Source organism: Oncorhynchus clarkii, chromosome 4, assembly GCF_045791955.1.
Source record: "Oncorhynchus clarkii lewisi isolate Uvic-CL-2024 chromosome 4, UVic_Ocla_1.0, whole genome shotgun sequence".
Taxonomy (NCBI): Eukaryota; Metazoa; Chordata; class Actinopteri; order Salmoniformes; family Salmonidae; genus Oncorhynchus; species Oncorhynchus clarkii.
Genome location: NC_092150.1, coordinates 17,989,796 through 18,115,660, shown reverse-complemented (window position 1 = coordinate 18,115,660; position 125,865 = coordinate 17,989,796). Strand labels below are relative to the sequence as shown.

Sequence of the window (125,865 nt, the reverse complement as noted above, 5' to 3'; positions counted from 1 at the left end):
GGGGTAGAAGCTGTTCAGGATCATGTTGGTTCCAGGCTGCATCAGTACCGCTTTCCGTGCAGTAGCAGAGAGAATCGTCTATGACTTGGGTGTCTGGAGTCTTTGACAATTGTTAGGGCCTTCCTCTGACATCGCCTGGTATAGAGGTCCTGGATGGCAGGTAGCTCTGCCCCAGTGATGTACTGTGCCGTATGCACTACCCTCTAGCTCTTTGCAGTCGGATGCCAAGCAGTTGCCATACCAAGCGGTGATGCAGCCAGTCAAGATGCTCCCAATGGTACAGTTGTATAACCTTTTGAGGATCTGAGGGCCCATGCCAAATCTTTTCAGCCTCCTGAGGGGGAAAAGGCGTTGTCGAGCCCTCTTCACGACTGTGTTGGTATGTTTGGACCATAATAGATCCTTAGGGATATGTACACCGAGGAATTTTAAGCTCTCAATCTGCTCCACTTCAGGCAGTTCTATGTGAATGGGGCTGTGCTCGGCCCTCCGTTTCCTGTAGTCCACGATCAGCTCCTTTGTCTTGCTAACATTGAGGAAGAGGTTGTTCTGGCAGCAGACTGCTAGGTTTCTGATCTTTCTGATCCCTGTAGGCTGTTTTATCGTTGTCGTCTGTGATCAGGCCTACCACCCTTGTGTCATCAGCAAACTTAATAATGGTGTTGAAGTGTAGCCCGACCACGCAGTGGGAGAACAGGGAGGACAGGAGGGGTCTAAGAACGCACCCTTGAGGGGCCCCTGTTTTGAGGGTCAGTGTGGCGGATGTGTTACCTACTCTCACCACCTGGGGGTGTCCCGTCAGAAAATCCAGGAACCAGTTGCAGATGGAGGTGTTCCAGGGTGTTCCAGTCCCAGGGTCCTCAGCTTAGTGATGAACTTGGAGGGCACTATGGTGTTGAACGCTAAGTGAAGTTTTCCATTCTAAATGTAAGCCTTTAATAGTCTCTTGATGCACGTGTCTAAGTAACATACAAAAAAAATCCCCATCAAAATCTGTCAGTTTAAGAAAAATATGTTCTCCATCCACCGCATCCGGCTATGTCGGCCTTCTGCATCTGCGGTGGAAGGTGGCCGAGCTACAGTGATGTTTGTTAGGCCATGAAGCATCACTAAAATCAATCTTCTCATGAAAACGTCTGTAGCGTCCGAACCATTTGGGTTACAAACTAATATCACCCCACTATGGAAAGGGGAGATTCTCATAAACACTATGTTCTCCGTTTTGCTTTACGACCCCCACAAGTGTCACAGGACTTGTCTGAAGGTAATCGGTACTGTTATTTTTTTTAAAGTTATGGAGGTCGTTGTGTCCAAAAAACAATATTTCCTTAGCTTTCTTATCTCCTAGATATAGGAAAAACACTTAAAAACCTTATTCTATATGATTTTTTTTTTCTGTGTTCTGCCATTTAGAAGTGTTTTTCAGTATGCTTCTATGGACAATAGTGGTCAAATTGAAATATTTTATCAAAATCGTTGTATATAGAGTACCAGTCAAAAGTTTGGACCCACCTACTCATTCAAGGAATTGTCTTTTTATTTTGACTATTTTCTACATTGTAGAATAATAGTGACGACATCGAAACTATGAAATAACACATAGAATCATGTAGTAACCAAACAAGTGTTAAACAAATCAAAATATATTTTAGATTCTCCAAAGTAGCAACCCTTTGCCTTGATGACAGCTTTGCACACTTGGCATTCTCTCAACCAGCTTCACCTGGAAAGCTTTTCCAACAGTCTTGAAGGAGTTCCCACATATACTGAGCACTTGTTGGCTGCTTTTCCTTCACTCTGCTGTCCAACTCATCCCAAACCATCTCGATTAGGTTGAGGTCAGGACATCTGATGCAGCCCTCCATCACTCTCCTTCTTGGTCAAATAGCCCTTACACAGCCTGGAGGTGTGTTGGGTCATTGTCCTGTTGAAAAACAACTGATAGTCCCACTAATCACAAACCAGATAGAATGGCGTATTGTTGCAGGATGTGGTAGCCATGCTGGTTAAGTGTGCCTTGCATTCTAAATAAATCACAGTCTTACAGCAGAGCACCATCACACCACCTCATCCATGCTTCACGTTGGGAACCACACATGCAGAGATCATCCGTTCACCTACTCTGCATCTCACAAAGACAAACATTTCAAATTTGGACTCATCAGACCAAAGGACAGATTTTCAACAGTCTAATGTCCATTGCTTGTGTTTTTTTTGTTGGTTACTACATGATTCTATATCTGTTATTTCATAGTTTTGATGTCTTCACTATTATTCTACAATGTAGAAAATAGTAAAATAAAGAAAAACCCTGGAATGAGTAGGTGTGTACAAACTTTTGACTGGTACTGTATACAGTTGAAGTAGGAAGTTTACATACACTTAGCTGGAGTCATTAAAACTCGTTATTCAACCCCTCCACAAATTTCTTGTTAACAAACTATAGTTTCGGCAAGTCGGCTAGGACATGTCCTTTGTGCCTGACACAATTTTTCCAACAATTGTTTACAGACAGATTATTTCACTTATAATTCGCTATGTATCACAATTCCAGTGGGTCAGAAGTCAAATCAAAGTTTGTCACGTGCGCCGAATACAACAGGTTCACCTTACAGTGAAATGCTTACTTACAGGCTCTAACCAATAGTGCAAAAAAATGTATTAGGTGAACAATAGGTCAGTAAAGAAAGAAAACAGTAAAAAGACAGTGAAAATAACAGTAGCGAGGCTATATACAGTAGCGAGGCAACATACAGACACCGGTTAGTCCGGCTGATTTAGGTAGTATGTACATGTAGATATGGTTAAAGTGACTGTGCATAAATGATGAACAGAGAGTAGCAGTAGCGTAAAAAGAGGGGTTGGCAGGTGGTGAGTGGCAGGACACAATGCAGATAGCCCGGTTAGCCAATGAGCGGGAGCACTGGTTGGTCAGCCCAATTGAGGTAGAATGTACATGAATGTATAGTTAAAGTGACTATGCATATATGATAAACAGAGAGTAGCAGCAGCGTAAAAGAGGGGTTGGGGGAACACAATGCAAATAGTCCGGGTAGCCAAGTTTACATACACTAAGTTGACTGTGCCTTGAAACAGCTTGGAAAATTCCAGAAAATTATGTCATGGCTTTAGAAGCCTCTGATAGGCTAATGATATATTTCAAGGCCTACCTTCAAACTCAGTGCCTCTTTGCTTGACATCATGGGAAAATCAAAAGAAATCAGCCAATATCTCAGAAAAAAAATTGTAGACCTCCACAAGTCTGGTTCATCCTTGGGAGCAATTTCCAAATGCCTGAAGGTACCACGTTCATCTGTACAAACAACAGTACAAGTATAAACACCTTGGGACCACACAGCCATCTTACCGCTCAGGAAGGAGACGTGTTCTGTCTCCTAGAGATGAAAATACTTTGGTGCGAAAAGTGCAAATCAATCCCAGATCAACAACAGCAAAGGACCTTGTGAAGATGCTGGAGGAAATCTGTACAAAAGTATCTACAGTGGGGCAAAAAAGTATTTAGTCAGCCACCAATTGTGCAAGTTTTCCCACTTAAAAAGATGAGAGAGGCCTGTAATTTTCATCATAGGTACACTTCAACTTTGACAGACAAAATGAGAAAAAAAATCCAGAAAATCACATTGTAGGATTTTTTATGAATTTATTTGCAAATTATGGTGGAAAATAAGTATTTGGTCAATAACAAAAGTTTCTCAATACTTTGTTATATACCCTTTGTTGGCAATGACAGAGGTCAAATGTTTTCTGTAAGTCTTCGCAAGGTTTTCACACACTGTTGCTGGTATTTTGGCCCATTCCTCCTAGAGCAGTGACGTTTTGAGGCTGTTGCTGGGCAACACGGACTTTCAACTCCCTCCAAAGATTTTCTATGGGGTTGAGATCTGGAGACTGGCTAGGCCACTCCAGGACCTTGAAATGCTTCTTACGAAATTATTGTGGAAAGCTTGTGGAAGGCTACCCAAAACGTTTGACCCAAGTTAAACTATTTAAAGGCAATGCTACCAAATACTAATTGAGTGTATGTAAACTTCTGACCCACTGGGAATGTGATGAAAGAAATAACAGCTGAAATAAATAATCTCTCTACTATTATTCTGACATTTCATTCTTAAAATAAAGTGGTGACCCTAACTAACGTACGACAGGGAATTTTTACTAGGATTAAATGTCAGGAATTGTGAAACTGAGTTTAAATGTATTTGGCTAAGGTGTATGTAAACTTTCAACTTCAACTGTATGTTTTTATACCTACAGGGGTCCTAAAATTCCAAATCAGATAGCTAAATGATCCATGGTATGACCATCTTAAAACAATGCCATATATTAGCTTAGTAAAAAAAAAACTCCCGAGGCTTAGACTTCCAGAGGTGAAATACTAAAATTAAACTAAAATCTAAGCAAACCTTTTGAAAAGTGAAGTAAGTTTGTAGCTTGATCTGAAGTATTTGAGTAGCTAGTTGAAGAAAACGTCTTGATTGTAATTTCTACAACCTTCCATTGGAGGTCGCTAATCATGAGAGACCTGGCGATAGTTCAATTGCTATGCCCATGATAGCTCAGTCTCGCGATTTTTGGAAGACTCCAATGTTTTCGGTCGTTGCAAACAGGAGGACAGGGAGTCCATTGACAGCTTTGTCACTAGGGAAAGGCAGCTACATGTGACTATGGTGCTTTAAGAGATGAACTGATCAGAGATAAGATTGTGCTTGGCATAACTGATGAGGGCACCCGCAGACGTTTGCTGAGAAAACGTGACCTGACGCTTGCCTTGGCAGTGGAGACATGCAGTGCAGCAGAGCTTACTGATATACGGATAAGGTCCGTGGAACTAGAAAGGCAATATACGGACAATGTCAATGCTACATTCAGGCAGCCAGTAAAGAAATTCCCCTTTGCCATAGCTAATGCTAATACTACAGCCAACTCTGCAGTAGACAACCCCAATACATGCCGATATTGTGGCATTTCTCATGGACGAGGAAAAGAACACTGCCCAGCCTATGGAAAAATATGCAAATCCTGTGGTACAGCTAATCACTTCGCAAGGGTCTGCATGAAAAGCAAGAGAAAGGAGGGTAAAGTGCACTCCATGGAAACAAACACAGATGAAGAGAACGGCAGCACAGAGGATATATATGCTAGCGAGTGCATAGGGGCAGTAAGGGCAAAAGGACAGAAGTGGTTTGTCACTCTGCTACTTAATAATAAACCACAGCAATGCCAGCTAGATTCAGGGGCCACATGCAACGTTATGAGCCTTAAAGACAAAAGGAGGCTCGCGCCCAGAGACAAACTCACACAGAGTAGCACCAAGCTGAAACTGTATTCAGGCCAGTTCATGACCTCTTTAGGCCTGTTTGTGACAGAGTGTGTTTTACGTGGCCAGAAATATACTCTTGAGTTTGAAATAGTTGAGGCTAGTCAACAGTCATTACTGTCAGGTTCTACATGCGAGCGCCTTGGGCTTATTAACTTCACCATCCCAGCTGATCTTAACATTATAGACAAAGTCCAGGCTGGGCCCCTGAGCAAGGAGACACTCCTAAGCAAGTACCATGATGTCTTCAACGCACCGGTCGAGTCAGTTCCCGGGGAAGTCCACTTTGAGTTGGACGCAGCAATCCAGCCTGTCCAGTGTGCACCTCGCAATGTACCAGTGGCCATGAAAGCAGCTACGAAGGCTCAGCTTGACAAATACAAAGCAGATGGCCACATCATATCCGTCACCGAGCCTACAGACTGGATAAGTAATATGGTTATCGTCAAGAAACCAGACAAGCTACGGATATGCATTGATCCTAAACACCTCAACCGGGCTCTGCGACGTTCACATTACACTATGCCCACGTTGGAGGATGTTCTTTACAAGCTCCCAAAGGCCAGAGTCTTCACGCTCGTGGATGCCAGAGATGCCTTCCTGCAGTGCAAGCTCGACGAGCCCAGCAGCTACATGACCACCTTTTGGACACCATGGGGCAGGAAGAGGTGGTTGAAGCTTCCGTTTGGTGTCTCCGTGGCTCCAGAGGTGTATCAGCGGAAACAGCATGAGCTGTTGATGGGACTCAGTGGCGTGGAACCCATAGCAGATGACATCCTCGTAGTGGGCGGTGGGGACAGTGATGAGGAGGCAGAATGTGACCATGACGCCAAGCTGCTGGCCCTGATGGTCAGATGCAGACAGGTCAAGCTAAGGCTAAGCATAAAAAGCTTCAGTTTAAAGTGCCAGAGGTCCGCTTTCATGGGCACATCTTGTCCTCCACCGGATTGAAGGCGGATCCTGAAAAAGTGAAGGCTGTCTTGGAAATGCCCCACCCATCTGACGTGAAGGGAGTGCAGCGCTTCGTCGGATTCGTCACCTACCTGGCCAAATTCCTACCGCGGCTCTCTGAAGTGTGTGAGCCACTGAGGAGGCTCATGGACAAGGACACCATCTGGCATTGGCTCCCAAAACATGACGCAGCGGTGAGGGAAATAAAACAACTGGTCACCCAGACACCTGTAGAGAAGGAGTGCCTCAGCATTGTGTTTGCATGCCAACGCTTCCACCACTACCTGTACGGGCGCGACAATATTACCGCAGAGACAGATCACAAGCCCCTTATTGCTATATTCAGCAAGCCTCTCCTGAATGCCCCAAAACGACTGCAGAGCATGCTACTGGCCCTACAAAACTACAACCTCAAGGTGGTGTATAAGCCAGGGCCAGAGATGTATGTGAGTGACACGCTCAGCAGGGCTACTGCATCAGGCACTCACACACGGTCCATGCATGAACAACACACAGTGTGCAGCTTACAAACAGAGCAAGTGGATGTTGAACACATCAACCAGGCTGACTACCTCAATGTTACGGACCAGCGCCTTATACAAATCAGACAGCACACAGACAGGGACGGGCAACTCCAGGCATTGAGGTCTGTGATTCTGATGGGCTGGCCCGACTGCAGGGAAGAAACTGCTTTAGCCGTCAGAGAATATTGGCCAGTCAAAGAGGAGCTCAGTGTTCAAAACGGAGTAATATTCAAGAGTCAGAGAGTCGTTATTCCCCGGTCTCTGCGCCCTGAGATGTTGGCTCACGTGCACTCAAGTCACATAGGAGGTGAGGCCTGTTACAGACAAGCACGTGACACACTGTATTGGCCAGGAATGCAGAGTGAAATCAAAGACTATGTCAGTAAATGCACAATCTGCAATGAATATGCCATTGAGCAACAGAGAGAGACGATGATGTCCCATGAGCTACCGATGCGCCCCTGGCAGATAGTAAGTCTAGATCTCTTCCAGCACAGTGGCAAAGACTTTCTGCTGGTAGTCGATCATTACTCAGACTTTTGGGAGATCGACCTCCTCCCCGACCTCTCAGCAGAAACAAAGATCAAACGCTGCAAGGCTCCGTTTGCTCGCTATGGCCAGCAAGATAGGGTAATTTCAGACAATGGACCCCAATTCTCCGGAGTTGAGTTCCGAAAATTTGCTGCAGGATGGGAATTTGAGCACATCACTTCATCACCATGACACCCAAAAACTAATGGGAAGGCGGAGTCCGCAGTAAAAATCGCAAAGAACCTCTGCAAAAAGGCTCTGCGAGAGGGCAAAGATGCCTGGAAAGCAATCCTGCAGTGGCGCAATACCCCGACAGAAGGCATGGATAGCAGCCCAGCACAGTGCCTCATGGCACAGCGCTTAAAAGCAGCTCTGCCAGTAGCCAGCACTCTCCTGGAGCCATGTGTGGTGACAGACGTGCTGGTGAAGCTACGTCACAGAAGACCGGTCTACGACAAATCAGCAAAAGACTTACTTGAGCTCAGGGTGGGTGAAACGGTGTGAATTAAGCCACTACCAGGGGACCGGACGGGCCTCTGGAGACTCGGATCCTGTGTACAGAAAGTGGCATCACGCTCCTACTTGGTCGAAGTGAATGGATCACTGTACCGTCGTAACAGGGTTGACCTTCGGATTGCTGAGCCAGCACCTACTCAGAACCCTGATGGCCAAAGGGGTCGCATAACAAAAGACAGAACCCCAGCAAGTCACATGGGGCCTGAGGCACTGGGCGAAGAGCCAGGGGATCACAGGTCGGCCGCTCCCTCGCCCATCAATTCTCCCTTTAGACATTCAGGTGACACGCCTGTGCAGGAACCCGCAGTCCTCGCAGACAAGCCCCCTGTCTTTTCACGCTGCGGGCGTGTGTCCCAGCCACCAAAAATACTTAATCTGTAGGTTTCCCCATTAGGGATTGTTGACAGACAGAGATAAAAGTGAAGAGAATATCAAAATGTGTTGTTACCTGAGAAAAAGAAAAAAAAAATACTAAACTGTTCATGTTGGAAATTGTTACTAGGTTTGTTTTGTTAGTGAATTGACACCTCCTGTCCTATTTTATTAAATGGAAGATGTTATGGGTGTAAGATGGCACAGTGATGCCATCTGTTGGTAAATGTTCATTACTGCAACTCTTGTGTTTTACCGGGGTGCTTGAGATACCCGGATGTGTCGTGATGTACTGAACAAGACTGGTTACTCGCATCAATGCCTCTGTCTTGTCATTTAAAATTCAAACAGTTGCTGGGTTTACACTAGATAGCACAGCCACATAGTCAAAATTGTCTACATCTTAATTTAAGGTTAGGATTAGCCATAAAGTTAACAGTGTGGTTAAGGTTAGGTTTAAAAATCTATATTTAAGAAGATACATTTTAGTTTATAGGCGGGGTTTATGACTTTGTGGCTTTGGTAACTAGTGACGAACATGTTTCTGTTTCCTGTACAGAAACCCCATACGCAAAGATAGTTCACTCATGCCGTTTACCATTGGAAAAAATAAGTCAGTTCCGGTCTACTTAACTGGGTGTGTCTCCCATAGACACCAATACAATAGCAGCTGGGTCCATTAAACCAGAAGAAAACAACTGTGAGTGGGGTGTCTCGCTTCCTTTTCAGTCTCTGCCGAAACCCTTCTCCGCAACCAAGCTTCACACCCGGCTGCATAGGGAAGGTCCACCGCGGCACCCCCCCCAAACCTTCGAAGGCCAACCATCCTCGGTCAGTGACCAGTCCTGTCAACCACCACCGCTGTCCTTTCCGTGAGAGCTGAGTGGCGAGGGCCGCTCCAATTTGAGGAACGCAGCACACGATTTTCGTAGGGGAGCTGGTTCTAGTTATCGCCTAGCAGCTAGCTTGCTAGCTAGGCAATAATCGAAAGGAACAGTAACGTTAATGTGTTGTGTAAGAAATACTGCTAGTGTAACGTTACTGTTATAGCTAGCTAGTTTGTTTGTGAAATATTCTGTACTCGTTAACTAGTTAGTTATCTAAATAACGTTAGTCAAATGCACCTGACCTGTAGGTGACGTGCATTAGGGATTGTCCTTACAGTTAGTTATCTGCCATGATCGCAAAGTAACGTTACTTAGCTAACGTTAAGTCACAGACCGCCAGCAACATTTACCCCTGTTGCTCTTTTAGAACAACTTTGAAATATCAGTTAATTCTTGTACTGATTTGCTTTGGAAAGTCGTCCAGTGTACTGTCAAATATTTCGAAATGGCTCCGAAGAGAAGACCCGTTCCCCTAAATATCACGCCCATTGGAGAGGGGCAGTCCATCTCCACGACCATCGATGCAGCGTCCGAGTGAGTGTTGAAGGAGGGCTGAGGGCATGTACTGTACTGATATTAGGCAAATGTTGATTCCGGGAACTGTAGTTGCACAATTTAGTTCCAGGCCAAAACTAACCTACGTAACACTAGCCTAACACACCTGATTCAAACCAATCATGGGCTCAGTGATCAGTTGTATCTGGTACTGCTCGGCTAGAACACAAATGTGTCCCCAGGAAAATGGTCAAGAATATGGTTGTTTAATATTGATCTATGCCATGCTCACTCCATGCATATCTCCTTCTTAGAGCCAATCTGGAGGCCTTACAGAAGAAGCTAGGCGAGCTAGATTTGGACGAACAGCAGAGGAAACGTCTGGAGGCTTTCCTCACCCAGAAAGCCCAAGTGGGCGAGCTGAAAGATGATGATTTCCACCCCATATGTGAGCTGGGCGCTGGCAACGGTGGAGTGGTCAACAAGGTCCGCCACAAACCCTCCAGACTGGTCATGGCTCGGAAGGTGAGTCTAACCTTGTATGTACTTTTGACATTTTTCTCCAAATCCAGAGTTTTTGACTCTGAAACTGTTAGTTATTCTAGATGAGCAGTAGATTATTTGAATGTTTATCTGATCTCTCTACTCCACAGCTCATCCACCTGGAGATTAAGCCTGCCATCAGGAACCAGATAATCAGAGAGCTGCAGGTGCTCCATGAGTGTAACTCTCCCTACATCGTGGGCTTCTACGGGGCCTTCTACAGCGATGGCGAGATCAGTATCTGTATGGAGCACATGGTAAGAGTGAGAGAGACAGAGGTTTGAGTTGAGGGGGAGTGTCTGATTTACCTCAGTCATTGAACTAACATTACGCTGGAATGATGCAGCTTGCTGGAAGACAATGGGGGGGGGGGGGGGGGGTCATGTGTGAACTCTCATTTTTGCTGAGAGTATGAACATTTGTGTGTGGTTTTGAGAAGGCAATGGTGCTTATAATAGGACCTGTGGTATAACACTAACAAACCAGTTGTAACTTTGTTTTAACAAATTGATGTGTAGCAATGGTTGTTACGAGATACCTTGCCATGCACCTGGAGCTATTGTGTATTACTGTATGACAAAACGATACAAAATGCAGACCGTGTACAGTAGCAGTGTGTGTCAGACATTAAGCCGTGGCCTGTTGGGTACAGGATGGAGGCTCTCTGGATCAGGTACTGAAGGAAGCCAGGAGAATCCCTGAGGAGATCCTGGGCAAAGTCAGCATAGCAGTGAGTATTACACTACATAATGAAGATTTACTTGTGTATTATTTGTGCTTCATTCAGTGGTACTTGCGGTTATTTTGTAGATGTATAGATTTATCTCATTTTAAAGCAAGTTTCCTGCAATTCTACACATATTGCCATAGGGTGGAGACAAATGTTTGCAGTTTTTGATATGATGACCGGAGTGACTAACAAAAGCAATGAGAACCCCACGGTCGGTAATTCAACCATGATTCGTTTAGATAGCTGGCCATAACACAAATTACCAAACAAAAAAGTTTTAGCTGACACAGGCCAATTGAGTAACGGACATAACAAGACATAAACTACTAATGCACAACCACATTTTAAAATTGCACCTTGTGGGGGAATTGATCCGCGGGCCAGTTGCCCATCCGTGCTCTAAACATAACAACTTCACAGTATGTCACAACTGTGATCAAATGCACTCTGCTCCCTTCCCATGTGGTTAAAGGCCTGATGCAATTATTATAAAATAATTTCTGGGTAACAATTACTACATTACATTGCTCCCTTCCCATGTGGTTAAAGGCCTGATGCAATTATTATCAAATAATTTCTGGGTAACAATTACTACATTACTGTAATACTTTTCCATAATAATAGTTTTTTAGCAAACATTTAGCCTTTTATGCTGGCTTCAAGGCCAGCAACACTGAAGCATGCATGAGAGCACCAGTTGTTCCGGACGACCTTCCGGTTACTAGATTTGTACCTTGTCAGCTCGGGGGTTTGAACTTGCAACCTTTGCCACGCCTGGGACCCTTGTGTGCTCCTGTACTACCCAAGCACAACTCCAACACCAACGCTTTCACCACCAGGACAACAACCTAGGCTACCCTGCCGCCCCAATGTGAGCAAGACAACGGAGCTGATTGTGGATTATAGGAAACTGGCCCCCATTTAACATGGACAAGGCTGAAGTGAAGCGAGTCGAGAGTTTCAAGTTTCTTGATGTCCACATCCCCAACAAACTATCATGGTCCGAACACACCAAGGCAGTTATGAAGAGGGTACGACAACACATTTTCCCCCTTATGAGAATGAAAAGATTTGGCATGGGTCCCCAGATCCTCAAAGTTATACAGCTGCACTGTCGAAAGCATCCTGACCGGTTGCATCACCACCTGGTATGGCAACTGCTCGGCATCTGACTGTAAGGCGCTGCAGAAGGTATGGCCCAGTACATCACTGGGGCCAAGCTCCCTGACATCCAGGACTTATATACCAGGCGGTGTCAGAGGAAGGCCCTAAAAATTGTCAAAGACTCCAGTCACCCAAGTCATAGACTGTTCTCTCTACTACCACATGGCAAGCGGTACCAGAACGCCAAGTCTAGGACAAAAAGGCTCCTTAACAGCTTCTACCCCCAACCCCCAATCACCCCCCCCCCCCCCCCCCTTGTTTTTACATTGCTGCTACTCACTGTTTATTATCTATGCATAGTCACTTTACAAATGACCTCAAATAAACTGTATCCCTGTACATTGCCTCTGTACCAATACCCCCTGTAATATAGCCTCTTTATTGTTATGTAATCCTCTTGTGTTACTTTTATGTCTGTTTTTTTTTCTCTCACTTTAGTCTATTTAGTAAATATTTTCTTAACCAACAATGCAGTTCAAGAAAGAGTTAAGGGCTTGTAAGTAAGCATTTCATGGTAAGGTCTACTATACCTGTTGTATTTGGTAACATTTGATTTGATTTTGCTGGGAATGTCTGAGTGGCCTGAGTGAGGGGCCTAATGGGAGGGACATAACCTGAAAACTAGCTGTTATTGGCAGAGCGGTTTGGAACTCTCTTTCTGGTCTATGGTATTCTATTAATTTATAACACCAGGCAAGCCAAAACTCCACCCAAATCCTGCTGATTAGGTCCTGTGTAAATTGTATTTTCAACCAGAAACTATCAGGAAATAACACATTTCACCAGTTGTTGTACAATATGATAGGACAAAAATGAATTTGGATTGCACTGGGCCTTTTGGAAGGAGTTTATTATTGTTTCTCAATGGACTGCTTTTTCTCCTGTAATTGTGATAATCAGGAGTCACAGGAATCTCGGCATGCAAGACCTCACTGTTCTCACCGTTCACACTGTGTGTGTGTGTGTGTGTGTGTTTTTGATGTGATATCCTGTATGGATGTATCTATGGACTCCGAGCTGGTCTTTGTATGATTTCAGGTCCAGGAAGTGTGGGTTATTATATGTTGTGTTAAATAAAATGTGTGCATCTCACTTTTAAAGGTACTCAGAGGACTTGCCTATCTGCGGGAAAAACACCAGATCATGCACAGAGGTAAGCGACAGCTCTCCATATAGAATGTGTGTGTTTTTGTGCATATTAACAATATGATTTGAGACCCTGGATAGTGTTTGATTTGGATGGGATGAATTTGTGTGATGTCTATAGTGTGTTTGGGTGTATCTGAGCTGATGAGTTCTGGTGTCTAGTGTTCTGAAGTTGAGGGCGGTGGTGAAGTGTTTTGAGCTGAGCGTTGTGGTGTACATTTATTATTATTTTTTTTAGTTGAGGGCACTGGTGTATGTGGAGCTGATGGGGTGGGCTCTGGGGTGTAGTTAGAGGCGGAGCTGAGCGCCACGGTGTATTGGGGTGTGGTGGTGTTCAGCAGCAGGGCTGAGGCAGAGCTGTCTAGGAGCCCAGTCGGTAATTACACGCTCTCCGATGTGATTACATGGCAGCCACACCCTGCAGCCCCCTCCCTCTGTCTCTGTCACGCCACCTCTCATACTTGCCCCTCTGTCTCCTCTGAAGTGGGAGGGGTCACCACAGAAGATGGATAGCAGGTCTACTACACCCCATTATTGAGAGAATTTTTCCAGACTAGAGGGATTGAGGAGGATTCGGCTTGTTTGTATGGTCTCAAATGTAAATGTTGCGGTCTATGCTAGCTAGCAGAATCAGTGGCTTTGTGAAATGTCAGTGGTGAGGTGTCTGGCATGGTAGAGGTACAGGGACAAAGAGAAGTAGGGAAGGGGGTGCTGGGTCTGGACCTCCAGCCCTCTCTCGCTCTCTGACAACTCAACTGTCCTCCCTCCCTGCTCTGCCACGCAGACGTCAAGCCCTCCAACATCCTGGTGAACTCGCGCGGGGAGATCAAGCTGTGTGACTTTGGCGTGAGTGGCCAGCTCATCGACTCCATGGCCAACTCCTTCGTGGGAACGCGCTCCTACATGTCGGTGAGTCAGCTCTCCCTCCCCTGCCCAAGCCGCCTTGCCAAGAGCCGAGGCCGTACCCAGTAGAGGGCTGTGTCACATGGAGGCAGCCGCTGCCAGCCCTGTCCCCTTCCCCCAGACACCTGGAGGGAGCGATGCACAGAGCTGCCCGCCCACTTGGCCCACTCTGGGTGTGATGTGCGTGTATTCCTCAACAGCCGGAGAGACTGCAGGGCACACACTACTCTGTGCAGTCAGACGTGTGGAGCATGGGCCTGTCCCTGGTGGAGCTGGCCATCGGCCGCTACCCCATCCCCCCGCCTGACGCCAAGGAGCTGGAAGCCATCTTTGGCCGGCCAGTACAGGATGGAGCTGAGGGGGAACCACAGGCCCCCTCCAACCGCCTCCCCAGACCACCAGGAGGACGACCAGTCAGCGGTTAGAACACACCTGAAGCCCTTTCTTCTTACACAATATTACAACACCGATTATATAACTGCTTTTCAAACAGATTTATTTTTGCTTTTCAATAAAAGGAAAATGGAAGAAAAAATATATATAATTACAAAAAAATGTTATGTTTTATTTATAATATCTAAATACCTCTCCATATTGTCCTCTTCCTCAGGACATGGGATGGACAGTCGACCTGCCATGGCTATATTTGAGCTACTGGACTACATTGTCAATGAGGTCAGATGAACTGCTGACTCCACAATATATTCTCCTTGTTCGTGTGTTCTGGTTATTTTAAATTAGTTTTGTCTTGCGCACCTTCTCCTCATTCCCAGCCTCCTCCCAGGCTTCCACTCGGTGTCTTCACCAACGATTTCCAGGAGTTTGTGACAAAATGGTGAGCCCAAGCATTCATCATATAATAATACTGCCTATTATTACCTCAGCACCTTTTATTGTCAGCATTCAGACAGAATTCCCAGTTGGTTTACTATGATTGTTTGGTGGCTGTGTGTGGACTCTCCACATCTTGTGAATTATTGTATACACTAGGCAGAGCCTAGAGCAATATGGAACAAACTTAGATTCTCACCTCTAGAGAATCACTTCATATTAGGTCAAGTCAGCAAAATGCTTATTGTGATTCCCTGTGCTACTAACCTACTCCAAGAACTTCTGGAGTGGAGAAAGCTTTCCTTTTATTTCTCTTTGCTGAGTTTTCTAATGATTTCTCTGGAGTCATAGAGATGATCAACTGTTTGTGTTAATAGTCTGATCAAGAATCCAGCGGAGAGAGCTGACCTGAAGATGCTGATGGTATGTAGTTTTCAAATTGGCTCAGGAGTCCTATTAGCTTTCAGAAATCTGCATTTTTCAAAAGACGGCAGACGTTCAAAAGAATATGCGTTTTAAACCGCTTCACCTGCGTTTCATATTGAAAGCCAAGTCTCTTTTTTTCATTTTTCAATAAAGTGATCAGGGGCATGCAACTACAATCAGGGTTGGGGTGTAACGGATTACATGTAAGGGATAACAAAAATGGTAACTGTAAACCGTTACGTTACCAGCAAAAATATTGTAATCAGATTACAGATACTTTGGAATAACTAGATCATTTCTTCGAGGATTACTTTTCAATTCAGAAACGTGTGCAAAGAAAAATATTTCACATTTCTGTTTTCTCAATGACATTCAAATCAGCATTGAAAAAAGGCCCAAGTTTAAGTTTGTTCCACCTGAGTGTGTCTGACCACAAGTCAGAAAGTCAGAGAACACTGATGTCACACCAAATGTGTTTAATGGATCACAGCAAAAGAGCAGGAATAGGCTTTTTTAGGCTACAGTCCAAACTATGTCTTCCAATGGTACAACTGTTGTCGGCATCCAAAGATTATCCAACTTGAATAAACGCTTGGAGGTAAAGATGACAGCAGTGGTGTAGTCTACGGCGATACGGATATCACTTATTATTGATGTTAATCACACTGCTGCGCTCTCATTTAGCTATTTGCGCCTTACGGATTGTGGTTGTTGTGGATTGCTGTTCACAAATCTAAATGTGTATTTGAACCCAATAATGGTTGAATTCAAGAAGTTTAAGCTGCTTATCAATCATCGTTTTTAAACCAGTGGACAGTCTGTGAAAAATGCGCTCTTGCAACAGCTGCACAGTGAGGATCCCAGCCTATGGAATAAAAGTGGGGATTTCATTGCTCAATCTAATTCATGCTGATACATTTTTTTAATCCATTGGCTTAATGGACACATGTTCCAACTCACACACTTTTGATAGACGTAAAGGTGCAATTTGTAGGTGCTGCATCCATTTTTGGACTTGTAAATTATATATATATATCCATCCATAGATTGATTCTTGAAGAATATAACTTATAAATGACTCATGAGCTTAGTTCAACTGTTACACTCCACGAGAACCCAAAATATAAGCTTGTTTTTCTCCAATGTTTGTAAACATTGTAAATGTAAACAACCACTATATAGCTTCATAACATGGTTAAAACAATCATTTTGATATAATGGATGGTCAGTCCTTGCATCCATAGCTCTGTCTATTAATTTGAGAGTGGTAACATTTCTCCAGGACCATCCCTCAGCTTTTTACCAAAACACCAACAAAAGTTAAATAGGCCTATAGCAAATGCAGCATTAATTTTTCACATGTAAATAGCACTTTGCAGTAGTGTTCAAAGCATGCCATTCCATGAGCGCAGCATTTATTTTTCAACTCAAATTAATGAGCCCAATTAGTCCTCCATGACAAAATCATAAACAACAGAGTAGGGCTGGCTAATAAGTCCTTAGTTTTGGGGTTATGCTCAGGTAAAACAATTTGGCTAATCTATATTTCCAAGTCCTATTCTTGAAGATCAAGGGGTATAACATTTTTTTTGGAATGACTGGAATTCTGATGGACGGGTTTTTAATGTAAAGATATAATTTAATCGTATTATTATATGTAGTAGAAAGCGATGGGTTAGAAGAATCCTACATAACCAACCCATAAAGTAAAATTTAACATATGGCCAGCCTTGTAAACTTGAACATTGATTTATCCTGCAATAGATGTATGTTACCAATTGAAACACATTTGTCTTCCTCTAATTACTCTCTTAAGGGGAAAGTAATCTAAAAGTAATGGAATGTAATTAGATTATGTCACTGAGTTTGGGTAATCTAAAAGTTACATTACAGATTACAATTTTGGATAGGTAACTGTAATAGATTACATTTAGAAAGTAACCTACCCAACCCTGCACAAAATACGCTAGTGCAACAGATTCGGCAGAAAATTGCTTCATTTTCATTAGATGACAACAGAAGTGCAATGCTATTTTGGCTAGGAGCCACACAAGAAAATTAGTTTACAATGGAAAAAGCAAGGTATTTAAAATAAATAAATAATTAAATGCAAAAATGAAACATGGCCATCATATCTAATGTTTGTCATAGGACATTTTAGCTGGCTACATTCTAATGTTTTGCTTTAAATTAATCTATCATTTTACCAGAAAAAAATAAGAGAAAAGTACTGGATAAAAGTAGCTTCACATCAGTCAAAGCACTGTCAACTGATGGAATGCCTGTTCGAGAATGCAGGGATTTGATTGGTCTGATGATGAGAGCAAAGATTTCTCATCTGGTGGAGAATTGCAACAGAATCACAAAATTAATCTGAAGCCGAGCAGAAATTACAATAAGAAGCATTTCAGATCTACTTTGACAATAGGCAGCAATATATTTCTTATGCGTTTTATCTAAAATAATTGTGTGGAAAAACGCGTAAATTCTGCGTTAAAGCGACCACTGTGGCTATGTTACCTATCTACTGTAAATGCCCTTTGATATTAGCCATGAACTAATTCTGATGTATTAACTAACTTGCGTTTGCTGTTTTGTTATTGTTTAGAACCACACGTTTATCAAGCGTGCTGAGGTGGAGGAGGTGGACTTTGCTGGCTGGATGTGTAAAACCATGGGCCTCAACCAACCCAGCACCCCAACCCGCATCACAGAATGAACAGCCCAACGCCAAACTGTTTCCCACATTAGGATCCATGGTGTCTCACTGTCACACACACACACACACACACACACACACACACACACTTTGGCACCCTTTTTGTCTTGCTCTTTAAAAAAGGTTTCAGCACTCTCTCTAAAGTACATATCATCAACAGGGCCCATTGACTCAATGTATGACCACAAGATTTCCATACCAGTGTCAGGGTAGATCTACACACTAGTCATGATATTTTTCTCCAACCATCATATTAAAGAGAAGGTACAAGGCATGAAAGGGCTGCCAGGTTATAATTTAATGAATTGTCATTGATATCATCTTACCACATTTGTATTGATAAATTCTGTATTAATATTGACAAGAGAGTTGTTAATGGTTTGTGCAACTGCATATTAGTGAAGGCTGTAGAGGGGCCATATTTGACAAAGAAAAAGTGTCCATGACAGAAATCACTGGAGTCAAGTGCTTTGTATTCACAGGAGGACAGCAAACCAAAGAAGGTACTCATCGTGACTACTAATGTTTTTCATTTAATGCCTTATCAAAGTACTTCGTTTTGTACATTCATGACCAGTACAGTTTTGTGAGAGGAGTACTTTGAATGTTGACATTTTTATTTGACTATAATAGTAATTACGTAGTTATCAAATGTGCTCATTTTACAAAATGACATAATTTGCTATCTTATATATTTTCCAGACACTCAAGATCATGTTTTTGTTGTTGTTTTTTACTTGTATCTGTATCAACTGCCTGAAACGCACATCTGTGTCAAGTCAGAATACGTCCAACACCTTGAATAGAGACGCTCTGAAATGTTCCGATTTTTGCCAGTCGACTCAATTTATTCCCCCAAGTGTTTTTGGTTCTGCTCGCACTGTTCTGCTTTGCGTGAGTAAGTGTAACCTACACGCCAAGCTTTCTTTTGGTGAATCCGTGGTTACTGGCTCTGGTGGGGGTTGGGGTAGCATGTATTAATTAGCCTGTCGTCTGTAAGAGCCCCTGTGTATATATAATCTGCTTCTGGCTGACCTTTACAATTTCCAATAGACTTGCATTCGTTGCTAACAAAGTTAATGCTTTGTCGACTGTATGTGTATAAAGCTATATAAACTGTACGCAAGTGCTATTTTGACTCGTTTAGACAGAAATGTAAGACATTTCGTTTTATCTAAAGAAAATGTGTTGGATATTGTTATAATGTAAAAAATAAAACGTATTTGTGAATGTATATGGCAATTTTGTTTTATGTGGGGATAGTTTTGTGGTTAGTTATGGAACAAATGATAAATAGTGCTTTCTATTGGGCGAACTGAATGGCTTTGCCCTCTTGCAGGAGCGTTTCTTTAGAAACTGGACACTACCTGATACTTACGGAGGAAAGACGGGAGGTAAGTGACAAATGATGCTCTTGACCCAGGTTATGACACGCTACACATCCAAGGAGTCTTCAACTCTCGAGTCACGTACCTATAACACAGCTCCCCGTTAAACTATACTCTGGATACTTATTTTAAAACCAAAACACTTTAGGAGATACATTCCATATTGCTCTTAAGTGTTTGATTAAAATTTCTCGCATTTGGCCTGAATTAAGTCAACCATGACTCAGCCACAAATGACAAAAGCAGAGTTGCTGGTGGGTGTTTGTGGTGGGTAAGGCTAGTTTATATTGGACTGTATTGTAATAAAAATGGCTGACATCATTTGACCTGCCAACCAGAAGGGAAAATTAACCAGTCTGATGGTTCGCTAATTATTTAAAACTTGTATGAAAACTGTATAGTTCAGATGTACAATGTATTGGATGTTAAACTGCAGTACTGTTGGCATAGATTCATTTATTGATTTCTAGCTGTTATTCTAGTGTAAATAGTTTATATAAATTGTCCGTATAGCATGGGTATTCAAAAACCTAATGGTTTTCTGTTCTACCTGATAATGAGGTGCACCCACCTGGTGTCCCAGGTCTAAATCTGTCCCTGATTTAAAATGGAACAAATCCAGTGGAACACCCTTCGAGGTCCAGAGTTGAGTTTGAGGGATAGAATATACAAAATATATACGTGTTTTGTCTGATTGTGAACTACCTCTGCTACCTGCTGTAGTGCTGACACTGCCCTCTAGGCTGGGTGTGTGTTACTGCCTCCCCCATGCTGTCACAGCATGCCTAGCCTAGTTCTTCTCACAGTGCCAAGCCATGCCACACTGTGTGGGGTGCAACAGATTCCAGTCAGACCAAGGAGACACCGGTCATGGCTAGCTGTTTCATCACAATACATAAGGTAAGCCATTTCACTTCATACATGATAATGTATTCATACTCCGTGTGATGCCTGTTTAGAGTATGGAAGATCTCCATCCCACTCTGACTGACTGTCCAGGTGTGCAGTGTAGAAAATTTAAAAAGTGCGTAGGCATGTTTGAAATCAGTCAAAATGCTTTGTCCTTATAAGAGATATAAAGCCGAACGATTTGATTTTGACTGGTGTCTTACACGCCACCTAAGAAGCGTTGGTAAAAGTGGGATTAGTATGACGAGGTGAGGCATGTTCTGTAGTCTTACCTGTAAAAGGTACAGGTATTCTAGTACAACGTGAGAAGGGGGAGGGAGAGATTGAGAGTCTAGGGGGTTACTGGCAGCCCCTGTGTCCTGGAATGTACCAAGGCTTGTTTTTGGGGTGGGACACTATGACCTCAGGCTATGGGATGGGTGAGTGCGATTCGGTAGAAGAGAAAAGACTAAGGTAAGAACTACAATCAGTTCATGCCCAATTAATATGGACTCTGTTGTCAACTGTACCCACAGCAAGACGATGAAGTCAAGTGCTCATTTTGAATTATGTCATTGAGATGACAAATGTCCATTCTTGATCGCAGACAAATCTCTCTCTTATTTTTCTCCCCAGAGAGGAGAGCAAGAGAAACATCTAGTGGAATGCTGTTTCTTTAAGAGAGAGAGAGGGTGAGAGAGAGCGAGAAAGGGAGGGACCTCTTTGCCCTCCAGAAACCAGGAAGGGAATTGAGTTGATCTGCTGGCGCTTGGTTAGCGCATACGGGGCTTTGAGCAGCACGACAGTTAGAGAGAGAGAGAGGGAGGGAGAGGAGGGCTGACCCATAACAAGCACCACCACGGCCATCGCAGGTGAGCTAAAAGCACCCCCGCTTACACCCCGCTGTCCGCCCAGGGCCTGTCGACCGGAGGGAGCAGGCACAGAAGGAGAGGAGAAAGGAATGAGGGAGGGGGACAGAGAGAGAGAGGAGAGAGCAAGAGGGAAGGGGAGGGAGGGAGGGAGGGGGGGGGGGGGGGGTTGTCGCAGACAGTAGTTATGGATATGTTTTTATTCCTGGTAAAATACTTATCTGATTCCTTCTTTTACCTTTTTGGGGATGATTCAGTTTTATTTGGTGTGTTTGAGGCATTAACTTTTTGGGCAGGTGGAAGCACTTAGAGGATGAGGTGGATGGGATGTTCAGGGGGGGGGGGGGGGGGGTTCTGAACAAGAGAAAGGAGGAACCAAAAATAATTATGTAGAACAAGGTACGATGACAAGCAAATGACAACTTTTCAGAATTTGTCATTCACTAAGAAATCATGCTTGGAGGGAAAAGTTACAAGCAATGTATTTAAATATATTTTTGCTGGGTTGGTCCTTTCCTCCTGGTTTGGAATTGATCAGAATAGAAATTAGTCTTTAATTTGGTCAGGCCTCTTGAAGTGTGTTTAAAACGTAGACAGAGGGGTAGTCTCACTGAATACAGTGTTTGGCTGTGACGGTTCTGGCCGAGAGCCTTTTGTTAGTATGCAGCACGGCCCTGTTTGATGGCTGATCTGTACTTTTAATACCTGGCATCCTGCTAGCAACATACTGTAGTGTATAATTCTGCCCTGAGTGCTTACGTTGGAACAGGCTTGGAGCAGTGGGGGTGGCGAGGGACGGAAAGCTGGGACTCGTAGTTCACAGCAAGGGCTGTGTAGCAGGTCAAATAGCATTTAAGGACTCTACATCCCAGAGTGCCTTGCCCTTGGCCATACAGAAAAGGGAACAGCTGCCAGCCTATCCCAGCAAGGAGGTGTGGTGAGTGAGCGGCTGTCAAGCCAATCACAGACGAGGAAGATATGCAAGAGCAGTGGGCTGAAAATAGAGGGGGGGAGTAGGTGTCTGCTTGTGTGGAATCAGGCAAGGGCTTGCCTGTATGACTAGGGCCACTCGGAAGTTTCCTGTCTGCAAAAGCTCCAGTACTGAGGCAGCAGGCAGGGCCCTACCCAGACACGGAGACAGGAGAGCCGGACAGGGCCTGGGGAAGGGACACGTGCTTCTGCCCAGCTGGTAAGAGCTCAAACTGCACTCTCTCCCCTGACACTGAGGAAAGAGAAAGGAGGAGGAGAGCTGAGGAAATAAATACCAGGTTCTCTCTCTCTCTCTCTCTCTCTCTCTCTGTGTGTGTGTGTGTGAGAGAGAGAGAGAGAGAGTGGGATGGGGCTTCAGAGCTCCTGACCCACTTGCAGATAATTTTTTTTATAAAAAGATGGTAAATAGGGCACTGTTCAGAGCAGGTAGATCACATCATGTTTATAGAGACTGTTCTCTTAAAGTTTGGGGAATACACACTGTGACATTTTAACACTTTACTTACTGGGATGATTTAAAATGAGGATGATCTAAAATAATGTGATTGTGTGTAATGTTAATGGTGTAATGGTTATTAATGGTGTTATTAATGTAATAAGTGAGTCTGCTACAGATGATATCTCCCTCCTTACCCTCAGGCACAGCTGTGACATGATGGAAGAAAATGTGACACCTCTTGTGGACAATTTCCCCTCATTAGTGAAGTGTAGAGAATGAGCCGCCACTGGAAACTTTGCCCACTGCCCTTGGGAACTCCTGTATTAGTTTATTAACTTTCAGTTGTTCTTCTCCCCGGCTGCCCACACCCTCCTTCAGTTGTTCTTCTCCCCGGCTGCCCACACCCTCCTTCAGTTGTTCTTCTCCCCGGCTGCCCACACCCTCCTTCAGTTGTTCTTCTCCCCGGCTGCCCACACCCTCCTTCAGTTGTTCTTCTCCCCGGCTGCCCACACCCTCCTTCAGTTGTTCTTCTCCCCGGCTGCCCACACCCTCCTTCAGTATTTCTTCTCCCCGGCTGTCCACACCCTCCTTCAGTTGTTCTTCTCCCCGGCTGCCCACACCCTCCTTCAGTTGTTCTTCTCCCCGGCTGCCCACACCCTCCTTCAGTTGTTTTTCTCCCCGGCTGCCCACACCCTCCTTCAGTTGTTCTTCTCCCCGGCTGCCCACACCCTCCTTCAGTTGTTCTTCTCCCCGGCTGCCCACACCCCCCTTCAGTTGTTCTTCTCCCCGGCTGCCCACACCCTCCTTCAGTTGTTCTTCTCCCCGGCTGCCCACACCCTCCTTCAGTTGTTCTTCTCCCCGGCTGCCCACACCCTCCTTCAGTTGTTCTTCTCCCCGGCTGTCCACACCCTCCTTCAGTTGTTCTTCTCCCCGGCTGCCCACACCCTCCTTCAGTTGTTCTTCTCCCCGGCTCACCTCAAGTAGCCCTCTTGGCATTGTGTGATTTGTGTCACAATGTATTTTAGCCTACTGTCTGTCTCTGTCCTGTCCGTCTGTCTGTCTGTCTGTCTGTCTGTCTGAAGACGTTGCAGGAAACATAACTCATTCTAATTCACGGATGCATATTTCTGGCAACCCATACTTGTTGGACTTGTTTTGAAGTGTGTGGGTAAGAGAGAGAGGAAGGGGCATATTGTATTGTAATAAAGACACCCACAACTGAGAGGTGTTTAGATAACTTTCAGAGGCAGTGTTTTTTAAATTATTCATCTGTCAAATGTCAAAGTGTTCTGATGTTACTTTTGCTACCCCTGAGTACCAATTGCAAAAGGCTGCACTTACTTTCAGCCTGAATAAATTCCACTAAGAGGTTAAGTCGGGACGCTCCATGTTACCCACAATAGCATCCAGGGGAATTGCAGGGGACTTCAGTGGCTGTGGGTAGGCCCTAGACACCACCCATCAATTTGGCGGTGAGCATGTTGAATACAGTTTGATATTCTTGTATGTTGTGCACCATAATGCCCCAAACTAGCAGGTCCACAGTGACAGGAGGAGACAGGTTGCATGCATGCTTACTGACAGTCTTTGGAAGGCCTCATTTTGGGGTAATGTTGCTTTTGGGTGGTGCACTGAACTATAATCTGCCCCATTTATTAAGGGGGAACTCCCCTTGTCAGCAGCAAAATGTCCCACTGTTCTTGTCCCAAGTAGACAGGCACACAGACATGGCTCTGTCTGTTGTGTTGTTGTTGTGGAGTCTGGGGGGAGTGATAGGGGCTGTCCTGGGCCTGCTGGGTTATGAAGCAGCTCACATAACCTGATCAAATTAGAGGCTGAGATTCAGCCAGGGTAAGAATAGGCCGTTGTGTTGTGAGTGGGACTTCACTTTTTACACTTTCCTTTTACGCGGTGGGTTGTCTCCAAGATGTCACACATTTTTGTCTGAGTAATCTATTGTCTGAGTAATCTATTGTCTGAGTAATCTATCGTCTGAGTAATCTATTGTCTGAGTAATCTATTGTCTGAGTAATCTATTGTCTGAGTAATCTATTGTCTGAGAAATCTATTGTCTGAGTAATCTGTTGTCTGAGTAATCTGTTGTCTGAGTAATCTATTGTCTGAGTAATCTATTGTCTGAGTAATCTATTGTCAGAGTAATCTATTGTCAGAGTAATCTATTGTCAGAGTAATCTATTGTCAGAGAAATCCCATGTTGACCTTGGTACTACGTATGGAGAGAGGAGTGTTCGCTTAAGTCTCCTGTGATCAGAGGGTAGCATATGACAATCTCATGGCTGGTGAGTTCACATCCCCTTCTCAGCAGGCTGAAGGGGATGTGGGCGATGTGGTTGGCCAGCAGGGGCACAGCGCAGTGCAGTGTCTGGAAGAGAGAGAGAGAGGGATGGTCATCTGATAACAGAGCGGGTTCTGTTACACGCCTGTCACAGACACACAGGAAGTCCTCTGCACACAATGCACAGCTGCCTGCACAGAATGTCGCAGGGCTGAGGGCTACTGCTGCTGGGCCTGGCTCTACTAGGGGTGCAGCTGATTTTTGTGCTACTGTGAGTTTGGATCCACTACTTCCTGACTGACAGCATGGCAGCGTTAGGGAAGTATAGTTCCAGCAGTAGAAGAGGTTGTGTCTCTGTTTGAAACGGTGCTGCCAGATTTGCAAGTCTGTTTCTGGACCAGCTAGCTCAGGCTGGAGGAGGGAGGCAAGGAAAGCCAAGTAGAGCCTTCACTTTGGTTTACTTTACTTTGCTAGGAGAAGGGGGATGGTACTGTAAACCCATACAATAGTCAGTTATTGATTCCCGACAGTGGCTCTCCAGCTATCTCTTGATCTCTGGGGTAATGGTACCCTTAAAGAACTTAGACCTTTGATATGAAATCATAAAAATCTCCCTCTTCCTCTTGCACTTAACCTTTATTGACAAACATGATATAAGGACTTTATATAATGGTGTCTAACCCCTCCTGCAGTGTGAAGGGTTAGTTTCTTACAGGGGCTAAGTAAAGGTTTCTCGAGTCTCAGACACTTTCGAAGTGCATTAAATGTACAGTATTCCTTGGGCTGATGTCAAGGTTGTGAGTTTGTTTAAGATTGCCTCGCCCACTACCTTTCAGTCAGGGGCATTGTGTCTGATTCTTGGCAGCCGTCTGCCGTGTTTCAAGTTGAGCAGCACAGCCCCACCTCCAGTTTTATCAGTTGTTCGCCCTCTTCCTGCTCAGGACCTATCAGGCTTGTTATCCCGGGAAGCCTGGCAGAAATGATTCACACAGCCACACTAGGCCAGGCTCAGCCTCAGTCAGAATCATGTTCTTCTTGGAACTGGCCAGCCCCTGCCCCCCTCCTCCCCATAGTATTTCTGATTATCCTGTAATATCCTCTGTGACATGACCTTGAACCCTGGTGACCCCGGTCCAGTGATTCCCTTTCTCTGGGCTCAATCAACAGGGGGCTGGTCTTAGCCCGTGACAGTCAGCCAGGGAAAGACAACCTGTTTGCACTCTGCTGTCTAACTATATCACCCACCCTATGCTTCTATGAGTTATACCCTAGTCTACTGTAATTGTTCCAGTGTGGTTGGAGTTAAATTATTCACAGATATACCACTGATCCCCCACACACTTGCACTGCTTGTTCTGCTAAGGGTGCTTGTTTTCTGGTTTCTGTGTTGCTCCCTTCAGCAGGGAAACAAAGAAGTGTGCGGTTGACTGCTCTTCAAAAGCATCATAGCAAAACACTCAGTTTCAGCGACTTTCATTTTGGTCATGTAAGGAACACCTGAGCTTGTCGTGGGTAAGGATGATAGTCATTTTACTCCAGGAATGAACGGTATGTGTCAGACAAAGACTGTAGCTTCTTTGATCCTGGTCCCAGTTGACCTGAGATTATATTTCCAATATAATGCACCACCCAGTGTATTACAGGTTTTATAACTACCAGTATAACCACACGGTGTCACTGTATTGGTCATTAAATAAGAAGGGTTCTATCTAGGACAGAAGCCCATTTATCACAGTCAGGTGTTAAAAGCCAAATAGACAAAGTTCAATAGAACTGAAACAAAGTCGATGTTCAGCTCAGTGTCTTGCATGGGATCGTCCCCGAAATCTAATCTTGATAGCTGTTCTCCACGTTTGGGGGGGGGGGGGGGGGGGGTATGCAGCAGTAAGTAGTGGTTTGACTTGCAAAGCAGCACCCTGTGCGTGCAGAGTAGGATCTAGTGAACTAGGCAGGCAACGCTGGATCGGTGGTGGCCCTGGGAACTGAGACGTTGGGGACACCGTGTGGCACTATGGCCGCTGTCACCCACAGCCATGAATAAGTTATAAGGAATGTTTCAAGCCATGAGTAGGTGTCAGGATCAGGTTTGTTTGCACTGTTGTTTCCTCCTCTTTCTCTCTGTGGGGCTCTCTGTAGGTTCATCCTGGCCCCGGCCTCTTCTCCTCTCCCCCTAGCTCCTGTGTACGAGACAGGACACCTGCATGCCTCAATGGTGACTGGGCTGTATGAGGTAGCCTATGAGACTGTTTTTAACTTCTCTCAGCCTCCACAGATCTGCGTGTGACCCAGGGTCGGGCGTGTATGTCCTGAGGATAATGTGTAAGCAGGTTTGCACCAGGGGCCAGCCCAGCAGCTTGGTGCAGTAAGCAGCAGCATCAGTGAGAGCAGGTTGACTTGGCTGAGGTCTCTGTGGGCTCACCCAGGATCTATTTCCACACTGTGAAGGACATGACCGTTAACCCTGCAGTTGCCTTCTCCGACTCTCTCTGTCTCTCTCTCTCTCTCTCTCTCTGTCTCTCTCTCTCTCTCTCTCTCTCTCTCTCTCTCTCTCTCTCTCTCTCTCTCGTCTCTCTCGTCTCTCTCGTCTCTCTCGTCTCTCTCGTCTCTCTCGTCTCTCTCTCTCTCTCTCTCTCTCTCTCTCTCTCTCTCTCTCTCTCTCTCTCTCTCTCTCTCTCTCTCTCTCTCTCTCTCTCTCTCTGTCTCTCTCTCTCTCTCTGTCTCTCTCGTCTCTCTCGTCTCTCTCGTCTCTCTCGTCTCTCTCGTCTCTCTCGTCTCTCTCTCTCTCTCTCTCTCTCTCTCTCTCTCTCTCTCTCTCTCTCTCTCTCTCTCTCTCTCTCTCTCTCTCTCGAGTCTCTCTCTCTCTCTCGAGTCTCTGTCCTCGCTCCCCTCCCTCAGCATATTCAAATGAGAGGTGGAGGATAATCAAATGTTCCCACGTCAGACAGGGCAGTTTTATCAGAAAAACAATGGGAGAAGTTGTAGTGGCGGTGTGGTCAGGTGCATATAAAATAGTAGGGGGTTGAAGGAGAAAGAAAGTGCTCTAACTTGGCTTGAGCTGAAATGAAAGGGCATTGTGTCATCAATAAAAGACACAAACTACTCCACATGGAACCAAGTGGGACAGTATTATTTCCATTTGCAAGCTTGTTTGTTTTAAGATTACCGCAAGACAGATGTACCGGTTTACCATAGTAAATCATTTAAATGTCACACATTATGAGGTGGCATGATTGACAGGTCTTGTTAAGGATTTTTCCTCTTTGTTGAAGGAGTGGAGTTAACATCAGAGAAAGTGCAATTAGGTTTCTAGCACAACCCAGAGTTGACTTTTCACATAGTGTTACCGGAGTATGACCTATGGTTAGTGTTGCTGCGGTGCCAGATCTCTAGGTGTGGAGAGAGGCGTTGCTTTGTGAGGAGGTGTGGGAGAGAGCCAAGCAGGCGAGAGGAGAGGCAGCCAGGTTGAGCACAGCTAGTGTATATACCAAGAGGCTTAATCTGAAGGAATGTCATTTGAATGCGTTGCTCTTATAGAGAATAATCCCACTTGCCTCACCCCCTGCTGGGTCTCCCTGGCAGATGGAGAATGGTGGGGGGGCTTTATTTTATGTGTGTGTGTGTTTGTCTGTGCTTGTGTAAGTGTGTTTGTAAATGGACAAATCAGGAAGGACTTGCGTTGCCGAGCCCCCCTCCCCCGCGCAGTGCAAGCTGCAGTCGATCATTTTAATCTTACCCACCCCCCACCCCCCACACACACACACACGTGAGCGAGGGGACAGCCTTCCTGAAACTTGGCACACAGTAAAGGGTGGGGTAACCGGCTCAGACCGGATTGACAACCTCCCTTTTTAATACCTTTCCCTCGCAGCTTGTGCATGTCCTCCTCCAGTGAGGTTTTTCCACGGGGTCTGTAACCCCCGCCCCACTCCTCCCCCTTTCCTAACTGACACAGAGCGACGCACAGGCTGCTGTACAGTCCCGGCCCTGCTCCTCCTCCCAGCATGCACTCTGATCCTCCCTGCTCTCCCTCAAACTGCCCTTCACTCTCTCTCATGGTAATAGGTTCAGCAGTGGGACAATACATCCAGCATTACAGATACAGCATGGATGACAGCTGTTTCAACACTATGTATGGGAGATGTTGGCCAAAAAGGATGTATGCCATAGCTATACTGTAGTTTCTATTAGATTGGTCTGTGAAGCCAGTATGTCGGCCAGTAGCTGTTTGTCAGTGAAATCAATGGTATCTGTAGTGTTTGTATGGTGGTGATGTTACAACATGGCTCACCTCCAGGCCCTTCAGGCTCTTTAATGAACTCTGGGGCCTGGTGTTGTAGAGGACTGTAGTGATGGGCTATTGGCAAGAGAAATCAGCCGTTTGGAAAACTTTCAGTTCTTCAGCTAAACTGGCCAATAGGAACTGACATGATTTCATTTAATTGATCAACAGTATCAACTTTTATACCACATTGGTTCTAGGGCTGTGAAGATACCAGCATCGTAATGTTTTTTCCATGGCAAAAATGAAAACACGAAGCAGTTCACTCTTTGGTCCATTTAAAAACATTTTGTGGGCTATAGTTTGGAAAATAATTAATCTGACTCTGGATGACAACATAATGATGTTTGTTTCCAACATTAGGGTTTTTTTCCTAAAAAGGTCCTTGCCATTACACATAAACGAGCATCGCAATACTGGTATCGTCCCGGACCTAGTTAGTTCAACGTAATTTAATTGAAAGGACGTGGAATAAACACTAATTCAACCAGTGTGTGCCCAGTGGATATTAATGGCACGCCACATTATTGTGGCATTAGTGAGCAAAATTTCAACACAAATAATATTTTCATCTATACTCTCAGGTGTGAAGGCACTTTAAATTACTTTCTTACACAATTTCTGAATAACCACTAGCCCTTACCCTGAGGCACTTCTTATATATCTGGGTGGATGGAAAAATTACAGAGAAAAGATCATTTGAAGATCATTTACTGCGTTTCTATATAAGGAGAAAAAAAAAGTTCAAATGCTGTTTAGAGAACAGCAAAAACAAGCTAGTGTAGGTTCATTCACCTCAGTCCATCTAGAAACACACAGCCTATTAGGAGAGCAGGCATGGTGGGAGGAGCTATAGGATCATGGACTCATTGTAAAGACTGGAATGGCATAGATGGAACGGTATCAAACATATGGAAACCACATTGTAGACTCCGTTCCAGTAATTCAATTCCAGCCATCACAATGAGCCCGTCCCCCTATAGCTCCTCCCACCAGCTATTAGCTATACCACTGTAATGTTATACTCCTGAAATATGAGAACTGAATCACACTGACACCTAGCATCAGCGACTGTTCAGTCAGTTGTAATGATGAATTGCATAAAATCATCAACTCTTTACATATCTCTTTTCTCAAATTACGTAGCGTTCACATTTGTATTCCGAGCCATTACTAATCAAGCTCCGCACAGACAGACATCAATGGAGCACATAGATGATCGTATTATCAATCATTAGACTATTACTTACGGGGCCTCCAAAGTGGCGGCGTGGTCTAGAGTAGTCGCTACAGACCTGGGTTCGATCCCAGACTGTGTCCCAGACGGTTGTGACCGGGAGACCCATGAGGCGGCACACAATTGTTAGGGGAGGGTTATGCCGGCCGGGAGGTCCTTGTCCCATCGCAGTCTAGCGACTCCTTGTGGCGTGCACGGTGCATGCACGCTGCACGCTCAGTTGCACAGTGTTTCCTCTGACACATTGGTGCGACTGGCTTCCAGGTTAAGCGAACAGTGTGTCAAGAAGCAGTGCGGCTTGGCAGGGTCGTGTTTCAGAGGACGCATGGCTCTCGACCTTGGCCTCTCCCGAATCCATACTGGAGTTGCAGCGATTGGACATGACTGTAACTACCAATTGGATATCATGAAATTGGGGAGAAAAAGGGGTCAACAAATAGAATATTATTTACGATTCTGTATTAATATCAGCAATGTGGTGGTAAAAAATGATGGGTAAACTATAAACTCCATGTGCTGCTAAAATGGCAAATCCGGGGGCGCAGGCGAACATAACGAGCAAACCACTGTTCATGATTCCATTATTTTGCAAACAAGCAGGCGCGATTAGAACTCAGTCCTATGAAGAATATAAATGTTCTGAGCTTTGAGCAATATTTAGATTGATTTCCTTTAATACAAATATATATTTTGTACACAAACTTTTTTTCAAATTTGAAAAAAATACAGTAGTCCGGACCTCGGTGTCCTCAAATGTTTGTAATTATGGCCATGTACGTGGTGCTATTACCATATTGCTACTGTAATACCTACCAAATCCCTAGGACTTTGGGCTAGGAATTGAATTGGGCATCTGTGTATTGTGTTTTAAAGACTGAGAACTGATTCGCCCCTCCTTTTCTCCCCCTCTTCTTCCTCCCTCAGACAGGCAGACGGACAGACGGCAGGACGGACACGCGGGCGGCGGCTGTGATTGGCGGCTCTGCGGCAGGCTGGTGGAAGATGTCGTTGGGAGCCGGCGGAAGGGGCGGGCGGCGGCTCAGGGGCACTGGGGGTGGAGGAGGAGGGAGAGGGGAGGTGGCGGAGGAGGGCCTGGTGGGCATCCCCTTCCCCGAGCACAGCGCAGACATCCTGGGCAGCCTGAACAAGCAGCGCCTCAGCGGCCTGCTGTGTGACGTGCTCCTGGTCAACCAGGAGAAGGAGTTCCCCGCCCACCGCTCGGTCTTGGCCTCCTGCAGCCCCTACTTTTACAAGCTGTTCACCTCTGGTCCAACTGCCGACCAGCAGCACGTCTACTCCATCGACTTTATGGCGGCCGAGGCCCTAGGCGCCTTGCTGGACTTTGCCTACACAGCCACGCTGACCGTCAGCCACAGCTCCGTGGGAGACATCCTGGCCGCCGCCCACCTGCTGGAGATCTCGCCCGTCCAGGAAGTCTGCACTCACCTGCTGGACACCAAAGTGCTCTCCCCGCCGGTAGGCTGGTCATCATGACAACGCTAACTTACCAACACTCCGTCAGCAGTCTCTGTCTTACCATTAACAGTCTCTGTCTTACCATTACATCACAGGCCTCGCATCAAAATATGGTCACTTAACAAACCTTCTTATCCAAAGTTTCTGAAAGTTAAAATACATGTATTCAGTATGGCCTCTGTGGAAACCAGTCGAACCACTTGTTTTGAGTTGTTAAAACTATTGTGTTGCAAGTGCCATTCTGGAGCTCCATCCAAATGCGCCACCACAGACCACGTACCACACAACCTCATCGCGTCACGCTAACAAACTAACACTCAGTCATCGGTCTTTGTCTGGCCATCACATCATGCTCTTTATTAGTGTGTCTCTCTCACACACTGCCAAACACACATCCACACCCTGGGGTCACAATAACACTGACCTCAAAACATTTACCCATGCTAAGCCAACCTCAGTCTCTGAGTCTCAGGACAGGGTGCGCTTTCACAAGCTGCATTCTACAGACAAAACCTATCGCAGTTAAGCTACAACATTTGCATGGCGGGGAGCGTGTAGAATAGCAGTAGCATGGCCATGTTCATAGTCATATATGTTTCTGTTGTGTGAATATGATATGCATGTGTCCACTCACATTCTATTAGACATTGTATGAGTGTAATGGAATCCTGTTTATCGTAGGCGGGCAGTGAGCGAGGAGAAGAAGAGGATGATGATGAGGAGGAGGGGAAAGGTGGAGGAGGAGAGGTGGAGCAGGGGAATCGGCTGCGGGCCCAGGAGTATCTACAGTACTTCCAGAGAGGGGCCCACTGGAGCAGCAGCTGCAGCACGCCAGAGCTCAGGGACATGCCCACAAACCTGCACTTTAATCATGGCAATGGGGCCCAAAGCAACGGGGCCCCTGGGGGCCCCAGAGAGTACTACTCTCCCCTGGACCTCGCCCTGACCCAGGCCCCCACACAGGACCCTGAAGATGAAGAGGATGAGGATGAGGAGGACGAAGGGGAAGTGGAACACTCTGAAAGTGGCAGGGACATGCTGGCCTGGGCCAGGGGTAAAGGAGGGGGGCCAGGGGCCTCTTTCTACGTCCCAGCCCAGAACGGACATTTTTACCTCCCAACGAAGCCCAAACTGGAGACGGAGGAAGAGGGGGAGGAAGAGGGGGGGCGGGATGGAGAGAGGGGCTCGGCCAGCGCCCTCCTGCAGAAGATGATGGACTCCATCGAGAGGCAGAAGGAGCGGGCCGCGGCCGGGGAGGAGCTGGGGGAGGGAGAGGACCCGGACGTGGAGTTTTACTTGAATTACTTTAACAGCACGCAGCACGAAGATGCCGCTGCCGACGTCTCACAGGGACTGCTGCCCCTCTGGACGGCACGGGGCGGCTCTAACCGAGAGAGAGAGAGGGGGGGAGGAGAGAGGGGAGGAAAGGGAGGAGAAGAGAGAGGAGGCGGAGGGGAGAGGAAGATGCGCTCCAAGGCCTTCCAGAAGTGCCCCATCTGCTCCAAGGTCATCCAGGGTGCAGGCAAGCTACCCCGCCACATCCGCACGCACACGGGAGAGAAGCCCTATGAGTGCGCCATCTGCAAAGTGCGCTTCACCAGGTACGCCCCAATTAATGCATTGACCACCCATGTCACATCTACTCATGGTGAGGAGGCGTGATGGAGCAAAAACAAGACCACTGTTGTCCTACAGCCAAGGACAGTCTTACTTAGCATGAGCTATGTTAGCTTAGCCAAATGTTTGCTCTCTGTCAATTAATTAATTTACTAATTAATGTACTATCCTGAAATTAAAGTGAGAAACATAGCTGAAAGCATAGTAAGTCAGTTAAGAACAAATTCTTATTTTCAATGACGGCCTGGTAACAGTCGGTTAACTGCCTTGTTCAGGGGCAGAACAACAGATTTTTACCTTGTCAGCTCGGGGATTCTATCTTGCAACCTTTCGATTACTAGTCCAACGCTCAAACCACTAGGCTGCCTGCCGCTCTGATGTCCCCTATCTATGTGGTAATGTAAATCATTTTGCCAAAACCTTTCTGGAAAATGTTAATCAGAGATGAACATGTTTGATATTTCATCTAGTGGAGTGCATCAGGTTGTCATGAAGACGTGTTTTATGAAGACATGGCTCATGGCAAAGTCCTGGAATGTTAACAGGTGGTATAAAAGAGTGTTGTGACACGTTATCTAGGAGGAAGCTGCTGTAAAGTTTTCTGTTCTGATACTGACGGGGATTACAAGCCGAGCGGTGCCCTATCTGTGCCAATGCCGGAATTTGAACTTGTGATCCCTGGTTTTGTTGATTATTGCCCACGACAAAACCGACTGGACCTCTCTCTCCTCTCCCAACCGACCAGCCCTCTCCTTCTCTCTCCCCTCTAAACCGACCAGCCCCCTCCCTCTCTCTCCCCTCCCAACCGACCAGCCCTCTCCCTCTATCTCCCCTCCCAACTGACCAGCCCTCTCCCTCTCTCTCCCCTCCCAACCGACCAGCCCTCTCCCTCTCTCTCCCCTCCCAACCGACCAGCCCCCTCCCTCTCTCTTCCCTCCCAACCGACCAGCCCCCTCCCTCTCTCTCCCCTCCCAACCGACCAGCCCTCTCCCTCTATCTCCCCTCCCAACCGACCAGCCCTCTCCCTCTCTCTCCCCTCCCAACCGACCAGCCCTCTCCCTCTATCTCCCCTCCCTCCCAACCGACCAGCCCTCTCCCTCTCTCTCCCCTCCCTCTCCCAGTCCTTAGCCAGCTAATGAAATCTGTCTGCTAACAGTCAGGCTGCCCAGCTAGCTACAGGCCAGGGTGGACTGCTAGATTAGCGCGCTGTGTCGCTGGTCTCCCTGTATTTTAAGAGCACTACCTCTTCCTTGAATCTATCTTCTTAATGAATGAGTCAATGGACTTGCATTGGAAATAGATGCACACTGGAAATACCCAGGACTAGGGTTGCAAAGGGAGGGTATATTACTGGAAATGTTTGAAGTTTACCAGAAAGCTACCAGAATGTTGTTAACTTTCAAATAATATATTTAATTTTATCAAATGACATCTAGTGGGCTTTTGGGGTACTTCAGATTATCACAGGTGTGTGTAATTATCTCTGGCTCTCTTGTGTGGCCTTATCACATGTAAAATATATTTTTTAAATAAATACAGAATAATGACAAAGCTGTAATACATTATTCTGAATATAAACCATCACCTTAGCATTTAATATGAGGGTTTCCACATGAAATATCCTTTATATATACATATTTTGATATACCCTTTGCGCAGGCGGGCGAGCCTGATCTAAATGTGCTTGCTTCTAAATGCAGCCTATCGGCAGTGAAGTGGGAAGCGGGTGTTGTAATCTTAATCCTATTTGATCAGGGTTACGAGTGTGCTGCTTTCGCACTGTAATAAACCACTCCTGTCCTTTAAATATTTCACCCTGTGTCACTGTATGTGTGTAACCATGGTAGCAGTAGTGCCCCTATGTGGCTTGTGTGGGTGCTAAGTAGTTCTCTTAACTCCGGAGGTTTGTTTAGGTGCACTCTGGGTGCTAAAGGGCTGGATGGCAGAGAGACAGATATTATGACTGGGTGGGTAGGTGAGGGAAGCTGAAGGACTGATTCAAATCAAATGCTTTATTGTCACATGCGCTGAATACAACAGGTTTAGACGTTACTGTGAAATGCTTACAATGCTGTTCAAGAAATAGAGTTTAGAAACTAAAGTAAAAAATTTAATAAAAAGTAACACAATAAAATAACAATAACATGGCTATACGTATACAGGGTTACCGGTATCGCGTCAATGTGGGGGGGTACAGGTTAGTCGAGGTAATTTGTACATGTAGGTTGGGGTAAAGTGACTATGCATAGATAATAAACAGTGAGTAGCAGCAGTTTAAAAACAAAGGGAGGGTCAATGTAAATAGTCTGGGTGGCCATTTGATTAATTGTTCAGCAGTCTTGTGGCTTGGGGGTAGAAGCTGTTTTAGAAGCCTTTTGGTCCTAGACTTGGCGCTCCGGTACCGCTTGCCATGCGGTAGCAGAGAAAACAGTCTATGACTTGGGTGACTGGAGTCTTTGACAATTTTTAGGGCCTTCCTCTGATAGCGCCTAGTATATAGGTCCTGGATGTCAGGAAGCTTGGCCCCAGTGATGTACTGGGCCATACACACTACCCTCTGTAGTGCCTTACGGTCGGATGCTGAGCAGTTGCCATACCAGGCGGTGATGCAACCAGTCAGAATGCTCTCGATGGTACAGCTGTCAACCTTTTTGAGGATCTGGGGACCCATACCAAATCTTTTCAGTCTCCTGTGGGGGAAGCCTCAATTAATAAAGTAGAGGGGCCTGAACTTGGCACTAGTAAGGTGTACAGCTAGCTGTCCTACTTTTACAAGATAGCACTTCTACAGACTGTAATCCTAAAGTGTATGTTTTGTCTTCTAGTTTAATTTCACTGAAAACTTGCTGGTGATGTTTTAAGAGGAGCTTTTGACCCATTGATTAGTCTCTGACCCATTGATTAGTCTTACTTTTTGGGGTTTGTCCAAAAAAGTGACAAGAGAAACTAACGCTTCTGCAACCCTTAATCTAAACTAAAGGTTCAATAAAGAAAATATACAGTTTCGTTCACAAGCATTTTTGTTTAATTGAGTTTATTTCCACTTTCCAGTGTTATATGTGATATTCTTTGAAGGTAGCGGCACCAGAAATAGATTTCCCCTGAACCTAGCCACACTGTCTGTGAACGTTGAGCTCCGGGCCAGGTCTCTACATGTACTTTGAGAAATGGTGTAGATAACTGCAAGTGAAAAGTGTGAAGTAAAAAATAGTTCTACAAGCAAAGAATCCTCAATTCCAGCATGGCTGGACCTTTACAAGGCCTTTCTTCCACAATATCCACACTTAAGACCGTGTGACCACTACTATTATTTTCCAAACGTTTGTATTTATTCCTGGCCTGTCCTCAGATGACCTTGCTGCCATGGCAGAGTAAACAACCTGGAAGAGGTCCATTAGGTGTTATAGTGAAGGAGATAGACACAGGGAGACAAACACCCTACTTTAAGATCACATAACAATATGTACTGTAGCCTATGTTGCAAAGTAGTGGAACATTTTCTATTTTGTTTCAATGTCAACACAGACGTGTTTTAAATTGACATTTTTCAAGATTGTGATTCTTAGCCTATTGTTTGGTTAATGGTTGTAGTTTGCTTCTTATTTTAACGACCCTTGTTGCTATCGGAGTTCCTACTGTACTAATCAATTCTGTTGTTTTTCTGTACTGAGCCTCTGTGTTCTTCCTCCGCAGGCAGGACAAGCTCAAGGTTCACATGCGTAAGCATACGGGAGAGAAGCCTTATTTGTGCACGCAGTGTGGTGCTGCGTTCGCCCACAACTACGACCTGAAGAACCACATGCGCGTGCACACAGGCCTGCGGCCCTACCAGTGCTCCAGCTGCTTTAAGACTTTTGTGCGTTCAGACCACCTGCACCGCCACCTCAAGAAGGACGGATGCAACGGCATCCCCTCCCGCCGCGGCCGCAAGCCTCGTGTGCGGGACCCCGGGCTCCTGGAGGTCCCTGTGGGGCTGGCGGGCCCCGGCCCTCGGAGTGGCAGGGGGAGACGGCGCATGGAGGCGGCTTCAGCTGCGGCGGTGGAGGGGGCCTCCAGGGCCCATGCACACAGTCCTCAGCCCCAGGAGATGGCAGGGGAGCCGGGGGACTGAGACAGGGAGGGACGCTGGACGCCATATTCATACTGGGACCCTGAGGGGCCGCCACCGAAACCAAGGGAGAAAAGAACACGCTATGAACAACGGCAAACAAAATAAACACAACAACTAACTATTCCTCTATATACCAAATCAGGGTGTCACCAATCTAATATTTTCCATTTATTTTATCCCTTTGCTTTAGGAAACAGATTAGACACACACACGAGTCAGCGTTCTGTTAAAGAGCAAAGAACGCTTCAAATCACACCTCCATGATGTCTCCTTTCTGGGTCATTTCTGTCTCATCTGGGTTTCTGTACATTTGGCAAAAGTGCTTAAGCTTATGTATAACCAAACAACAGAAAAACCTGAGAAACTATGCAGTTAAAATAGATTCTATTGGTTTGGACTTCATAGCCTTCAAACTTTGAGGTGTCCCACATCTATTGGCTGCTGCATTGGTGAACGGAGTGTGATCTCTCATATTCAGATGGAAAGCAACCAATCTTTTTCTATTCTTTTGCATTTCTACAATGTACAGTTACTATAGAAATAGTAGTATTGTCAGAATATGACAATATATGCAAGATTAACTCAACCACACCTCTAATGCAGAAATAATCATTGTTTTCAAATGCTCCAGAAAGAATCAGACAAGGATTTGATTTAAGTGTCACTTACTCTTTAAAATATATTTTTAAATCTATGGTTAATCTTTTTAAAATGTTAAATGTCGAGTTGAATCCACGTTTGGGGGGGCTCTTCCATTGCAGGGGTAAGGACCGCAAGAGCAGGGGGTGTGTTTCTAAAGCACTACTATGGTCATGTTGCCAGGTGACCACGTCGTTGACTACCAATCACAACCCTGACATTTCAGCCTTTCTGTTTTCTTTTTGATTTGTCTTCATTTTTTTCCGTTGTTTGTTTCTTGTTTGAGTTGACTGCTTTGGGTACTTGACACTTTACATTTGTATACATGTAGATACGTTAGGCGCTGATTATATTGGTCCCTTTTTAATGCTGAGATATATTAGCCTACCAATTGGGGTTTCCTTCAGCTTGATGTCAGATTTCTCACAGAGTGAAGCTTGTGGGTAAAAGAGAAAAGAAACTGTATGAATGTTAGAGTATATTGAATTGAGAAACCCATTGGTCCTAAACGTAACACTTGATTGAGATGTATAGAGTTACTGCCCAAAGAAAGAAGAGTTACTAGCTATGTGCTTAACTTTGTGCAGTTCTGACAGAATCTTCCCTGGCTTGAGGAGAGAGGGCAGTGTCTAACCAACAGCAGGTTGAAAGAGACCAAAAGCAGGGATAGACAGAGATGAGATGAGCACCTTTTTTATACGTTTGCACAGCTTTACTAAAGATATCCAACAGAGAGATGTATATTTAAAGGGGGTCGTCAGGGAAAGGAGGTGTGTAATAGTGCGTATTCCAATCTTTTTTTTGTCCTGGGGACCACGAAAACCATGAGGCAACCTGTGTGGTGAAGAGAGCAATAAATACCTGTCCAAGTTGGGAGGCCAAATAAGTGCGCAGCTGAGTGTTGGGGGATGGGTGGCGAGGGGAGGGCGAGTGGAGGGGGATTTCACAATGTCTGTTGCATTCCAAAATATAATCTCCTCGGCACAGCCATGTTTCCAGGCAGAACGGGTTCAAATCAGGCCTTCTCTCTCCCACTTTAGTCCTCCAATGCCCCAAAACCAGCCTGTGGAGTGCAGGGTATTATAGAGCCCTGGGTAGAGAAGGTCTACTCAGTGGCTGACTGGACTGCTGCTGGGTGTTTGTGTGTGTGGCAGCCAGGGTCTTTTCTCTGGCCACATCAGTGCAGTGTGACTCACTCACAGACGGGCTGGGAGTGTCAGCAGCTCCTCCAGTTGTGGGCACGTTCAAACACGCTCCCCAAACTGCTGGCGCACTAAAAACCAGGCAGACACTAAAGTGGGCGAAAAACACGAGGGCAGCCACTAGGTGTTGCTCTACAGACTTATGACGTGTGTTCGGTATGGGCCACTGGCTCACATACATCTGGACATGTTTGTCTTGGTCAGTACACTCTTAACCACACAGAGGAGAGGGTGCCGTGCCAGTGACTTAGATCCAATTCCCCTGCCATTGCTGCAATGCGGTGTCCTGAGTATCAGTCCTTTGCACCTTAATGGGAAAGAAGCAGGTTCTGAATGCACTTTGTTACTGAGAAGGGCACTTTTGTCAAAGAAACGGGTACTTTGAAACAAAGTAAGGCGAATGAGCTTAATATCCCCAACGCAAGTGCTGCCGTTAAGCTTGTTTTCTGGTTTTGTTCAGTTTTTGACAACAAGCTGCCAAAAAAGAAAGAAATGTACGTGCGTTTTGGATCTTAAGAGAATTCCGGCAGGTTCAGAAATGAACATGTTGGGTTTTGTGACCATACAAACTTTTAAAAATACAAAATAACCCCATGTAACTGATTGCACTTGAAGTTAAGTTTTGGTAAAAAAAAAATATATATATATATAGTCTATATTCATGTCTTAATGCAGAGCAGGGGACGAGTGGAGGGGGTGGGGCCGGAGTGTGTGTGAGTGGTTGTGCATGGCTGGAGGGTCTCAGGGCAAGCCTGGATAAACAAACTATCTCCACCCATCTGTTCACCAGCTCCCCTCTCATAGCTCCACATATTATCGCAGGGAAGAAAACACAGTCAGACACCAACTCCAACTGCACGGCAGTTCCATCATACACATACTATTTTCCAAGTAGTGGCTAACTAAGGGGTGTGTGTGTGTGAGTATACTTGAAACATCCACACACCCTAAACCATCTTTTCCATAGCTTTTCACCGCTTTGTATTCTGTTGCAATCTTTATTTCCCTGGGATTTGTTATTGAGCAGTTTGACTCCTTTTAAATGAATGTATTCATTAGTCTGTCAGTGTGGACATCTACAATGATCAAGTCAAATACTAGGAGGTAGTAAGGGGTGGTTGATATGTATAGCCTGAATGCCAGGAGCTCGGTGTAGGGTCATGTATATGCACAGGTCTGATGAAAGCCATAGTTCGGTAAGGTGTTAGGCTTCTAAGTTACCCCTCCCAAGCATATGTAACCATTTAAACGGGTGACATTCTTGGGCCTTAGTATTGTGATTTCAAGTTGTATTCCTATTTGATTTCTTTATTCTTTGGCTAAGCCAAAATTGACCCAGATTGCACATAGGACACTCTTATAGAGATATGCCCTAGTTGCTCTTCATGTCTGGTGTATAATATGAAGGTATGAAAGTAATCCCAGACATTATATCTAGAATGAGACCGCCTCTGACCAAGCCACACACCAACGAAGCCCACCCCCTCTATGTATGCAGCAAATTGTGTGGAATCATACACAACATTTACTTGAGTTCACATTTCTCCCTTTATTTCTGTGGACTTTACAATGGTGGAGATGGAATAGCTTGTCCTTAATGTCTTTATGTAAAACAAAAAAACATCTTAAAGGTTCTGCTACAGCATTCCTTCTTTTTCTAACCAACTTTATGGCTGTTTTTGTGTGGGTGGGGGTCAGGGTATGGGATGTGGTTTAGGGAGGGTGGGGTATTTTATGAGGTCGGGCAGAGGGGTGTTTTGGGTGGGGTTGGGGATATAAAGCCTGATAGCACTGGAAATAGTGCTATAGCTGAGACAACAAGAGTTTGCACTAAAGTCATGTCCTTGTCCTGCTAAGGGTAGGAGGGCATGAGACCTCAGCAAGGCCCTTGAGTTTCCATGAGCACAGAGTGTTACACACTCAGCGGTCCAACACACAGAGGTCATCCATTCCCCTAACCAGCAGACTTGATCATGTAGAGGTTCTTCTGAGAAGTATACCAACATTAATTAACCAAACCAAAGCAGAAAAAGACTTTGATAAGTCATTGCACATTTAAGCTGTCTTATCATGTTGAATGTATACAGCAAAGCCTGAAGGTGCTTTGAAAGTTGTAGAATAGTTCACACAGAGGAGACAAAAGTCATGTAACTACAGCGAATCTAAAACTCTCCCTCCATGTTTGAAATGTTGTAAACATTCAGACCCTATATATAACTTATATAGCTACCTCTGGGAGGTAGTATGACAACCCTCTGAGCAGTGTGTTCAGCAGCAGTGTCTAGATAAATTCAGGTGTCCTTTAGGTAGAGTGAGTGTTCTCTGGGACTCTGTGGCCTTGTCTGAGGACTAAGCTTTGTTTAATGGGTCGAGTAGCAGGCTGGGGCTCTGTTTGTCTGTCTCGCCAGGTGGACATGGGATATGGGTGAGAACGTGACTTAAAACAGAAGGAAAGCAAGATCCCCTCCCTCTTTTTAATTGTAGAACACCTTAATCTAACTTCCTAATGGTTAGTTAAAACATGTGGATGTTGAGGAGTGTGGCTGAAAATCTCTGGTGAGCCACTCAATCAAACTCTCACTGTATTGTTTGATCAAACTACTATGACTTACTTATAAATGTAAGAAGAGGTGAACCTATGACCTAATTGTTCTACTGGTTGATGGTGTGGTGTAGTTCTCTGCTACTTCCTTGCCCTATGTTCCCATGGTCCCACTCCTGGTGAGACCTCCCAGGCTCAGCCCCTGACCTCTGTTACTCCGACACACGCTGACAAGGTGTCTCACAACTCCTTCAAGAAAATACTTATTGTTGGTGTTTATCCAAATCGTCCTGTTTTGTTCCTAAGTTATTAAGAAAAAGAAAAGAACATATCTGAAAGCATTAAAAACTACGCAAAACATTTGATAACAATTAGAACTGTAATAATCATAGAACAGGAGTGGGTAATGGTGGTGGAGGATATGTTTTGTTAGTGGTGCTGCACACCTGAATGTCCAGGCTGGTGAAGCACAGCAAGCTGAGGATGACATATGTAGTATGGCACAATGCACAGCGTGGCTCTGGCACTGGCACAGCTATCCCTGGGGCCTATCAGAGGCTATTGGCTGGTTGGTCGGCCAGTTTACTGTAGGAGTCACTATCTACGTCAGTGGGGTACAATGGTTTGCAAAAAGTGGGAGAGACCAGATCAGGGAAGTTGTGCTGTGCAATGGTTCAGGTTGCCCCTTCTTGTTGTGTTTCACTGGGAATTATATGATGTAGCAAAATGGTGGACGATATAGGGGAGTCACAGAACTGGTGATGGGGAAATTATCTACTTTTCTGTTAGTGCTTCTCAGGTGGAAAGCAACACTGCAATGCATTGCGTTTCAATTTCTGTTTCTGTTCAGTTTGTGATTTGACCCCAGTAACATCCATTTGTACAATTGCCAAATTGTACCAATGTTTAACAAAATGTTTCCTAGAACGCAGAGCGGGGAAACATTTAGTTCCCCATTGCCATGTGACTGTGACCCCTATTGCTTTACCTAATGTTGATTCAATGGCTTGTCTGTGGGAGGGAGAGTGCTGAGAAGTCTGTGTTAATCAGGTTGAAACATGCATAAAAGTATCTGGGTATGAGAAGCACAGAGGGGAGGGTAGTAGGGTGGGTTCTCTCTCCAGACCCTGGTTTCCATATCTCTAAAGACAGGCCTTTGATTAGAGATCACAGGCCCTCAGCAGGGGAAGCTGAGGGAGGGAGGGAAAAAGAGACTCACTTGTGGTTTAAAGCCACCAACCAATAGAGGATACATTCCATAACTTCATACAGTAATTCCCGCTTTTGAGTCTTGGCGTGGGGAGACGGAGGGGGTAGAGGGAGAGGAACAGTCAGCGTTTTACAGCCGAGTGTTTCAATCTGTCCATTCCACCTCCTACCACCCCCAGTCTGACAGACAGACAGACAGGCAGGCAGTGAGCTCGGCCTCTCGAGGCTTGGCCGTCCGACTGCCTGAATGTCTCAGCTTCTGCGATTGTAACAAAGCACTTTGCGAAAGGCCATCCAGAATATTGTTTGCTGTTTTTGGGGGGTTATTACTATTGTTATTATTGTTTATTCTTGTTGATATTTTTATTTCATTATGGATTTTTATTTAAATGCAAAGCTACATGAAAATGAGAACTTGAATATTTGATATTTGGGTTGAAATCCATTCGAGCTACCGCCCCACTAGGCCATACATACACCTCTGGCATACACACAGTCTCAGCTAATAGATGCAGCTCAGTGGGGATACACTCGGAGTGAAAAGGTTTTAAGGCAAGGTCTCCTTCATCTCCACATACAATCTCTTTGGAAAACAAGTCATATAATCTCATTGGGAGAGTTGCGCTGCACAGAAACTTCCATAACAGTTGAGAAGCTTTCTGAGAAGGCTAACTGGGTAGTTCTACTTAATGTCAAAAATGCAGTACTTTGTAGGTTTAAAGCTCATTTATTTGTATCTCTCACGTCACTTACACATACTGGTTCATTAATGTATGTGGTGTCTCTTTGCTGTACAATAGTGCCCCTTGTGTAGCTAGAGTAAATTGCTGGATCTGGTATCCTCAAATCATTCTGAGACATGAAAATAGGAACGACCAAATTTTTCAGTCAAATCAAAATTAGTTTGAGCAAAATAGAGTAGTATGCAGACATGTAGCAGAGGTGTGAGGGAGAAGAGAGTGACTATCCATTGTAGATTGATTTCTAACTGTAAAAATCACTATCCATCCATTCTAGTTTAAAACGCTGGGGCAGCAGAGTATTCCCTGTCTGTCAGGCTTGGATGCTAAAAACCCTGTCCTCTTCAGAAAAGTCCTTTTCATTAACATTGTCTGTCAGTGTATTTTGGAAGCTATACAGGGCTATGCAAGGGGATAGGTGGTTCTGGAGAATTTGCACTTTTGGCTACAAAAATAAATTGTATTGTATATGAGACCACTAAATCCACACCGTCTAAACCATATAATTCCATTTGTTTTGTTCTGTTTTTCTCTTTGTAATATATCCCAAAATGTCTGGCGTCCTTGGTTGAAAGAAAATACGATCTTTCTATTAAAAAAAAACAATGGTTGTGACTTGTTTGTCTGCATGCACATGTTTGTTTATAACTAAGAATGGACACTAGCAAATGCATTCAAGAGCAAGCCTCTGGCGATTGTCATTTTGAATGTCAGGCAAATGGTTTCTGTCTCTATTATTTTGCCCACACACTAAAACCACATCAGATAGCCTTCCCAAGTATAAGTTTCTCATCAAATATTGTCTAAAAACAGCTAATAGTACTGCAATACTTTGCATAGTTAATGAATATGTATGTGTACATTCAAAATGTTTTGCATTTCATTATTTAGTCTAAATCTGCTTCACTTTAAAATCGTCCCACTGAAAAATACAGCAATCCAACCTGTTTGTGAATTTTTAATAATTAAGAATATTATAAATTACACATGTACCTTAACTATCAATGTAATGTCTGCAAAATTATTGCTATCTTTTACAGTATTTTTCAATCGCTTTGGTGCTATTTTCACACGTATGTTGTGAATTATCAAAACTCTTAGTACAAAACTCCAAACTGGTAACACTTGTAATGCAGCAAGTCTCATAGTCAAAACTTTTTCACTATTGAACCAAAATATAAATTTACTGTGGAATACCATGAGCATAAAACAATGATATCTTCTCAAATGTTTTTCTTCTTTTAACAAGTTAGTTTTTTTCAATCGCTTTTGTGCAATTTTCACAAGTATGTGGTCAGTTTTCACAACTATTGTACAAAATTCATCTAGAAATACAGTTTTCACATTGCAATACATGTTCAAAAAAAGTCATTGCCTTTTACAATGCAATGCTCACATTACTTTTGTTATGATTCTTTTCTCATTTGTTAAAATACATTTTATTACTTAATCTGTTAGCTCTTAATTGATAATCACTAAATTGAACACAGTGGCCTCCATCATTCTTAAATGGAAGAAGTTTGGAACCACCAAAACGCTTCCTAGAGCTGGCCACCCGGCCAAACTGCGCAATCGGGAGAGAAGGTCATTGGTCAGGGAGGTGACCAAGAACCTGATGGTCACTGACAGAGCTCTAGAATTCCTCTGTGGAGATGGGAGAACCTTCCAGAAGGACAACCATTTCTGCAGCACTCCACCAATCAGCCATTTGTGGTAGAGTGGCCAGACGTATGCCACTCTGTAAAAGGCACATGACAGCCCGCTTGGAAAAGGGCCAAAAGGCACCTAAAGACTCTCAGACCATGAGAAACAAGATTCTCTGGTCTGATAAAACCGAGATTGAACTCTTTGGCCTAAATGCCAAGCATCACGTCTGGAGGAAAGCTGGCACTATCCCTACGGTGAAGCATGGTGGTGGCAGCATTATGCTGTTGGGATGTTTTCCAGTTGCAGGGACTGGGAGACTAGTCAGGAAGCAAAAATGAATGGAGCAGAGAGATCCTTAATGAAAACCTGCTCCAGAGCGATCAGGACCTCAGACTGGGGAGAAGGTTCACCTTCCAACAAGACAAAGACCCCAAGCACACAGCCAAGACAACGCAAGAGTGGCTTCAGGACAAGTCTCTGAATGCCCAGCCAGAGCCCGGACTTGAACCCAATCGAACATCTCTTGAGAGACCTGAAAATAGCTGTGCAGCAACGCTCCCCATCCAACCTGACAGAGCTTGAGAGGATCTGCAGTGAAGAATGGGAAAAACTCCCCAAATACAGGTGTGCCAAGCTTGTAGTGTAATACTCAAGAATACTCAAGGCTGTAATTGCTGCCGAAGATGTTTCAACAAAGTACTGAGTAAAGGGTCTGAATACTTATGTAAATGTGATATTTCAGTTGTTTTTTTATAAATCAGCAAAAATGTAAAAAAAACTTTTTGCTTTGTCATTATGGGGTCTTGTGTTTAGATTGACGGGGGAGGAAACTATTTAATCAATTTTAGAATGAGGCTGTAACCTAACAAAATGTGGAAAAAGTCAAGGGGTCTGAATACTTTCTGAAGTCACTGTATATACAGTGCCTAAAGACAGATTAACCAACATGGCTTGACCAGCTTAACCAGCATAGCTACCACAGCATTCTACAGCTATACACCACCCCATCTGGTTTGTGCTTAGTGGGACTATCATTTGTTTTTCAACAGGACAATGACCCAACACACCTCCAGGTTGTGTAAGGGCTATATGATCAAGAAGGAGAGTGATTGAGTGTTGCATCAGCTGACCTGGTCTCCACAATCACCTGACCTCAACCCAATTGAGATAGTTTGGGATGAGTTGGACCGCAGAATGAAGGAAAGCAGCCAAGTGCTCAGCATATGTGGGAACTCCAAGACTGTTGAAAAGCATTCCAGGTGAAGCTGGTTGAGTGAATGCCAAGAGTGTGCAAAGCTGTCATCAAGGCAAAGAAGAGTGGCTACTTTGAAGAATCTAAAATATGTTTTGATTTGTTAAACCATTTTTTGGTAACGAAATGATGCTATATATAGTAATGTGCTTATTATAGTGATAACTATTATTATTTGAATTCACAGTAAGTTTTAAAAAGTCTGATATTGACAAGATCAGATATGCACTTCATGTAACAATGCATCCCTTATACAGTAAACATGTATCCAAAAGGAAGTTGCTGGGGTGAGATTCACACTAAAATTGTCTGCTATGTAAATGGCATATATTATGCCATTACAGGACTGTATTGGCCAATGCAATTTTATAGTAAAGCAGTGTGAATCACACCCCAGGAGCTTCATTTTGGATACATGTTTACTGTATTGGGGATGCATTGTTACATACAGTACATCTCTGACCTTGTCAATATCAGATTTATAATTAATTTACTGTGAAGTAAAATTATAATAATCCTCATAATAGAACATTACAGTATATATATCACACTTTATATGTTTCTACTTTACAGACCTACATTTTCATTATGTACTTCTCAAAATCTTTAGTAGACAAACCGGTTTAAAATAGGGTCACCAAGCGGTTAAGTAATAGTAACATTTATTTTAACAAATGAGAAGAGAATCATCAAAAGTAAAATGAGCATTGCATTGTAAAAGGTAATCATTTAATATGAAAATGTATTGCAATGTAAAACATGTATTTCTAGACAAAACACTGATTAATTAAGGATTGGACTTTTTTTTTCTCCAATTTTCGCCTAAATCTCATACCCAAATCGAACTGCCTGTTGCTCAGAACCTGAAGCACAGATATGCATATTCTTGATACCATTTGAAAGGAAACACTTTGAAATTTGTGGAAATGTGAAATGAATTTAGGAGAATATAACACATTCGATCTGGTAAAAGATAATGCAAGAGAAAGGCCATAATATACTATTCCAGGTTAGGTGCCATTTAGATTCTGGCCACTAGATGGCAGTAGTGTAGGTGCAACTTTTTAGACTGATTCAATGAACCATTGCATTTCTGTTCAAAATGTTGTATCAAGACTACCCAAATGTGCCTAATTGGTTTATGACTACATGTTCAAGTTCATAACTGTGCACTCTCCTCAAACAATAGCATGGTATTATTTGACTGTAATAGCTACTGAAAATTGGACAGTGCAGTTAGATTAACAAGAATTTGAACTTTCTGCCCATATCAGATATGTACATGTCCTGGGAAATGTCCTTCTTACTTACAACCTCATGCTAGTCACATTAGCCTATGTTAGCTCAACTGGACACTGATCCCGTATAGGTTAAATTAGGTGAAAAAAGTGGTTGTATGATTTTGTGTTGTACTTAGTCAAAAGAAGAAAAAAAACAATAATATTTAACAATTGAAAAATAAATAGGATATTCTGGTATTAAGAGCTCCCACCTCAACTATATATTTTCCACATGCAGTACTCAGGACATCAGTTCCGCCTCAAGATGGCAGTATCCTTTCTAGAATGACCTGAATACTGAAGCTACATCCCAGTAGTAACTTGCTACTGCACACACAAACTTGCTGCTATTCATTCTGCTGAATCCACCACAGCGGAAGCCGGCCCAGCCATCAAATCAAATACATTGTTATTGGTCCAGTACACATGGTTAGCTATAGACGCTAAGCAGACCATGCTGAACATTCAAGTACAGTACTATATTTTTTACCCACTTAAGCAAATGCATGAACACACCACCATTATGCTTCTTGATGCTTTCTTACGTATTCTGAAATGTGTGCACTTTGACTCTTAACTTTAATTCCTCAATTTTTGCTAAGATCTTGTACTCTGCCCTGTCCACTTGCACAATTGTGTGTGTGTGTGTGTGTGTGTGTGTGTGTGTGTGTGCACATCTGATTCCCTCAGGGTGTCCTGTGCTGTGGGGTGAACGGAGTCACGTGACGGCTCCCTCCACTCCCCTCACTTCAGGCCCTGCTCAGCCTGCCCCCTCCCACCACCCCACAAACACACACACATCTAATGCTCTACTAATGACAGTTAAGCAGACTAAGAGTCCACTGTGTGAGTTGCATATTCCCACAAATGGTGTGTGTGGGTGCTCTCTCGTGTGTTATCCATGTGGTTATAAATGTTTCCTAGCTCAGCCTGTGATGAGAAGGCATACTGTCGGGAAAGTGTCCAAATCTCCACTTATTCTTCATCTTCACTGAGATAACGTCTATTTGTGCATGTTTGAGTATAATGAATCTAGTATTTTTGGTGAATACTTGAAGCTAACAATCTATTTTCAAACAACAAAACATCATGAATGGAGAACACCTACATTATACATGACTACAGTGAAGTGCAGAATGTCTTTAGGCTTGACACAATGAATAAATGTGTTCGGTATCTCCGACACAGTAGGATGTGGTGTTATTTTCCAGGTTTAGGCCCATGTATTGTAGTCTAAACATATTGGATAAGATGCACAGTAACACTGGGGGGGGGGGGGTAAGAGATGCCTGGGAGCTGTTGTCTACCGTCTCTGGTGACCACTTTGTGTGTGTGTCGTCTTCGTTATGACCTGAGGTAGTTGGGCACCCTGCTGTTTTCACAATGAACACACACAGAAGACATGTGTTCTTTCTTATGTTGATCAGGGACAGTGACCCTTGACCCCTGAACCCTGCCACCCTCTGCATCTACCCCCACTCTGCCCAACTCCCACCAGGAAGTATTTTGGGGGACGGGGAGGCTTGGAGCCTCGCCGCTGGCCATTCCCCTCCCTAGAGGAGAGGACTGAGGTGTATTTAAACCACTGCGGCAAAAACCCCACCAAAACTCTGCAGTCATTAATATGCAAAAATGCAAATGAGGAGGTAATTAAGAGCCTGAGCTCTCTGGAGGCTCTTTGATTGCTAATTAATTCTAATCTGCAAAGAAAGGGGGAGGGGATGCAAAAAAAGGATGGAAGAATATAGAGATATAATGAAAGAGGGTCCAATACCTGAATTTCTTACATTCCTAACTTTAGAAATCAAAGTTATTATCTGGGGTCATACGCTTAAAAATACCCTAGTCATTTCAGCCAATAACAAAATGGTAGATATATAGGTCACAAACATTTTGGGAGAATAGCAATATGTACTTGATTCTTTTCGAATTAAAGAAATATAGTCTAGGCATTATTGTTATATTTTGCTGATGTAATTTTTACCTAAAGAGAGATTATGTTTTGAACAGAAAGGGTTGTGGTAAACAATAGAGTATCAATGTAACGGGAGAACGTTAGACATACTGAAGCAGATTAGAACACACGGATAAACACACTTATGGCCTGACGTGTGTCAGGGAGAAAACAGAAAAAGGTCAGGTATCTTGGCAGAATGTGTTCTACTGCTGCAGCAGCTGTGTTGTGGAGTAGAGGAGATGTCATTTCATCACGTTTGCAAGCAATAACACCCCCCTCTTCTATGCTCTTGCTCAGACACATGCACACACGAACACACACACACAGGCACTCACTCACACAGACACACACACACTGCTGTTATTGTTGTTCCAGTGCTCCCAAGACACCAACAATCTCTGTCTCCCTCCCCCACTCGCTCCCATCTATCTCCCTTTCTCTACTTCTTTTCCTCCTCCTGTCCTGGATCTGCCTGACATGCCTGCTCCAATTGATTTAGAGTCAATTCAAACCTTGATCTGATTGTAATCATATGAATTTGCCCTCCCACACTTCCTACTCAGTATGTGACTATTACATTATATTTACAAAATGTCAAGCGACCAAAGATTGGGAAGTGTTGATATTGCCAGGGACCTCTCTCTCTCTGTCTCTGTCTCTGTCTCTCTGTCTCTGTCTCTGTCTCTGTCTCTCTCTGTCTCTGTGTCTCTGTCTCTGTCTCTGTCTCTGTGTCTCTGTCTCTGTCTCTATCTCTATCTCTGTCTCTGTCTCTGTCTGTCTCTGTCTCTGTCTCTGTCTCTCTCTGTCTCTGTCTCTCTCTGTCTCTGTCTCTCTTTCTCTTTCTCCGTCTTTTGTTGCACTGCCACATTTTTGCTCTCCTTCTCACTCATGGGACCGCAAGTCTGTTCCGTGGTGGGGGTTCTAATGTGCCTGCCTGACAGAGTTCTGTTCACCGTACCTGAAGTGTGGGTTGCAGAACAGGGGCTACCCATGGAATTACTGCGCAATAATGGGATTTCAAGATGGCAGGAGGGGTGTCAAAAATCACAAGAGAAAGGTAGTGGTCAGGAATCCACCTCATGTTAAAATGGGACAATAGGGTTTGTTGGGCTTTGTTAATACACAGTTGATTTGTTTTTGTCTGTGACATACAGCATTATGTTCATTTTAGCTTTGGGATGGTTATGAGATTCATTTTAAAGTCAATCCAAAAAGCTCTGTGGGAATTATAGTTTCAGTCAAATGCAATATACTGTATTGGAAGTATAATATAGAACACATTTGTGTTCACATTTAACTTATTATTTGTGTACCATGGGGGTACTTTGTGTACCATGAGGTTATCTACGAATTATTTTAATTTGAGGTGTCTTCACATCACTTACAGTCTTAAACTTGTCTTTCCTCATAGCTAGCTGGCCTTGTAGCTTGTTAAACACTCTTCTCTGTGCACCTTGCTGATATTACACAGGTGGGCTTCTGAGCTTGGATAGTTTCTGCTCTGTGGGGGTCAGTTTACCATTAGTACAGAGAGCACAACAGATAGGTCCTCCTCCCCTCCCCCTTTCTTTCTGCAGAGATAGACTCAAAATACAGGCATCCATCCAACGCTATCAATCTATCCCCTGCTACCTTCAGCCCCTTTCATTGGAGCAATGCTTTCAAGGGGTACGGAAATATGAATATTTGCCCAAATACATGAGGTTTATTCTCTAAACACACATGTTGTGGACCAAATGCTTTTTTATGTCTGGTTAATGACATTCTCTCAAGGGATTGTTTTGATCCTGTAACAAGTTGCAGTGATGGGAGGGGCTAGCGTTTTAAGTGTTGTCGGTCTTGGCCTAGTTTCTTGTGTGATCAGAACCCTATGCACCTCTGCCCTTCCCCCACAACCAATCCAAAGCCTCTAGCATTACTCAGTCATTGACTGTTAGGGGCTCAGTGTAGTGAGCAGCTTGTCTCACTGCTGTGTGATATAACCTGGTGATGTGGTTTGCATGAGTGGCTTTCTATAGACTGAACAGAGAGGATGCTGGGGAGGAGGGCTGGATTTGAAAAAAATATGTAAGAGACTGTTGAGACAGGTAGCACCAAACCACAAAACATAAAGAGGAAAGGTACATGCTGCCATTTGTTCAGTGTAAAATGGAACAAAGAGAACATTGGCCCACAAGGCTTTTTTCCTTGTTCTCCCAGGAGTGGTGAATCCCCCCTTTGTTTATTTGTTTCTGTTCTTTACATAATTAATTTGATAAATACATCTAATATTGCATTATTTGTACACTTAGTACACAATTATTACTTACATGAATTGGTCTATATTCAAAGATTTGTATACATTTGAATATTTTATACATGTGCCCAAATATATGACCGATTAGCACCAATGTGCAAAATATATGCTAATTTTTCTACGTGCATCTGGGGTTAATTACAGAGAGGAGGCAGGGAATGGCTTGGAGGAAGTAATGAGGGCAAATATGTCACTTTCTCGCTCCAAATACATTCTGTCTTGTCTATTATACTATTAATGCATTTGAAGATTGTATATTAAATATACAGTATTTTGGTATCCATTTGTTCTTCCAGTGACAATGATATATGATTATCATGATCTGGGGCTGCCAGGCTACCATTCTGCGACCTGTTAATCATAAACAACCATTGCAATATGACGGATGGTTAAATTATGTGATTTTAAATCATACTTGTCTATTTCCCTGGCACACACATTATTGATATAACATTTACAGGTACACTTAACTCAAATCAATACTCCATTTTATGTTTCAAGTTCTATACAATGCCCCTTCCACTCCACCTTTATTTCTTGGAGTTCACTATCCACTCCAATTTTCTATGAATTCATGTCTTTGATCCTTTAGTTAAAGGTTTTCAGACATTTTTTTTATTCCCCCCCCCCCTCTCTTCACTCTGGCTGCCCTTGTACATGCTCTCCATGTCAGGCCCAGCTGTTAATACAAACTACTTGGAGAGCTTACAAGCCTCATTGCTAACACTGACAACAGCACTATTCTTACCCAGGGCCCAATAGTGGAAAAATCTATTTTTTCTTCTGCCAATTCCTTTTCAAACAGATGTTTCCATCTGTTCAAATTTTTATTTTTGATGAATAGATACCTTAATTCCGGATTTTTCAAGTGGCTGTCAGATAAGTGAATCAGATGTCCTTTTTTGACAGCAGGGATAATTTTCTGTGTTTTTTCTCCCTGCCTTCCATCAATGTGTTCGGTGTGTTAGTAAAGGTATTTATGGCCCATATGTGCATTTGTAGGCAATAACCCCATTACATTCCACAGATGGTCCCTGGGACTAATTAATGCACTGTGCTGCCGAGACTCTCCTACCCAGGGGACACCGTGATTATTTACCTATATATTCTATTGGCAGCCAATCCCTCTCTCTCTCCTGGCTATCCTAAGTGAATGGACAGTTAGATATTTAGTTGATGCTTTTAATAATTTCCATACAAAATCTTTGCTTTCCAACTGTAAACTTTGGCCACAACTTGGACCATAAACACAAATGGTTGTCATCATCCTCATCCTAAACATCATCATCACATGTTTATCTACCCATTAGCCAGTCTGAACTTGATGTTGGTCATTGCATTCCTTATCGCATCCTTGCTTCATGGTTGATCTAAAGGGTTTGTAGTTTCTACACGCAATGCTCTCCAACCCTGTTCCTGGAGAGCTACCCTACTGTTTCGCTCCAACCCCAGTTGTAACTGACCTGACTCAGCTTATCAACAGGCTAAATATTAGAATCAGGTGTGCTAGATTAGGGTTGGAGCAAAAACCTACAGATTGGTAGCTTTCCAGGAGCAGGGTTGGAGAACCCTGTATGACAAGGTTTAAGGCGGAGCCTCTGACATTAGTTATAAAGCAGCCATTAGAATAACATAAGACCAGCTGGAGTTGGTCAGCTGGTCTCAACACATAAGACATGCTATAAGAAACATATAAGCTGATTAAAACATATATTTCCAATAGTGTGTGATGCGCTTAGAGTTTACATATATATTGCCCTTCAGTGTCATAACATTTTGTTTTGTTTTATTAGGGGAAGTGAGGTTGATTTAAAGTCATTGACATTCCAAAGCTGTGTATCTTTTGTAGTAATTTATAGAAATATATAATCTAACTACCTAGCTAGTAAGTCATATATTTTTAAATTTTTAATAATCACCAAAACGTAGACTTCAATATATGCCTCTTCGTCTCTCAACACATGCTCTCTCTGTCTCTCTCGCACTCTCTCTGCAGCCAGACCTCCTCCCCTCCCCCCACATTCATGCTCTGTTAAAATCCTGTACTCTGTGATCCCATACTCTTTTCTTTCCCTCCTCTCTCAGTGGAGAAGACCAAGGAAGTTTAGTTTTATGGTTAAGGTTCAGCTTTTGTCAATAAATATTGTGTCCACAGTGAAAATAGCACGTAATCAATCAACATTATTTAGTGTCTAGAGAGTTTTCCCTGTTCATATCACCAGGTCAAGAAAAACTCAGGGCCAATAATAACATCTATTATCTTTAAAAAATATATTATTCATTGATTGGCAAACATTTAGTAAAAACGGGATAGATAGGCTTATCAATGGTGTGAGCAGTTTTAAGGTGAGAATTGAGAGGGAAACAATTGATTAGGTAAGAAAATTGTCAAAAGAAAAATGGTTAAAGTCTAACGTTGTAATACTGTTAGACATGTGGTGTCTATCTGACCTTAAAAAAGAAAGACAAAAATTATAATAATGTAGAAACAGCCTATTACTCTGAGAAAGCATTGCAATACACCCACAATAATAGCTTTTTTATTTATTTTACCTTTATTTAACTAGGCAAGTCAGTTAAGAACAAATTCTTATTTTCAATGACGGCCTAGGAACAGTGGGTTAACTGCCTGTTCAGGGGCAGAATGACAGATTTGTACCTTGTCAGCTCGGGGATTTGAACTGGTAAATATGTGTGTGACCAATACAATTTAATTTGATTAAAGGCTAGATCATAAGGTCTGACATAACAATTTGGTGATGTCCACTCTGTTGATACTACGGTGCACATAGCCTATAAACCAATACAACTAGTATAGTGTGTGGTTGACATAGGCAATGAATGGGTTAATGGGTTAACTGCCTGTTCAGGGGCAGAATGACAGATTTGTACCTTGTCAGCTCGGGGATTTGAACTGGTAAATATGTGTGTGACCAATACAATTTAATTTGATTAAAGGCTAGATCATAAGGTCTGACATAACAATTTGGTGATGTCCACTCTGTTGATACTACGGTGCACATAGCCTATAAACCAATACAACTAGTATAGTGTGTGGTTGACATAGGCAATGAATGTTATTTATTTGACCATTTCACCCATCCGCTTAGAGTAGGCTAGGGCTACGCTTTCAAAATGTAGAGCGAGAAAAAAACGATAACCACAGCATTAAAATGATGTCAGAGTTTACACTGTAGCCCCCCTCACAGCCTTCATTATCACACAGCAAAAGCAAGCGTCAAGAAGAGGGAGGTTCCAAAATGTATTTCCGGTCGGCTATTGGCTTCTGTGTCTACTTGTCACTCATACCTGCTTTTCTATTGGCTATGCTCTTACGGATTTATCAATCCATCTCGGGAAACTGCTGTGTAATCACAGTGAACTTTCCTACAATAACCTTCCGCTGAAAGGCGTAGTCCTTTAGATCTCTTTTATTTTGAAGAGAACACCATGAACTGTTGACCAACGAACTAACATATGCGGTTGTTACATCAATGTAGATCGTTATATCTAATATATTTGTATTGTCCTATGAGAAAATAGGTTGTCTTTCTATAGGCGTTTGAAATCGGACACCGCTGGCGTTGGGGCCCTCATTTCATGCGTAGGGATACGTTGTTGCTTTTGACAATGTGGACGGAGGTGGTTAAGATGTCTACTAGAAGAATGAAATCATCTTAATTGTAACAACAAAAAGGAAGACGTGAGATTAATAACTAGATATTGTTTGGATTCGGACTGGTTACATTGTACTAATGATGTGGGTAGTGTAACAGAGCAAGGTTCAAGAGGAATAAGGAAGACATCTACAGCGATCCAATGTGTTTCACGCGCTGAGGTTGAAATTCTCTTGAAGTTTTATGTTTTTTCCCCCTACGATACTCAGCCTTTCTTTTTACTGTTGGATGCCAGACATTTGAAGATTAAAGGTAAAAATGTTTCTGTTTCACACTCGCATATAGTCGTTAAAATGCACGAATTCATTGTACCTAATGTAGGCCAATTGTAGGACGTATGACTCTACAATTATCAAAAGTTTTGGGAATGTGTGGTTGGAGCAGGGGGGTGTAAGTTTTTGTCTGGTTTCTAGTAAGGTGGCGAGTTCAGCCATCAAGTGTGTGATGGTCTCCGCACCAACCGTGTAGTGAGGGAAATTAGTCCTTTGTTCACCATAAATATATTGTTAGGTTATTCTGAATATGACACATTTTGATGTGTTTGCCAGCCTCAATTTTCCAATAAAGAAGCCTGTTATGTGGTTATGACGAAAAACGAATTGACTGTAGCCTAAATAATGTTGAGGGGCATTATAAACTTGTGCTTTCATTTGTTCACCCTGCCATTTTTAAAGGTTCATAACAAATGTAAAGCAAGTAACAAACCTTTCTATAACCAATAATACACAAAACCACCACCCCTTAATTTAATGAAAGTGGTTAAGCGGCTGTTCACAGGCTAGACTTTAATTTATTTTATTGCACATTTGGCAGGAAATTCCTTATGCCCCCACCATCTCTCTGAACGAACTCAAATGCAAACTAACCTTGAGTTGTATTTTGTAATATTTCAAAAGAAGCAACATATTTATTGCATTATTTCAAGGTCTTTCGCAGTTATTCAGAGGCCACTTTTTTTCAGTATCTTTCAGAAGCCCTTTTCATAAAGGTAGTTCATTATTTTAAACTTTGTGTAGCTGGATATTCCACTACATAGAGCATTTTGAACCTGAATATCCTCCGGCTGAAAAGCATCCCTTTTCAGTATAGCTATATAGGACCTAGATGTGGCCTGTTATCATTGGAAACGGATAGTTGACTGTTTAGAAGAGTTTATAATCTGGAATAAATATTTACGTTGTTTCAGTCTTGGAAACTACGCGGAACAATGTGGGGTAAAATGTATTGTAACGAACTATCGTTGGACTGAGCTGATTTGTTTTTATACATTTGATCATGATGTCCACACTGCTTGCTTCGATTTCTGTCGATGTTACATTCTGGTTGGCTACATTGACATTATATTCTGTTTCCAATAAGCAACAGTTGAATTTAATTTATTTAAACTCAAACATAAGCAATTTATGATAATAACACAACTATCCAAAGCTCACATTCTACTTACTAGTTGGTGATTTTGGCTTCAATTTGCGCGAATATTTTGCGAAGTACGTTATCACAATGGATTTTATTTTGCTGTTAGATCTCAAATATTTGAGGACTATTAGGTCCGTTTTATCGAACGTGTGTATATATACATTTTTAGAAAAATGTGTTGCCTTTAGAAATACATTCTATAGGCCTAGTTTTGCACTTGGAGGACTTCTTTCCTTGTCTGTCTTGCAATCTGTTGCAACCGAATATTGTTTGTACGGTCAGTAGCAAAATATGCAATTCTGCATTACAAAATGTGTGTATCCACAAAGTCCTTTTAACTATCATGACATACCCACAACATTTTGGAACAGTAAATGTTTTTATGATTTATGTTTGGCAAGGTTTGTGTATCCTTGGCCTACCACCTTATCTGAAAGTCTGGCAAAACAACATTAGGCATATTTACACTTGAGCCTAGTGTTATATTAGGGCATTAAATTTGTTTTATTCAAGGTTAGGTTATGTAGACCTAACCTGCCTTCACTTTCAATACAAAGGCCTATTCCTGGTGGATCCTTTGCATGGTATATAGCCATTTGTATGGTCAAATTTGATCTCCTTTTTAATCTTTTTTTACACAGGTATTCTCAGCCTTCAAAGAATATATTCAAGTTTCAATCTTGGCTCTAAGGAACTAGGCCCTATGTGTGACAAATAAGAAGAAAGTAAGAATAGCTTTCATTTTGAAATGGATGTATTGTTACAAATCTGGTCTTTTACCTTTTACTTCTGAGAAGTTGCATTTATTTTCTGGTTTAAGCCCCTAAATGGTTGATTACAGCAAATTGCACTAGTAATGGATTACAAAGAATGTGGTAAAAGTACACCACCTGTTGGTGCCCTAGTGCTTCTTTCCAGTTGCACTGGCAGTGTTTTTGTGTGGCATGTACTGCTGCTGAGCATCCAAGCTCTACCCTTTGTGCCTCAGGCGCATGTTGGAATGCAAAACACAGGGTAAATCCAGTATTCATGCTTATTTTTTTATATATTTTTTCATTTGACAAGGTTCCTCTGCGCTGACATATGGTAATTTGGTAATGACATGTTTGCATACATCCATTAGCTCTGCCTTTCACCCCTATTACCCAGTGCAAACAATGGTCCCAATTATGTCTAATTGTAAACCTAATATACTTTACTTTCATATAGAATTGGATGATTGACGTGCGTGTGATTTGTTGTGGAAGCATCAGAAAGGAAGACATGGTCTCAGAAGTCTGATTACTCTTGCTAAAGGTTGGATAAGGGATACAAAAACTAAACAGGCCTATATGTTTCACATAGAATGTCAGATTCTCTTCTTTGCAGCCTGTGTAGTGAGCCTCACTATTAGTAGCTTATTTGGTCATGCCCAAAGGAGTTGATGACATTCTCTGGTTGTTCTTTAGGTTGTAGTTGTTCATATGTTATTATTACCAATTAATGAATGCACTGGCCTAACTTTTAACTCTGTTACAACAAAATAGTGTTTCCCATTTTTCCGGTCTATTGTTTGAACAACCGTGTCCCATATGCCAAAATAGCCTTGACACCTCACCCACGTCTGACGACAATTATTACCATGAAAAAGTCAGAGGCGATCAGGCGGCAGTGTTAAGGTTGTAGGGCTTCTGGGAAATAATTTAGTAAGAGGGGAAGGATCTTTAACTATTAGTCTGGGTACTCAACTTCCGACAATTCTTTACTCATCTGTGTCCATAGATAGTGGTAGGTAAGGGTCAATGACAAGGCCGAAAAAGCAGTATGTTACCGTCTGTATGTTCACTCATTTTCACAAGTGATCGAACTCATGAATTCTTTAGTAATATCAGCCAGTAATATCTAGTGTGATATTTTTTTTCTCAGTCACATTCAATGTGTTTGTACTCTCTAGTCTGGTTCCATTAAAAGTCAGTATCCTATTTGCGAATCTCTCTCGTAGGGTTGTTAGAGACTGAGGGGCATGAACGAGCAGCCGCAGCAGAGAATGGCTGCAGTGGGAACACAAGACAAGGAACTCAACGACCTCCTGGATTTCAGTGCGGTAAGAGAGAGTGGTCTAGGGGTCTGGGGCCAGGTCATAAGGGCTGCTGGGCCGGGTGGACGGTAGGGTGGACGAGAGAGATAAATGGGGAGGGACGGGCCCGTTACATCGCTCACCTCATGCTTTTTTTTATCCTTTAACTCCTGCATGGCAGAAGTAGCTTCATTTCCCCCCAGACGTCGTTTGGGGGGAAAATAATCTGTTTTACCCCATCCCACGTCAAAGTAAGGTCACCTGAATACAACACAAGTCCAAGGTGTTTATTCATTGGGTTTTAAATCAGTCTTTGAACATGAGAGAACATAATCTGCAGTAAGGTTGATTTATGGTTTGGGCTGACCTGAATGCTGAAGATTTATTTAGACTAGATGCATTTGATTCCTATGTTTGCAGTTATGTTTATATTTTGCTCCGAGTTTGGTTTATCTAATTTTGTGCACAACCTTGCAATAGTTTGATTGCTGATAAGTTCCAGGACTTTTAAAGGGATGCTCCATACTCTTGAGTGGTTCTGGCACTCTCAAAGTATACACAGCTGAAAAACCTTACATCATATTCAACTCAATACATGCTGTGTGAAATGGGGTAGCCCTGTCATTTGTGTCTCTTGAATAGCAGGTCTTTATAAATGGTCAGATGAATGGGATTTTGGTTAGGATTTTTATCCACTTGCTGGCATCGGCCTGTTTTTTTTTTTCCCCCCATTCATTTTTACCATATGATTTCTGTCTTGGGCTTTTGAGTTGACATTCATGTCAGTGTTTCTCTCTGAATAAATGTAATATCCTTAGTAAATCCATTGTTATGGAAAATGACCTTGTACATCCATGGATTCAAGACCAGGAATTCTAATTAAGGTAAACGCTTGTCATCAGACTTGATGTCCCACATTAATTGATATCTCTCCACTAACCACAGCTTACTAATGTTATCTGCCCATGTATTTGATTTCCTCTCCATTATTTTAGCCTTATGATGTGTAACATTGGGAAATTCCATTGGTTCTGTTTCCTCTGTCAGTTAATGGGCCACTAGTGTGTGGAGCATCAACTATCATGCCCTCAATCAAGACCTTGGTTTGCTATGCACATCATTTGTGTAGCCACCACTCAAATCATAAACGCGTCCATGGTTCTATAAGTAGTAGCTAGGGAAGGAATCTAAACCCACTAGAGACAAAGGTGTGTGTGTGTGTGCCGTGCCGTGCTATGCCAGGATTGGCTGAAAATGCTGCAGTATGGTTGTCGCTGGCCCAGATGCCAAAGAGGCAGAAGCATACAGTGGCTCATGAGATGGCATGTTAAACAAGCCCCTGTAACCAGGGATTAGGATACATCACTCTTATCCGTGTCCAGCCCACATTTCATATCACAGATTATCTAGTTTTACTGTATGTTCAATGAAGGTGTATTTATGAATTTATTTCCCACCTCTTCTAGATGTTTGCACCACCTGTGGCTAATGGGAAGAACAGACCGACGACACTCGCTAGCAGTCAGTTTGGTGGATCAGGTAAGATTCTATTCAGAATGCAAGATCCTGTCATCCTGAGCCTTGAATATCCTGCAGGGCCATACTTAAACTGTATTGTATGAAGCTTTAGTTTTTTTTGATAAGGTCATTAAGTAATGGAGAATGGTTATGTAACGACAAAATATTTTGGTTGGAAGTACTAGGGCAGTGGTTAGTGCTTTGGTTCTATTGCACTATGCCTTCACCCATTCACTTGGTTATATAATTAAAGATGCTGTATATGGGGCGGCAGGTAGTCTATTGGTTAGAGCGTTGAACTAGTAACCGAAATGTTGCAAAATCAAATCCCAGAGCTGACAAGGTAAAAATCTGTAATTCTTCCCCTGAACAAGGCAGTTCTTAACTGACTTGCCTAGTAAAATAAAAATATAGATTTTTTGGGATTGACCTCTTACATCCTCTGTGTGCGGACACTATTTCATCACCTTTTAGTGCTGGTAGTAAGTTGGCCAGATCTAGTTACTTTGATCCGAGTTCTCCTCTGGAAACGTGAGAGCCTGCTCTGTTCCTCCATGTGTTCACATTTCCCCTCTTTGATCTAACCAAGATTATTCATCTGTGCTGAAGCTTCAGGACACTGTTGGTGCCTTTGAGCGCTGTGTTGTTGGATGACACTTAAGAGAAAAGCTTTCTGGAGTTCAGCAGAATGTCTTCATTTATGGTTGTTGAATGAGACCCATCTTTTTTTTGATGGGGTGATGAACAAGCTATCTTGGTAACCCTTTTAATTGATGGCAATATCTCAATTTAGGAAATGAGATCTATATATTTTATTTTCATTGCATCTTTTTCTAGCACCAATATACAAAAACTCGCTTGTATTTTCCCACCTTAAACACCTGAAACCCCTGTGTAAGCTAGTTGCTTTTGCTGAATGTTATTAGTAAGTCGTGTTCCTTCCCACTGTCACCCTGCCAACCTGCAGTGTGAAATGGAGTCACACTGCGCGGCCCCCAGAGTGAAAACTCTGCCACAGAGGAACAAAGACGGAAAAGGGCTTATGGACTTGAAACGACTCCCCCACCCCGAAGTGTAAAACACTCCTCCCCCAACTCCGCACAGGACTTTTCCCCCCACTGGTTCACAGGAAATGGCTTGAGCCTGAGACAATGCCCCTCACCCCCAGCTCTGGGGCACTTAACTGGCCCAGCATGTAGCGCTGGCTAGAGTAGGAGCCCTCTGAATGGGGATCAGTGGCAGGACTCAGTGTTTGTTTCTATTACAGCAGGCAATTACTTAGCAGTGAGGAGTTAATTCCTGCCCCCGTCCTAAGTGTGCCCCTTGGTCATTGACACCATTCGAATGTGATACTTCATGCTGTCACATTTAACTTTCAGAGAACTCCAGGTATCTCGTAATAGCATTTGAGTGCCACCGCACAAACCTCCATAGATGCCAACCTCTAGAGAATCTATATGAGATTGAGACAAGCCTATCAATCCATGGAGCAAAATCAGGGTGTCCATAAACAACAATTCAGGCTTGTGTGTAAACTACAAAGTATTGCACTTTGATGTTTTTATCAGTCATGGAAATAAGTGCTGAAAACATGTTGGCTCACTATTTAAAAAGATGAAAAACAAGTTGTAGGATGAAAAAGTAGTTTTGTTGCAGTTACAGCTGACTAGCGCTAGTTAATGCTACCTAGTCCAAAAAAATACAAATTGGAGTCAAAAGTATCGCAATAATATTGCGATGTGTTACTGTAAAAAAAAAAATTCCATCCCTCAATCCCCTTGTTATAAAATCATATATAAAGTGCCTTCAGAAAGTATTCCTACACCTTGACTTATTCCATATTTGTTACAGCCTGAATTTCTCACCCATTTACACACAATACCCCACATTTATTGAAAATAAAATACAGAAATATCTCATTTACATACAGTACCAGTCAAAAGTTTGGACACATACCCATTCAAGGGTTTTTCTTTTTACTATTTTCTACATTGTAGAATAATAGTGAAGACATAAGCTATGAAATATCACATATGGAATCATTTAGTAACAAAGTGTTAAACAAATCAAATTATATTTCATATTCTTCAAAGAATCCACCCTTTGCCTTGATGACAGCTTTGTGAACTCTTGGCATTCTCTCAACCAGCTTCACCTGGAATGCTTTTCCTTCACTCTGCGCTCCAATTTATCCTAAACCATCTCAATAGCCCTTACGCAGCATGGAGGTGTGTTGAGTCATTGTCCTGTTGAAAACGAATGATAGTCCCACTAAGCGCAAACCAGATGGGATTGCGTATCGCTGCAGAATGCTGTGGTATCCATGCATTTGAAGTGTGCCTCGATTTCTAAATAATTCCGTGTCACCAGTAAAGCTCCATCACACCACAACCTCCTCCATGCTTGACCGTGGATCATCCGTTCACCTTCTCTGTGTCTCAAAGACACAGCGGTTGGAACCAAGAATCTCAAATTTGGACTCATTAGACCAAAGGACAGATTTCTACCGGTCTAATGTCCATTGCTCGTGTTTCTTGGCTCAAGCAAGTCTCTTCTTATTGGTGTCCTTTAGTAGTGGTTTCTTTGCAGCAATTTGACCATGAAGGCCTGATTCACGCAGTGTCCTCTGAACAGTTGATGTTGAGATGTGTCTGTTACTTGAACTCTGAAGCATTTATTTGGGCTGAATTTTCTGAGGCTGTTAACTCCTATTGAACTCATCCTCTGCAGTAGAGGTAACTCTGGGTCTTCCTTTCCTGTGGCGGTCCTCATGAGAGCCAGTTTCATCATAGCGCTAGATGGTTTTTGAGACTGCATTTATAAAAAACTTTCAAAGTTCTTAATTTTCCACATTGACTGACCTTCATGTCTTAAAGGTTAAAGTAATGATGGACTGTTGTTTCTCTTTGCTTGTTTGAGCTGTTCTTGCCATAATATGGACTTGGTCTTTTCCCAAATATGGCTATCGTCTTTATACCACCCCTACCTTGTCACAACACAACTTATTGGCTCAAATACATTAAAAAGGAAAGAAATTCCACAATTGAACTTTTAACAAGGCACACCTGTTAATTGAAATGCGTTCCAGGTGACTACCTCATGAAGCTGGTTGAGAGAATTCCAAGAGTGTGCAAAGCTGTCATCAAGGTAAAGGCTGGCTACTTTGAAGAATCTCAAATATATTTTGATTTGTTTAATACTTGTTTGTTTACTACATTATTCCCTATGTGTTGTTTCATAGTTTTGATGTATTCACTATTATTCTACAATGTAGTAAAAATAAACAAAAACCCTTGAATGAGAGTAGGTGTGTCCAAACTTTGGCTGATACTGTATATATTCCCACCCCTGAGTCAATACTTTGTATAAGCACCATGGGCAGCGATTACAGCTGTGAGTCTTTCTGGGTAAGTCTAAGTGCTTTCCACACCTGAATTGTGCAACATTTGCCCATTTTTTTCAAAATTCTTCAAGCTTTGTCAAATTGTTTGTTGATCATTGCTAGACATCATTTTCAGAATTTTGCCATAGATTTTCAAGTAGATTGAAGTATATTTTTATTTGGTACAGGCTCCTTTTCTGGATGTCAGTTAGGTTAGTATTAGTTAGGTTAGTATTATACAGTAACTACAATGTCTCCTATCACAGCCATTAAACCCTGGAACATGTTTTAAAGTCACCTTTGGCCTCATGGTGAAATCCTTGAGCGGTTTCCTTCCTCTCCTGCAACTGAGTAGGGAAGGATGCCTCTGTCTTTGCGGTGACTGGGTGCATTGATACACCATTCAAAATGTAATTAATAACTTCACCATGTTCAGTGGGATATTCATGGTAAGCGTTTTTGAATGAATATACCAATATGTGTCCTTTGCGAGGCATTGAAAAACCTTGCTGGTATTTGTTGTTGAATCTGTTTGAAATTCACTGCTTGACTGAGTGAACTGTGGGTTAGAGATGTCATTAAAAAAATGCATGTTATAAACACTATTGCACATGAGTGAGTCCATGCAACTTATTATGCGACTTAAGCACATTTTTACTCCTGAACATATTTAAGCTTGCCATAATTAAGGGGTTGAATACTTATTGACTCAAGACATTTGTAAAAAAACAATTCTAAAAACATTATTTCACTTTGACATTATGGGGTATTGTGTATAGGCCAGTGTCAAAACATTTAAATGTAATGCATTTTTAAATTCAGACTCTAACACAACAAAATGTGAAAGTCAAGGGGTGGGATACTTTCTGAAGGCACTATACAATCAAAGGGGAGTAGCCTCAATACAGGGATAAAATTGCAAACTTTAGCCGTTTTACATCAGTTTTTCCTCCTGACAGTGGACTTCTATTGAAGTAGGCAATGTTTGTGATTCATGTTAACTTGTTCCCCATGATATTTCCCCACTTCTTCCACTTTGTCCTGAAATGACAACTTGATTTGATTTATTAGGATATGTAGAGGCGGGCCTACACACAATACCTTAATGTCAAAGTGGGATGTTTTTAGAAATGTTAACAAATGTAATACATTTTTTTTTTACCTGAATTGTCTTGATGTATTCAACCTCTTTGTTATGGCAAGCCTAAATAAGTTCAGGAGTGAAAATTTGCTTAACAAGTCTCATAAGTTGGAGTCACTCATGGAGTCACTTGTGTGCACTGTTTAATTTTTAAAAATTATTATGTATTTTTTTCCCCTTCTCCATTATGATAGGATCACAGGGCCATAACAAAGAGCAGCCTGTTTTGTTCTTTATTGTTCTCCTGGTAACTTGTATCAACTTCCTGTTTGCCTGGGCCAACTGTATCCTGTGACATCATGGCTTCCGTGTGCCTCTACTAGTAGATGACCCAGCGCGGGAAAGGCATAAGCAGAGCTATTCACCAACACAAAAGTACTCAGAGGGGTACTAATTGCAAAGGGAGCTCTATCAGGCGTCCCCTCACTCACCTCTGCAGCTGCTGGCCCCCGTCACCCAGCCAGCCACCCACCCAGGACAGCCCCCCCCCCCCCAACCACAACAAACAACCCCCGTTCACACGCACAGACAAATGCTCGTGCACACACCCCCACACAAATATTTTTTCAGATGATTGTCATGGGGTGTTCTGATATGCCCTATACTGCTGACACTAGAAAATGGCTGCTCTACTAGGTCTATATCTTGTTGTTAAGACATACGCAAGAAACGATCCAGGCTGCCTTTTGGAGGCATATTAGATTTAGCCATGTGAGAAGGTTTTGGGCCTCAAAATATGATTATTTCTTCAGTGGCTGGTTGCTCCTGTGCAGTGTTAGAATTGCCCTCATGGCCTTCACTAGATTCTCATTACTGAATCAGGTCATAAAGTTGAGGCGCAATGTTTCAACAGGTAGAAAGTGAGAATAAAATGCAATCACACTTATATTATAACAGCATTACACAAACAATTAAATGAATATTTTCAAAAGAATGACGAGTGAACTTGGAACAATGAAGTCTGTCCTCTCGTCTCACACCGCTGTCCTTCTCTCCTCCCTGTGCCTTTTACTCCCTCTGTTCCTCCAGTCGTTCACCCTTGTCCCTCTCTCCTCCACTTGTCTTGTCTGTTTCTCCTCCCCCCTTCCTGTCCCCCTCTCCTCCTTTCATTCAGTCCTTTACCCCTGTCCTCCCTTCCTCCATTGTGGCAGTAGGCTCAGTGTTTGGCTCCCACTTCTTAACATGGCTGGCTGTGTCATTGTCATCTCAGCAGCTCCCCACCTTGTTTAATTGCCTTTGAGTTAATTACTCCACAAAGTGTGAACAATGTTGTCAGAGTTGTCCTCAGTAAGGCGATTCTATCTCAGACACTACCCACTCGTCAAATGGAGGCCTTTAAAAACAAATTTAATTGTTACATTTTACCCCCTTTTTCTCCCCAATTTCGTGGTATCCAATTCAACGAGTAATTACTATCTTGTCTCGTCGCTACAACTCCCGTACTGGGTCGGGAGAGACGAAGGTCGAAAGTCATGCGTCCTCCGATACACAACCCAACCAAGTCGCACTGCTTCTTAACACATCGCGCATCCAACCCGGAAGCCAGCCGCACCAATGTGTCGGAAACACCGTGCACCTGGCTACCTTGGTTAGCGCGCACTGCGCCCGGCCCGCCATGGGAGTCGCTGGTGCGCGACGAGACCTGGGCGCGAACCCAGGGTCTCTGGTGGCACAGCTAGCGCCGCGATGCAGTGCCGTAGACCACTGCGCCACGCCTCAAATGGAGGCCTTTTTAAGTGCCGTAGGTCTAGGTGGGCACCAAATAATATTATTGAGTGGCTGCTGGACCAAAGCCATTGTAGACACTGGATAATGGAAAAGCTTGTTTTATAGACCTGGGGTTCCTCTTATTTGATCGTGTCTCAGTGTTGAGTAAACTAACTCTGCCAGCAAGGCTGTTTTAGATGAAGTGGTGTCCATGCAAAGCCTGTCTTACATATTTCGTTGTCCATCACTCCTGTGTGCTGTTGTGACTATATGTAGCTGTGTTAGGAGTGTGGCCTTTCAGCCCACTGACAGTGACTGAGTAAGGCTGATCTTTGGAGGTCCTGCTCCCCTGCTTCTCCATGCCAGTGGCATCAGCTCCATAGATCATGGCTGTCATAGCGTGTGTAGGTGCTTGCACCACTCTGTTAGCCTAATCAGTCATTTTCACTCGTCAGTCGCTCATCTCACCCAGACCCCCTCTCCCTCTCCTCACACTCTCCCTCTCAAGCACACATTTTTTTAATTAGGCAAAAATCAAAGGAGAAATATGAATATTCATAAGGCAACTACATTAATATGCACAATTATGCAAATTAGTATGCAATTAAGCCCTGTGTCTCCAGAGAGGCTTGGTAGCATTAACGGATAAGACTATGGGAGAAGGGGGTATTTGGAATTTCTGCTCCGCCAATCTTTCGAATCCTTGTTTTTCCTATGCCACAGCCACCACTTGTGAAATAATTTAACATATTCATATACGTTTTGTGTACTGAATATGTATGTTATTGGTTGTTTTATGGCTTAGCGTATGATGGCATCTGCAAAACTGCTGTGGAACGAATTTCAATGAGAAGCTGGACAATGACACATTCTGTTTATAGTTTGTTTTCTCAGCCAATCAGTGAAATGACCCCTCTATTAGACTGGTGATTTTCACTTTGATGTTTTCACATGGATATGTATGGAATCGTTCCTCAAAGGGATAGTTCACCCAAATGTACAAATACATATTGATTTCCTTACCCTACCTTAAATAGTCTCTGCCTAGATCTTTGGGATTGTTTACACTGTTTGTGGAAAACTGTCTATGGACAAGGTATGACAGCAATCCATGCTTTTATTTAGTTTCCCTGGCACTGTTTCCACATGCTAACATTTTAGCATTTGTGGCACAAATCCCTTTCAAGTCATGGGACCAATATCAACATTTTTTGTGCATCATGTTCAAAACCTCTAAGTGACTTTGAGCTTCACAGTCAATTTTGAATACTTTTGGATGATTTGGAAATGAGGTGCTAAAAATGCTAATATCGGTCCCCTGACCTGAATGGGATTTGTGCCACAAATGTGAAAACGTTTGTATGTAGAAACTGTGCCAGGGGACCGATATTGCATGGATTTCCATCGTACCTTGTCTCTAGACTGCTTACAAGTTGAAGAAACCAATGCCATGTTGTAAATTGGGTTAACTATCCCTTTAATTCAACAATGGCAGATTCTCTTAAAGATGACCTGTTGTCCCAGTGGCTTTGCCTTTAAACCAGTTAACTCTTGTGAATGACATACAGTGCCTTGCGAAAGTATTCGGCCCCCTTGAACTTTGCGACCTTTGCCACATTTCAGGCTTCAAACATAAAGATATAAAACTGTATTTTTTTGCGAAGAATCAACAACAAGTGGGACACAATCATGAAGTGGAATGACATTTATTGGATATTTCAAACTTTTTTAACAAATCAAAAACTGAAAAATTGGGCGTGCAAAATTATTCAGCCCCTTTACTTTCAGTGCAGCAAACTCTCTCCAGAAGTTCAGTGAGGATCTCTGAATGATCCAATGTTGACCTAAATGACTAATGATGATAAATACAATCCACCTGTGTGTAATCAAGTCTCCGTATAAATGCACCTGCACTGTGATAGTCTCAGAGGTCCGTTAAAAGTGCAGAGAGCATCATGAAGAACAAGGAACACACCAGGCAGGTCCGAGATACTGTTGTGAAGAAGTTTAAAGTCGGATTTGGATACAAAAAGATTTCCCAAGCTTTAAACATCCCAAGGAGCACTGTGCAAGCGATAATATTGAAATGGAAGGAGTATCAGACCACTGCAAATCCATCAAGACCTGGCCGTCCCTCTAAACTTTCAGCTCATACAAGGAGAAGACTGATCAGAGATGCAGCCAAGAGGCCCATGATCACTCTGGATGAACTGCAGAGATCTACATCTGAGGTGGGAGACTCTGTCCATAGGACAACAATCAGTCGTATATTGCACAAATCTGGCCTTTATGGAAGAGTGGCAAGAAGAAAGCCATTTCTTAAAGATATCCATAAAAAGTGTTGTTTAAAGTTTGCCACAAGCCACCTGGGAGACACACCAAACATGTGGAAGAAGGTGCACTGGTCAGATGAAACCAAAATTTAACTTTTTGGCAACAATGCAAAACGTTATGTTTGGCGTAAAAGCAACAAAGCTGAACTCACCATCCCCACTGTCAAACATGGTGGTGGTGGCAGCATCATGGTTTGGGCCTGCTTTTCTTCAGCAGGGACAGGGAAGATGGTTAAAATTGATGGGAAGATGGATGGAGCCAAATACAGGACCATTCTGGAAGAAAACCTGATGGAGTCTGCAAAAGACCTGAGACTGGGACGGAGATTTGTCTTTCAACAAGACAATGATCCAAAACATAAAGCAAAATCTACAATGGAATGGTTCAAAAATAAACATATCCAGGTGTTAGAATGGCCAAGTCAAAGTCCAGACCTGAATCCAATCGAGAATCTGTGGAAAGAACTGAAAACTGCTGTTCACAAATGCTCTCCATCCAACCTCACTGAGCTCGAGCTGTTTTGCAAGGAGGAATGGGAAAAAATGTCAGTCTCTCGATGTGCAAAACTGATAGAGACATACCCCAAGCGACTTACAGCTGTAATCGCAGCAAAAGGTGGCGCTACAAAGTATTAACTTAAGGGGGCTGAATAATTTTGCACGCCCAATTTTTCAGTTTTTGATTTGTTAAAAAAGTTTGAAATATCCAATACATGTCGTTCCACTTCATGATTGTGTCCCACTTGTTGATTCTTCACAAAAAAATACAGTTTTATATCTTTATGTTTGAAGCCTGAAATGTGGCAAAAGGTCGCAAAGTTCAAGGGGGCCTTTCGCAAGGCACTGTACATTGGCTCAGGGCCCTGCACTGCTGACAAGTTCACCTGAGTGATGGGTGCTAGCTTGTATTATGGCTACATGCCTACAGATAGGTTTGAGCTATAGGACCCTACCTCTAACTTCACTGTTGGTCGACGGTATTGCCCTGCTGCCACTCGATCCCACTGCTGACACCAAATGAACACTTGCGCTAGTACTAGGAAGGAGGAACATGCCCACAGTCATTGTAACTTGCTGGTCTTAGTATAATTTGTCCGGATCTAGTAGTTTAATGGAAGTTGTCTCTTCCATGTTCCACCCAACCTAATGTGTGTTTTTAAAACTGTCTATCTATACCAGTCAGTGAGTAACCCCGCCGTTTCTCTCATCCAGCTCTGGACGAGCGCAGTAGCTCTGGATCCTGGGGCCCTGGAGAACAGAACAGCCCCTCCTTCAACCAAGGACGGGTAAGCATTACCAGGGACTCCTCACATGCTCTCAAACGCTCACTCATACACGATAACAGCTGAGTGTGTTGGCAAACTTTAGATTCAGACTGGTAGTTTTTACTTTGTACCTAATGTTTTGGATCAGTGTCAGGTGTTGGCAGGCTCTGCGCTAAACTTTACATCTGTGGAAGCCCAACAGTAATTGCAGCTTCACAGCCACGGTAACTGTCTTGGCTCATTTCGGTGTAAATTTCAGGAACGGGGTATAGGGGGTGAAGATTGGCTGCAGCAAACTGTGATTACTGATTACCACAACTTGATGATTATGAAATTTCTAGAGCCTGGATTCTGCACATTTCCTGAGCTCGCATGACAGTTTACAGACTGGGATGAACCAGTGCACTGGCCATGGCATGGAAGGACTTCAGTGAACTCTGCTGACTTGGACTCCAGTCCTCATCATGTGTTCTTCCTGTTTTCCCACAGGGCTACGGAGATGGCTCCCACTACAATGAGCATGAGGGCCTGTCATCTCCCTTCCTCAGTTCAGGAATCGGAGGTAGGCTACACTCAGTCTGCTGGCTTGTCTCTTTGTGTCTATCACTGTTACTGTACCACCAACTGAATTTTGCTCTGCCCGGATACCCCTGAAGTTACCCTCTCGTGCATTTTTACCAGTAGGGCTGTGGTCTCATAAGTCTTCAAGTACCCCCTGTGGTTAGGCCAAGCACCACCAGGGGTCCTAATACCCCTGGTTGGGATTCACTGTTGTAATGGGGATAGGTTGTAAATAAGTAGGGGAGGTTACTGTTGGTGTGTACATATTTTGTTATGACCATGAAATTGTTATCTGAGTGACAAAGTGCCAGATACTGTGTGTGTAATGTGTATTTAGTGGGTGCTGGGGATGTTAGGAGCACTGAAGCAGAAACGCTCCCTTGGGGTTTGTCTGGCTAGCAGCTGAGCGCTCTGAAAGGGGGAGCCCGCTTTTATCACTACTTTTGTATTTTAAATGGCTACTAAGAATTTTTGACTTTGCCATTTTGAAAAAGTACTCTGAATACCCAATGTGTAACTTCCATTCCATAAGGAACCCGCTAATTGTACTTTTCGTCTTGCAGGTAAAAATGAGAGGGTACCATACTCTTCGTTTGGAGGCCAGGTAAGAGTACTGCTGACCCCTTTGCTTAGACCCTGTTATGATCATAGTTTAGGTTGCCCACATCACCAATTCTAACTTGATTTGAGCAAAATTCATAGTCAGGTTTCAGTATAAGGAAGACCCTGTTTTCTCACTTCTCTTTTCACCCGAAACACATTGAATTAGAGCGTTCTGGATTTCTCAGAACTGTGCATTCATGTGTTTTTGTATGCATTCCTGCATGTGTTGTTTGTTAACCCCTTGCTCTTTGTGTTGTTCTGCCAGCCTGGCTTCCTACCCAGTGACATCGCCATGCCCAGTCCAGATTCCATGTCCCCCTCTGGGCTAAAGTCTGCCTCTCAGTTCTACCCCGGATCGTACCCCAACAACCCCAGGAGGAGGCCTCCCGATGGCCAGCTAGGTAAGAGAGGTGGATTCGGGAAAAGCTTTTCTTTGTAGAAATGTTTTTCAGGCTCTTGCCTTTTTATGTCAGATTATAGAACAAGTTGTCTCAGCCAAATATATGTGTAGCTTTAACCTTTTTAACTGGGTAAAAAAAATGCTAACAATACACAATAATACCGTCAATATGGTCAAATAATATTTTATTTTCAAACAAGACACTAACGGCTCTAATTTAATAAACCTAACACAATGGCAAATATTAGTGCTGGCGGAAGCGCTATAGGTCTGGGGTGTGCCAGAAATATTTGTGATATTTTGACAGCAGGAATTATGAGCGCATTAACTGGCGGTGCTGCGAAAGGACTGGGTTTTGATGAATAAATTAATTGTAGGTGTGACAAGGGCTTGGCCACTCCCTGGCCAATGAACGTGTTTCATGGCTTAATACTGCATGCCATTGTCTCAAATTCTGTAGGTTATTGATGGTCTTTGCGTTGTCGTTCAATTTGGCTGGGGGCAGGAATATTCTCGTCCTAGCCCCTTGTGGATTGATGCTACAGTTTATTAAATAGCATAGGCTACATAAACTGGTAATACCTGTATAAAAAAAAACATTCAGTGTTTGGAGTGTTGACAGAACATTGTTGTAATTGACTTCAATGAGTATAGGCCTACATATCTTTATGCATCGCTCTTATTTCTAGGCTTCTGTAAATTGTATTGTGTGAGGCACGTTCTCAATAAGCAAGATACATCCTTGGCCTACCGTTGATATGGCGTTATAGGACTGAATAATTTGAATACTTTTGGAAATGGGCTTCTTTGGTAACTAGACAAGAGGTGCTCTTTGGAAATGAGGATGGATACAACCTGAATGGAGTATGCACTGCAGGTAGGTCTAGGTGAATAATGCAAAAGCATCACGAGTAAACGTTTTAGTAACCTTTTATGGATAGGCTAGTTGGCTAATGCATGGCCAGGAAAAACACCTGGTGAATTGCTTTTGAAACAGCTGATTCTAATTCTAGTAGGGTAAGGGTTTCCTACTTTGTGCTTGTTTTGTTATCAAATGGAAGAGAAAACAAGCAATTGTTACAGGAAAATAACTTGAAAGTTTCTAAATACAATGGTCACCGGCATCATCTCAGCTCTCATTCTGTTATGGGCATATGGACATGTAGCCTACATTGAGTGTTTTTTTGTGTTTTTTTACACACATCCAAAATAAAAACAGGCGCTGGCTAAAATAACGTACATAGATACAAAGGGGATGTCCGCTCACTGTTTTTCTGCTTCAGAACGTGTTCTTCTAATAAAGCTTTGGTGATTGACATTTATTTCAAAGTGGTGTCACGAGCTTAACCCTTTATCGATAGTCTTGACTACTTGGCGAATGCATTGGGACAGACAAAAAAAACTGCCTTAGTCAAGTGAAACAAAGTGAGAAAATATTGTTTTGATGTTTCTCTACGAGGTTTACGGGAACAAAAAAACATGTTTTCCTTGTACCATGTGCATAGGGCACTGTGTGGCACGCCTGGACAGGCTGTGCTTCCGCTGTCAAAATCCATGCCATAACCAGCAGCGTTACCATTAAGGCCAGGTTTTGGTTGGTCTTAAATATTCCCACCAGCGCTGTCTGAAATTGGCATTTTGGCGCATGTTTTTAAGAACATGCCTCAGATATTGCCACCCCTCCCACCTTGGCGCAAGCGAGCTCATGTAAAACAGTTCAATTACCAATCCTGGCGCAAGGGCTGGAAAATAGCAGAGCGCCGGCTTTAACGGGTCAAAATTTCCAACGAGCGTGCGTTTGACAATTGTGCTGTCTTAACACCAGCTGAAAATAGAGCCCTAACAGTCAACCTTTATGAAGCGTGCTATCTGATTTACCTTCTGTCTCCCTGTAGACACCCAACCGAAGAAGATCCGGAAACCCCCTGGCCTGCCTTCCTCGGTGAGTGTTCATTCTGCTCCCCTTCACTTCTCCCCACACTAACACTTACCACTCTGTCTGTCTGCTCCAGAAGCTCTCTGACAGACAGGCAGGCAGGGCCAAAGGGCCTCTGCTCACTCAGACAAACAACTGGCAGGCGTGTGAGAGAGCTTCCAAACAAACATTTAGTCTCTACAACAGTGGGCTCAGACTACTGACAGAGTACCAAATGAATAACTTTAGTCTACATTGTGCTCCACTGACAAATGCTACAGATGCTGAGCAAGCCTCCAAATAACCAACAGTAGTAAATAACACTGTAGAGTTGTTTTTGTTGAACTAATGCTTGAGATTGCATGCCGTGTGGTATTATACATCAGGGTGCCTGATGCCTTTTTAACTAATAGTGGAAGGCCCCCTGCCAGGGATCATTAAAATGATATATTGCCATTACACAAACATTTTCTGTAACCCAAACCATGGGCACATTCACTCTCCTGCGCTCTCATATATGCATATATGACACCGCGGCGAAGACGGTCATAGTGAAACCTCTGTGGCCAGGGTTCGTGACTGCACCACATAGGCAAAATTAACACCGCCTGGGTTTGAGGCCCGTCTCTCAGCCGCTCCCACAGTTTGAGCGATGGCCATGTGGTTTTAGTGTAAATTAATGTAAAACCCCTGGCTGCCCCCCTCAACCCGTCCGCTTACGCTTCGCCACACGATGGTCTGGGAGGCCTCCCCCTATGAGTGACCCAGTTGTGAGGCGTGCTGTTCGCAAGTCCTCTTAGTCTGTGTCTGAGCCCAGATTAATGACTGCTGATGATCCTCTCTCCCTCACCCTGCTCTCCCTCACCCTGCTCTCCCTCACCCTGCTCTCCCTCACCCTGCTCTCCCTCACCCTGCTCTCCCTCACCCTGCTCTCACCCTCCTCTCCCTGCTCTCTCCCCTCCCTGCTCCCTCTCCCTTTGCACCCTCAGCTCTGTGGTAGCCTAGTTCTAGCTCTCCAACCCAACTGCCAGACCCCTCAACTAAACTTCTAATACCTGTACATCAGGTCCTGCCCTAACCCCTAACCTCCATGTCACACACTACACAGGCCATTCCTCAGGCGTATTGTTACCCCTTAATATGGTGCCATCTACACTACATGAAAAGTATGTGGACACCTGCTTGTCGAACATTTCATTCCAAAATCATTAATATGGAGTTGGTCCCCCCCTTAACTGCTATAACAGCCTCCACTCTTCTGGGAATGCTTTCTACTAGATGCTGGAACATTTCTGCAGGGACTTGCTTCCATTCAGCCACAAGCATTAGTGAGGTCGGGCACTGATGTTGGGCAATTAGGCCAATTCCCAAAGGTGTGAATTATATGGACCTCACTTTGTGCACTGGGGCCTAACCCAAACTGTTGCCACAAAGTAGGAAGCGCAGAATCGTAAAATGTTGTTATATGCTGTAGTGTTAAGAATACCCTTCACTGGAACTAAGGGCCCTGAACCATGAAAAACGGCCCCAGACTGTTATTCCTCCTCCACCAAACCTTACAGTTGGCACTATGCATTGGGGCAGGTAGCGTTCTTCTGGCATCCGCCTGACCCAGATTTGTCTGTCGGACTGCCAGATGGTGAAGCGCGTTTCCACTGCTCCAGAGTGCAATGGTGGCGATGTTTACACCACTCCAGTCGATGCTTGGCATTGCGCATGGTGATCTTAGGCTTGTGAGCGACTGCTCGGCCATGGAAATCCACTTCATGAAGCTCCGGGACGAACAATTATTGTGCTGACGTTGCTTCCAGAGGCAGTTAAGAAGTCTGTAGTGAGTGTTGCAACCGAGGGACAGATGATTTTTACGAACTAAGCTCTTCAGCACTCGGCGGTCCCGTTCTGTGAGCTTGTGTGGCCTACCACTTCGTGGCTGAGCCGTTGTTGCTCCTAGACGTTTCCACTTTACAATAACAACACTTCCAGTTGACCGGGGCAGCTAGCAGGGCAGAAATTTGACAAACTGAAAGGTGGCATCCTATGACGGTGCCACGTTGAAAGTCACTGAGCTCTTCAGTAAGGCCATTTTACTGCCAATGTTTATCTATTGAGATTGCATGGCTGTGCTCGATTTTTATACACCTGTCAGCAACGGGTGTGGCTGAAATAACCTAATCCACTAATTTCAAGGGTTGTCCACATACGTTCTTTAATACATGCATACAGTACCAGTCAAAAGTTTGGACACACCTACTCATTCAAGGGTTTTCTTTACTTTTACTGTTTTCTACATCGTAGAATAAGAGTGAAGACATCAACTATTAAATCAATCAGAGACAGTGTCACCAGCAAAGCACCATTACACCACCACCTCCATGCTTCCATTCACCTACTCTGTGTCTCACAAAGACAAGGTGGTTGGAACCAAGATTCTCAAATTTGGACTCATCAGTCCTGAGGACATATTTCCACCGGGCTAATGTCAATTGCTTGTGTTTCTTGGCCCAAGCAAGTATCTTCTTATTATTGGTGTCCTTTAGTAGTGGTTTCTTTGCAGCAATTCGACCATGAAGGCCTGATTTCACGTAGTCTCCTCTGAACAGTTGATGTTGAGATGCGTCTGTTACTTGAACTCTGAAGCATTTATTTGGGCTGCAATATCTGAGACTGGTAACTCTATTGAACTCATCCTCTGCAGCAGAAGTAACTCTGGGTCTTCCTTTCCTGTAGTGGTCCGGATTGACTGACCTTCACGTCTTAAAGTAATGATGAGCTATTGTTTCTCTTTGCGGCAGGTAGCCTAGTGGTTAGAGTGTTGGGCCAGTAACCGAAAGGTTGCTAGATCGAATCCCCGAGCTGACGAGGTAAAAATCTGTCATTCTGCCCCTGAATAAGGCAGTTAACCCACTGTTCCTAGGCTGTCATTGTCAATAAAAATGTGTTCTTAACTGACTTGCCTAGTTAAATAAAGGTTAAATAAAGCTGTTCTTGCCATAATATGGATTTGGTCTTTTACCAAATAGCCCTATCTTCTGTATACCACCCCTACCTTGTCACAACACAACTGAATGGCTCCAACGCATTAAGAAGGAAAGAAATTCCACAAATTAACTTTTAACAAGGCACACATGTTAATTGAAATGCATTCCAGGTGACTACCTCATGAAGCTGGTTGAGAGAATGCCAAGGGTATCCAAAGCTGTCGCCATGGCAAATGGTGGCTACTTTGAAGAATCTCAATTGTAAAACATATTTTGATATAATAATTAATTTTATTACTACATGATTCCCTATGTGTTATTTAGTTGTTTTGATATCTTTATTATTCTACAATAGTACAAATTAAGAGAAACGCTAGAATGAGTAGGTGTGTCCAAATCTTTGACTGTTACTATGTGTATTTATTTATTTTATTTATTTTACCTTTATTTAACCAGGTAGGCAAGTTGAGAACAAGTTCTCATTTACAATTGCGACCTGGCCAAGATAAAGCAAAGCAGTTCGACAGATACAACGACACAGAGTTACACATGGAGTAAAACAAACATACAGTCAATAATACAGTATAAACAAGTCTATATACAATGTGAGCAAATGAGGTGAGAAGGGAGGTAAAGGCAAAAAAGGCCATGGTGGCAAGGTAAATACAATATAGCAAGTAAAACACTGGAATGGTAGTTTTGCAATGGAAGAATGTGCAAAGTAGAAATAAAAATAATGGGGTGCAAAGGAGCAAAATAAATAAATTAATTAAATACAGTTGGGAAAGAGGTAGTTGTTTGGGCTAAATTATAGGTGGGCTATGTACAGGTGCAGTAATCTGTGAGCTGCTCTGACGGTTGGTGCTTAAAGCTAGTGAGGGAGATAAGTGTTTCCAGTTTCAGAGATTTTTGTAGTTCGTTCCAGTCATTGGCAGCAGAGAACTGGAAAGAGGCGGCCAAAGAAATAATTGGTTTTGGGGGTGACTAGAGAGATATACCTGCTGGAGCGTGTGCTACAGGTGGGAGATGCTATGGTGACCAGCGAGCTGAGATAAGGGGGGACTTTACCTAGCAGGGTCTTGTAGATGACATGGAGCCAGTGGGTTTGGCGACGAGTATGAAGCGAGGGCCAGCCAACGAGAGCGTACAGGTCGCAATGGTGGGTAGTATATGGGGCTTTGGTGACAAAACGGATTGCACTGTGATAGACTGCATCCAATTTGTTGAGTAGGGTATTGGAGGCTATTTTGTAAATGACATCGCCGAAGTCGAGGATTGGTAGGATGGTCAGTTTTACAAGGGTATGTTTGACAGCATGAGTGAAGGATGCTTTGTTGCGAAATAGGAAGCCAATTCTAGATTTAACTTTGGATTGGAGATGTTTGATATGGGTCTGGAAGGAGAGTTTACAGTCTAACCAGACACCTAAGTATTTGTAGTTGTCCACGTATTCTAAGTCAGAGCCGTCCAGAGTAGTGATGTTGGACAGGCGGGTAGGTGCAGGTAGCGATCGGTTGAAGAGCATGCATTTAGTTTTACTTGTATTTAAGAGCAATTGGAGGCCACGGAAGGAGAGTTGTATGGCATTGAAGCTTGCCTGGAGGGTTGTTAACACAGTGTCCAAAGAAGGGCCGGAAGTATACAGAATGGTGTCGTCTGCGTAGAGGTGGATCAGAGACTCACCAGCAGCAAGAGCGACCTCATTGATGTATACAGAGAAGAGAGTCGGTCCAAGAATTGAACCCTGTGGCACCCCCATAGAGACTGCCAGAGGTCCGGACAACAGACCCTCCGATTTGACACACTGAACTCTATCAGAGAAGTAGTTGGTGAACCAGGCGAGGCAATCATTTGAGAAACCAAGGCTGTTGAGTCTGCCGATGAGGATGTGGTGATTGACAGAGTCGAAAGCCTTGGCCAGATCAATGAATACGGCTGCACAGTAATGTTTCTTATCGATGGCGGTTAAGATATCGTTTAGGACCTTGAGCGTGGCTGAGGTGCACCCATGACCAGCTCTGAAACCAGATTGCATAGCAGAGAAGGTATGGTGAGATTCGAAATGGTCGGTAATCTGTTTGTTGACTTGGCTTTCGAAGACCTTAGAAAGGCAAGGTAGGATAGATATAGGTCTGTAGCAGTTTGGGTCAAGAGTGTCCCCCCCTTTGAAGAGGGGGATGACCTCAGCTGCTTTCCAATCTTTGGGAATCTCAGACGACACGAAAGAGAGGTTGAACAGGCTAGTAATAGGGGTGGCAACAATTTCGGCAGATAATTTTAGAAAGAAAGGGTCCAGATTGTCTAGCCCGGCTGATTTGTAGGGGTCCAGATTTTGCAGCTCTTTCAGAACATCAGCTGAATGGATTTGGGAGAAGGAGAAATGGGGAAGGCTTGGGCGAGTTGCTGTTGGGGGTGCAGTGCTGTTGACAGGAGTAGCCAGGTGGAAAGCATGGCCAGCCGTAGAAAAATGCTTATTCAAATTCTCAATTATGGTGGATTTATCAGTGGTGACAGTGTTGCCTATCTTCAGTGCAGTGGGCATATGTAGTTCCTTAGACCAGCATTTCCCAAAGTCTGTCCTTGGGACCCCAAGGGGTGCATGTTTTGGTTTAGTTGATTATTCGGCAAAAAAAAAACTTGCACCCCTTAGGGTCCCGAAGAACGAGTTTGGGAAACCGTAATTTTACCTTTTATTTAACTAGGCAAGTCGGTTAAGAACAAATTCTTATTTTACAATGACGGCCTACCCCGGCCAAACCCTTCCCGAACCCAGACAAAGCTGCTCCACACAGTGGTAATAATACAGACCTACAGTGGTTGTATTATTAATGTAGAGGATATTTTCTCTAAGTTGATATTGCTTTCTACTAGGCCCATTCTATTGTCATATTATATCACTTGATTTACAAATGCTCACACAGTCAGAACCTGAATTACATTAAACCCCCATTAGTGAGAATTTTCCACAGAAATCCGAATTCTTTCTTCCTAAGAACACAATTATCCACCCGCAATCATTGTTTCATTCCCCCACACATCTATCTAGAGCAGAGGATTCGCTCAACATTGTTTCCCCTGAAAGACAAGCCTATTGTTAAATGAAGCCATCTCCGCCTTGTTCTCTCAAATTAACCGTGATGGTAGTAAAGCCCCTATTCACACACTGACTCCCCTGGCCATATCATGCTTTGTTTAAGTCATTTAGATTACCTTATTCTGTCCCCCACCCCAGCCTTATCTCTGCCTATTTCATAAATCATCAGCGCCTTAATTCCCCCCCCCACACTCCCCACTCTTTGCCCCCGCCCCCTCCATTGCAACCTCGCTCTCTCTCGCTGACTGGCACCCAGCCCCCGCCTCTCTCAGCCCTCTCCCTCTCCTCGGCTCTCCTCAGCCCAGCTGCCTGTGGAGTTGGACCAGGTCCAGGAACAGGCAGATGGCTCTGTAATTAGAAGTGCATCTCTCCATTCCCTTTCCACTTCTCTCTGTTAAATCAAATTACAGAAAAAAAATCTGTTTTCTGGTTTAGCATTCTTTGCAGCATAGCCTCTCTCTCTTCCCTCTTTCACCCCGTACATGCCAGAAAGTGTGAGTGATGGGTTATAGTGTCAGGAAGCTGGGATCTTTGTGTCCATTTGAATTTTAGGGGAGTGATTTGATGTTTCCGACACATGCAGGGGAAAAAAGGTTTGGAATGGCTTGCCATTTTCAATGTAGCATTCATTGTGGTTCGGAATAACTTGATAGGACCCTTGAAGGGCCATTTAACCAAATGGCTATTAGAGTATTGGGTCACGGACCCATATCACCCCTAATTCAATAAATACAAATTCAATACATGCGTATTATCTATGCCCCTTCAGTTCAAACCCACGGTCTTGGTACAATAGAAATCGGAGAAATGATTTAAATGTGATTCCCTTGCTTATTTGAAGTCATGGGCTGGACAATGTTGTGCGTTTGTGCATATCTCAGTGTGTGAAAGGATAGCTTGAGGGGAGGCGCTGCAGGCTCTAACCTTGCTATGTCACTGGGCTCCTGGGAGAGAGGAAGTGCTGGCTGTGCTGTGGGATTGTAACCGTCACTGTGCCCAGCATGGCATGGCCACACTGTGCTGCTCTCGCATACGGCATAGGCAAGGGAGGCATGCCACCCTCACCCTCGCCACCTCCTGGCTGCTTAGTGCTACAACTGTTAGCTAAACATTAAAACCATTGATTAGTGGCAGTTGTGCATTTGTTATCTTGGCAATTGTAGATGTAAGGTGCAGACACCTTTTATTTTAGGGGAGGCTGACTGTAGGTATATATCATGGCACAAGTGTGCTTTGTGTTTTGTTGAAATGACGGCTAATGTGAAATTTGTTTGACCCATTAGGTGTATGCCTCTTCCTCCGGGGATGAGTATGCCCGTGACAACGGAGGATATCCTGGCACCAAACCTGGCTCTGTCTACCCAGGCTCTTTTTACATGCAAGGTAACTATGTTAACCACTTAAGCGCTGGAGTGATGACAGTCTATCCTCTTTTTTTATGTTAACTTAATGATTTAAGGTATATGAAAATGTGTTTTGAGTTCAAATGCACTGGAGTGAGTCATGTTTGAGTGAGTAAGTCCATTGCCTAACCCTGTTGTTGTTAACAGAGGGACTCCACCCCTCCTCTGACCCTTGGGCCTCCTCAGGACCTTTGGGTCAGTCTGGCTACTCTGCCATGCTGGGGAACTCTCCCCACATCGGCCAGCCCGGATCCTTCTCTGCCATCAACCCACAGGACAGGATGGTGAGGACAACCCCACACTATGTAATATTTCATATAATTTACATTCAAGTAACTGTTGTATTGAGTTCTGTGTTCTTTTTTTTAATGCTATTTCTACTCTCTGACGAATCCAACTTCCATACAAGTTGCTCTAACCCAAGCTGTTCTGTCTTCCCTCTAGAAGCGTCAACCCCTGCCTCTGTCCCCACAGAACTACCCTCTCCACGGCAGTGAGGTGAACGGCAGTCTCGCGCCCGGCTTCCACTCTGGGTCTGGGAGCTACAACCACACATCCTCCATCAACGGCGCAGACAGCATCATGGGTACAATAAAGGCTCACATGACAACTGTGCATTTTGTTAACCAATTACCTTGTCCTTCTGTTAAACATGTGTTGCCCCTCGGTTTAACATTGTCTTTAAAGTGGTCTCACTAGCTTATTGGAGACTTTTTATATAGTAGTTGCTGCCTTTTAAATAATGGGTGAGGTCAATAAGCTGTCGTTTCTCCACAGCCAATAGAGGCACCACTGCAGGGAGCTCAGGGGATGAAATTGGGAAGGCTCTTGCTTCAGTGAGTAATCCTCTCAACAAAAAAAATCCTACAAACCTTTTGATTGAACTGCATTGTGTTCTTTCAGTGTTCTGCTGTTCACTGTCTAAAGACACTTTGTCCTGTGTGGGTTAGATCTACCCCTCGGACCACAACAGTAACAACTTCTCCTCCACACCCTCCACCCCAGTGGGCTCACCCCAGGGAATTGCAGGTATACATACTGGATTATATCTGCATCTGGTAGCTTGTATTAGTAAAGGGTTTGACTGGATCTCTGGAGCCCTGAAAATGGTTCTGGAGCTCCATCTACTGTTGGAAATCAGAGCTGTCATTTTGTTGGACAGGATTTTCTGTGTAAATATGGCACTTCTTCTATTCTCTCTCTGCAGGAGCGGCATCTCAATGGCCAAGACCTTCAGGGCAGTCTGCCCTGTCACCCAACTATGAAGGGCAACTGCATGCCCTGGTGCGCCCTCTTCACTCCAAATAATTCCAAAATGTATTATTTGATGTGATCGTATAGTAGTCAACATAGTGACTGAGATTTGCCCTGTACATCTGTCTCCTTGCAGCAGAACAAAATGGAGGACCGCCTGGAGGAGGCCATCCACGTGCTGCGTAGCCACGCTGTCCAAGGCCCTCCCGGCCTGGGAGGAGGAGCCCACTCTGACATGCACAGCCTGCTGAGCGCTGTGTCCTCTGTACATAACGGTGGCCTGGGAGGTCTCTCTCAGGCCTTCTCCAATGCTGGCCTTGCCCTCAGCAACAGACACCCTACCATGGTGAACACACCCTCTGACTCCAAGATTTAGCCCCCTGTTGTCTTACATTAGAGATTATGATGATGATTTGTATTGAACTTTCCAAGCAACAGGTTTAATAAAGCTTTTGCCATCGCGTTGCATGTTGTGTTTGATGTCTCATGTTTTGTTACCGTTCTCCAGGTGGGGAACCACCAGGAGGAGCCCACAGGCCTTCCTCCCAGCAGTACCCTGTTGCACGGTCACCACGCCTCCGGACCCCCACAGTCCACTGGACAACCAGAGGGCTTCACCAGTGAGTTACACACTCTGATTCACTGCTCATCCCCCACATGACCTGTGACCTTTACTCTGTTCCCTGATTTAATGTATAAAACATGGCAAGCCGTTAAGATAATGGGGCTACTTAATTGTTCTCTAAATCGGACATACTGAAGGTATGTGCTTCTGTGCTGCAACACAGGTCTGCCAGGAAGTGTGGCCCGCTCCACACACTCGTCCAGCGGCTCGGACATCAAGCGGGAGGACAAGGAAGACGACGAGAACTCCTCCATCGCTGACAAGTCCGAGGACGAGAAGAAAGAAACCAAACGTATCAGAGCAAGGTAGGTGATCACCAACCGTCTCTCACCCCGACTATTGACACTGGCAACTGTCAGATAATGCATTCCTGTGTATTACCATTGGTTGATGAACATACTGTAGACTATTTTATCCCACATAGGTGGAAATGTTGTCAAATTATGTTAGTGAAAGAAATACGAGGAGAAATGCATTACATTAGCCCTGATGTAGATGCACAATTTCAACTGCTAGTGAGCTGTGTTAGTTGAGTTGGTCACTAATTGAATTGGTAGCTAGTTGTGTAATGCCCTCCCCTCATGTCCCATTGTTTTCAGAAAGGAGGCGTTGACCCTCCAGATCCTCTCTGGCCTCTCAGGCCTGTCAGACCCGGGAGATGAGTAAGTCTCTCCATCCATAGGCCATAGTGCTTTGTGTGCTGAAAGCACACAATTGGGGAGCCAATACTGTATATCAAAATCTACCGTTCTGCAAAGCCTAGCACATACATTTTCATTTGGTTTGATGGTAATAGACGTAAGTTGGAAAACAAAGCAACATTGAATAGCATAATGGTAAAAGATAACAACATTTCCAACCCATGTGGGATAAATCATTATTGTTTAGTATTTTTACCAAATAGTCTTATAATGCGTTTCACTGCAATTGGTAACTTATTTTCCTAGTCTTGACTAAATTAAATGTTTCTATTCGGATCAATTGTATGACTTAACAATGTATCTGGAGCTTCCTTTTAATACATTTACTTTCAGAACTACATAACTTCCTTGTGCTACCCAGGATTCTTTTAGAATGACCAGCTAAATGCTTAGGTGTCTATGCTGCTTCGCATGTTTTGCTGAGGTGCAGCTGGCACATGCGGCCCAACTCTTTGAAAGTCTAGTTGCTTGGTTTGTGAGTGCCGTCCTCCCGTGGCTTCATTCCTCTCCGTGTCTTCCGCCTTCTAGTCAAGAGGATGAGGATGACGAGGACCTTCCTCCTGAGGTAAAGGTAGAGCGTGAGAAAGAGCGGCGAGTGGCCAACAACGCCCGCGAGCGGCTGCGAGTGCGAGACATCAACGAGGCTTTCAAGGAGCTGGGCCGCATGTGCCAGCTGCACCTCAGCAACGACAAACCTCAGACCAAACTGCTCATCCTGCATCAAGCCGTCAACGTCATTCTCAACCTGGAGCAGCAAGTCAGAGGTAACGCAGGGCTACTGTGGCCATATCTCTTGTATTGTCACTTTTTACATGTTGTCCCCGTGTATATTATTTTCTCAGTGGACCATCGAGAACCATCCCGAATATTTCATCCAGCTATTTTTCACACCAGAAAAATCTGTTTTATGTGTCTTTTTAATAAAGGATTGAGTATTTATAGCACAGTGGAAGGTTGGATAAATGACTTGTATGCAATGTAAACTTTTATTCCCTGCTATCCCCTCTTGTCAGAACGCAACCTGAACCCTAAAGCAGCGTGTCTGAAGCGACGGGAGGAGGAGAAAGTCTCTGGGGTGGTGGGGGAGTCCCCCATGCAGCTCTCAGGAGGCCACCCCGGCATGGGGGGAGATGGCCATAACCCAGTCAGCCATATGTAATACCAGGTAGGTATCTCTTCATCCATATTTCATCTTTGTCAGTAATTGTAGTGCTTTCAAGTTTAGAAGACTGACACTATTGTATTTTCTTTTGCAGATCTGGTGGAATTCCTTTGGCTCTCGGAAGATGTGGCCTTGATCTCTTCTTCCACCCATTCTTCTCAGTGTGTACATATACTGATGTGTCTGTGTATTGTCATAATTCAGTTTCAAGACACACATTCACACACCCTTATCCACACATGCATACTGCCAAAACTGACACAGCCAATTTGCCGCACTCCTGACCATGACTACCAGCGCAAATGTGAAGAACCTTGTACTTTTTTATTTTATATATATACATGTATTTTTTTGCTTCCGTAACATGATGGATCACCGGAGTACTAGTGTCCGGCCACAAATGGGACTTAAAACACTGCCGAGAGGTGCTCTGTGAAAGACAGAAGCCTAACAAACTACAAATTTACAAAGGATTTGTGCCTAATTGTTACATGTTTTATGAGACATTTAAGCAAATGTGTGGAACGTTTTGTTTCGGGGTTGCTTGTATGTATGAGCAAGTGTAGATTTGTCATTCCCAACTTAATGGTACAGTCTTACATATGTTATGTAACCAAATCCATGTGATAGAGAGGGCAGTTGACCTGCATGGTGGGACAGACTTGCAGTCCCACCCCAGCTCTGTCGGCCCTGGGCCCAACATGAGAGGAGGCAGAAGGGGGAGGAACCTCACCTGCCTAGTTGTCATGTTCAGGGTTGTAGAAGACTCCAAGGCTTTTCTTCCCTGACATAAACTAAATAATAGTATTTCAGACTCCAGTATTGTTTCAGCATCCCCTCGGTGTAGGTTAATTGGGAGACACCTGGCCAGGGGTAGAAAAGCAGTTTAACAGCACAAAAGAAAGTAATTTTTCATCCTGCGTCTCACTCATTAGTTACTGTTGATGCCATCAGAAACTAGAGAAGCTTTCTGGAAAGCTTGTGGCGTTAACCAGCCACTCTGTTCCGTCTAGTCATGAGACTGGAGGCTTGGTTTGGAATACTCTGATGGGCATCTTATGGCCATATTGTGTAGTGCCACCCTTTGAGTTTCAAATCAATTGACCCTGAACTCATGCCCCATGCATTGTCATTCTTAAAAAACTAACACTAGGCGCCAATTTGCAGGATCAACCATTGATGAAATATCCTCTTAATACCAGACAAGCAATTTATTAGAAGTTCAGTTGTCTATTCTTAAAATTGAAGCTTTGAGCATTCCCAATGAACTACACTACATGGCCAAAAGTGTGTGGATTCGGTTATTTCAGCCACACCTGTTACTGACGTATATAAATCGAGCAAACAGCCATGCAATCTCCATCGACAAACATTGGCAGTAGAATGGCCTTACTGAAATGCTCAGTGACTTTCAATGTGGCACTGTCATAGGATGCCACGTTTCCAACAAGTCAGTTCATAAAATTTCTGCACTGTTAGAACTTCCCCGGTCAACTGTAAGGGCTGTTATTGTGAAGGGGAAACGTCTAGGAGCAACAACGGCTCAGCTGTGAAGTAGACCGTATATGCTTACAGAACAGGACCATGTAGTGCATAAAAATAATCTGTCCTCGGTTGTAACACTGACTACCGAGTTCCAAACTCCGGAAGCAACGTCAGCACAGAAACTGTTGATCGGGAGCTTCATTAAATAGGTTTCCATGACCAAGCAGCCACACACAAGCCTAAGTTCATGTACAATGCCAAGCGTCAGCTGGAGTGGTGTAAAGCTCGCCGCCATTGGACTGGAGCAATGGAAAAGCATTCTCTGGAGTGATGAATCAAGCTTCACCAATCTGGGTTTGGTGGATGCCAGGAGAAAGCTACCAGCTTGAATGCATAGTGCATTGGTGGCGGAGGAATACTGGTCTGGGGGCTGTTTTTCAAGGTTCGGGCTAGGCCCCTTAGTTCCAGTGAAGGGAAATCTTAATGCTTCAGCATTTATTTTATTTCACCTTTTTTATTTAACTAGGCAAGTCAGTTGAGAACAAATTCTTATTTACAATGACGACTTACCCCGGACGACGCTGGGAAATTGTGTGCAGCCCTATGGGACTCCCAATAATGCTTGGTTGTGATAAAGCCTGGAATCAAACCAGGGTCTGTAGTAACTCCTCTAGCATTGAGATGCAGTGCCTTAGACTGCTGCACTACTTGGGAGCCCCAGCATATAATGACATTCAAGACAATTCTGTGCTTCTAACTTTGTGGCAACAGTATGGGGAAGGCCCTTTCCTGTTTCAGCATGACAATGCCTCCATGTACAAAGCCAGGTCCATACAGAAATTATTGTTGAGATCGGTGATGAAGAACTTAATTGGCCTGCACAGAACCCTGACCGCAACCCCATCGAACACCAGACCTGATCGCACAACATCAGTGCCCGACCTCACTAATGCTCTTCTAGCTGAATGGAAGCAAGTCCCTGCAGCAATGTTCCAACATCTAGTGGAAAGCCTTCCCAGAAGAGTGGAGGCAGTTATAGTAGCAAAGGGCGGACCAACTCCATATTAATGCCTATGATTTTGTAATTAAAAGTTTGTTGAGCAGGTGTCCACATACTTTTGGCGATGTAGTGTAGTAAGAGCTCATGCTGTGTCTTGACTATATTGTTAAAATGTCTGCATAATGAGACAATCTGATTTGTAAATCCACCGCAAGCATAAATTCAACTAAGGATATTGTTTTAAATGGAGCAAAATTAAATGCATATAAATATATATTTGTCTATACATTGTAGATTTTAAATCCATGACAATGTTAGTTTGAAGTTTAGAGTGTATCGTAGTTGAGCAGAATAAAGAGCTGATATTAAATCTTAATGTATTTTCAAAATGAACTCAAATTGGACTGTCAGATTTGCCACTAGAGAGGAAAGCTTAACTTAAACAAGAACACAGGCTCAGAAAGAGAAACGAAGACCGATGGGGTCAGTTGTAGGCTTAATTATCATTATGTATTTAGTGGCCATTAAGCTGTCAGTCTTTGGTGCATCCCATTTTGATGAGATTGAAACATTTGACAAAGGGGTACAGTGGCCTAAAATATTGATATTGTTCCTGTTTTTTTTTTATATATGAGTAAGGAAGTTTCTTTGTTCATTACCCAGATTCATTATTTCTTTTCAAATGGGAACGTGTGGATGGAATTTATGCCACTGACTGTCCTATTGAAGTGTTCTTACTGAATGGTCATGTGGCTTCACAAAGCAAAGTCTATGAAGACGGGCACTGTCTCGAACAGTAATTATGCAACTGGTTTTGAATGTAACATTCAAATGTGGATTGCCTTCATTTTCAAGTACATATCCAGGTTTTGTCCGTCGGTTCAATGTTATTATTTTCTCTTCATTTCAAACGTTCCATTCTATTCTCTGCATTCGTCCACGTGGTCGTCAATGTGCAGCTACATTGTCTTGACATGTTATTTTGGAGTTTGTGTTTGGATGGTCTGAAAAAACAAGTGTTAATTCCTGTTGTAAGTTAATATCATGGCTTCAGACATGGTATAGCACCGACCTCTAACCACAGAGGCAGAAATGTACATTGTTACTTGTTGGTCATAGTATTGAGAAGGATTTAAGTTTACTTTGTAGAAAGTGAGGAAAAGAAAAGAAAAAGACAGTTTCAAATCAATAGTGTGGCCTTTTCATTCTCAAGACTAAAGATGTCATTACTGGAGAGTGATGCCTTATCAGTGCCTGAACTTGTATTTTCATTAACTATAAAGACAGTTCTTTTTTTAAACCATAACATTTCATGTATCGCCAAGATTAGAGGTACATCGGATGAACCACCCCACCCCTCCCTTTTCACTTTTCAGGAAGAAGTTGAACATTTAAAAAAATCAAACATTCTATGTATCTAGATAAATAAACATTTTAACTTTATGTAGATCTCTTGTTATTTTTATTTTTTTATTCAACTGGATTTGACCATACTACTGTTATGTTGTGGCTGTAGGTTCAAGTCCTGGTTTTGTTTGTCTGTTTCCCCCCCCCTATTGATAAACCACTCAACACTACTGGGTTCTAAGATATGATGGGTTCTGCCCTTGTGATCTGCTTTTCGAAGCACCTCAAACTGTCAATATATATATATATATATATATATATATATATATATATATATATATATGGCTTCAGCTTTGAAGTGGGGGGCTGTGTTATTTTGAGCCATGACAACTGGAGCTTTTTGTCACTAGAACTATAATTTCTGTGTAAAAGAGTAAGTCTCCTCCATTTACTTTGAGATCTTTTTTTTCTGATATCAATCTCCTTATTGACTTTGACAGTGACTTACTGTAAGGGGTATTGATGTACCTCTTCAGAGTTGATTTTGAATATTTGTTTCTCTACTATTACAAGGTGAAATATGTGTAGGCCTACTAAATATTGCGGATTTGTTCTGAGAGAGAAAATTTACTGATCTGATGTCATTACGTATTCTGTGAACATCCCACAATGACAAAATGTACAACCTGTATTCTGAAGTTGTTGGATAGGGGGAAAGATGGAGGGTCTTTTCTGTGTGTCGACCTGAAAATTGACACCGGCCCTGTTTGAATACTTAGAAGTGCGTCCATCCCGCCTCGCTTAATGACATGACTGGATAGTGTGAGTTGTATTGTCAACCTGTTTCAAATCTGACATGAATATAACTTTATTTGATTTAATTTCTGATATGAAAGAACCTGGCTTTCACCTACCAAATTATTTCAGACCATAGATCAATTCAAGGAGGAGGGCACTACTTTTTTAAAATTCAAGTATTCAAATGGGGCCACTCACTGACTGCTACAAAGCCTGGCATCTTACGCTTGCAGCGAGGACACAATCAAGACTGAGCAGTGTTTTCAGAGTGCCTCCAGTCCCGGTCTTTATTATAATTTTTTTATATATATATAAAGTAGTTATTGAGAACTGTCCTGTATATAACAGTAATGTAGCAATAAATGTGCCATTTTTAATAACAGAATTATACCTTTTTCAATGTCTGGCTTTTGAATCTTGTAAACATGAAAGGAAATAAAGGAAAACATTGTAATAAAGGGTTTATCATAGCTTGGCAAATGAATGTCTCCTCTCAATGATCTCCCATTGGTGAGAAAGTATAGACCACAAGCCCTAACTAAAGTTTTCCAAATGGTTGAACTTGGTCTTCAATGTGATGTCCCTTAAGCCCAGACAAAGATAATGTTATTTACTAACCAGCCTCTTCCTCTCCGGCTCAGATTTAAAAAAAAAAAAAAAAAATCACATTAGAGATTTAGCCAAATTAGGCAGTCATAAAACTAGAATCTAATGGCATTGATTGATAGGGAAATATTGACCATCTAGTACCCCACTGTAAAATGAGCACTAAAACAACAATCATACAAACCATTCGCTATCTATAAATCAAGGCCTACTCACAATTCCAGTATGACGATCTGTACACAAGATTATGTATCTAATATATATGAAAAGATAAAATAATTTTATAGCTATATGTTGATTTAAAGGAAATTGTGGCTTAAATAGTAGCCAATGCCGTAGTATTGGTATAGTCTTTGTAGCGTATGTATTTGACAACAATGGGTCAACTCAGGTTAGCTATCAAATCTCATTGTTATTCAAATGATAAATTAAACTGTACAAACAATTGTCACTACCTAATATTTTAAGAAACATTATTTTACGATGTTTATACTATTTGGAAATACTGTATTCCTTATGATGTATTTTGAAAGCTTTTTAAAACATGAATTTAAACAGACATTCCTGAGGTCCTACAAAGCAGCAGCCATCTGCGACGGAGGTGAGAATGGTGCAAGTGATAAACGAGTTAATGGGGGCAAAATACATTGCCATCGCCAGGACGTGGTAAGTTGAAGTCTGTATCATAACTTTGTGAAGATTTATTTGACTTTAATAAATAGATTCTGACAACCGTCCAATGTGTCTCCATGAGCCATCACTCAGTTGGCTAGGTGTACTGATCTAGCTAGCTAACTTTACTGGTCTTTGCAAATCTGTTATCCAAAAGAGTTAATCTCGCTAACAATCTCAGGCCTCTGATTTAGATATGGCCTCAGTATTTACAAATTCCACCTTTTTGGAGTTTGTTTACTTTTACGAGTAGGGTCACTGTTAGCTAGCTACTGTAACTACCTAGCTAACGTTAGTTCCATAACAGAACAATGAGGCAGATGTTTCACCGGATGTACACATCTGAAGCATCCGGTTGGCGTTTATTTTCCGCTCGCCGCCAAATATAGTGATGCGAGGAAGCCCAGGGGCCGGCAGTGAGAGAAGATCGACCTAGATGGATTTTGGACGATATGGACGATATTCTGCAAATGTTCTGCAAACATGTAATCTCAATCTGTTACGAACACACTCTTTGCCAAAGTAAAAAATAATAAAAAAGCTTTGTTTTGGAGTGCAATTAAACATTGTTGTTATTGCACGCGCATTTCACAGAGTAGGCGTTCCCTAACGGAAATATGCAAATACATGCTAGAACGTGCCAATAGGATCTCGCCCACTCTGCCCACTGATTTTTATTTTTATTTAACTAGGCAAGAACAAATTCTTATTTTCAATGACGGCCTAGGAACAGTTAACTGCCTGTTCAGGGGTAGAACGACAGATTTGTACCTTGTCAGCTCAGGGATTTGAACTTGCAACTTTTCGGTTACTAGTCCAACACTCTAACCACTAGGCTACCCTTGCTCCAATTGGAAACAACAGGTTCCATCTTGTTAACATATTTTGGTCTCTCTTGGAAAAATTACCAACCAAGTGATTTATGGCCCTCATTAGCAACCTATTTTGAGTAACTTCCTTCTTCATATCTAATAAATAATTTCTCCCCCATCCAAGTCTTCGGTTCTAGTCAGGAATGCCAGTAGTTTACAACATGAGCCTTATATTCTTATCTGTCTAAATAACTTTGGCTTTGATTCTGAGACTGACCACTGTTTTTGATTTGGCAGGCATTTCAATACAACTTACACCACTTAGTGATCTCTAGGTTTAGGGGTCAAGGGGTTAAATACTGTGAGGAAAAGATGATGTTGGGACTTGACAGCAGTAGTGAAAACTCCTGTAGTAGGATACTTGACTTCAAATATCTCCTCATGTTATCATTTGTCCAGGGTTCCCACGATGGTTGTTTGGGGATCAGTGGGCGGAGTTGCCCTTGTCCACTTCATGGATTGGAGGCTGATCTTGGATTGTGTCCCCTACATCAACGGAAAGTTCAAGGACAACTAGAGTCACCTCTGGCTCAGAATTGTAAGTGAACATAAAGCAACTGAACAACCCTTTCCGGGCCTGTAGTTGTAGGCTATTGAGTGGCCAACAGATGGCACTGTCGTTAAATCACTTTTCAGTTGTCCCCTAAGAATATAGGCTAGCAAATGAATTAATAAATGACTGGACCGCTAATGACTGGACTGTGTGTCTGTTTGCAGGACTACAACTTGGGGAAGGGAATGGTGGAATGCTTGCTCTTTCTGCATTGTGAAAGTGTAATGCCCTAACACACCTATCATTCAGGGCTTGTAGAAGTTTTCCCAAAGGGATGTCTAGTTAGATTGAATGCTGTTTTGTTCCAATGTTATTTAATGTGAATAAATATTTAATTTACTTACTGTCTGTCAAATGATTCTACACATTGCCAATCATTCCAAATATGTTAATGCAATGTTACCAGTGTGTGAAATTGTTATTTTGAGAAAAGGCTCTCAAAAAGTTGGTTCTTAATGCATAAAGTATTTGAAATCAAATGTTATTGGTCACATACACATGGTTAGCAGATTTTAATGTGAGTGTAGCGAAATGCTTGTGCTTCTAGTTCCGATCTAACAAGTAATCTAACAATTCCCCAATGACCAAGACATTTGATGTGGGGGAAAAAAGCTTTAAATACAGTATGTTTTTCTTTTGTCTAATATTAGTTAACATAAATACAGCACCAAATAAGTTAATAGTGTTTTTTTGAATAGTATTTCATGCAAATAAATTGGTTTAAGTCATTAGTTAGGTTACCATCCAATTGGTGACAGATTTCCATGTGAATATGCTAAAATCGTAATAAATACTATGCGCACATTTTCCCACCAGAGATGTTGTGCGTGATGAGGAACTGCACATAAACAAGTACTTTGTGGTTAAATTCCAATTGACCGGATAAAAAAAACTAGTTTAATGGGTTTCTATTGCATTTTCAACTCAACTGATGGTTTTCTCACCAAAACATGTGGGTTATATAGTGAGTGTTTAAAAAAATAAATATTTAACCAGGTAAGCTAGTTGAGAACAAGTTCTCATTTACAACTGAGACCTGGCCAAGATAAAGCAAAGCAGTGCGACACAAACAACAACACAGAGTTACTCATGGAATAAACAAGCGTAAAGTCAATAACACAATACGGTGTGTGCATATATATACGTGTGTGCAAATGGCATGAGGAGGTAAGGCAATAAATAGGCCATAGTAGCGAAGTAATTACAGTTTAGCAAATTAACACTGGAGTGATATATGAGCAGATGATGATGTGCAAGTAGAAATACTGGTGTGCAAAAGAGCAGAAAAGTAAATAAAAACAATATGGGGATGAGGTGGGTATTGGTATTGGGTGGGCTATTTACAGATGGGCTATCTACAGCTGCAGCAATCGGGTAGCTGCTCAGATAGCTGATGTTTAAAGTTAGTGAGGGAAATATAAGTCTCCAGCTTCAGCGATTTTTGCAATTCGCTCCAGTGTGCCCACTCTAGTATTAGCACCTGTGCTCTGGCCAACAGCTGGCAGATACAGTGCAGGTTTAGCCTACATGATGAGATTATAGACAAAAGAGTGAGATTTGGTATTTGTCAAACGACAGTCAAGCACTGTTCATGTCACCAGAATAGGACCTTCAACATTTATTGGAAAGGAGCATCAAGCTCATACTGTGCGTTTTCACCACCCTGTAAAGTTATTATATCTGTAGCCTAATAAACTGCATGGTTTCCTGAATCGTAGTGGGAGGACCATACACCATGTCATCGTGTGACTCTTAAGTTTACTTTATTATGGTTATATCAATATTTGTGCATAAAGGCATTTCTACCGCAATGTTTTGCATAATTATACTGAAGAAAAATATAAACGCAACATATAAAGTGTTGGTCCCATGTTTCATGAGCTGAAATAAAAGATCCCAGAAATGTTCCAATTGCACAAAATGTTTATTTCTCTAAAATGTTCTGGGATCTTGTGTTTAGTAAGCATTTATCCTTTGCCAAGATAATCCATCCACTTGACAGGTGGCATATCAAGAAGCACCTTGTGCTGGGGACAATAAAAGGCCACTCTAACATGTGCAGCTTTGTCACAAAACACAATGCCACAGATTTCTCAAGTTTTGACAGAGAGTGCAATTGGCATGCTGACTGCAGGAATGTCCACCAGAGCTGTTGCCAGAGCATTTAATGTTAATTTCTCTATCATAAGACTCCTCTGACATAGTTTTAGAGAATTTGGCAGTACGTCCAACCGGCCTTACAACCGTAGACCACATGTAACCATGCCAGCCCTGGACCTCCACATCCGGCTTCTTCACCTGCGGAACCGTCAGAAACCAGCCACCCGGACGGCTGATGAAAATGTTTGCTGAAGAATTTCTGTACAAACTGTCAGAAACCGTCTGTAACGGCTGTTGGAAGGGGAGGACCAAGGTGCAGCGTGGTATGTGTCCATATTTATTTAATGAACACAGCAATCACACCACGAACGCCCAAAACAGTTCTGACTGGTGCAGACACAACAGAAAACAACTACCCACACCCATAGTGGGAAAACAGGCTGCCTAAGTATGGTTCTCAATCAGAGATAACGATAACCAGCTGCCTCTGATTGGGAACCATACCAGGCCTAAACATAGAAACACAACACCTAGACATACAACCTAGAATACCCACCCACATCACACCCTGACCAAACGAACACCTAGATATACAACCTACAATACCCACCCACATCACACCCTGTCCTCACCAGGGTCTTGATCTGACTGCAGTTTGGCGTTGTAACCTTTGATGGCCACTGGCAAGCTGGAGAAGTTTGCTCTTCGTGGATTAATCCCGGTTTCAACTGTACTGGGTACATGGCAGACATTGTGTATGCTGCTGTGTGGGCGAGTGGTTTGCTGATGTCAATGTTATGAACAGAGTGCCCCCATTGTGGCAGTGGGGTTATGGTATGGGCAGGCATAAGCTACCGACAACAAACACAATTGAATTTTATCGATGACAATTTGAATGCACAGAGATACTGTGATGAGATCTTGAGGTACATTGTCGTGCCATTCATCCGCCCCACGTCTCAAGGATCTGTACACAATTCCTGGAAGCTGAAAATGTCACAGTTCTTCCATGGCCTGCATACTCACCAGACATGTCACCCATTGAGCATGTTGGGGATGCAATGGTTCAACGTGTACGACAGCATGTACCAGTTCGCGCCAACATCCAACAACTTCGCACAGCCATTGAAGAGGAGTGGGACACCATTCCACAGGCCAAAATCAATAGCCTGATCAACTTTATGCGAAGTAGTTGTGTTGTGCTGCATGAGGCAAATGCTGGTCACACCATATGCTGACTGGTTTTCTGATACACACCCCTACCTTTTTTTTAGGGTATCTGTAATCAACAGATGCATTTCTGTATACCCAGTCATGTAAAATCCATAGATTAGGGCCTAATGCATTTATTTCAATTGACTGATTTCCTTATATGAACTGTCACTCAGTAAAATCTTAGAAATTGTAGCATTTTGTGTTTATATTTTAGTTCAGTGTAATTTTACAGATGCAAAAAGATCCCACCATGTCGAACGAACAAATGATGTCACCATTTATAAAATTGTACCAAAACATTTCCACCACAGCTTTTAATTCAGTATGACTTTACTCGCATAAACTGTGAATGGAAACGTGGTTAGTGAGAGCAAAATGATTCTTTGTAAAATAGTCTTAAAATGTAATTAACACAATAGTTTACCCAACGGAAATACAAAGTGATATTAGCAACAACTGAAGGATCCGCCCTTTTTTTTCTATTTTCACCTAAAATGACACACCCAAATCTAACTGCCTGTAGCTCAGGCCCTGAAGCAAGGATATGCACATTCTTGGTACCATTTGAAAGGAAACACTTTGAAGTTTGTGGACACGTGAAAGGAATGTAGGAGAATATAACACTATAGATCCGGTAAAAGATAATACAAAGAAAAAAACAACCGTTCTTTTGTATTTTTTTTGTACCATCATCTTTTAAATGCAAGAGAAAGGCCATACTGTATTATTCCAGCCCAGGTGCAATTGAGATTTTGGCTACCAGATGGCAGCAGTGTATGTGCAACGTTTTAGACTGATCCAATGAACCATTGCATTTCTGTTCAAAATGTTGTATCAAGACTGCCCAAATGTGCCTAATTTGTTTATTAATAACTTTTCATGTTCAAAGTTGTGCACTCTCCTCAAACAATAGCATGGCATTCTTTCACTGTAATAGCTAACTGTAAATTGGACAGTGCAGTTATATTAACAAGAATTTATGCTTTCTGCCAATATCAGATGTCCTGGGAAATGTTCTTGTTACTTACAACCTCATGCTAATCGCATTAGCCTACGTTAGCTCAACTGTCCCGTGGATGGGATACCGATCCCGAAGAAGTTATTAATATGTAGGCTGATTTGAAATTTCAGAAAGGTACATTCATTGTCTTTTTTCTACTTGGCTACATTGACACAGTGTAGGGGGGGGGGGGATACTTTGCTTCAAGCCCCCGTTGATATCCATTATTTGTCTCTGGGTTCGTCAGGAAGTGCATAGAGGATGTTGTGCCTACAGTGACGATTAGAACATACCCAAACCAAAAACCGTGGATAGATGGCAGCATTCGGTCAAAACTGAAAGCGCAAACAACTGCATTTAACCAGGTAAAGTGACTGGAAACCTGAACAAGTATAAACAGACCTTCGCAAGACAAAGAGGCAAAAATAAAGTACAGGGACGAAGTCGAGTCGCAATTCAATGGCTCAGACACGAGACGCATGTGGCAGGGACTTCAGACAATCCCAGATCATAAAGGGAAGCCAGCCACATCGCGGAAACTGAAGCACCACTCCCAGACATGGTCAACACCTTTTTCACATGCTTCAAGGAAAACAACACAGAGCCTCCAATGTGTGTCCCCGCTGCTCACGAGGACTGTGGGCTACTAATCTCTGTAGCCGATTTGAGTAAGACCTTCAAATGTGTTAACCTGCACCGGATGGAATCCGAAGTCTGTCCTCAGCACATGCACAGACCAGCTGGCTTGAGTGTTTACTGACATTATAAACCTCTCACTATCCCAGTCAGTCCTCACTTGCTTCAAGATGGCCACCATTGTCCCTGTACCCAAGCAAGCCAAGGTAACTGAACTAAATGACTATCCCCCTGTAGCACTCACTTCTGTCATCATGAAGTGCTTTGAAAGGTTTGGACCATATCACCTCCCCATACCTGACCCAAATCAAATGTATTTGTCACATGTGGCGAATACAACAGGTGTAGACTTTACCATGAAATTCTTACTTACAAGCCTTTCTAACAATGCTGAGTTAAAAAAGTAACACAAATGAGCAAAAAAAATAATAATAGTAACACAATAAATAGGCCTTTATAGAAACAAGCCATTTTGCTACACGGGCCTGCCATCATTCACTTTGAACTGGATTATGTGTTTATAGGCAGTTACAACAGCGCGACTTTAGATCATTGGAACGAATTCGCCAAAAGCCACAAAATAAACCTGAATGGATTTCTGCAAATATGTAAATACAACAGGAGTCCTCTTACATTTGGGAACTTTACAGTCCTATTGATCAAACAACCATGAAAAGGTAGGCTCCCTCTGTTATGCACATCAACAACAACAAGATCAACAACTAATGCTAGCTAGAGGAAGATGAGCTAAAATCTAACGAAGGAACATTAGATAAACCCTCTCAAACTGAAGGCCTATAGGTTCGCCACTGTGCAAACATGTCTATAATGTATATAAAGGCTGTTAAGATATTAATGTTTCAAGAAAGGAGTGTATATATTTGGCCTGGTGAAGTGGTTTCATGCATTGACTGAATGGAAGCTAATCATTTTGTTTTTTACTCTGCTGGTCTCCTCACTGTCTGAGACCGAGTCAAGACCGAGTACAAATGTAAAGGACACTGAGACAAGACACCAAGACAAGACCGAGACACTCAATATATGGCCTCGAGACTTGAGTGTCAGTGTAGTATGTGTGTGTGGGCAAATTCCGGTGGTGAGTGTGCATAGTCAGTGCAAAAAAACAGGGTTAGTGCAAAAAGTCTGGGTAGCCATTTGATTAACTGTTCAGCAGTCTAATGGTTTAGGGGTAAAAGCTGTTCAGGAGCCTTTTGATTCCAGACTTGGTGCTCCGCTTGATGTGCAGTAGCAGAGAGAAGTCTATGGTATGGGTGTCTGGAGTCTTTGACAATTTGTAGGGCCTTCCTCTGACACCATCTGGTTAAAAATATGGGTTGTTTATGAATTCAAAAGACAAATAAAAAGGAATTTAAAAAACTTAGTGGATTTTAGGCCAGTAGCAACCACCGAAGGGTGTTCATTTAGAACACTAGGAAGCAGTAGTTCCAGTTCAAGGTTTTAATGAATATCCACACACACGCATACAACACCAATCTCTCTGATACTAATTGTGGTTCTGTAAAGAAAAGGGGAAAACTTAGCACAGTATGGTAAAATACAGTATGCCTATTTGCATGTCATAAAACTAAACAGGCTAAGTGAACCCAAACACATGCTAGATGCACAAATAAACAACATATAATAAACATAATAAACATAATAAGCATGAGCATGAGTGATCTACAACCAAAAATAGCCTAGCGCCAAAGAGAAATGCTAACAAACACTATATCGCTAATAAGCATGCTAAATAGTAATGCCTTCCGGATGACAATACTAATGCAAACTGGAGCACGCGAGCTAGCTAGCAAGTTTAACATCAATGGTACATATTTTCAAGACACTATTTAGCTCCAGGACTTTGGGACTTACATTTATCTGCACACACAATAAAACATCAGAAAATAAAATTATTTATTTCTAAGGAGGTAGAGTAAGCAGGATGGAAAACCCGGTTAGTCATCAGAATGGAAACTACAGACTGACTGAGGCCTTGCCTGGTCGGGTCCTACGCTAAGTCCCGTAAAAATAAAAATAAAGTACAATAATGATGATTGGGGTGACCTTATTTCAATAAGAAAACCAAAAGAAAGTTGGGGTCTTGGAAAAGAGATGAGCTGTTTTTACTTCTGGTATAGAGATCCTGGATGGCAGGGAGCTCAGCCCCTGTGATGTACTGCCAAGCAGTTGCCATACAAAGCAGTGATGGCAGTCAAGATGGTTCAGTTGTAGAACTGTTTGAGAATCTGAGGATGTTATCGTGCCCTAGACCCACAAAAAATGTGCATACTGCCACAACAGATCCACGGACGACGCAATCGCCATTGCACTGCACATCGCCCTATCCCACCTGGACAAGAAGAATACCTATGTGAGAATGCTGTTAATCAACTACACCTCAGCTTTAACACCACAGGGACCTCCAAGCTCATCACTAAACTCATGGACCTTGGGTCTAAACTTCTCCCTGTGCAACTGGATCCTAGATTTCCTGTTGAGGCGACCCCAGGTGGTGAGGGTAGGCAACAACACCGCCGCCTTGCAGATCCTCAACACGCGGGACCCTTAGGGGTATGTGCTCAGCCTCCTCCTGTACTCCCTGTTCAACCTTGACTGAGTGGCCACGCACGACTGCTACTTAATGATCAAGTTCGCTGACGATTCAAAACAGTGCTAGGCCTAATTACCAACAAAGACAGCCTAATTACCAACAAAGACAGGAGGTTAGAGCCCTGGCGGAGTGATGCCAGGAAAATAACCTTGGGCTCAACGTCAATAAATCGAAGGATCTTATCGTTGACTCCAGGAGACAAAAGAGGGCGCATGCCCCCATCCACATCGACAGGGCCGCAGTGGATGGGATCAAAAGGTTCAAGTTCCTTCGACGTTAACATCATTGTGGTGTGAACAGCGCCTCTACAAGCTCAGACGGCTGAAGAAATTTGGCATGGCCCCTAAGACCCTCACAAACTTCTACAGACGCACCATTGAGAGCATTCTGTCGGGTTGCATCACCACCTTGTATGGCAACTGCTCCGCCTTCAACTGCATGGCTCTCCAGAGGGTGGTGTGGACAGCTCAATGCATCACTGGGCCACGCTGCCTGATGCACACTATATCACACAAAATGCACACACAAGCTATCTCACACGCACACACCTTATGCTCAGGAACACATTTAGTTACACACTCACACACTTTTACAGCCAACACTGCTGTCCCATGTTGTTCCATGTAATAGAAACATTAAACCACTCACTTCCCGTTTCACACAAATGCTGTATCACCTTCATAGCTTATTCTAACTCAAGATATAGTTTACCTTGTAAATTCCCCGGTGTACATATATATAGATTGCATTTTGACTGCTGGAGTGCAATTTGAGTTGTTAATTGGATTCGTACCGCCATTCTTGATGACTTGCCTTTTTTATTTTGTAGTATTGTTTGACATTTGACTGCATTGTTATGAGCTAGTAACAAGCATTTCGCTGCACCGCAATAACACCTGCTAAACAGTGTACGCGACCAGTAAACTTTGATTTAATTAGATTTTGTATTACCAGTCAGGTTTAAACTGGGAACGATTCTGTCTTTGCGCGGATAATGTCTTTCATTTCTATCATCGAAGGGGGAGGGGAATGAAAGAGGAGAAGGTAGAAGGGATTTAACACAGACTGAAAAGAGAGAAACCGAGATAGTATGCGAGATGGACAAAAACGAGTAAGTAACCAAAAAAGAAGACGAATACCAAGCTATATTTCTGCTTTTCCTGTCTGTGACATAAAATATGTTATGTTAGCAAAGAATTGTTGCACAATATATTTTTTTTCATCGAGGGGTTTATGTTCTCGTGTGGGAGGCGTTTCGGTGGTCTCGAGTGTCTGCAAACCATAACTGTAGGCAGTGTTATGGGATTCCAAATGTAGTTACACACTGTTCTTTCTTATTGGTGTTGCAGTGTTGAACTTTTCTGAAAAGCAATGCATTTATTCAAAATAGGACGAGTAATTCGTTATTATTAGTTAGTACCAGTTATTCTCCTTCAAATGCAGTCATAGGTAGGCCTATATAATTCGTGAGATATCTAATAGATCATTGTTTTATACCTAATATTTGCAGACAACTCCTATAATTAATGTCGGTCTAGCTAGCTAATCAAAACTCCATTAAATGATAGTATTGCTTAGGCCTACTTTGTCCAATGACTGAATAAAAAGTGAGCATTGTCGTGATGAAAACGACTCCCACTCCACTGCATTCTCGAATTTCACCTATAGTCAGTGACATGAATCTTTGCCTGAATTATCTCCATTGTTGACGTTGTGAAATCATATTATGGTCATCTGTAGATATTTTTGGGATATATAATGCACAACGTTTGGAGCTAAATTGTGTGACATGCGGTAGTCTACCGCACGCGACAAATCAATGATTTATGTCATCGGATCAGGATGCAATAATGTGTAGTCTACATGTATTGCGGATGTAGCTCTCATTGGCAGACAGGTAGTGATGTGGCTGAGGTTACGGTGGAGGGATATTATTTCTGTACGACAAAGAGATACGGTAAATCGGGAGAGAGAGAACCATGATAAGTGTGTGAGCCGAGATGTATGTCACATAGTAGGCCTAATGGACTTATTTGTATAAAACACGAATTTTAACCCCAAATATAATAACGTTAGGAGCAATCACTGAACACTTCAACGGAATTAAACTCTGGGAGAACATGGAGAAGAAACGGTGGGATTGCTCGGCTCTCCCCAAGGGCTGGCAAATTGAAGAAGTGACCAGAAAGTCGGGTTTGTCTGCGGGGAAAAGCGATGTCTATTATTATAGGTACTTAGCGGGCAGTATTTCAAGACGGCTAGGGCTGAATGGGTTTACTTGAGGGAGAGGGGGGTGACCAGGAGACAGAAAGTTGGGGAGGGGTGTAGCCGATATTAGGCTACTCTTATAAATTGTTGGATATGGAGCTTGTAAACCAATGTTTAGCCTATGTAGGCCTAACAGCATGTCAATCAGCTAGGGAGCAGGCCTACATGCAACAATTTTAGGCTATTGAATGATCGCATTCCAAATAGCCTAGCCTGAATCTAGGTCCATGCTATAACCTATATATAGCCAAGTCTTACCCTTTTATATGACCGGAGCAGCAACCAAGAAACCATAAGCTATTCTTTTTTTAGCCGAGGTAAGGAAGAAGAAGAAGAGGAGGAGGAGCAGAGGCGAGAAAGGGGGGAGGCGGGTCGGTTGTATAGTTTGTGGTAGGCTACCATATACCGAATTTTCATTCTGTGGTGTGATGCACGCACGAAACTCGCAATTGTTGTCTACATTTTTTACATGAATTATCAGCAAGCACGAACGTTTCCATACTTTGGTAATCATTCAAAGTGTTCCATTTTTAGAAAATCATCGTGCATCAAAATAAACTGCATTAATATGCCTACTTATTTAAAATAGATATGCTGCAAAGTATCTGGTCGTTAAGGCGTCAGCATACTTCAGTTCAGCTGGCGCTAGCTGAACCGGACGAGTGTGCTCGCATACTCACTTAAAAGACAATTGGCTTGAAAAACAAGAAAAGTGTCCATAGTACTGTTTGTCCTTTTTGAGACGCTGTAGCCACTATACGTTTCAAAATATGTATAATTAATCAAAGGTAACTCGATATATCTGTCAATAATTTGGACATTTTGACGATCTTAGTTGTTAAATGTTAGGCTTACATTTAACTAAAATATATTTGCTGCAGTACTTTTCAATGAAAAACTGCGTGAAAACGAGTGGTCTCCTTTTCAATGACAACAAAGACTTCATTGAAGAATCCCTACTGTTGACCAATCACTGACGAAGGGGCGTAGACTTCAGCTCCGTTTTTCGGCTTCCCTCCAGAAAAAAATGTAATGTAACCAAACAGCCGAAGAAACCCTCAGCAAAGTCAAAAACGTAACAAAATGTCGTCATAATATGTGCACGAACTGTTTCGGCAAAGAATCATGCAGACACCTTTAGAGATGTTGATGGCCGGGTGCCAATATAATATCAGCACCGGCTTTTGTGGCATTATCACTTGTGTACAAGAGGGTTACCAATGTAACCGATGTGAAATGGCTAGCTAGTTAGCGGTGGTGCGGACGGAAGCTATACTGTTACACCAACATATTAAAATAATAGACATATTTTCATTAAAACCTTTTTATTTTGATGAATTTATTCATACTATTTCATAATTCCACGAGATCTAGTCCCAAAACAAATCTAGGGTTGCTACCCAAGCCGGCTGGTCATTAGTTCTACTGGTTCAGTTGCCAGAGACTCATTAAGTCTTTCTGTTCTAAATCTATGGACATGACCCAGTCGTTTGTTCAAAAATTCCATTGCAATGATGGCTGGCTACGTTCTTATCCCTTGCTTGCTTGCTAGCTAGCCAATTTAAGTTTGTTACTCACCAAACATGGAGTCACTGAGAAACTCTCTGTTTACTCCCGTTATGGCTGCCATGTACTTTCAAAAAGGTCTGCCCCATAGAAATGAATACTCTTTGCTATAATAACAATTTATATTACTAATTTACCAAGGCCTTTGTCCACTGATTTAAGATGCAGATTAAATTGGGCCTGCCGTTCTGCCCACTTTGTCTAGGACCAGTGAACATTAACTCTGAAACAATGTTTCCAATTGAACTTTAGGAAATTTGGCAAAATGTATTGCACTTGATCACCCTGTTACATTGTATCCCAATAGTTGATCCCTACTACTCCTTATTGAACATATAAGTTATTTCAGTTAAGCCATCTTAAACTCTAAGGTCTATAATTTTAATGGTGAATTGGTTATACATTTGGGAATATGCTGCAATACATGAAAACGTATTCTACTGCTTAAATAGTTTATTACAATTAGCTACACACATTCAATCGGTCATAAAAAAATATGGATTGTTAAATACATGAATGAAATGCTAATGCTAAGACTCATTGTTCACACTCTGATTCCATACCATTATACATGAATAATCAGATGTCTGTGAATAGTTCATCCGTCTGTACTCTCCTTTGCGGTTTTGGCTCTTGCATGATTGTTTTACATTTTCTCATGTCTACAGTTTGTTTGCAGCATAAAATGTGTTTGTTGCTTTCCTGATCTATCTTGCTACTTTTCTCCTTTTGCTATCCCCTGGTCAGTTGTCCATATCCTCACACTGTGGTTTGTTGTCCGTTACCTCTCCTAGTCCAACCGGGAAGAAGTTTCGGAGCAAGCCTCAGCTGGCTCGTTACCTTGGCAACCAGATGGACCTCAGCTCCTTCGACTTTCGCACGGGGAAGATGCTCATGAGTAAACTGAACAAGAACAGACAGAGACTGCGCTATGATAACAACAATCAGACCAAGGTGAGAGGGCTGTCTCCTGAAATTAATATTTCCATACACGTTGGACACACTTTTCTAAATGACTTCACACTTATTTGCTGTCAAACCAGCAGTTAGAAATTAGAATGCTGAAAACCGTGTTTTAAGGCTTTCCCCAGGTGCAAAGGATAACTGACATATATCTAGCATTATCTAGTATTTGAGGAACATCTCTGTGGCTACGTAGTGTTGGTTGTCACTGTCAGCTGTTTATTTGTGCGTGTCTTCCAGGGCAAGCCAGACCTGAACACATCACTTCCCGTCAGACAGACTGCTTCCATCTTTAAGCAGCCTGTCACCAAGGTTACCAACCACCCCAGCAACAAAGTCAAGACTGATCCACAGAAAGCCGTGGACCAGCCAAAACAGGTAAACACAGCCATTAGCCTGTATGGTGAAACTGCAGTTACATTGGGGTATAATGCTTTTCTTCCTGAAGGTTATTTTGACTAAGGAGATACCAAAACTAAATTAATGTGCATTTGTTTTGTCCACAGCTTTTCTGGGAGAAGAAGCTTGGTGGTCTCAATGCGTTTGACATCGCAGAGGAGCTAGTGAAGACAATGGACCTGCCTAAAGGTCTGCAAGGTAAGAGAAAGGGCCATGTACACTGAGAGTACAACACATTAGGAACTGACCATGTGAATCTACATGGAGGCTATAATCCATTATTGATGTCACAGTACCCCACCGCACATTGACCCGGTACCCCAATAGCCTGTTGTATTTGGCGCATGTGACAAATACAATTTGATTTGATTTAAATCCACTGCAAACAGTGTAACTGAAGGGGAGGAGACAGGATAAAGAAGGGCTTTTAATCCTTGAGGCCATTGAGACATGGATTGTGAATGTGTGCCATTCAGAGTGTATTCAGAGTGTGAATGGGCAAGACAAAATATTTAAGTGTGTTTCAATGGGGTATGGTAGTAGGTGCCAAGCTCACCGGTTTAAGTTTGTCAAGAACTGCAACCCTGCTGGGTTTTTCACACTCAGCCGTTTCCAGTGTGTGTCAAGAATGTTCCACCACCCAACGGACATCCAGCCAATTTGTCACAACTGTGGGAAGCATTGGAGTCAACGTGGGCCAGTATCATGTGTGGAACACTTTCGACACTTGCTCTGACCAATTGAGACTGTTCTGAGGTCAAAAGGGAAGAGGTGTTCCTAATCTTTTGTACACAGTGTATAATCCCCATTTCCCATTAGATTTTTTAATGTCTTCTCACTTCTGTGATTGTGAACACCTGTCTGTCCTACAGGAGTTGGACCTGGATGTACAGACAAGACTCTACTGTCAGCGATAGCCAGCGCCCTGCACACTAGTGCAGCCCCCATCACCGGTCAGTTGTCTGCAGCCGTGGAGAAGAACCCAGGGGTGTGGCTCAACACGACCCAGCCTCTCTGCAAGGCTTTCATAGTCACTGACGAGGACATCAGGTACATACAGGAGAGGACATGAGCTCCAGAGTCATATTAGTGCTATGAATAATTGAATCTGTGTAATTAAGAGTTTCCCCATGCTATTTAGCTAAATTGCAGTCCATATTTCTAACAGTTGTTTTTGTATGTTATCTCATCATGGTGAGTGTAGGAAGCAGGAAGAGCTGGTGTACAGTGTGAGGAAGAAGCTGGAGGAGGCTCTAATGGCGGACATGTTGGCTCATGTGCAGGAAGCAGCCAGTGAGGGCGACTCACTCAATGAAGGCAATGATGACATGGAGACTGTATAGCAGAGGTAGGCTACCGTTCAGAGAGACTGTATAGCAGAGGTAGGCTACTGTTCAGAGTAGAGGTCGACCGATTATGATTTTTCAACGCCGATACCGATTATTGGAGGATGACAATTAATGTAATAATGACAATTACAACAATACTGAATGAACACTTATTTTAGCTTAATATAATACATCAATAAAATCAATGTTCAATTTGGTTTAAATAATGCAAAAACAAAATGTTTGAGAAGAAAGTAAAAGTGCAATATGTGCTATGTAAGAAAGCTAACGTTTCAGTTCCTTGCTCAGAACATGAGAACATATGAAAGCTGGTGGTTCCTTTTAACATGAGTCTTCAATATTTCCAGGTAAGAAGTTTTAGGTTGTAGTTATTATAGGAATTATAGGACTATTTCTCTCTATACCATTTGTATTTTATTAACCTTTGACTATTGGATGTTCTTATAGGCACTTTAGTATTGCCAGTGTAACAGTATATCTTCCGTCCCTCTAGTTAGCGCGCGCTAACTAGCTAGCCATTTCACTTCGGTTACACCATCCTCATCTCGGGAGTTGATAGGCTTGAAGTCATAAACAACGCAATGCTTGACGCACAACGAAGAGCTGCTGGCAAAACGCAAGAAAGTGCTGTTTCAATGAATGTTTACGCGCCTGCTTCTGCCTACCAACTTGTATGCTCAGTAAGATTATATGCAACGCAGGACACGCTAGATAATATCTAGTAATATCATCAACCATGTGTAGTTAACTAGTGATTATGATTGTTTTTTATAAGATAAGTTTAATGCTAGCTAGCAACTTACCTTGGCTTACTGCATTCGCGTAACAGGCAGTCTAATTGTGGAGTGCAACGAGAGAGAGGCAGGTCGCTATTGCGTTGGACTAGTTAAATGTAAGGTTGCAAGATGGAATCCCCCGAGCTGACAAGGTGAACATCTGTCGTTCTGCCCCTGAACAAGGCAGTTAACCCACCGTTCCTAGGCCGTCATTGAAAATAAGAATGCGTTCTTAACTGACTTGCCTAGTTAAATAAAGGTATAAAAAAATATAAAATAAATAAAATCGGCAAATCGGCGCCCAAAAATACCGATTTCCGATTGTTATGAAAACTTGAAATCGGCCCTAATTAATCGGCCATTCCGATTAATCGGTCGACCTCTAGTTCAGAGAGACTGTATAGCAGAGACAGGCTACCGTTCAGAGAGACTGTATAGCAGAGGTAGGCTACTGTTCAGAGAGACTGTATAGCAGAGGTAGGCTACTGTTCAGAGAGACTTTATAGCAGAGGAAGGCTACTGTTCAGAGAGACTGTATAGCAGAGGTAGGCTACTGTTCAGAGAGACTGTATAGCAGAGATAGGCTACTGTTCAGAGAGACTGTATAGCAGAGATAGGCTACTGTTCAGAGAGACTGTATAGCAGAGATAGGCTACTGTTCAGAGAGACTGTATAGCAGAGATAGGCTACTGTTCAGAGAGACTGTATAGCAGAGATAGGCTACTGTTCAGAGAGACTGTATAGCAGAGATAGGCTACTGTTCAGAGAGACTGTATAGCAGAGATAGGCTACTGTTCAGAGAGACTGTATAGCAGAGATAGGCTACTGTTCAGAGAGACTGTATAGCAGAGATAGGCTACTGTTCAGAGAGACTGTATAGCGAGGTAGGCCACAGTGTCAGTGTTGTTGAAAGATGAGAGAGACCTTGCAGACTGTCGAAAAATAGGAATAAATCCAATACTGATGATGGCTTGATGCCAAAACATTTGTGCTCTGTTTTTCACCTTTAATTTATGCATTTTTCTGCACAACAAACTTTTAGGCATCATGATGCAGAAAATAAAACATCTATATATTTGCATTTTTTGGAAGTATTCCTTTTTCTTATTTTCTACCTTTTTATTTTGACAGGGAGTCAATGCTGAGACCAAGGTCTCTTTCCAGATGATCTATGTTTAGCACAACAATACACATGAAAATACAATCAACATCCTATTTTTCGAGAGTGTCGGGGTCTCCATCTCTTCCAGTATTTTGAGAACGGACACTATTTGGTTTAAAAGGACCTTTAAAGTGCGTAGACGGCCAGCCTGTTGTTGAAAGTACATATGCTGCTGCTGCTACTGTTTATTATCTATGCTGTTGCCTAGTCACTTTACCTATACCTATATGTACATATCTACTGCCATTACCTCGTACCCCTGCACATGGGCTCGGTACTGGAACCCCGTGTATATAGCCAAGTTACTCATTGTGTATTTATTCCTCATGTTTTTATTTTTCTACTTTTATCTCTGCATTGTTGGGAAGTAAACATTCCACTGTAGGTCTACACCTGTACACAATTGTATTTTATCTGTAAAATGAGAGGGTTTTTCAGGCTTCCACAGCATTTATGGGCTCCCCCCAATTTCTCAACAGATGTCAGTATATTAAATTCAGAGATGCAAATCATGCCACCCAAGGGATATGGTATGACACATTTATAATTTGATTTACAATCTGTATTATTTGTTTAGCTATTTCAACAAACGTCTGTCTTCATCCTCTCTTCCAGGGAGATGGGGTGTTATAGAGTAGTCTGGATGGGTTTTTCAACTCCTTGTCAAATGACAATGAAACCAGGAACCCTGTACCAATCCAACCAAAAGAACTGCCCACTTTCTGCCCATCCCCTTCCACGTGCTACCCCTCTGAAGCTCTGCCTACCTACTGTCCACCTCGCCCACTGTTTAGCCTCTTCTGGCACCAGCCCCATGAAAGTACTTGGACTCAGGAATTCTGAATCAAATTGATTATTAGCTAAATTAGCTTTCTTTTGAAAAAGATAGCATGAAGTAAAATGTTGGCAGGGCAGAGTGAAAGAGATTGGTTTCGCACAGTATGATGAATTGAGTGTTCAAAGATGTAGTCTTTTTGTTTTGTAAGACATTTTATGGATTTACTGAATGTGAGTTATGTATTGTGACGATCATGTCGTTGTTAACCCACCCCAAAACATGTTTTAAATTAATTGGGATATTTTGAATTAGAAGTGAATTCTGTTTTTTCCATGGGTTTTTCTTTCTGGGTGTCTAATGCACTCCATGAGGATAGATGGGCCATATTTTAAAGGTACTTTGGCTTATTTTATAGGGCTATGTGAGAGGCTTTGGTGAGAGGGAACAAGATACTTGCCTAAATGATGATAATGTGGCAGGTAGCCTAGGGGTTAAGGGCGTTGGGCCAGTAACCGAAAGGTCACTGATTAAAATCCCTGAGCCGATGAAAAATCTTCCCATGTGCCCTTGAGCAAGGCACTTAACCCTAGTTGCTCTGGATAAGAGTGTCTGCTAAATGACTAACATGTAAATTATGCACTCTAAATTCTAACGCTTGTGTTAGTCACAGGAGAGAGTATTAGTGAAAAATCACTGGATCATGTTCTCAAGAAAATATCCTTATTGTTGTAATGTAGTCCATATAAACCCCTTACCCAGTACTTATGAGTCAGGCCAAACTGTACGGAGTTATAATGGGTACAGTACTTATGAGTCAGGCCAAACTGTACGGAGTTATAATGGGTACAGTACTTATGAGTCAGGCCATACTGTACTGAGTTATAATGGGTACAGTACTTATGAGTCAGGCCAAACTGTACTGAGTTATAATGGGTACAACAGTTATCAGTCAGGCCATACTGTACTGAGTTATAATGGGTACAACAGTTATGAGTCAGGCCAAACTGTACTTAGTTATAATGGGTACAACAGTTATCAGTCAGGCCATACTGTACTGAGTTATAATGGGTACAGTACTTATGAGTCAGGCCATACTGTACTGAGTTATAATGGGTACAGTACTTATGAGTCAGGCCAAACTGTACTGAGTTATAATGGGTACAACAGTTATCAGTCAGGCCATACTGTACTGAGTTATAATGGGTACAACAGTTATGAGTCGGGCCAAACTGTACTGAGTTATAATGGGTACAACAGTTATGAGTCAGGCCATACTGTACTTAGTTATAATGGGTACAACAGTTATGTAGAATGGACCCTCTGTCACATGGATCCTCTGCTACATGTTGTAGATTTTATTACTTTTAACACTCCCTGTATAGGTGCTCACTGAAGTTGTTGGTTTAATGTTGGTGTTTCTAGCCAATGCACATTTTTCCCATGGCCATGACTTCAGTCAACATATTTTTAAAATGTTTCCAATAATGTGTCAATGCCACCACAACACATGCTGCCTCCTTGTTATCTTGTTCACTGGGTGCCAGGCAGTAAGCTAAGATTTTTTTTGTTTGAATAAAGGTGAAGATTCTCAGTGTTGAGAAAATGAAATGAGCTTTGAACATTTACCTACATTTCTCAAAATTTGATGTATGTATGAAATGTCAAGCTCAATGCGATCCCTATCCCACATCAGCAGGCTGACTGCTGAACTGAATTGGATTGTGTTACTGAATAAAATGTATCTGTATTTCAACAGTAGTACAGTTTCTTTGTCGGTGATTGGTTCAATGTCTATATATATTGATGACATACTTGATACTCCAATGTCTTGTGTATCATTTGAATACTACAGGCGTTCCTGCAGTGCTGACAGGCCTCCACATCTCAGGGTTAACTGCTGCTGTGAATGAGACCATAGAAGAGAAAGTGCTTGTAAATCCTTCCATCTCAATCACCTCCTCCTTGAGATGAACAGTTAACCTGGCTGCTCTGAGGTTTTCATTTCAGCCTGTCAGACCAGTGCCTGGACACATGATAGAAGGGGAAGAGGACACAAACTGTTTTAGACCTCTGCCTGTTGGAGTAACTTAGGAGTCTATCTACTCTGGACTTGGTCAGGGCCTTTGCAGACAGAGGCTTCGTGTCTGAGAAAGCAAAGAAAACGATTATGATTGGAACTATTGAGTTGTACACCAAGGTAAGCGTTTGATCCAGCATATCTGATTGTAGCTGAGTAGACTTCATTTGTTGACAGTTTGTTTTCACTGACATGTTCTTGGTAGAAATGGATTTGATATCATGTTGTCATTGTAGTTTGTCAGGTAGTTTGCCCCCGGTGATGCGTTGTGCAGACCGCACCACCCTCTGGAGTGCCCTGCGGTTGAGGGCGGCGCAGTTGCCGTACCAGGCGGTGATACAGCCTGACAGGATTCTATCAATTGTGCATCTGTAGAATGTTGTGAGGGTTTTAGGTGACAAGCCACATTTCTTCAGACTCCTGAGTTTGAAGAGGCGCTGTTGCATCGTCTTCACCACACTGTTTGTGTGGGTGGACCATTTCAGTTTGTCCGTGATGTGTACTCCCAAGGAGCTTTAAACTTTCCATCTTCTCCACTGCTGTCCCGTCGATGTGGATAGGGGGGTGCGCCATCTGCTGTTTCCTGAAGTCCACAATCATCTCCTTTGTTTTGTTAACATTGAGTGAGAGGTTATTTTCCTGACACCACACTCCGAGAGCCCTCACCTTTAGGCTGTCTCGTCGTTGTTGGCTGTCTCGTCGTTATGTGTGCCATTCAGAGTGAACAGGGTATGGTAGTAGGTGCCAGGAGTACCGGTTTGTGTCAAGAACCACAACGCTGCTGGGTTTTTCACGCTCAACAGTTTCTCCGTGTGTATCAAGAATGGTTCACCACCCAATGGACATCCAGCCAATGCGACACAACTGTGGGAAACATTGGAATCAACATGGGCCAGCATCCCTGTGGAATGCTTTCGACACCTTGTGGAGTTCATGCCCCGATGAATTGAGGCTTTTCTGAGGGAAGGTGTCCTTGATATTTTATGTATAAAAGGTAATAGGAAAAAAAATTATTTGTATTCCTACAGGACCTTTCATTCTACCAATAACACTGTAATTTTCACCAACCATTCATTCCAGGTATTGTGTTAGTGGCTCTCAACCCGTATGACCAGCTGCCCATCTATGGAGCGGGCAGGACATGGCTGACATGGAGCCTCACATCTTCTCTGTGGCAGAAGAGGCCTACCGCACCATGACCAGGTCAGGGGTTAAAGGTCAAGAGCCAGGGGTCACCCTCCTTGGCCTCCATTTTATATGCCCTTTGTTACTTCAAGACACTACCGTTTGGCCTGCTTTTTGGGGGTTTGGGCGAGGGTTGCTGTTGTTTGTAAAGATCTACAGGTAAAATGTGAGTGACTTATGGATGTTCTTGGGTCTGAAAACAAGAGAGCCTTTGATCGAGTCTCTTCACCCTGTGTGACAAATGATTCTGGAAATAGGAATAGTTATTGAGTGTGTAGTTGTCTCTGTGTGCAGGGAGGATAAGAACCAGTCCATTATAAAGAGTGGGGAGTCTGGAGCAGGGAAAACGGTCTCTGTTAAGTTCACCATGCGTTACTTTGCCATAGTGGGAGGAGTAGCCCAGCAGACCAGTGTGGAGGAGAGAGTACTGGCCTCCAACCCCATCATGGAGGTACATATGTGTGAATGTATGATGAATTCTGCTTTCCTGCAATCAAATGACCTTAAATGCCCTCATGGGTGGAATATTAATATTTTTCATAATTAATTTTAAAAAAAAATATGTAAACACCAAAGATCTGGTGTTTCTATGTGAAGCCGTTTTGATATATTTCAGTCTTATGTGATGTATATACTGTAAAGTATAATATTGGGATGCAAACTCAAAATGTAATACATTTCAACTCTGTATCTGACATGGTACCATGTCCATGTGTGTGAAGTGTATACTTTTGTTTCAAAGTAGATTTGTTTAAGACTACCAAAATACCCTTTGCATGACCCTGATTTAGCCCACTGCAGTAAAAGTTTAACCTGTAAAGCTGTTCATGGTTTTCTTTTTGAAGAGTGTAATTTTGGAAAAAGCGTATGAAAAATGTGTACTGTATTGTGGCAGTATTCAGTTGTAAAGGTAATAACAAAAATTATGTCATCTATTGTAGTTATGATTATCTCCTTTACTCTTTAGTCTATTGGGAATTCTAAGACTACCTGCAACGACAACAGTAGCGGGTTTGTGAAGTACATTGAGATAGGCTTTGGATGGAAGGGAGATATCATTGGGGCCAACGTGAGGATGTACCTGCTGGAGAAGTCTCGAGTCGTCTTCCAAGCGTCACAGGAGAGGAACTACAACATCTTCTACCAGCTGTGTGCCTCCAGAGACCTGCCAGAGATGAGAGTCCTCAAACTCGGTGAGACTGCATAGAATTCATTAACATATCACAACAATAACAGGGAGGACGTGAACATCAATGGGTCTAGCAGTGTTTTTCAGAAAGGGTTCATTTATGTAAGTGTTTTGTTGTGTATCTCTGTAGGTAGTGCTGATTCCATGCAGATCCTAGGCACTGATGATGTAGTAGATCTGCAGCACACTCGCAATGCATTCACTATACTGGGCTTACAGCATCTATCTTACACAATACACATATCTATGCTAACATGTTTACTCTGCATATAGTCCTATCCAGTATGATCATGCTGCTATGTGTGCTCCTACAGGTGGGCCTCCTAACCAGCAGATGGAGCTCTTCAGGATCCTGGCAGCTGTTCTGCACCTGGGCAATGTCAACATCCAGGCCAATAGGAGACCTGGTGATCGAAGTTACATTGTATTTTTTTCTTAACTTTTTCCACATTATTTCCCTGAAACACACAAAATTCTCTCAAATATCCCATAATCAGTGGGAGGAGTGTTCCCTGGCTGTGTTCTCCAAGCTGCTGTGGTTGGCCCACTGGCTGTGCTAACGCAGGCTGGCAGTAGGGGGAGACATGCTGGTCAAGCCCATGCCCGGTCAGCAGGCCCTGCAGGCCCGGGACGCCCTGGCCAAGCATGTGTACGGTCAGGTGTTCACCTGGACTCAACACAGCCCCTTGCCCAGAGGGATCAGGCCTAGTCATTTATTGGGGTGCTGGACATCAATAGCTGAGTAGTAAGGACAGGGAGTAACACTTGACATTAGGTTGGTCTTATACCTGTGTAGTGACATTGTGAATACTGTAGTAACAACATGGTATTAACATATTCCCCTCTTTGACCATTTGTTTTTGGCAGGTTTGAGAACTTTGAAAGGAACAGTTTTGTACAGTTCTGTATAAATTATGGCAATGAGAAACTGCAGCAGCAATTCAACAGGGTGAGTCACCAAGTGTTGTGTGTGCACCTGCAAGCATGCGCATAAATATTAGTGTCTGTCTGTTTCCATGAACTCGTTGTCCTCATGTCCCCTCAGTAACCCTTGGTCTCCTCCTCTCCTCTCCCTAGCACGTGTTCCAGTTGGAGCAGGAGGAGTATGTCCGTGAGGAGCTGCCATGGAGCAGGATAGAGTTCAGTGACATCCAGCCGCTCATCGCTCTCATCGAGGGACAGCTGGGCCTGCTGGATGAGGAGTGCAGGGTCAGTCAGTCACAGTCCTGGTTTCAATCGAGACCACATTGTGTTGTCTGCTTTGTGTTAATGTGTCCAAACCAGCTTGAAATACAATGAATAATGTAGTCAGGATATGATACTGAATCATCAACGTTTGCACTGGCAAGCCAAGAATGCTTTGCGGTGGATTTTAAAAATATACTGTTGTCTTAAGTCCAAAAAGCAAGTCCTGCCAGAAAAAGTATTGCTCTATTAAAAGTCAATCATCAAAGTATTTATATAAAAAGCAAAAGATTTCTCAAGTGTATGTTGATCCAGAAAAACCTTACCCCCATGGTGTCTGTTTCCTTGATCAGATGCCTAAAGGCTCAGAGGAGAGCTGGGCTAGGAAGCTGTATGATCAACATCAGACTAATGACCCAAGTCCACACTTCTGCAAACCTCGCATGTTCCATCACTGACTTCATCATCCTGCACTTTGCTGGACTACAGGAAAAGGAGGACCGAGCATGCCGCCATTCTCATCGATGGGGCAGTAGTGGAGCAGGTTGAGAGCTTCAGGTTCCTTGGTGTCCACATCACCAACAAACTATCATGGTCCAAACACACCAAGACAGTCGTGAAGAGGGCACGATAACGCCTATTCCCCCTCGGGAGAGTGAAAAGATTTGGCATGCATCCTCAGACCCTCAAAAAGTTCTACTGCTGCACCATCAAGAGCATCCTGGTTGCATCACCGCCTGGCATGGCAACTGCTTGTCCTCCGACCGCAAGGCACTACAGAGAGTAGTGCGTATGGTCCAGAACATCACTGGGGCCAAGCTTCCTGCCATCCAGGACCTCTATACCAGGCAGTATCAGAGGATGGCCCTAAAATTACCAAAGACTCCAGCCACCCTAGTCATAGACTGTTCTCTCTGCTACCGCCCGGAAAGCGGTACCGGAGTGCCAAGTCTAGGTCCAAAAGGCTTCTTAACAGCTTCTACCCCCAAGCCATAAGACTCCTGAACAGCTAATCAAATGGCTACCCAGACTATTTGCATTGTCCCCACCCCACCCCCATTTTTTCGCTGCTGCTACTCTGTTTATTATCTGTGCATAGTCACTTTACCTCTACCTACATGTACATATTACCTCAATTACCTTGACTAACCTTTACTCCCCCACATTGACTCTGTACCGGTACCCCCTGTATATAGCCTCGTTACTGTTCTTTTATTGTTGCTCCTTAATTATTAGTAAATACTTTCACACTTTTTAAAAATTAAAACTGCATTGTTGTATAAGTGCTTGTAAGTAAGCATTTCACTGTAACCTGTTGTATTCGGCACGATTTGATTTGTACAGGCTATTTGACCAAGAAGGAGAGTGATGGAGGGCTGCATCAGATGACCTGGCCTCCACAATCACCCAATGAGTTTGGGATGAGTTTATTTATATTTATTCAACTATGCAAGTCAGTTAAGAACAACTTCTTATTTACAATGACAGCCTACCCCGGCCAAACACGGACGACACTGGGCCAAGTGTGCGCAGCCCTATGGGACTCCCAATCACGGCTGGTTGTGATAGAGCCTGGATTTGAACCAGGGACTGTAGTGATACCTCTTGCACTGAGATGCAGTGCCTTAGACCGCTGCGCCACTTGGGAGGCCGGAGTTTGACCGCAGAGGGAAGGAAAAGCCAACAAGAGCTCAGCATATGTGGGAACTCTTTCAAGGCTGTTGGCAAAGCATTCAAGGTGAAGCTGGTTTCTACAATGTAGAAAATAGTTTAAAAAAATAAGTAAATAAAAACTCTTGAGTAGGTGTCCAAACTTTTGACTGGTACTGTATATCCATGCTGTCTCTTTTCACTTAAACGCATTGTAAGGACTGCATGAACACTCTTAGAAACAAAAGGTGCTGTCTAGAACCTCAAATGGGTTCCCAAAAGGGTTCTACCTGGAACCAAAAAGGGTTCTCCTATGAGGAGTCGAAGAACCCTTTTGAAAACCTTTTTTCTAAGAGTGTAGGGGTGATCTACAGCTTTCCCCTTGTCAACACTCTTGGCTCATTGTTGCAACCTCCTTGTCCTACTGTAAGTATTTGAGTGCATCTCAATAAGAGGTGTCCTCTTGTCATTTTGAGGGAGGCTTTACTGAGGAACCAGCTCTCAGCTGTCCACTTTTGTCAGTTTGTGGTGAAATCTCAGATCTCATCCTAGAGTGAAATGAAGGACAGTAGACAAAGAGAGTTTTTTGAACCCACTGTAACCCTCTGTTAACCTTGTGTCTGTATTTTGTCTGTACATTGTCTATTGCTGGTAGCACCTATTCACTAAGTCAAATTCCAGGTTTCTGTAAATGGACTGGGCAAATAAAGTGATTGTAATTGTCTGTCTCTCTGTCAGTGTGAGTTGGTGGCTGAGCTTTTCCAGCAGGGGGCACTCTGTCCCTGTCAGGTGGGAAGTCCTCTCTGCCCAACCGCAGTCTGTGCTCTGGCCCTGGAAAGATATTTCACAGGGATCACAAACTGTGGGCTTCCAGGTACTGTGTTTCCCCCTGCTGTGACCAGGCAACAACACAGCCAGTATCTACACCTATTATTGAAATGTATCTTCATTTCCAGTTTTTTTTTCAGTTGACAGAATGTATTTGTTTGCTGCAATATAATGTCTGTATTGCTGTTCTGTGCACTCTGTTGTTCTGTGCACTCTGGGACAGGAGTGAGAGTTTCTGTGTTCCTTCATGTTTCTCTATGTATTTAATATATGTTAAATATTGTACCTGTCCTGTACCTAAGTTGATGAAAAACACACAAGGTCTCAGACTATTTGTACTCACTTTGTGAAACTCTGTCTCCCTCCTCACTCGAACATCTTGGTTCCAGGTGGACCTATGCAGAGTTCTTTATCTGGTACCGGGTGTTGCTGCGGGGTGGGGTTCAGACCCAGTAACAGATTCAGCCGTCGTGCCAGCGGGCCCTGCTGGAGATCATCCCAGACCTGGAGCAGTACTGCTTTGTAAAGACCAGGGTGTTCTGGACGAGGCAGGTAGCTCTGCTGGAGAGGCTGAGGGCAGAGAGGCTGAGGGCTGTGGGGATAATCATCCAGAGCTGGGTCAGAGGCTGGCTGGGCCACAGGACATACATCAAGACCCACTTGGGCAACACTCACCATCCAGAGACACACCGGAGGAGCCCTGGCCAGGCTGTGAGAGCAGAATAACTGACTGTGGCACGATAACACATCCGTGTTATTTGACTGTGTACTCGTACTGCCATATAGTACAATGTGGCAGGTTCTGTTTGCGATAATATAATGCGTCTCTTCTATCCTCCCTCTTCCCCAGGTGGTGGCAGAGCGGGCAGCGGTGCGTGGCTGGCTGGCCCGGCAGGCGTACAGCCGGGTAAGGGCAGACATGGTGCTGATGCAGCGCTGTGTGAGGCGGCGGGCAGCCACGAGAGAGCTGGTGAAGCTGAAGGCAGAGGACCGCTCGGTGGAGAAGTTCAGAGAACTCAACAAGGGCATGGCGGTCAAAAGGACGCAGCTGCAGCTCAGGGCCGACCAGGAGGTGAGCTACCAGGGTTATGGTGGGTGGTGAGAAAGGGGATGGGATGGTGCGTGGGTGGAGGTGTAGAAGGGTGGAGAAGTCTGGGAAGGAGATGTTGAGGGGGCTTCAGAAGACAATGGACTGGGGTGGTTTTGGATAGGTATATGAGACCAGGTGTTTGTAGTGGGCTGGTGAATTTCGATGAGGTTTTGGTACATCCAGGGTGAAAAAAATAAATGTGCGAAATTAATAATACAGAAGTGAAAATGTGTGTGTGTTTATGTGTGTCTTCAGATCAGAGATAGCAGTGCTCTGAGAGAGACCCTCCAGGCGGAGCATAAGGCCCACAGCTCTGAGCTGGACACCTGTGGTGGGCGCTAGTTAAACTGGAGAACCAGCTAGAGACACAGCTCCAGGCCCAGCAGTCCCATCCCAGCCCCTCCGTCACAAAGAAAGAGATAGATAAGAGGGGGGGGGGGGCAGAGGAGAAAGCAACCCAGGAGATTATATGACTCACACAGGTAGAAATTGTTGATCCTAATGGATCAGGAACATTCCTTATGGTTTTCTGCAGAGTAGTGGTATTTAAGGTCACTGTCACTGTCCTCTTTCTCTGTTTACAGTAGGTGAAGGCCCTGCCCTGCAGGTAGAGAGGGACTCTTTGGGGAAAGAGAAGGAGGATCTGAGCACTCGCTTCCTGAAGCAGGGGAAGGCTCAGGAGGGCAGTATTCATAATTGCTATATGTTCTGATTTAATGTGTGTATCTACATTTGTCTGTAATCGTATGTGTGTGTGTGTGTATATATCTATATATATATATATATATATATATATATAGTCCAGGTGGTGGCCAAGGCAGGTAAAGCTCTGACAGCTGAGCTGCATGAGGAGGAAGTACCAAGACTTGCTCAGAGAGTTCACCAGGCTGGAGCAGAGGTACAACAACCTCAGAGAGATGAGCATGTTCACTGAGGTAGTCATATCCAACTCCCTTTTCCACTAGCTTGGGTGCCAACGTGAGGCATAAATGTAGCATTATAGAGTGATACCCAGGCTATAATATTCAACCTCTCTAAAAAAATAAGTATATTTCTCTGTTACCACTGCAGCGTACTAAGGGCCACAGATGGACAGATTCAAACCAGAGCCTGATCCTGGAGCCCCCATCCCCATCTCTGTCCCCATTGTCGTCCCCCTTTTCCGGTCTCCCAGCCTTCCCGGTCACACCTTTCTTCTTCGGCCTTGCTGCCCTCCCCTCTCCAGAGGAGCTGAGCAGGGTTAGCGTGACGTCCCCCACCACAGAGAGGCTGGCCTGGCACAGCTGGGAAGATGACAAGAGAAGATCTGGGGCACGCCTATGATGCTGTATGAGTGACCAACAAGTCAGTCCCTGTTTCCTGATCAATACCTTCACAGCAATAAATATGTTTTATTGTGACATACACCGGATAGGTGCAGTGAAATGTGTTGTTTTACAGGGTCAGTCATAGTAGTACGGCCCCCTGGAGAAAATTAGGGTTAAGTGCACATCGACATATTACTCACCTTGTTGGCTCGGGTATACGAACCAGCAATGTTTTGGTTACTGGCCCAACGCTCTAACCGCCAGGCTACCTGCCACCCTTTATATATTTACATTTTGTTACCAATAAACTAATGCAGATAGATTCTACCCCCTGTCTGTGTGTACCTGTCAGGTTCCTGGAGAGCCAGCTGCGGAGCCAGCACTCTCAGGAGGAGGCGGAGTTGGAGGCCCTGAGGCTGCAGGTTAAACTGACCTGCTCTGAACCCTCCTCCACTGCACACCAGCAGGTAGGGCCTCATTTCAGTGGTCTGGTATCTTGAGCTGGATTACAGTGCAGATACTATAACTTTGGGCACCACTGCCCAAAGACAAGACCCGGTTCCTCTGCATTGCTGCTGTCACTGCCATGAAGGGGGCTCTGAAGGTACACACACACATACACACGCACACACTCACAAACACTTTTCTGCTTTTACACTCACGGCGCTCTTATCCATTCTTATCCGATCGTTGTGTTTATCTCCTATCAGAAACACTGTACTGATGTGGATATGACAGCACTGTGGCTGAAGAACACCTCCTCACACAGGATTAAAATGCTGTATATGTGAAGGATCTCTAGGATGGCGCTGTGGATCTGGTGCCATTGACCTTTTACCTCACTTTTTACCTCATTGACCTGAACCGTGCTCTGAGTGACCTCTTTATCCAGGACTATCAGCAGCTCCTGTCCATCTCTGAGAGCCGCCTGCAGCCCAACATTGGTACAACTGACTAATGATAGAACGATATGAAAATCAGCCAACAACCAACCAACTCAGCCAACAACCAACCAACTCAGCCAACAACCAACCAACTCAGCCAACAACCAACCAACTAACTCTGCCAACTAAACCTTTTATCATATAGTCATCTTTCTTACCATCCTGCAATAGCTCATATGTATTAACATTTCATATTATGTATTAACATGTAAACATTAATAGCTCATGTTCACCTTTCCCATCATCTAGAGTTGGTTTGTAAAGGTGTCAGTTTGTGTATAGTGTAGAAACAAGGTAAGTGTTGGATGAGACTATAAAGTTTCATCCTTGCGTTCTGCCAGGTATAATGTGAGTCTGCTGGAGGAGTGGCTGCGGAGCCGTGGGCTGCAGGCAGGGGGAGCTGTGGGCTGCAGGCAGGGGGAGCTTTGGGCTGCAGGCAGGGGGAGCTGTGGGCTGCAGGCAGGGGGAGCTGTGGGCTGCAGGCAGGGGGAGCTGTGGGCTGCAGGCAGGGGGAGCTGTGGGCTGCAGGCAGGGGGAGCCGTGGGCTGCAGGCAGGGGGAGCCGTGGGCTGCAGACAGGGGGAGCCGTGGGCTGCAGGCAGGGGGAGCCGTGGGCTGCAGGCAATGGGAGCCGTGGGCTGCAGGCAGGGGGAGCTGTGCCATGTTGGAGCCTCTCATCCAGGCCGCTCAGCTCCTGCAAGTGGGCAAGAAGACAAAACGCTGACACGCAGGCCCTCGTTCATACCTGCACTGCTCAGGTGTTTTTTAAGCTGGTATTGGTAGGGGGAAATGTTCAAAGTGTTGTAGATATTAATTCAATAGAATAAAAACCAATATTATTCTGTGAACATTATTGTCTTTACTAGAGAACCGTGTCCTTTCTATGCAGTATATGTCTATGTCCAACCTCGTGAATGTTTCTTCCTACTGAACACACGCTTGCAGGGCTAAGCTAACTGTCTGTCTCTGTTGTGCCACAGATTGTGAAGACTCTGGCCCTGTACACCCCTCACAGTGACCTAGAGGTGAGAGCGACACTCATTTTTATCTGCACAGTGCATGTACTGCAGGTACACATACAACAATAATGGAAATACGTCTAGTCATAAAATGTAAAGTCTGTCTGAATTCACTAGGGTTGTGGTGTGGTCTAGTTACCAGTACTGTGGTTGAGTTGCGTTCATCATCTCCTCTCTGTTCCATCAGGGTCTGCTGAAAGAGCGTTGCTGATGGACGTACAGCGTGTGTTCACTGTCACGTTCCCCTACCTGCCGCCCCAGACCGTCCGCTCTGACCAGCTGGACATCCCAGACTCCGTTAAGATGTGTTTCCTGCAACGGGCCTGAGAGGAAGCAGTAGTTATACAGGTCTTTCACTGTGGATTACAAGTCTTGGTACTGCTGCAGAAGTCTTTTCTCTGCAGGATATATAGTATATCAAAGTAATACGTGAGTAATGTGTGTGAGTAATTGTCTTATTTTCCATTACTCCTTCTATCAGTAGCACATGTACAAGCACAATATTACTGTTCTTAATGAGCTATTAGAATGCTCATATGGATTTTATTCTTATCTGTTTCATAGTATTGATTTTTGACAGACATTTCCTTATCTGTACTAAGATTACAGTATTGCCTATCTGCTTCTAGACATTTCCTAATTGGAGGCATCCCACCTTCCTCAATGCCTACCTATGTGTACATTGGAAATGTGTGCTTAATACATTTAGACACTGGTAATATGTTCCAGATATCAGAATACATTATTATAATTATACAAATGTAAACACAATAGTGTAAATATGTTTCTCACTCTGATCCAAATGGACACTATGAAAATGAGAGATTTTCTCTAACATTTTATTGGAAGCAGAAACACAGCAATGCTGCACCCCCCCCCCCCCCCCCCCCCCACACACACACCCCAATAAGAACACCCAGAATAAAACTAAATAGAAACATCTTCAGTATAAAAAAATCCTCTCATGCGAGTACTTTGTAACAGTCACACATCATCAGCAGTACATACACACATATATATATATATATTCACAAACCTCTGAAAATGTTTAAATAATATTAAGATAAACGAAGAAGACAATTGCCAAATATAACATCAAATAACACGTGCTGGCACAATACATGTTTTTTTCCCATCATGCACTGCGTCCTATGTACAGGGCTGGCATCACTGTGTGGTTGTGTTCGAAGATTGCAGTCGGCGACTGCAGACTGACTGATCTACAAATCATCATCCTAATCAGCTACTCATTGTTATCTGTAGATCAGTCAATTGATGCTCTTGAACACGGCCAACGTGTCTACCTATGTGGGCGTGTCAGTGACAGTACCTGCGTGTCTGTACCATGCCTTCGTACCTGTCTGTACTACATACATGCAAACCTGAAAGGGTGCGATTTCCTATTTTACCTCAACACACAGACACCAAACGTCTGAAAGAGAATGGTCTCAGTGACCGAATATACTTGTATCATTGTCAACAGCAATAAATAAGATATTGTGCCATTCATTGCTACAGCTGCAATACCTGTACAGTTACAGTACAGCAGTCTGCGAGGCTGTGTATTCAGGGACTATAGACTCCTGTCTCATTAGATGACTAAGTAGCAGCATTATCACTTCATTCAGTGTAACTATTTCTATATACATTTTCCACATATCTCGTGTATATATGTCTTGTACAGAAGTACTATTTACAATACCCATGATGACGAGTATGTTGTTGATCCTCTCTACGCTGATTCTGTTCACACTGCTCTCCATGTTGTTTAGCCATTGTCCCCCGTTTCAAAACAGCATTTACACGACTCAACGAAAGCACTCTGTGCTGATAATTACTTGCATTGTAAACATTATACGACTGCTCCAAACCGACTGATCTAGATAGAAACTGTGCCGATTAGATAGACTCAAGTTGTACACATGTTTAAATAGGCGAACCACAATCAAAATCTGTGCTTTTCGGGGCTGGACCATCAGAGTAAGTTGTAATTGGTAAGGGCAGCTACTTGCAGAGAGTCTGAACAGAGTCACTGATATCCTGTTGTTTAAATGATACCTGGGGCAGATGGACCAAAACCCAGGGGAAGGGAAGAAGAGTTGTGGGCTGTAGAGGGAAGGGAGGCAGTACAGTGGGCCGTAGAGGGAAGAGGAGGCAGTACAGTGGGCTATAGAGGGAAGGGAGGCAGTACAGTGGGCTGTAGAGGGAAGAGGAGGCAGTACAGTGGGCAGTAGAGGGAAGGGAGGCAGTACAGTGGGCTATAGAGGGAAGGGAGGCAGTACAGTGGGCTGTAGAGGGAAGAGGAGGCAGTACAGTGGGCTATAGAGGGAAGGGAGGCAGTACAGTGGGCTGTAGAGGGAAGAGGAGGCAGTACAGTGGGCAGTAGAGGGAAGGGAGGCAGTACAGTGGGCCATAGAGGGGAGGCAGTACAGTGGACTGTAGAAGGAAGGGGGCAGTACAGTGGGCTGTAGAGGGAAGGGAGGCAGTACAGTGGGCCGTAGAGGGAAGGGGGGCAGTACAGTGGGCTGTAGAGGGAGGGAGGCAGTACAGTACAGTGGACTGTAGAGTGAAGGGAGGCAGTACAGTGGACTGGCAGTACAGTGGGCTGTAGAGGGAAGGGAGGCAGTACAGTGGACTGTAGAGGGAAGGGAGGCAGTACAGTGGACTGTAGAGGGAAGAGGAGGCAGTACAGTGGGCAGTAGAGGGAAGAGGAGGGAGAGATCAGAGAGACCTGTCATTACAATCACAGACATAATATAAGCCAATCATGACATCACAGGAATACAGACATTCCTCTTCTGCAGCCTCAACCTCCTCCAGGCAGTTTAATCAATAATAAAGGATTCAGGTGAAGGTCCTGGAATGGCACTAGATACAGCATGGTCACAATATGAGCTACTACACCTCAAAGGGTTCCCTGTGCTGAATAGCCTTCCATGTGCTGCTTCTAAATGTGAGTGCCATGAACAAGACGGCAAGTGTTCACATACACAGCCCTAGACACTGGTCCTGTTCCCACAAAGCAATCTCAGTCACCATCTATGGCAAGTCTCACTGTAGTGGGCAGGACTGGTACTATAGCCCTTGTGAACAGACCCCGTGTGCACAAAACCAGGACCAGGCAGCCTGGTAAGAGGCCATTTTAGGTAAATGTGGTCATGTCTACGTTGTGTGCCTGCCCCAGCAGAGGGGAAGAAAGAGACCGTGGGGGTCACGTGTGGCCTGACATCATCATTTGACAAGAGGTTGCTATGGCAACGCAAGCGGTAAGAAACTTATCTGTCTTTAGTCTCAAAATGTTCTCCTCCACGCTGACACATATCGATCAGAGAGGTTGAAGGAGAGAGAGGAGGTGGCTGTTTTCCAAGGCAAACGAATGGAGATCTGTTCACACGTAATGTTTTACGATCAAACGAGCAATAAACCTTCCCAAAATTGCTTTACTTTCATTCCCCGAAGTCACACTTAGGAAATTCTCAAAGAAACAAAATATACAATAGAATACGCATTCTTCCACTGTATTGTGTTCTCTCCTCTCAATGGCTTTCTGTGATTAACACATTTACACAAGCAGGGAACACAGGTGTCTACATTATGTCACCGGTGTAATATTAT

At 43.3% G+C, this 125,865-nt stretch overlaps 4 protein-coding genes and 1 pseudogene across 20 annotated transcripts; all 5 read left to right on the top strand.

The window, feature by feature from the left end:
- Positions 1 to 8,913: 8,913 nt before the first annotated feature.
- On the top strand, positions 8,914 to 19,308 carry LOC139406527 (dual specificity mitogen-activated protein kinase kinase 2-like). Its single transcript, XM_071149206.1, has 12 exons — positions 8,914 to 9,063; positions 9,536 to 9,653; positions 9,929 to 10,139; positions 10,268 to 10,414; positions 10,810 to 10,887; positions 13,153 to 13,204; positions 13,982 to 14,106; positions 14,301 to 14,520; positions 14,711 to 14,775; positions 14,874 to 14,935; positions 15,309 to 15,354; positions 17,966 to 19,308. The coding sequence occupies exons 2-12, from the start codon at positions 9,565 to 9,567 to the stop codon at positions 18,074 to 18,076; spliced, it is 1,206 nt and encodes a 401-aa protein (XP_071005307.1). The 5' UTR covers positions 8,914 to 9,063; positions 9,536 to 9,564; the 3' UTR covers positions 18,077 to 19,308.
- Positions 19,309 to 20,307: 999 nt separating this feature from the next.
- On the top strand, positions 20,308 to 44,607 carry LOC139406526 (zinc finger and BTB domain-containing protein 7A-like). 2 transcript variants are annotated; one of them, XM_071149204.1, is made up of 4 exons: positions 20,308 to 20,364; positions 31,387 to 31,938; positions 32,620 to 33,539; positions 37,249 to 44,607. In XM_071149204.1, the coding sequence occupies exons 1-4, from the start codon at positions 20,335 to 20,337 to the stop codon at positions 37,664 to 37,666; spliced, it is 1,920 nt and encodes a 639-aa protein (XP_071005305.1). In that variant the 5' UTR covers positions 20,308 to 20,334; the 3' UTR covers positions 37,667 to 44,607. The 2 variants fall into 2 exon arrangements, with proteins under 2 accessions (XP_071005305.1, XP_071005306.1); XM_071149205.1 differs by lacking the exon at positions 20,308 to 20,364 and adding an exon at positions 27,038 to 27,176.
- Positions 44,608 to 55,845: 11,238 nt separating this feature from the next.
- LOC139406522 (transcription factor E2-alpha-like) lies at positions 55,846 to 89,549 on the top strand. 10 transcript variants are annotated; one of them, XM_071149192.1, is made up of 21 exons: positions 55,846 to 56,359; positions 59,505 to 59,606; positions 61,046 to 61,118; positions 70,873 to 70,946; positions 71,415 to 71,487; positions 72,050 to 72,090; positions 72,355 to 72,490; positions 74,385 to 74,431; positions 81,760 to 81,859; positions 82,027 to 82,163; positions 82,354 to 82,465; positions 82,657 to 82,715; positions 82,830 to 82,908; positions 83,087 to 83,163; positions 83,270 to 83,479; positions 83,642 to 83,753; positions 83,922 to 84,063; positions 84,358 to 84,420; positions 84,988 to 85,223; positions 85,473 to 85,624; positions 85,716 to 89,549. In XM_071149192.1, exons 2-20 carry the CDS (start codon positions 59,526 to 59,528, stop codon positions 85,616 to 85,618), a joined length of 1,998 nt encoding a protein of 665 aa, XP_071005293.1. In that variant the 5' UTR covers positions 55,846 to 56,359; positions 59,505 to 59,525; the 3' UTR covers positions 85,619 to 85,624; positions 85,716 to 89,549. The 10 variants fall into 10 exon arrangements, with proteins under 10 accessions (XP_071005293.1, XP_071005291.1, XP_071005290.1 ...); XM_071149190.1 differs by having other exon boundaries at positions 82,324 to 82,465; positions 83,273 to 83,479; XM_071149189.1 differs by having other exon boundaries at positions 82,324 to 82,465.
- A 1,416-nt stretch (positions 89,550 to 90,965) lies between these two features.
- LOC139406525 (methyl-CpG-binding domain protein 3-like) lies at positions 90,966 to 111,535 on the top strand. 7 transcript variants are annotated; one of them, XM_071149198.1, is made up of 8 exons: positions 102,402 to 102,746; positions 103,097 to 103,174; positions 105,145 to 105,304; positions 105,554 to 105,691; positions 105,820 to 105,910; positions 106,585 to 106,762; positions 106,917 to 107,060; positions 109,615 to 111,535. In XM_071149198.1, the coding sequence occupies exons 1-7, from the start codon at positions 102,637 to 102,639 to the stop codon at positions 107,053 to 107,055; spliced, it is 894 nt and encodes a 297-aa protein (XP_071005299.1). In that variant the 5' UTR covers positions 102,402 to 102,636; the 3' UTR covers positions 107,056 to 107,060; positions 109,615 to 111,535. The 7 variants fall into 7 exon arrangements, 5 of the variants coding, with proteins under 5 accessions (XP_071005303.1, XP_071005301.1, XP_071005304.1 ...); XM_071149202.1 differs by lacking the exons at positions 102,402 to 102,746; positions 103,097 to 103,174 and adding an exon at positions 90,966 to 91,523; XM_071149203.1 differs by lacking the exons at positions 102,402 to 102,746; positions 103,097 to 103,174 and adding an exon at positions 101,542 to 101,627.
- Positions 110,887 to 121,246, top strand: LOC139407933 (unconventional myosin-Vb-like; annotated as a pseudogene).
- Positions 121,247 to 125,865: the final 4,619 nt, after the last annotated feature.

Bases quoted from the DNA above. Each gene is read 5' to 3' on its own strand.
- LOC139406527 (XM_071149206.1), top strand. From the start codon at position 9,565: ATGGCTCCGAAGAGAAGACCCGTTCCCCTAAATATCACGCCCATTGGA. The intron at 14,776-14,873 runs GTCAGATGAACT...CCTCATTCCCAG, and splicing joins TGGACTACATTGTCAATGAG to CCTCCTCCCAGGCTTCCACT. The intron at 14,936-15,308 runs GTGAGCCCAAGC...TTGTGTTAATAG, and splicing joins CAGGAGTTTGTGACAAAATG to TCTGATCAAGAATCCAGCGG.
- LOC139406526 (XM_071149204.1), top strand. From the start codon at position 20,335: ATGGCTAGCTGTTTCATCACAATACATAAG. The intron at 20,365-31,386 runs GTAAGCCATTTC...TTCCTCCCTCAG, and splicing joins GTTTCATCACAATACATAAG to ACAGGCAGACGGACAGACGG. The intron at 31,939-32,619 runs GTAGGCTGGTCA...TGTTTATCGTAG, and splicing joins CCAAAGTGCTCTCCCCGCCG to GCGGGCAGTGAGCGAGGAGA.
- LOC139406522 (XM_071149188.1), top strand. From the start codon at position 59,526: ATGAACGAGCAGCCGCAGCAGAGAATGGCTGCAGTGGGAACACAAGAC. The intron at 74,432-81,759 runs GTGAGTGTTCAT...TTGACCCATTAG, and splicing joins CCCCTGGCCTGCCTTCCTCG to GTGTATGCCTCTTCCTCCGG. The intron at 83,480-83,641 runs GTGAACACACCC...ACCGTTCTCCAG, and splicing joins GCAACAGACACCCTACCATG to GTGGGGAACCACCAGGAGGA.
- LOC139406525 (XM_071149198.1), top strand. From the start codon at position 102,637: ATGGAGAAGAAACGGTGGGATTGCTCGGCTCTCCCCAAGGGCTGGCAA. The intron at 105,692-105,819 runs GTAAACACAGCC...TTTTGTCCACAG, and splicing joins CCGTGGACCAGCCAAAACAG to CTTTTCTGGGAGAAGAAGCT. The intron at 106,763-106,916 runs GTACATACAGGA...TGGTGAGTGTAG, and splicing joins GTCACTGACGAGGACATCAG to GAAGCAGGAAGAGCTGGTGT.